General features: G+C 44.7%; 1 non-coding gene across 1 annotated transcript; it reads left to right on the plus strand.

Annotated features, from left to right (window-relative positions):
- The first annotated feature begins 79,840 nt into the window (after positions 1–79,840).
- On the plus strand, positions 79,841–79,912 carry Trnat-agu (transfer RNA threonine (anticodon AGU)). Its single transcript has one exon. It is a non-coding gene; the product is annotated as a tRNA-Thr (tRNA).
- Positions 79,913–144,179: the final 64,267 nt, after the last annotated feature.

The raw sequence follows: 144,179 nt of genomic DNA on the forward strand, positions 1-144,179 counted from the left end.
TCACACCGACCTGTATTTGCATCCAAACAGCTGCCACAACCCTTCGCAGAGGAATGGGGTACTAAAAACACTGGTGCACAGGGCGCGCACCATCTCGGACGCAGAGAGTCTGCCCCATGAGCTGGTACACCTCAAAACTGTATTTCGGAAAAATGGGTACTCGGAATGGCAGATCAGACGCGCTCTCCACCCCACCTCTACAGAACAGCGTGTGGAGACGGAAGAAGTCATGGAGAAAGAGATAGCCACTACCTATGTACCGAATACTGGCGCGCTATCGGGGAAAATAGGACGAATATTGAGGAAACATCGAGTAGGAACAGTCTTTTGCCCACCAAATGAAACACGAGCATTATTAGGAAGTGTCAAAGACGATCTCGGTTTGCGGAAGGCCGGCATATACCAGATTCCCTGTGAGTGTGGGAAGACTTCTATTGGACAGGCAGTGCGCACCATCGAAGATCGTTGCCGAGAACATCAGAGGCACACTCGACTTATGTACCCCAAGAAGTCGGCAGTCGCAGAGCACTGTTTGTCCGAAAATCACGAAACGGACTACCAACATACTAGGGTCTTGGCACAGACATCTAAATACTGGGACAGCGTCGTTAGAGGGGCTATCGAAATTCGTACCAGGGACGGACTCATCAACAGAGATTGCGGCTATAACCTCAGCTAGGCATGGGAACCAGCACTGATTGTAATTAAAAAGAGGCTCAGCAAAGAAAACGAACGAGCGACCAGGGCGGACGAGGCAGTTACACCGACGCCACCACAGACGCCGACGTCAGCCTCTCAGCGACCGCGGGCCGCGGCGAGAACGCCTCGCGGGGAAGGGGATTTAGGACGGCCGCCCGCCCTCAGGAGGTCAGTTCATCAGCGCACCTGACGAAGGCGACATGTCTGATCGCCGAAATATTGTGCCCGTTGGACATTATAGACCGGCAGTACGCCCGTGGACTGTTAGAGTCACTACAGATATTCGGATTTAAGTTATGACCTGTTTAATATGCATGCCATCACTGGCGATGATGTGGCACAGACGAATAGCGAAATTCTGCATGACCCGCTGAAGTGTCGCAACATCGATGCTGTCGATGAGCTGAATGGCTGTTTTCAGCTCAGCAATGGTTTTGGGACTATTGCTGTACACCTTGTCTTTAACATAGCCTCACAAAAAGGAGTCGAACACGATCAGTTTCGGAGAATATGGCGGCCAATCGAGGACCATCCCAGCGGCCTCTGGATACCCCAGAGCCAGAATACGGTCCCCAAAGTGCTCCTCAAGGACATCAGACACTCTTCCGCTACGATGAGGTCGAGCTCCGTCTTGCATGAACACATCTTGTCGAAATCAAGGTCACTTTGGATAAGGCCAACATAGCGCCCGCAAATCAGCAGCCCCTTGTTCACGGAAATTATATGATTGATGCGTAGAAACCAGGTGCTGCACACTTCCACAACCTACCAACAAACTGTCGGATCCATGATATGTAGAATCGGTGATGTACTGCGTTCCAGAGATAGCCCAAGCGGCTATTAGGCAGGTGGTTATAATGCTTCTGCTCTTCAGTGAAAGTAGGGATTGGAATAACCGACTGGTTAAAATGGATACCGGTATTTTAGTTCTGAATAACAGGGTTTCTTCGATTTGTTTGGTCTCGGTTGCAGTGTTGGTTTTTTTATTTTTATTTTTATTTATTTATTTTTTATTTTATTTATTTTATTTTTTAAGAAAACGAATCTAGTAGGGCACGTTGCGGTTCTGAAAGATAGTTATCGTCCTAACAGAATGATACAGATCAACGCTTTATAGAATGAGTATTCATGAGCAGATTTGTCAATAAATGTTCGCCATTGGGTAAATTTATTATTAAAATATGAACTAATGTCATGTAAGTGTTCCTGGTACATATTGTATTTCTAAATTCTGCATTTGAATCATTTAAGAGAAATTTGTTTTGGTTTTGTCAGCAATAAATCAATTGTATTCAAAGATCCCCTAAAAAGTAAAGATATATATTTAAATAAAAAGAAGCTTCTTCATTCGAAAGAGTTAAAGAAAAAGAACACTACAAATCTAACTCATAAGATTATTATTTGTCTGACATTTCTATAAAATAATAAGAAGGGAAGTTGTAGTATGAGCAATAAATTATTTCAATTTTGTTTTAATTTGTATTGAATTGTGTAGGTCCTAAAATTTCCTAACATAACACCTCTCTTATGAGAGCCGTACCTGCAGCAGAAAGTTAAGTCACTCCAATTATTGTTTGTTTCTCTTTGTCGTTCGCGGCGAAAACATGGTTATTAATTTCTAACAGCGAGTTATTTCTCGGCTCATGAATATTCCCGTTCACGATAAACTTCTATCAGCTTCAATGCTGCCTCCATATTCCATTCTATTTTCCAGTATCTTTCAACACAATAAATACTCATCCATGGCGAGTGCAGGGATTGCCTGCGGCTGTGAAAATTAAGTTTTTCCAGGCAGCTGCAAGACGCATTGAGTGTGTTTTGTTGACTGCTTTCGCTCTATAATTACCAAACAACAATTCTGCATTAAACTGTATATTATAGAGCTCCTGATAGTGCTCTGGTTAAATTAAAGAGCGAAATCAGTCAATGAAATGTACTAAGTGCGACTTTTGGCTGCCCTAAAAGATTTAAATACACTCCCGTTCTAGAGAAACAACAAACCGCTACTGAACCAACCAACACTCCCGGCGTCCACCTAGGATGGGGGTCCCAACGTCAACCAACCGCCAACGCTTTGACGTTACCGACGGCAGCCAAGGACACCGCTACGTTGGCTCCGATTTGCCGGCTAAGCAAGTCTCTGTCAACGAAGCGGTTGGCTGCTGTTCATTGGCCTTCCTTGGCCTAGTCAAGTGTGTACGCGCCTTTACACGAGCTATTTTCTTGTATCAATCGACTACTTGCGGCAAGTGAGTCTACTGCAGCATCTCTGACGTTTTGTTCCCGTACCTTATCTCACGAGTGGCCGTTTCCGTTTGCATGTAAACGAGAGAACAGCGTATGTTCTGAGAATTGTCTGCTGTGCTGTTAAGACACGTGAATGCGAAAGTAAGGTCATGAGAGACCATCCTTTTTACGAAAAAAGGTAACAGAATGTAGAAACAAGCAATGATAATAAGGTTCACTTTTGACCAAAACAATATTCACAGTTGATGTTCTTGACAAACGTTGTGTGGAAAGTTGTCCACACTCCTGAAAATTGAAAGAGTAGGTAACGTGTCGTCTGAACATTGAAGGACACTGTATTTAGATTTATCTTCTTGAGAAATGTACAGGGTGATCCCGTGGTGATATTGCAAACTTTCAGTGAGGTAAGGGACCGTTGTCCAGAAGCGAAAGTTATAAGCGAAAACCGATCTGATACCTCGGACAGTAGAGTACATGTACAGGTACTGTAGATGCTAAGATTGTAGGGTAGTCAACTTTCAGAGGTGACAGTATGGACCAAAACAAGAAAAAATATCTAGTAATCGTGGGCTCTAAAATGCATGCCTTATGAAATACAAGCTCATCTTCGCTGCTGTGAGTGACACCTGCTTTACTGAGCAACTGCCCATAGTTCTAATGGTATGAATTTTAGAGCCCACGTTTAGTGATTTTTTTTTTTTTTTTTTTTTTTTTTTTTTTTTTTTTTTTTTTTTTTTTTTTTTGTCCATAAGCCGGCCGCGGTGGTCTAGTGGTTCTAGGCGCGCAGTCCGGAACCACGGGACTGCTACGGTCGCAGGTTCGAATCCTGCCTCGGGCATGGATGTGTGTGATGTCCTTAGGTTAGTTAGGTTTAAGTAGTTCTAAGTTCTAGGGGACTGATGACCACAGAAGTTAAGTCCCATAGTGCTCAGAGCCATTTGAACCATTTTGGTCCATACTAGCATCTCTGAAAGTTGCCTGCCCTACAGTTTTAATAACAACAACATCTGTTGATGTATTCTACTGTCAGTGGTATCAGAACGATTGTCGCTTGTAACTTCCGACCCTGTCGATTTCACACTATGGTCCCTTACCTCAAGTTGATATGCAGGGTTATTCTAAATGATGGACCCATGTTCAAAACTTAGTATTTATTCAAGTACAAATCCAAAATGAAGATGCTTTATACCAATGAAAACAGGAAGTTTCAAAGCTTTTTTTCATAATGTTTGATATACATTTAATAAATTTAATTATTTGTAATTAATTTATTTTTAATAACTATTTAATATTTATAAATGTAGTAAATGTTATAAATGTTCAATGTGGCCATCGTTGGTAGCACGGCAAACATCGACGCGGTAGCCAAACTCGTCTCACACGCGCGAAAGCGTATCTGCTGTTACCGAGTGTACGGCACCAGCGATCCGGTTCCGCAGATCGTTCAGAGCGGTTGGTAGAGGCGGGATGTAAACAGCTTCCTTCACATAACCCCATAAGAAAGTGTGAGACCAGGTTATCTCGGTGGCCAGAAGTGCAGAGCCAGGTCCTCAAGTCCCCTGCGACCGATCCAGTGCTGAGAAAGTGAGTCATTCAAAAAGCCTCGTACATCACGGTGCCAATGGGGCGGAGCTCCATCCTGCTAAAAAATGAAGTTCTGGGAATCTTCGATAACTTGAGAGAACAGCCATTGTTTCAACATGTCCAGGTACGTGATTTCCGTTACAGCTCTTTCCGCAAAGAAAAATGGTCCATAAACCGTTGTATTTGATACGGCACACAACACGTTGATCTTCTGTGAGTCTGTTTCGTGTTGCAATGGTGAATGTAGACTTTTCAAGCTCCATATGCGAACATTGTGTCTGTTGATTTTTCCACTAAGGTGGAACGTCGCTTCACCGCTAAAAAAAACATGCTGTAGAAATGCGTCATCGTCCATCTTTGCTAGCACATAACCACAAAATGCGAGTCACTTCTCTTTGTCACTGGGGTTGAGAGCCTGCAGAAGTTGTAATCGGTAGGGCCGTCTCAGAACTTTCCGTACAGTTGGTTGGGGTATTCCAAGTTCTCGACCGGCTCTGTTGGTAGACTTACTGGGAATGCGGCACAAAACTCCGTCGTACATCTTCCTCTGACACACGCGGTCGGCTTGTGCTTTTTCCTTTGCACACCCAGTCTGTTTAAATTATTTAAACCAACGGCTAATGCTTTTGCGAGTTCGTGGTTGAATCGATTTCGATCCGTTCAGACTGTAGTGATAGCTGACAGACAGGTGACAGCTACAATAAGGATGCTTGACTTGACCGGAGAAATCGAGCTATGTGATTTATAGCAGTAAAAAGAGGTATGTGCATCACTAAGCTATGGCCGGCTGTGCAGGAGAAAACACGACCTGGTACAAGGAATTTCCTGCAAAGCAGACCATTTTGTAGGAAGAGATGAGGAAAATTGTGTGAATGGATGTAAAAAGTGACGTAGGTAAATTCTCCGCCAAACATGATGGCTGAATATATATATACACTAATACTCAAGGGTCGACGTAATCACGTCTTAAGCCACGGTTTTTTTATAAGGACAAAAACTACCGCGCAATCGGCTCAGTTGCTCATGAATTCAAGTTGATGACTAGAATAATATACAACAGAATGGAAAAGAAAAGTGATATTCTGTTGAATGACTATTGGCTTGGCTCTGGGGAAGGTAAAGGCACTAGAGACTCAGTTCTGACGTTTCGTTTGATAATGGAAGTAAGACTTAAGAAAAATCAGAACAGTGTAACAGAATTTGTCGATATAGAAAATCCGTTCCACAGTGTACACTGATAAAATATGTTCGACATCCTCAGTAAAAATAGATATATTCTATAGAGAAAGACGAGCTATGTGTACAAGAGCCAGGAGGGACCAATAAGAATGGAACACAAAGACAGAATTGCTCTGAATAAAAAGATCGCAGGACAAGGATGGAATATTTATCCAGACTTTGCGTCTTAAGTTGATAAAACGGCTGTAAGGGGTGTGCACATTCCTTCCCCCAGTCTAAGAAACAGTTCATCCAGCCAGTGCAGTTGGGACGTGCTTGTTTTTGCCGGATTTCTGGAAAAACTGCATCATATGAAGCAATCAAGTCACTGGAAAACATGGACATTCATCATCAGTTTTTTTGTTCTTTAATGGTTGCCTATATTTTTGTTTGTAACTGCCAATGTATCACAACTGTATATTTGTGGTTGCCCGGAAGCATCAACATTAATTACAATAGTAGGGACCTAGAATTTCAAAAGTATTGCATTGATGAAAGTCACAATCAGTGCGTGATGAAATTCTAGATTTCTTCTTTCATTTCTTCCAAGAGGGCGGTCATCAATATTAGAGCCCCAGCCTTTTACTTTGCATCGCCTGCACGTGTATGTTTGCGTCACAAATACGCGAACCATATGGCAGTTTACTTCAGTCAGCGATGCGAAGCAAATGTCAGCTGCGTGCCAGACAAAACAAACTCGAGGACGCAGTTGACGTTAAAGGGCAAGGCAAGTCACTAGCTCCAATACCCGAATGAATATTTCAAAATTCAACCAGTTACAGCGGGAGATTTATCATAAGCCTGAGTTTTCAACTACAACGAAAAAGTAAGAACAATGACTGGGAAAGGAACAAAAAGGGAGAGATAAGATCTCGGCTGCGCAGCTTGCACTTTGCCGAGTCCATCAGCTGACTCGCTTCAGAATTACTGTCACAATTGTTTTCACCTTCAGACTGCAATTACTTATTCATTAGCTTTCTCCAGGTAGTATTTACTGGAGCTCTGTGAGGGGCTCTTCATTATACACGTTAGCCACACGGCGCTATGTCGTGCTACCTTGCACAACATGAGACCACCTTGTTGGTATGACAAGCAGGGAAGGTCGTCTGCTTCAAAGAGAAAACAAATTCGAAAGCAGTTTTTTTCGGTTAAAAGTACAGTGCTTCCGTAAATTATTCATATGTTTTTAAAGCTTTATATTTCCCAAACTATTACAACGTGCAAATATAACTGACACATGAATAGAAACAAACTCAGCAAGTTTGCGTTTTTCTCTCTATGGGTGTTCTATTAATGCCCCCCTGGTCGCACGACGCACATCCAAGTGGTAGTAAAGTTCATTCCGTATCTTATGTAGCAACATCCAGTCAGTGCTCATCACAATAGCATTAATGCGTTCTCTGAGCTGTTCTAGTGTTCCTGGCAATGAGGGTACGTAAACACGGCCCTTAATGTTCCCCCAAAGGAAAAAGTCACAAGGCTTCAGATCAGGCGTCCTGGGTGATCAAGGAGACAGAGCCACATCATCTTCATCACTATGCCCAATCCAGCGAGCAAAAGTTCGGCGTTTAGGTGGCAACAAACATCGATGCTTCTGTAAAGGATGCTCCGTCTTGTTGGAAAATGGAATTCTCAGAATCAGCAGTCTGTCGTGGACTCAACCACAACTGCAGCATATCAAGTTAAGAGGTATCCATCAAGGTATTCTCACAGAAGAAAAAGAGCCCATGCAGCTTCGTCTGGACAGAAAACATTATCCTTCGGCGAACCTCGTTCAAGCGCCACAATTTCACGAAAGTGTCCATTCTGTGCGCCACATTCTCATATCTTGGCGATTAGCCTTTCTAGTTTGTGAAGGTAATGTAATATATGTTCTATTGGCGTGCTCACACTTTCGTCCATCCGATCACTGTACAGATTTAAATGCCATTGTCATATTTTCAGCCAGTTTCCTCACGCTGTGTATCCGCCGTTGCGTACAGGGTCCGACATAAATATAAGCAGATAAGGCTTTTCTCACACAAGCCACCTCGATTTGTATTTTGAATGGACGACGAGACCGCAGAACTGATCCACGGTAACAAACAGGAATAAGAAAGATTAAGGTCGTTAGACAACCGTAATGAATTCGAATTTGGGAAAAGCTTGGGAAGAAAATCGTCTGTGTCCTTTTCCAAAGGAATCAACGCGGAATTTGTATCAAGCGTTTTAGGAACTGGGCAGAAATTCTAGGTCAGAACGGCTGGACGCCCATTTCAAACTTGCTCAACGCGAAAGTAAGCACAGTGCCTGTACCCCTGCGTCCCCTCGGTCAGTTGATATTGATATCTTAGTTTTGTTGTTTAACTGCAAGTCCTGGCTCATTTTCTCTTTGATTACGCAAGAATACCTCAACTCATTCAATGAGAATAAAAGTGTGTTTCACTTCGCAGAAATGTCATTTTTCATTTTATAACATTAACTGCAGAAGAGTTATTAAGCAAAAGACAGAATATTTATCGCCTCATCTAGGAATAGGTACGCGGAGTAGTGGCACCCAAAGTATGTGGCGTCGTAAAACCTCTCGTATTGCGCCGTAGCTGTAAAGTGAACGGGGGCTGTCACCTTAGCCGGCAACTCACGGGAAGGAAACTTGACTGATATTGTCCAGCTCGCCTAATTTCGTATGGAAAAGCGTGACCTTGCTGCAAGACGGCAAGGAATTTAATTGCCGTTGCCTCTTAATGGCCTCTGTGGTAAACATGTCGTTAACGGCGAGGTCTTTAGACTCTACGTTATTCGCCTTCCTCGACGTGGAAACACTCGAGATCTGACGGCTACATGTTCATACACCACCATCCACGCATTTCCTTTTTTTTTTCTTTGTTGTGTCAGAATTTAGAGTCTCAACCGGAAATAGTATGTGCAAAAGAAATTATTAATATCTACACCTACACTTCGCGAGCCACTTTACGGTGTGTGTGGCGGAGAGTACTTTTGGTACCACTGTATTTTCCGTCTTCCCAGTACCATTCGAGAATGGCACGTCGGAAGGATGACTGTTGCTGGACATCCGTATGCGCTACATTTTCTCTGATTTTACTCGTTGTGTTTGTTTCGTGACACGTATGTGAGACGAAGTACACTACTGGCCATTGAAATTGCTACACTACGAAGATGACGTGCTACAGACGCTAAATTTAACCGACAGGAAGAAGATGCTGTGATATGCAAATGATTAGCTTTTCAGAGCACTCACACAAGGTTGGCGCCGGTGGCGACACCTACAACGTGCTGACATGAGGAAAGTTTCCAACCGATTCCTCATACACAGACAGCAGTTGAGCTGGTGAAACGTTGCTGTGATGCCTCGTGTAAGGAGGAGAAATGCGTACCATCAGGTTTCCGACTTTGATAAAGGCCGGATTGTAGCCTATCGCGATTGCGGTTTATCGTATCACGACATGGCTGCTTGCGTTGGTGGAGACCAATGACTGTTAGTAGAATATGGAATCGGTGGGTTCAGGAGGGTAATACGGAACGCCGTGCTGGATCCCAACGGCCTCGTATCACTAGCAGTCGAGATGACAGGCATATTATCCGCGTGGCTATGGCGGATCGTGCAGCCACGTCTCGATCCCTGAGTCAACAGATGGGGACATTTACAAGACAACAACCATCTGCACGAACAGTTCGACGACGTTTGCAGCAGCATGGACTATCAGCTCGGAGACCATGGCTGCGATTACCCTTGACGCTGCATCACAGACAGGAGCGCCTGCGATGGTGTACTCAACGACGAACCTGGGTGCACGAATGCCAAGTCATTTTTTCGGATGAATCCAGGTTCTGTTTACAGCTTCATGATGGTCGCATCCCTGTTTGGCGACATCGCGGTGGACGCACATTGGAAGCGTGTATTCGTCGTCGTCATACTGGCATATCACCCCGCGTAATGGTATGGGGTGCCATAGGATACACGTCTCGGTCACCTCTTGTTCGCATTGACGGCACTGTAAACAGTGGACGTTACATTTCAGATGTGTTACGACCCGTGGCTCTACCCTTCATTCGATCGCTGCAAAACCCCACATTTCAGCAGGATAATGCACGACCGCATGTTGCAGGTCCTGGATACAGGAAATGTTCGACTGCTGCCCTAGCCAGCACATTCTCCAGATCTCTCACCAATTGAAAACGTCTGGTCAATGGTGGCCGAGCAACTGGCTCGTCACAATACGCCAGTCACCACTCTTAATGAACTGTGGTATCGTGTTGAAGCTGCATGGGCAGCTGTACCTGTACACGCCATCTGTTTGACTCAATGCCCAGGCGTATCAAGGCCGTTATTACGGGCAGACGTGATGAGTGGGTGTTGTGTGCTGTCCTTAGGTTAGTTAGGTTTAAGTAGTTCTAAGTTCTAGGGGACTGATGACCATGGATGTTAAGTCCCATAGTGCTCAGAGCCATTACGGGCAGAGGTGGTTGTTCTGGGTACTGATTTCTCAGGATCTATGCACTCAAATTGCGTAAAAATGTAATCACATGTCAGTTCTAGTATAACATATTTGTCCAATGAATACCCGTTAATCACCTGCATTTCTTCTTGGTGTAGCAATTTTAATGACCAGTAATGTATGTGCAAAAAAAATTATTAATATCTGTTCGCCACCACATCTACATCTACACTTCGCGAGCCACCTTACGCTGTGTGTGGCGGAGAGTTCTTTTGGTACCACTGAATTTTCCGTTTTCCCAGTACCATTCGAGAATGGCTCGTCGGAAGGACGACTGTTGCTGGATATCCGTATGTGCTACATTTTCTCTAATTTTACTCGTTGTGTTTGTTTCGCGAGACATATGTGAGACGAAGTAATACACTGTCGTAAAAAAATCGTAACACGAAGAAGGAGTTATGCGACATGAACGAAAGTTGGTAGGCGTGTTCCTACATCTGAAAGATGGCATCTGTTCGGGTTTGGCCCAGTTGCAAAAGAGTGGCGCTAGTAGCGCCACGATGAGGATGCTGAACAGGTTTGCTTTAAATGCAGGCTGTAACGATCGTGTAAATACACGATGTAACCATCATGTAAATACACGCTGTAACGATCGTGAGCGTTAGTTAGCATTGAGATTGGACGTTACGAGTTGATGTTAGTGAAGAATGCCATCAAGGTGACAACGACGTCATTATCAAAATCTCACTGGGTTGAACGAGTTCGTGTAACAGGGCAACGAGTAACTGGATGTTCTTTCTGCGGTACTGCAGAAAGTTTTGGCAGGAATGACGCCACCGTACACGATTGTTGGCAGTGGTGGTCACGAGGGTGTACAGTCACAAGAAGACCGGGTTCTGGACGGTCAGGTGGCACTACCGAAGGGGAAGACCATCGTATTCGGTGTATGGCTGCGGCGCATCATACTCAACCAGCAGGAGCAATTCGAGCAGCAGTTGGCACGACTGTGACAGAACGAACTGTCACAAATCTGTTACTTCAAGGACAGTTCCGAGCCAGACTCGATATAGCGTGCATTCCATCGACTCCAAACCACCACCATTTTCGACTGCAGTGGTGTCAAGTGAAAGCTCATTGGAGGGGCGGGTTGAAGGTCTGTCGTGTTTCTGATGAAAGCCGCTTCTGCCTCGGTGCCAGTAATGGCCGTGTGTTGGTGATAAGGAGACAAACTAAGTGCCTGCAACCAACCTGTCTACGTCACACTGGACATACACCTGGAGCGGTCTGGGGTGCGATGTCGTACGACAGCAGGCGCTGTCTCGTGGCTATCCCATGCACACTGACCGCAAAGTTGTGCGTCAGTCTGGTGATTCCTCATCTCGTCCTGCTGTTTATGAACACCATTCCATCGAGTCCCAGCAGAATAACTCTCGCCCACATGTCGACCGGCGCATCAGAACTCGACAGTTGGCTCTACAGCTTGTCAGTACGCATTGGAAGTGCGTCTGCAATGATCGGGACTCTCGGATGTTCAAAGAGGATTCTACGAATGATCGCAACGGATCTCAAGATTCAAAGAAAGGCCATATCATCTTTGAGACCGACGTAGAGGCCTTTCTGTCTCGGATCGTTACAGGGGACGAAAGCTGGGTGCACCACTTTGCGCCGGAAACAAGAAGGCAGTCCATGGAGTGGCATCATCCTCATTCACCACAAAAAGGAAATTCAAGACAACCCCCTTTGCCGGAAAAGCCATGGTGACAGTCTTCTGGGACTGTGATGGCGTCATTCTCGTGGATGTGATGTCAAGAGGGACAACCATCAATTCAGAGGCACACGTATACACTCTGAATAAACTCAAGAACCGTTTCCGGCGTGTTCCACCGAACAAGAATCCAGCAGCAATCTTGCTCCAACACGATGATGCACGTCCACGCAAGACTCAGAACCCGGGAACACATCACCAAATTGGGATGGATATCACTGCCTCATCCACCCTACAGTCCAGGCCTGGCACCCTCGGTCTTCCATCTCTTTGGGCCGCTTAAAGACTCTCTACGAGAAACACACTTTGAACATGACAAGAGTGTCAGTCATGCAGTGTAAACATGGCTACGCCTACAGGACAAGAGTTTCTACCAGCAGGAAATCCATAGTCTTCCGCAACGTTGGCGTATGGCCATAGAACCTGATGGAGACAACGTAGAAAAATAGGACATGGACAAGACATATTGATGTATATTGTCACAAGTTCTGGCTCTTAACAATAAATACGTTCTGAGAAAAAAAATGTTGGGCATTACTTATTGAACGACCCTCGCACATTTATTTTGAAGTTCTCTACCTCTTTTACTAATTTGAAACACTTTGTGTGTCCCGAGACAGCGTAATACAACGCGCTCAAATTTCCAGGCGATAGTCTTGCAACATTTGAGAATGGGAACTCTTAGTGACTCACAACAACCTTTACAAACAATTTCAAACCTTTGCGAAACTTTTACTCCCGGGCCCCTTCACAAAATGATGAAAGGAAAATAAGTTTAATGTCTTACTAAATTTTCGCTGTTCATGCAGTAATACTGCCGCACCAGGCATGACGTTCTAATTTATTGTTTCTTTACTACTAACTGTATTCGCAATGCATTTTGATACCTGCAAAATTAACTCATTCTACGATACATACTTTAGATAATGTGAGTTCATAAACAATGAGATGCGTGAGGGAATAGATTTTGTTTAAAACGGAGCGCAAATTATCCAGAATACACAGTATGCTCATCTAGTGTTTGATAATGAGAACGACTTCCATCAAACTTTAAACGCAATTTCAAACCGTTTACACACCTTTCCTCGCTCACATACTGACGTTAAATATTTAATAAATTAATTCATTTGTAGAGTACTCAGAAATTTGTAGCTGATTTATACACTCCTGGAAATTGAAATAAGAACACCGTGAATTCATTGTCCCAGGAAGGGGAAACTTTATTGACACATTCCTGGGGTCAGATACATCACATGATCACACTGACAGAACCACAGGCACATAGACACAGGCAACAGAGCATGCACAATGTCGGCACTAGTACAGTGTATATCCACCTTTCGCAGCAATGCAGGCTGCTATTCTCCCATGGAGACGATCGTAGAGATGCTGGATGTAGTCCTGTGGAACGGCTTGCCATGCAATTTCCACCTGGCGCCTCAGTTGGACCAGCGTTCGTGCTGGACGTGCAGACCGCGTGAGACGACGCTTCATCCAGTCCCAAACATGCTCAATGGGGGACAGATCCGGAGATCTTGTTGGCCAGGGTAGTTGACTTACACCTTCTAGAGCACGTTGGGTGGCACGGGATACATGCGGACGTGCATTGTCCTGTTGGAACAGCAAGTTCCCTTGCCGGTCTAGGAATGGTAGAACGATGGGTTCGATGACGGTTTGGATGTACCGTGCACTATTCAGTGTCCCCTCGACGATCACCAGTCGTGTACGGCCAGTGTAGGAGATCGCTCCCCACACCATGATGCCGGGTGTTGGCCCTGTGTGCCTCGGTCGTATGCAGTCCTGATTGTGGCGCTCACCTGCACGGCACCAAACACGCATACGACCATCATTGGCACCAAGGCAGAAGCGACTCTCATCGCTGAAGACGACACGTCTCCATTCGTCCCTCCATTCACGCCTGTCGCGACACCACTGGAGGCGGGCTGCACGATGTTGGGGCGTGAGGGGAAGACGGCCTAACGGTGTGCGGGACCGTAGCCCAGCTTCATGGAGACGGTTGCGAATGGTCCTCGCCGATACCCCAGGAGCAACAGTGTCCCTAATTTGCTGGGAAGTGGCGGTGCGGTCCCCTACGGCACTGCGTATGATCCTACGGTCTTGGCGTGCATCCGTGCGTCGCTGCGGTCCGGTCCCAGGTCGACGGGCACGTGCACCTTCCGCCGACCACTGGCGACAACATCGATGTACTGTGGAGACCTCACGCCCCACGTGTTGAGCAATTCGGCGGTACGTCCACCCGGCCTCCCGCATGCCCACTATACGCCCTCGCTCAAAGTCCGTCAACTGCACATACGGTTCACGTCCACGCTGTCGCGGCATGCTACCAGTGTTAAAGACTGCGATGGAGCTCCGTATGCCACGGCAAACTGGCTGACACTGACGGCGGCGGTGCACAAATGCTGCGCAGCTAGCGCCATTCGACGGCCAACACCGCGGTTCCTGGTGTGTCCGCTGTGCCGTGCGTGTGATCATTGCTTGTACAGCCCTCTCGCAGTGTCCGGAGCAAGTATGGTGGGTCTGACACACCGGTGTCAATGTGTTCTTTTTTCCATTTCCAGGAGTGTACATGACAGTTCGGTTCTTTAAAGAACAGGGGAGTTTCTGGTTGGTGTAGAACTGTTTGAACACATTACTTCAGATGAATCGTCGGATTTAGGTTTAAACAGGAAAAGTCTCTGTGAAAAGCAGAATACCAACTGAACTGAAGAAGAAGGCTGTCTTGCCGAGACAAAAGAATTTAACCTACAGATTATTTTTTAAATTCTAAATACTCACTTAGGAAAACATAATTTAGAAATCAAGGTAAAGCCGTGAAAAATGATCCCTACCGAAGGCTAGAACTTGATTATATTATCGTTGTTCAACCTCCAATCGCTACTAATTGATGTCCTTGTAAGGTGTCAGGCAAATCCAACACCTTTCGTGAAAACCCTGACATGATAAGCAAATCCAGTAGTATGTCACATAGCTCCGAATAAATCGTGACATTAAATTAACCAAAGTAATACGAGTAACGAGTGAGCAAATGGAATACCACATACTAACACAAGAATGCCTAAATGCATGTCATACCTTCCCACCGTGAGACAGACGCAGTTCCGAGGGGAGAAACGAGAACAGAAGCCGAGAGCAGAACCGTGTTAAGCTGGAAGGTCCTACGATAAGGGACGGACACCCTCGTCGCCAGCTAACCGCTAGGACCACACACCACCCGCAAGTTTTAGCGTGAGACTTTTCCGCGTCTCTGTTACGTTAAGACCACCCCCCAGCCCATGTTTAAAGTTAGAGCCCTCCAGAAGAACAGTATAGATCTTACGATAACACAAAAAGGGCCACACCACCCGCAAGTTTTAGCGTGAGACTTTTTCGCGTCTCTGTTACATCAGGACCACCCCCCAGCCCATGTTAAAAGATAGAGCCCTCCAGAAGAACAGTATAGAGCTTACGATAACGCTAAAAGGACCACACGAGCTGCAAGTTTTAGCGTGAGACTTTTTCGCGTCTCTGTTACGTTGGAAACTTTAAAAACATTTCCCAACCGCGAAAAGTATAACGTTTCTCATTGGATAGACATAATTTTTGTAGGCGGAGCTTAAGGTTAACATTGAGAACCTGATTGGTCAGATGAAAACACAGCCAGATAGTTTTTTTAAACCAACTTCGGTAAATTGTAGTAAGGAGAAGTTAGGGGAGTTGCTTCCGAGACAGCGAGGTGAGCGGAGCTGTGCTGTCCGCCGCCCCCTGACGAACACCGACAAGGTAATGAACGCATGCGATGTCGCATAACAGCGCATAAAGCTTCACTCAGAACTGCAGAGGTCTCATCTGTTACACCCCCTTTTTGCGTAATACAAGTGTCGATCGTCAATTAAAGCTCATGGTGTTCACATTTGCCACTTGAAGTAAAAATCTGAAACGCGATGATTTTTCTGTTATATAGTTATTGAGAAGCCACATCAGTCACTGTAATTTACGACAAGTTAGATAAGTAGTTAAAGATAATTGAGGGTCACTGTAGAACATTTTGATAGTTTTCTTTCTTGTGAAACTTAATTTAAACCTAGATTATAGATGTGATATGGCATAGGTCATCCTTCGATCCATTGTAGAACTTGGAAACCCATTCAGGGAGTATTCGTACACATTTTTGTTGAACGCAGTTGGTTTTTACCATCCTGTATTAAAACATTTCCTTTTATCAATAGTGCAATTTATAAACAATGTTTTGTGAGTAGAATAAAATTTCCAATGGTAAACTTAACTGCCTTTCCGACGTTATTTTACCAGCTAATTAAAATAGGAAAGCCTTGAACCCCATCCACTAAATTTAGTTAGTATTAGGATTCTTTTACAGGGAGTGCAGTGGAGCTGACGCTGAAATCATTAAGTATTTGGTTATATCATCGCTAGTCTCACTGAACTCTTCTGAATTCTACATGTCATGTGTGGTCTGGCGTCTCCTTACCAGCAACAGGTCCCAGGTTCAAACTAGTCAATTCCCTAAAAAACACGCTCAGAGCGTCGTTGCGCGAAAGTGGTAGGGAGACACGATATAGAACAGACACCACGCAGAATGTTAGATCCTTTCTCCAGAAATAAGTATTTCACAACTCAATGTTTTCATGTTAATGTAGAGGCCTTTTTGGAAAATTATCGCAGAAATGCACAGAGAAGAATTTAGCTGAAACTGGACACGGTGGAAAAGAACGTGATGAGGATTTAATGAATTCCTAAATCCTTCGAACGATGTTGTGAACGCGGATGCCTGCTTATCTCACATTTAGGCGCCACGGGAAACACGTAACTATGAACGACACCGTGTCGATGGACGACTTCGTAACTTAAGTGTTCGACAAATTTTCCACATTCTTGTTATTCAATTTCCAGTTCATCCAAGGAATTTTCTCTGGCACTTGCACAACATTCATCTCGAAATAAATTACGTTCCGGTTTCTTGTTGTTTACCTCCTGTAAGTAGAAATACTCGATTTTGAAATCATAGCTAAAAATACCCCCCCGAGAGATAAGTTTTTGTGCCTTATGCCAGAACGATTGTGATAATGGGACTAACACAGTGCAAAAATGGTTAAAGTGCGATGAACTTAAATGAGTGCTGCTAATATATGACCTTCTGTATGACTGTCTCCTTGTTTGTGGACGGCTGACATGTGAAAAAAAAAAATAATATAATGCCAAAGTGTGTAAAGTATTAAACTGTTGTTGTTTTAGTCTTTTGATGAATAAATGAGTAATATGTATAGATAAAAAAGGATCAAGAGATTTTCCGGATTTGGGGACAGTGTTGCAGTAGGAAAGTCAGAAGTCTTCCATTGGAATTTGTATAGCTGCTTGAAGTGTGTCAGAACCGTGCTGCGGACACCTGTTACCAGATGGTTAGCCTCGGCGTCAGGTGTGTGGCCGTGACCTGTTCTGTGTTCGCCCTACGATATAGACTGTACTCGGTTTTGTTCTCCACACGGACGCCTAATTTTGGTCTCCAAGGGAGAGAATAAGAACACAGTTCCTCTTAGGAAAGAATTACTTACTATGATACACAATATCAGAGGGGGCTCGTGGTTTTCGTGATGGAAGAGGCTGAGAATCTGCTACCGGTGTGGTCACATTCACGAGTGCCCGAGTGCATTAACGGTTTTTTTGGCCACCTCAATGATTCTCAAAACCAGTAACCACCTTCTCAGCCCACCCTCGCCATCCAAGATCCATTACAGATTCGAACTCTGACGTACTGGGTGGTTTATTAAAGTGAAGCTACTCACGGACGTCCATTGTGTGGTTTAACAATCGTATGGCAGTGAAACTTGGTGGATATACTAATGTGTTAATGCGGAACCGATTTACGCTAGAAAAAATTAGTTTCTATTTTAGCCTCTAGGTGCACATTTGGCGCAGTACAGCATCTAGTCGACCTTCCCAGTGCATACTGAGCAACCTGTGTAAGCGGCGGTTAATAATAAAATCAACATTATGCCTTTCTCACTTCTTTGACATCGTACCACGTCCCGTTCATAATCCATTACAAATGGAAACCATTTCCGTACGTGTTTCTTGGATTCACAGCGCCAGATTTTCACCTAGTGGCCGAAATTGCTACTTGTTTTTCAGCATAAACCGGTTCTGCATTAACACAATAGAATATCTACCAACATTCACTGTCATACGATGATTAAAGCCTACACTGGCACTCTGTGAGTAGTTACACCTTAATTATAACAACCCGGTGTAAAAGAGGCGTTTCACGCAATTAATTGTTTATGTCGCCATATTACCGAACTACGCATTGTACAATGATATAATTTTCAGGTAAATTCAGTGGTATATGTGGACAGGGCGACTGCGTAACCGTTTCTACTACTACAGATACGTGTTTTCGGCAGTTCTGTCTAAGGCGCACGTTCCGAAATCCTTCAAGTACCAACTCACTTTATCAAGGAAACGCTTTTAGCAAGTAAGGAACTTGTCAACACATGAAAGAAACGACACATATTTGCGCCCTTATTACATCTAATAGTCCGTAAAACTCTCGCCAAGTCACTCGAGTTGCTGTGCACTCTTGCGAGACACTTGGCAAACTTAGTGTGCATTTACAAGAGTTTCTAGAATTTCCAGTTCCAGAAACGAAGAAGTATTTTCAACACTATCGAAGTGTTAATATTAATCGTTCAGTAATGATTTATCAAGACATGATAGAGATTAGTCAGGGATTTGAGAGTCGATGTTCAACCACTCTGTTGATTCCCTTTCGTTGTAAATAGCAGAATGTGAAACAGCCTTCTGGAAGTCCATAGAAGCCGTTTCTTCAACCTCTGCTCCATGGTGATAACCAGCATTACAAGGCTCAGCCGTAAGATTGGATACTAACTGTCTTTTTACTGGCATTAAATCCACGTGAAAACTATTTCAGAGGTATCCAGATTATTTAAATCCCGGAGTACAATGCTGGAACATACATTTTAATATATGTTTCGCGGCGACTGCGCCTCAAAGCTTTTAGCTGCTAGTCGTGCCTGTGCAGGATGTTCCGCACGCGTCTAGTGATTGTAGAGAGGACTTAGCAGGTAAGGTTTTAACTGGAAACATATGGGCGGAAACGTGCATTTTCACGTTACAAGAAAAGCAAACAAAGTTGGCTTTTTCCGTATTGTTCATATTTTTTATATAATTTTCCTCTGTGGTGGGGTATCCATCTTGAGTCCTTACATAGTACGATACCATCACCTGACGGTATTTTATTTATTAACCGCCTTACCGATACCAAGGTTCCGCACTGTTCAGGCACCCTATGGTAAATTTCTGCCAATGAAAAGCAACAGATACCGGAAACAAGAATGTTCACAGTCAACAGTGAGTCGAGTGTCGAGTGTGAAGCGGACGTACTGCACCGTTTTGAAGGCCACCGGAGTCGGGTGTTCGGTTGCACTGGTTATTGGTGAGTCTTACAACAAGTGTTTTTGACCGACTGTGTAAGAAGTTAGAGTGTAGATACAATTTGTCGAACGAGTATGGTGGTTATCATACAATTTTATAAGTCAAATAAGCAAGAGACATCAACATTGGCGTGAGAGGTGAAAACATAAATCTGTTTGTTTCCGTCAAGTCTCCTCTTCAGCTGATAGCAGAATCTAATAGGAATCGTGGAACACTGTGTATATACACGGTATTTGAAAACAAACTCAGTAAATTTTAGGACGATTTACTAGGCAGATCATGTTCACCGGATGAAAATGCCACAGACATTCGGCAAAGAAATATATTTTTAAGTTTAATTTCATTGTCACCTAACATTACGGTCAAACGCACAGAAAATTATCATTTTGAGAGTATTTTCAACTATGATTTCAAAATCCAGTATCTCTGATAAAAGGAACTAAGGAGAGATCAACCGGAAAGCTATTTTAATCAGATACCATCAGGAGGTGAAAGTCGTGTAAATGATTGAAAACTGTGTAATTCGAAAGATATCGCTATTCAAAATCATAATATGTAATCATCATATGTAATCCTTTCAAAAATTCGCCATTACTGCAAGATTTGTGCTCACAAAAACATATTATTTTTCTAGAATAACATGATACTTTATGAAACATTTGAATTAGAACATTTTCAGCTTCGAAAAAATTCTTGGCGGTCTTAAGAAATTTCAATGCACACTGAAACTTCCACCTCAAAAAATACAACACTATTTGTACCAGTTAAAGGACTTTTAGCCAAATGTCAACCACAACAACGACTTAGCGTTGTGCGAATCTATACGCTATACCCTTTCTGTCTTTCATGTTAATATCTAAAATGTAATAGCTTTATACGTACACATTTTATAACATCTGTTCTATGCAATTCTTTAAATAGGCGTCGCATGCGAAGTCACCGCCAGTCAAAAGCAAGCATTCAAAGACAGCAGTTACCAAGTTCCTTGTCAGTTTCTTTATTTAGTTGGTCGTCGCCCACCATTCAGTATATGTAAAGTTATACGTCAAGTAGTATATTAAGTCAGTCAGCATCGATGATGGCTACTTGTATGTGAACTTTCTGACCTGTTACATGAAACATGTGAATACTAACGTACTGCTGATCACCACCGTGAGTGATAATAAACATGTATAAACGTGAAAAAGCTAATCCTATGATGTGTGCAATTCATTTGAAAATTGCTTCAGATTTCTCTTCAGTTTTGAAAATAAGTGATGCGACGAAGGCTAGCGCGGAGCACAAAAGCAGGTCATTGAGATTGCAGTATACAAAAAATATCTATCTAGCGGATAACGTCGGAAGATCGATGAGGCCTTGTGCAGTCGATGTTGACTTCTGTTGGAAGGTTGTAACGCTGAAATGTTGCGAAACGCAGAAAGATCTCTATGGGATAGATGATTGGTGTAAGGACTGATCATTGATTCTAGACGTAAAGAATATAACATTTTGCCCTTAAATAAGCAAAGAGATCTCCTACCGCTCGATTTCGCTATTGGTGGCAAATCACTGGAAACAGTAACACTCGAAAAATACCTCGAAGTAACAATGCGGAGCGACCTAAAGTTTAATGACCACATAAAACGAATTGTAAGGAAAGTAGATGAAAGGCTGAGATTCACTGGAAGAGCCGGCCGGTGTGGCCGTGCGGTTCTAGGCGCTTCAGTCTGGAACCGCGTGACTGCTACGGTCGCAGGTTCGAATCCTGCCTCAGGCATGGATGTGTGTGATGTCACTAGGTTAGTTAGGTTTAAGTAGTTCTAAAGTTATAGGGGACTGATGACCTCAGAAGTTAAGTCCCATAGTGCTCAGAGCCATTTGAACCATTTCACTGGAAGAGTTCTACGCAAATGTAATCATCGATGAAGGAAGTGGCTTACAAAACACTTGTTCGACTGATTCTGGAACAATGTACATCAGTGTGAAACAATCACCATGTAATATTATCAGAGAAGGTAGAGAAGAACCAACGAAGAGCGGCTCGTTTCATTACAAGACCGCTTAGTAAGCGGGAGAGCCTTAAGCCCGTTTTCCACGTGGGACTTTCTGGTCAAAATGATGGTAAGTTCCCATGGGACCAAACTGCTGACGTCATCGGTCCCTAGGCTCACACACTATTTAATCTAACTTAAACTAACTTGCGCTAAGGACAACACACACACCCATGCCCGAGGGAGGACTCGAACCTCCGACGAGGGGAGTCGCTCTATCCGTCGCAAGACGCCGTAGACCGCCCGGCTACCAAATGCAGCTTCTAGTCAAAATCGACTACTCGAAGTGCGTAAGCCCGTCGGGCCTGCTTGTAAGTAAGTAAGTAGGGCAAAAACAAGGGGCTATGTCAGCGTCTGCTAACGTCAGAAGATAACCTTTATCGGCCGAGCGCACTTCTACTATAGAAATAGACTTTGTGCTTTCGTGTCTTCTCAATCTTTATTTTGTTTTATGCTTTTTTTTTCGTGACACACTGAAAAGGTAGTTCGACGTCTTGGTATTTCTCCTACTACTTTTATCCAATAGGAGACAATGGCATATGTGAAAGCAAATAGGTATTTACACGACTGGCCATTAAAATTGCTACACCACGTACATGACGTGCTACAGACGCGAAATTTAACCGATTGGAAGAAGATGCTGTGATATGCAAACGATTAGCTTTTCAGAGCATTCACACAAGGTTGGCGCCGGTGGTGACACCTACAACGTGCTGACATGAGGAAACTTTCCAACCGGTTTCTCATACACAAACAGCAGTTGACCGGCGTTGTCTGGTGAAAAGTTGTTGTGATGCCGCCTGTAAGGAGGAGAAATGCGTCCCATCACGTTTCCGACTTTGATAAAGGTCGGATTGTAGACGATCACGATTGCGGTTTATCGTATCGCGACATTGCCGCTCGCGTTGGTCGAGATCCAATAACTGTTAGCAGAATATGGAATCGGTGGGTTCAGGGGGTAATACGGAACGCCGTGCTGGATCCAAACGGCCTCGTATCACTAGCAGTCGAGATGACAGGCATGAGTCAACAGCCTTTGCAAGGCAACAACCATCTGTACGAACAGTTCGACGACGTTTGCAGCTGCATGGACTATCAGTTCGGAGACCATGGCTGCGGTTACCCTTTACGAACCTACACGAATGGCAAAACGTCATTTTTTCGGATTAATCCAGCTTCTGTTTACAGCATCATGATGGTCGCATCCGTGTTTGGCGACATCGCGGTGAGTGCACATTTGAAGCGTGTATTCGTCATCGCCGTACTGGTGTATCACCCGGCGTGATGGTATGGGGTACCTATGTTTACACGTCTCGGTCACCTCTTGTTCGCATTGACGGCACTTTGAACAGTGGACGATACACTTCACATGTGTTACGACCCGTGGCTCTTCCCTTCATTCGATCCCTGTTAAACCCTACATTTCAGCAGGATAATGCACGACCGCATGTTGCACGTCCTGTGCGAGACTTTCTGGATACAGTGAAAGTTCGACTGCTGCCCTGGCCAGCGCATTCTCCAGATCTCTCACCTATTGAAAACGTCTGGTCAATGGTGGCCGAGTAACTGTCTCGTCACAATACGGCACTCACTACTCTTGATGAACTGTGGTATCGTGTTGAAGCTGCATGGGCAGCTGTACCTGTACACGCCATCCAAGCACTGTTTGACTCAATGCCCAGGCGTATCAAGGCCGTTATTACGGCCAGATGTGGTTGTTCTGGATACTGAATTCTCAGGATCTATGCACCCAAATTACGTGAAAATGTAATTAAATATCAGTTCTAGTATAATATATTTATCCAATGAATACCCGTTTATTATCTGCATTTCTTCTTGGTGTAGCAATTTTAATGGACAGTAGTGTAGGTTTTACAAAGAAAAGACCTATATTAAGGACAAATAAGTATGTAAAAAGGCAAACATGTTTTAATGAAAATTATTTCAACGGTGAAAAAGTCAGAATTATTTTCGAGACAAATAATTTTCGATGTTTTAGGCCAGTGGTCGCCAAACTGTGGCGCGTTGGCCGCATGCGGCCCAAATCAAGTATTCGTGTGGCCCGCGATTCTCAGCCGTATTTTATAACAATATGCACCTGACAACTAACAGCAGAATCCAAAACGTCAATTAACGGTAGGAGCTGTAGTTTTCCTGCATAGTAACAAAAATATACTTACGCAGCCTGTTACGATTTTAAGATGTGCTTAGTTTTAATCGATGTTGATGAATTCGTCCATGAGCAAAGTAAAGTTGGCCGCTTAACTCAGGGGTATAGGGGTCAAGTAGGGTGGCCACTGCTGTGTTACAGCAGGAAACGTTTATTGTTTTGTCTTCCAGTGCCGATAACTCGCGTGTGCGATCGTCTGGTAGCGATCAACTGCTGCGGTATGAATTTTGAGACGGAAGTAACACGGATTTGTGAATGCGTGTTACAGAGGCGGTCATCTTCAAATGTGGTACTTACTTGCGCGAGGAACATTACATTAAAGATCGTATAATACAGTGCAATGAGTAGAAGAAAACTGACATTCAAATCATATGTCATAGTGTCTTATATTGGATAATGCTTTGAAACATAAGTACAATTACTTTTATTAACCAATTAAGGATCCGTTCACATAGACAACACAAGACTTAGGCAAAGCTGTGCTACGATTTTGGGGTCGCTGAGGATGCAACAATTTGAAATGACACGAAGTGGTCTGAATGGTACCGATTTTTAACGATCGCTACTTGGGGGCCAGCTGCCAACTTATCGCGCCCTTACCACAACTAGTCTACTGGACGCTTGCAACTTATCGATTTGTGTAGCTTACCAATTAGTAATAAGATTGGTACATATGCGGCCGGAGGTGTCGTCCCTCAATGTTAATACTGGCTCTCGAGCAAAAAGCTTTGACGATCACTGTTTTAGGCGCTTAGCAAAGAAAACGCCATACAAAAGATAAAGTAAACAATGCGCTGCTTATTGTGTTCTAGGTATTGTTCGAAGTGTTTGGGAGTATATATTTTTCGAGCAAATAAATGTATATACTCTAAAATACACTCTAAGACAAAGAAAAAAAAAAGAGCGATGCACCACGAAGGAATTTTCCGAGTAGGACTGAAATCGGTATGGCGGGCGATAGTCAGATGGTACCTCACCGCTGTGCGGGTCATGTCCAGAGACGTCTTCGGCGTGGAGTCTTAATACACGGAGTACAGTTGGCTTCAGTAATGATTCTGGCTTGGAATTGAGTTCCCATGAACAGCGAAGACGTCCCTGGAGACGTCCCGGACAGTGGTGGGATAGACTATCGTCTACCATACGACCCGAAAACCATGAGTGAGGTACGGGGTTCCATTCCATTTCTTTTCGTAGCAGGACTCCTTTGGTTGTCATCCACAGCAACCTTACTGTACAGCGCTACTTCGACAGTATCCTACGGCCAACTTTGTTACCCTTCAGGCAAATCATCGTGGGCTTACATTTCAGAAAGGTAATGCCCGCCCAGACACGGCGAGAATTTCTACTGTTTATCTTCGTTCTTGGCATATCCTCCCCAGCTGAGAAGGTTTGGAGCATTATGGGCAGGGCCCTCCAACCAGCTCTCGATTTTGACGATCTAACGTGCAAATTGGACAGAATTTACAACACATCTACCGATTTCAGTCCCATTCGGAAAGTACCTCCGTGGTGTGTCTTTTTTCGCTTTAGAGTGTATTTGAACGACCCTTTTCCTATTGCTTCATTGCTCAGGAATGTAAAGAATTTATCACACGTCCTTTGATAAGAACTTCCACTATACATTCTGATTTTGTCTTTAATAAACTCTATCATTCCCTGTTCTTAGATTTTGTTACTATATTTCGATTTTTCCGTAAAAACGATAGTAACTCATAACTTTGCAGATGGCAAAATGCACAGCAGACAGCTCTCACAACACAATCAATTATGCTGCTAATGTGTACACAAAAATAACAACTCGAAACAAACGAGGATCAATGCAGGAGTAAAAAAAAAAAAAAAAAACAAAAACAAAACAAAAAAAAAAAAACGCCAGGGGTGCTGTGGCAGACTCTTTTGTCTTTAGTAATGAACTGTGACAAGAAAGTTTATCGCCTAAAAGGGGGATACAGAGATACTCAACCAACTGCTGTGGCAGTCAAAACAAGAGAGGCGTCCTGTATCGCGGAGCGGTTTAGTGTTGAAATCCGAAGAGCGTACCTTCGGAGACCAGTTGGGCAACATATTGCATCTCCCACAAATGACGGGCGGGCGACGGTTCAAATACGCGTCCGGCCATCCAGATTTAGGTCCTCCGTGCTTTCCCTAAAACCGCTCCAAGCAAATGCCGGGACTGTTCTTTTGAAAGGGCACGGCCGATTTCCTTCTACATCGTTGAAATAATGTGACACCCAAACCTCCAAATATCAGACTCTAAGATCGGTACCAAACGTTGTATGTCTGTAGAGTAGCACCGAGAACACCGATTTAATTCGTGCTATGTGCTGTTGTCCAGTAGAATATGCGTAAATGGTAATTAAAGCAACACCAGAACGACTGAGGACAGGAAAAACGTATCTGTGGATAATTGCTCTTCAACTTTGAAGTGGGTGAAGTGGTAGAGCGTCAGATTGGCGTACTGAAGATCCTGCGTTCAAAAACTACGTATGACAATATTTTTTACCTGTTTACGTTTGAAACTGTTATATAGGAGAACATTTTCCTGACAGGTAAAATGACTTATCGGAGTTTTAGCAATGTTCTTTCAGGAGTCTGCTTTCTCTTCGTTAGCTGAAAGTAGCAAACCTGTAGAGTATATCTGTTCTGTCGGACACCACTCGTGATGAAGCAGCTAGTGCATTTGTAGCTTCACAGAATAAAAGTAAACAATAAGAACAGTAGAATAAAGAAACAATTGTATCACACGTCCGGAGCTATTATTAGTCCCTATAACACTTTCACGAATAATGCAATGAAATAAAAAAGAATATCATTGCGGTTTGACCCTTGGTACGACGATCTAACGCGTCTCCAACTTCTCCACGGTAGCTATAAGTATATTTTGCTCACAGTTAGCTTTTACTACGCGCCGTAGTTCTGGTTTTAGTTTTAATTAAAGTTTACGCGCGTTCTGCTGGACGACAGCACATAGTACGAACTAAATCGGAGATTTGTTGATACTCTGTCGACACACAACGTTTCGTACCGATCTGAGTGTCTGACACCTCGATGTCTGCATGTGAACTTGTGCTCCATCTAAAAATGGCTCTAAGCACTATGGGACTTAACATCTGAGGTCATCAGTCCCCTAGACTTAGAACTACTTAAACCTAACTAACCTAAGGACATCATACACATCCACGTCAGAGGCAGGATTCGATCCTGCGACCGCAGCAAAGCGCGGTTCCAGACTGAAGCTCCTAGAAGCGCTCGGGCAGAGCGGCCGGCTGCGCTCCATCTCTAATGACCTCAATTCGACGGCACATTAAACCCTAACCTTCCTTCCTTCTCCACAGAAATGATTCACGAAATAGCTATGACGAAAAAATCATAAAAATTAGCGTTCGTACGGAAGTTTATTGACAGTCGTTTTCCCACGCACCATTCGCGATTGGGTTAGAAAAAGGGGAAAATAATAGTGATGTGAGAGGTACCCTAAGCCACACACCGTAAGGTAGCTTACAGAGGACAGATGTAGATGTAGATTGCGAGTGCTAGCCTGCAGAAGCGGAGTAACTGGGAAAGAGGCGTGCTGCTGCAGCAGGCGTATTGCACCAGTGTTTCACCAGAGGTGATTAATTCGCGCCCCACCCTCGCAGTGACGCTCGCGTATGCAGTGTAGGACAGCGCGGTCACGAAAGTGGAGCACCCTTGAGCTGAGGTGGAGTTGCTCAAGCGTGGCGCGTGCGGCGGTCCCGTCTGCGCCCTACGGTCGCAATATCCGCCGTGCAGCGGGGAGCGGCCGTGGGGCTAGAGTCGCGAGGCCGCCTGCTCCCAGCGCCTAATTGCCAGCCGCCGCTTCCGCCTTTCATCGCTGCCATACCTGCGCGCCGAAACCTCGCATGGGCCTCACACGTCGGTGAAACCTCTGGGGGCTGCCTCTGAGGACAATATTGAGTTCAGCGACATGCTCTGAGAGAACCGACTCGTGGAGATAACATCTTGGACCTATTGATAACAAACAGGCCCAAACTTTTCCACTCTGTATGTACAGAACAGGGAATCAGTGATCATAAGGCCGTTGCAGCATCCCTGAATATGGAAATTAGTAGGAATATAAAAAAAGGGAGGGAGGTTTATCTGTTTAGCAAGAGTAATAGAAGGCAGATTTCAGACAACCTAACAGATCAAAACGAAAATTTCTGTTCCGACACTGACAATGTTGAGTATTTATGGAAAAAGTTCAAGGCAATCGTATTATGCGTTTTAGACAGGTACGTGCCGAGTAAAACTGTGAGGGACGGGAAAAACCCACCGTGGTACAACAACAAAGTTAGGAAACTACTGCGAAAGCAAAGAGAGCTTCACTCCAAGTTTAAACGCAGCCAAAACCTCTCAGACAAACAGAAGCTAAACGATGTCAAAGTTAGCGTAAGGAGGGCTATGCGTGAAGCGTTCAGTGAATTCGAAAGTAAAATTCTATGTACCGACTTGACAAAGAATCCTAGGAAGTTCTGGTCTTACGTCAAATCAGTAAGTGGCTCGAAACAGCATATCCAGACACTCCGGGATGATGATGGCATTGAAACAGAGGATGACACGCGTGAAGCTGAAATACTAAACACCTTTTTCCAAAGCTGTTTCACAGAGGAAGACCGCACTGCAGTTCCTTCTCTAAATCCTCGCACAAACGAAAAAATGGCTGACATTGAAATAAGTGTCCAAGGAATAGAAAAGCAACTGGAATCACTCAACAGAGGAAAGTCCACTGGACCTGACGGGATACCAATTCGATTCTACACAGAGTACGCGAAGGAACTTGCCCCCCTTCTAACAGCCGTGTACCGCAAGTCTCTAGAGGAACGGAAGGTTCCAAATGATTGGAAAAGAGCACAGGTAGTCCCAGTCTTCAAGAAGGGTCGTCGAGCAGATGCGTAAAACTATAGACCTATATCTCTGACGTCGATCTGTTGTAGAATTTTAGAACATGTTTTTTGCTCGAGTATCATGTCGTTTTTGGAAACCCAGAATCTACTATGTAGGAATCAACATGGATTCCGGAAACAGCGATCGTGTGAGACCCAACTCGCTTTATTTGTTCATGAGACCCAGAAAATATTAGATACAGGCTCCCAGGTAGATGCTATTTTTCTTCACTTCCGGAAGACGTTCGATACAGTTCCGCACTGTCGCCTGATAAACAAAGTAAGAGCCTACGGAATATCCGACCAGCTGTGTGGCTGGATTGAAGAGTTTTTAGCAAACAGAACATAGCATGTTGTTATCAATGGAGAGACGTCTACAGACGTTAAAGTAACCTCTGGCGTGCCACAGGGGAGTGTTATGGGACCATTACTTTCCACAATATATATAAATGACCTAGTAGATAGTGTCGGAAGTCCCATGCGGCTTTTCGCGGATGATGCTGTAGTATACAGAGAAGTTGCAGCATTAGAAAATTGTAGCAAAATGCAGGAAGATCTGCAGCGGATAGGCACTTGGTGCAGGGAGTGGAAACTGACCCTTAACATAGACAAATGTAATGTACTGCGAATACATAGAAAGAAGGATCCTTTATTGTTTGATTATATGATAGCGGAACAAACACTGGTAGCAGTTACTTCTGTAAAATATCTGGGAGTATGCGTGCGGAACGATTTGAAGTGGAATGATCATATAAAATTAATTGTTGGTAAGGCGGGTACCAGGTTGAGATTCATTGGGAGAGTCCTTAGAAAATGTAGTCCATCAACAAAGGAGGTGGCTTACAAAACACTCGTTCGACCTATACTTGAGTATTGCTCATCAGTGTGGGATCCGTACCAGATCGGGTTGACGGAGGAGATAGAGAGGATCCAAAGAAGAGCGGCGCGTTTCGTCACAGGGTTATTTGGTAACCGTGATAGCGTTACGGAGATGTTTAACAAACTCAAGTGGCAGTCTCTGCACGAGAGGCGCTCTGCATCGCGGTGTAGCTTGCTCGCCAGGTTTCGAGAGGGTGCGTTTCTGGATGAGGTATCGAATATATTGCTTCCCCCTACTTATACCTCCCGAAGAGATCACGAATGTAAAATTAGAGAGATTAGAGCGCGCACGGAGGCTTTCAGACAGTCGTTCTTCCCGCGAACCATACGCGACTGGAACAGGAAAGGGAGGTAATGACAGTGGTACGTAAAGTGCCCTCCGCCACACACCGTTGGGTGGCTTGCGGAGTATAAATGTAGATGTAGATGCCTGTCAACCTACGCTGCGCAAAAAAGTACCACTTTTTCGAAACGAAGTAATTATCTCCCACTGCGATATAAGTCCGAAATTTGGCTCTAGCAACTTCCCCTGTAATGGTGCAAAAGCTTGGCGTATTGCGACGTCACCCTCGGGCTCGACGGCCCCTCGTAAAGTGGGTTAACCATGTGACATTGGCCCCACATTTCACCAAAATTCTGTACCTTGTCACCGTGGGCGTGTCAGACGATGGGAAGGTAGTCGCACCCCCTATACCCACACCTCACACCTTCTTTTTACGCCTCTGCGATGGAGGCCAGAACCGTGACGCCCGGCATTGAAATCACACTGTTTTCTTAAGGATGGCAGAGCAAAAGATTTCAAACACATCGCCACTCAGAATCGACACGAAAAGGCCTCAGGAGGTGGCATAAAGGGCATCAATAAAAGCACTCCTTACATTGGCACGTTGATTACCACACATTTTGCAGTAGAAAACGACAGTTTGCACTGCAATGGCCGACAGGAAGACGTTCTTGACAATATTTGATACTGCTGATATCTCCCTGATGCAAACCTTTCTCCAAGAACAGTGTGGTCTATCAACACAATGAACTTGATCACCCTCCTCTATGTGCAGTGCGACCACAGTTTTTACTATGGTGTACAGGGTGGTACAACAGACAGTTCAAAACCATTCGACAAAATTTTAACGAGATCTGATGCAGCAATGGGTGCTTATGTTTTCTCAGTGCTCCTGTTTCACCCCCAAGTGTTGATCACGGATGGTTTGACATTGATACATACATGAATAGAATGGCAAAGCCCCTCCCCTCAGTTTGGCAAAACCGTAGGTGGCACTCAACCCACATTTATTTTAAACTTTAAAAATGTGCCTTTATGGAGAAAACCTGTGAAATAGCCCTAAGCATCTGCAGGGAGGCAAATGGCATCGGAGATGTGTCAAGTGGTTGCCTATCTGCAGGCGCTTATGGCTACTACACAAGTTTTCTTTGTATAGCCACGTTTACAAAATTGTCAATAAATGTCCGTGTTTCACCAATGGTAGCATTTCCGAAGCATGACTCTCAATTGCTTAGTTGTCTTCCTTTAATCCAGTGTAGTGTGGATCCTAAACAGTCGAGCAGTACTCAAGGCAGGGTCGCAAAAAGTGTTTTTTTTTTTTTTTTTTTTTTTTTTTTTTGTAGCACTTGCAACCTACGTCCTCAATTATTTGCTTGGCGTATTCCAATCTCTGTCTTCCTCTACAGTTTTTGCCCTCTACAGCTCCCTCTAGTACCATGGAAGTCATTCCCTCATGTCTTAGCAGATGTCCTATCATCCCGTCCCTTCTCCTTAGCAGTGTTTTCCACATATTCCTTTCCTCTCCGATTCTGTGTAGAGCCTCCTCATTCCTTACCTTATCAGTCCACCTAATTTTCAACATTCGTCTATAGCACCACATCTCAAATGCTTCAATTCTCTTCTGTTCCGGTTTTCCCACAGTCCATGTTTCACTACCTTACAATGCTGTACTCCAGACGTACATCCTCAGAAATTTCTTCCTCAAATTAAGGCCGGTATTTGATATTAGTAGACTTCTCTTGGCCAGAAATGCCTTTTTTGCCATAGCGAGTCTGCTTTTGATGTCCTCCTTGCTCCGTCCGTCATTGGTTATTTTGCTGCCTAGGTAGCAGAATTCCTTAACTTCATTGACTTCGTGACCATCAATCCTGATGTTAAGTTTCTCGCTGTTCTCATTTCTACTACTTCTCATTACCTTCGTCTTTCTCCGATTTACTCTCAAACCATACTGTGTACTCATTAGACTGTTCATTCCGTTCAGCAGATCATTTAATTCTTCTTCACTTTCACTCAGGATAGCAATGTCATCAGCGAATCGTATCATTGATATCCTTTCACCTTGTATTTTAATTCCACTCCTGAACCTTTCTTTTATTTCCATCATTGCTTCCTCGATGTACAGATTGAAGAGTAGGGGCGAAAGGTTACAGCCTTGTCTTACACCCTTCTTAATACGAGCACTTCGTTCTTGATCGTCCACTCTTATTATTCCCTCTTGGTTGTTGTACATATTGTATATGACCCGTCTCTCCCTATAGCTTACCCGTACTTTTTTCAGAATCTCGAACAGCTTGCACCATTTTATATTGTCGAACGCTTTTTCCAGGTCGACAAATCCTATGAAAGTGTCTTGATTTTTCTTTAGCCTTGCTTCCATTATTAGCCGTAACATCAGAATTGCCTCTCTCGTCCCTTTACTTTTCCTAAAGCCAAACTGATAGTCACCTAGCGCATTCTCAATTTTCTTTTCCATTCTTCTGTATATTATTCTTGTAAGCAGCTTCGATGCATGAGCTGCTAAGCTGATTGTGCGATAATTCTCGCACTTGTCAGCTCTTGCCGTCTTCGGAATTGTGTGGATGATGCTTTTCCGAAAGTCAGATGGTATATCGCCAGACTCATATATTCTACACACCAACGTGAATAGTCGTTTTGTTGCCACTTCCACCAATGATTTTAGAAATTCTGATGGAATGTTATCTATCCCTTCTGCTTTATTTGACCGTAAGTCCTCCAAAGCTCTTTTAAATTCCGATTCTAATACTGGATCCCCTATCTCTTCTAAATCGACTTCTGTTTCTTGTTCTATCATATCAGACAAATCTTCAGCCTCATAGAGGCTTTCAATGTATTCTTTCCACCTATCTGCTCTCTCCTCTGCATTTAACAGTGGAATTCCCGTTGCACTCTTAATGTTACCACCGTTGCTCTTTTTAATGTCACCAAAGGTTGTTTTGACTTTCCTGTATGCTGAATCTGTCCTTCCGACAATCATATCTTTTTAGATGTCTTCACATTTTTCCTGCAGCCATTTCGTCTTAGCTTCCCTGCACTTCCTATTTATTTCATTCCTCAGCGACTTGTATTTCTGTATTCCTGATTTTCCCGGAACATGTTTGTACTTCCTCCTTTCATCAATCAACTGAAATATTTCTTCTGTACGAGGCCCAATTTACAGCTGAGCAACGTAAAACGTGAGCTCCGTCCACATGCTCCAGCGGGCCGATTGATACCGACCGAACGCTGTGTCATCCTCTGCCAATGGCATCATTGGATGAAACATGTAAGGGCGTGCTGTTGGCACACCGATCTCCCGTCCGGTGTCAGTATTCGTGATCTGGAGCCGATAACAGTCAAGTAGCTACTCAATTGACGTCAGGAGGTTGAGTGCACCCAGTTACAGTCCCCCCACCAAGGGAAAACCCCTGGCAATTCCAGAAATGAACCCAGGTTCTGAACATGACAGTCAGTAGCCCTGACTTCTCCGCTGCATAGACAGACACAGATGAGATACCGTTTCAGAAAACTCTACCAATGGACCGAAGTCGACCATTTCTCTTCTTTACAAACGACCTTACGTGCTTCGTCCCATTGCATGTCACTTTTCGACGTTATGGTTAAACACAGTGTATCAAGCCTTTGAGGTTAAATTGAAAGAGGTGTAAGTGGGTCCGCTACCGATTGTATTGAGATAGGGAACAAATGCTCGGAAATGCACATTTATTATGTTATGGATGCACACAGTGTGCACCGCATAGCAACAGGTAGCTCCCAAATGGCTGGCTCTGAGCACTATGGGACTTAACATCTATGGTCATCAGTCCCCTAGAACTTAGAACTACTTAAACCTAACTAACCTAAGGACATCACACACATCCATGCCCGAGGCAGGATTCGAACCTGCGACCGTAGCAGTCGCGCGGCTCCGGACTGAGCGCCTAGAACCGCTAGACCACCGCGGCCGGCAGGTAGCTCCCAGTAATTGCTCGAAGCACCGTGGTAGTGTTTCCACCAGCCGCAACAGTCATGTCCGGAGTGAGCACAATCGCTGCACCACCCACTTCGGTGGCTACCAGCAACAGTTTTCCGTCAATGTATGGGTGGGCATTGTCCAAGATCATCTAATAGGACATTATTTGCTGCCTCCCCGTTTGATTGATCCATGTTACCTGGTTTTCCTGCGAGATGTGCTGCCACTGTTCTTGGAGACTGTACCCCATCTTGTCCGCAAAAGGATGTGGTTTCAACGGGAAGGTGCACTAGCCCAGTTCGATGATAATGTGCGCGAGCGCCTGAACAAGTACCCTCATCACTGGATTGGAATGAGAGGTTCTGTCCCACGGTGACCGTGATCGCTGAATCTGACACCTCTGGACTTTTTCCTCTGGTGCTACGTCACGATTTTAGTGTATGAAATCCCGCAGAAACGGATAAAGGCCTACTTGCTAGTTAACACAATAAATACGCATTTCCGATCATTGGTTCCCAATCTCAATATATTCGGTTGTGAACCGGCTACCGTCTGTTTCAGTCTGACCAAAATGATTTGAGATACTCAGTGTTTAATCGACGTGAGTGTGTGAAGTAACACACCAGTAACACTGTATCTGAACATTACATGACACTTTTGCTCCTCATCTGCATTAACTTACATTTCTGCGTTCTTATAATAAATTTACGACTGTATTTTATCCAGACCAAGTCGGTAGCGTGTTTCTTGATTTGAGTTGGTTACAGTTTCTTCACACGATGGATAAAATGGCCACTTCGATCATAAATGACCATGTAAATGACTGAAAACGGAACTGATTGAGAAGTCATTAGAAGCTACAGGCCACACCTCAAGGAACGTTCTCTCTCCCTCCCTCTCTCTCTCTCTCTCTCTCTCACACACACACACACACACACACACACACAGTACACAAATACTACAAACCCCAGTTGCTGCCGACATTTTCAGTGGGTTTCCCTTGGATCTCAGACAAATGACGGGACTGGTAACCGGTTCCAGTTTATTCGTGGTTTGAAACTGCTTCTGTCACACAACCTGTTCAGCTGTTAATTGTACGAAAACGAACTGCGACTCTATCATGGACTTAAGTTCAAGCACGCCGCTTTACTCTTTGGAACAGAGAATGAGAGATAAATCTTTCCATGCTTTACGGTCCTCGGCTCCATGTATCCGTATCGATCCTACATGTTTTCCGTTATCATTCCATCGTTCACTAAGATGTCTTCTCAGTTTTTCCCGTCTTTTGAAATATAGCAAAGAGCATCCTTGAACCGTATAGGATCCAGCTGCCCATCTCCATCTGGTTTTGATTACTTCCACTCCAGTCTGTACTATGGTCGAACTGTTACATTTCCTGCCTGTCACAGTAATACCCAATTTGTGTATCTGTAACCCGGTGGTCATTCTAAGTTTTAGAATCGTTTTTAACTAAGATTTTGTGTGTCGGAGCCATAGAAAAAGATAGCCGTAGACACTGCTTCAAAGTTTCCGTTCTAGGCGCATTGGATTTCGTATACGAAGTCGTTAGTTCTTTGTGGTTTCTGTCAGAGTTGTTCAGTGAAACTTGCTTTCTCTGACAACATAAGGATTGTGTCTAAGCCCTTACTTTATTTTCAAGGTTTCGCCCAGCGTTTTGGTTGGTCTTAAATTTCTAGGGTGCTGTTGTATTTTTCGGCGGCAACAATCGATATGGCCGCACTTGGTTTTCGCAGTGTGCTCGGAATCGAAACAGCGAGCGGCGAAAATGCGCCTATCTGTGCAAACACGTGGCAGAAAATGACAACCTCAACTCAGAGAGTTGGAAATGAGTTTACCCTGTTGACAGTCCAGCGCACCAACCCCAACCATGTGGATGTAACATCGGCACATGTGCATAGGGACGATGGCACTCAGGTGCCAGTCACCCTTACCTGAGAGCCCTACATACCGGCGCTGGCAGACTCTGACGAACAGTGTCCGCAGGCGGCAGCTGGTGCATTAATCTTAGCTCTTAACGGCACCGCCTTAAGCTACCCGCTGTTCGGTAATTCCATTAAGCACTCTGAAGAGCCACTCGCGATGAGATCGCCCGAGACTTGCGCTCGCGGCGCGGAGTCGGACCGCGGGCTCGTGGAAGCGATTAATTACGTGCCAAGTGCTGGCTGCGTAATTACAGCTCGCGTCTGCCTGTCAGTCAATACGTGACGGCGCGTGCTGCCTGCCCAGCTGCCCCAGCTGCCTGCCTCTAGCAGCCGCCCTGGGCCCAGCCAGGTGGTGAGTGCCACCTGTCTCTCCGGCGTCACATTCGACGGCTATTCCAGTGACCCTGTTTGCTATGTGTTGTGTACATAGTTCCGCGTGGTCAGAGCGCACACAACATTCCCACTAGAGCGCGTCCCGCTAAGCACAACAGCGCCCGCGCAGCGCTCGTCCGTCTCCGCACTACGAGATGGCGCTGCCTTAGAGACAGACCAAATTCTGCTTCCGCCGATCCGCGTATTAATATGTAACGCAGCCAATGAGATTGCTGCTAACGTAGAATCTTTTCTCCTCACGGATCACACTCGCGCAGTGATACCTGAACGCGCGAGGTATTAAACGAGTGTACAGACCTCCGATTAGTCAGTCTGCACCAGTCTGTACCAGTCTGCATTAGTCTGTACCAGTCTATATTCAAATTTCAGTCTGTGCCTAATAAGATTACCATAATCCTGTACTTAGCCACGAAGATAAATGTATAGACACTTTTGTCAAGTATCAGAGGTATGTGAGAATAAGATCAACATACCAAGACCAAAGGAACTTCTGATTGTCAGTTGTAAGTAGCATCCAGAATCAAGTTATGTAAGGTTTATGCTTGTTACTATTTTAATAAATGTGTGTGAAAATTAATCAAGTTCTGTTTAAAGTTGGTCACCGTCAATCTGCTACTCTAACCGTGAAAGTGCCATTTCTATCGTCTGACCTAACGGCAGAAGATAAACACGCCACGATAAGACCACGAGACATATTGCTGACACTCGCCTACTTCGTTAGAGCGATAAGTCAAATAATCTGATGGTGTGTGTACCGAAGGTCTTACAGTACGCACACCACACTATGGAGTATGTAACATCAGCAGCTTCGCACACTCACCGGATCATGTTATCACCACCATGAAGCGATATGACACGGTAGACCTCGTGATGATGCGAATTGTTTGATTAGTCGCCTCAAAGCGGGAAGTGTGATACTGAAGTAGTGGTACGTATTTACAGTTACTCAGATGGTGTGTATGTTGGTAAAGTTTTTGTTTTGCATGTTGGTAGTCCAGTTGCTACGGCTTTATTTATCGATTATCTTTTTTATTTGTTAGGCAACGCCTTGCTGCAGTGGATACACCTGTTCCCGTGAGATCACCGATGTTAAGCGCTGTTGGGCGCGGCCGGCACTTGGATGGGTGACCATCCAGCCGCCATGCGCTGTTGCCATTTTTCGGGGTGCTCTCAGCCTCGTGATGCCAATTGAGGAGCTACTCGACCGAATAGAAGCGGCTCCGGTCAAGAATACCATCATAACGACTGGGAGAGCGGTGTGCTGACCCCACGCCCGTCCTATCCGCATTCTCCTCGGAGGATGACACGGCGGTCAGATGGTTCCGGTAGGCCACTCGTGGCCTGAAGTCGGAGTGGTTTTTTTAAAATTTGTAGTTCACTGTTGCTATTTTAGTTTATATACTGTCACTTTGTCACTTGTAGATAGTGAGTGGAGCTGTGGACGCTAGAAAATGGAGTACGAATTGGAGGAATCGGAACATTTCCCACATGTTCTTCTGTTTGGGTTCAGTAGAGGGAGGGGGGGGGGCGGGGGGTGTCAGCAGCAGAGACAGCCAGAAACATTTGCATCATGTATGGGGGTAGTGGCATTGGACAGAGCACAGCGAGAAAATAGTTTGCTCGTTTCAAGGAAGATCGTTTTGACATTAGTGCCTCTTCACGTTCAACACCGTCAGGGTTTCATGAAGAGCGTTTAAATGCATTAGTCCACAATATTCCACGTCAGTGTACTCAAGAATTGGTAGATGTGTTCAACTGTGATCATTCCATCATCGTGCGACGTTTGCATGCAATGGGAAAGGTTCAAAAATAGGGTACGTGGGTATCGCAGGCTCTAAGCCAAAATTACAAAAATCAACGGGTGGCCTTATGTGCATCTCTCCTTCCTCGTCGAATTGGCATTCCTACCTTGTATCGTTACTGGTGACGAAAAATGTGTGTTTACGCTAAGGTAAGGAAAACAAGGAATGGTTGATCCCAAACAAAGGAGCAACTCCCCATACGAAGGCCTACGCGCACCCACAAAAGATTATGCTACGTATCTAATGGAACAGCGACGTTGCTGTGTGCTACGAATTGATTCGCCGAGTTCTGGCCATCACTGGTGACATTTATTGTCAACAACAGAGACGTCTTGGATACGCAGTCCAATAATAACGAGCAGGTAGACTGCGTGAAGTGACGCTATTCCACTATAGTGCCCGCCCGCATTCTGTCAGACCGACAAAAAACATTATACAGGAGTTATGTTGGGAATTCATTCGGCACCCACTTTATTCACCTGATATTGCGCCCTCAGATTTTGATCTCTTCCGCTCGCTATCAAATAACCTTCTGCGAACTAGTTTCCGGGATGAAAATGCGCTCCGAACGTGGGTCGACGAGCTCTTCGCATCAAAACCACGTAATTCCTACAGTCGCCTTATCCAATAGTTATCCTAGCGTTGGCAGCATTTTGTAAATAGCGAAGGAGGAATATATTATTGGTGACTAATGTCTCTGTTATGTGTATGCTGACAACTGGGCCCTCACTACAAGATGTAGGACAATTGAGGCATCTGAGGACATTCTAACGAAAGACCTGAAGATAATGGGTGAATATTTCCGTAAGTGGAGACTTCAACCAAATGATTCCAAAACAGAGGTTAGTTGCTTCCATCTCAAGAACAAACTCGCTGGAAAGGAACTCAACATTCGATTTGTAAACACCGTTCTCAGGCACAGTAAAACTCCGGAGTACTTGGGCATGACACTGGACAGAACACTATCTCTTAAACAGCACCTAACAAAGACCGCCGAAAAATTAAAGACAAGAAACAACATTATTCAAGAGCTCTGTGGTACTACCTGGGGAGCAACGGCCTCCACTCTCCGCATCTCAGCTTTAGCAATTGTATTCTCGGCTGCCGAATACTGTGCTGCGATTTGGCTAAACAGTCCACATGTAAAAAAGGTGGATGTCCAGTTGAATAACACTCTAAGAGTGATTTCTGGAGTAATTAAACCCACTCCAACGCAATGGCTCCCAATATTAAGCCACATCCCGGCGCCAAACCTGCGACGTACTGACGCCCTTGTACGTGAATACAAAAACATCGTGGTAAATCGAAGCCTGCCAATCCACCAAGACATTGAGGCTGCAAACACTAATAGGTTTCGATCCAGGAACCCGCCAACAAGAACAGCAAGGACCTGTGTACAAGAACGTTTCGGTATCACAAACGAACGGTCTGAAAAATGGAACGCATGGCAAAATCATAACGTGCCTTGCATCACGCAAAAGCCACCTGGTTTTGACCTACCACGCAAAACGTGGTCCACTCTAAATAGGATTCGAAATCGTCAAGGCAGATGCGCTTACTCCCAGTATAAATGGGGTAAAATACCATCCTCTCAGTGTGACTGCGGAGAAAATCAGACCATCAGCCACATTGTTGAACAGTGTTCCAGGAGAGGCTATAGTGGGAGCCCCGACGACTTCCTGCTCGCAACTCCAGATTCGATAGATTATATTAATAAACTTGATGTTTGTTTGTAATCCTCAAACTTTGTTATATTAGTGATGTTTGTTTGCAATTATTAACGTTTCTTATATTAGTGATTTGTCTGTTTCTTTCTTATGTGTCTGTATTGCCATACGATAAATAAATAAATAAAATAGTATCCATTGCGTTTATTAAACTTACGTAAAAACGCGACGAACTTTTCAAACTGTCAATGACATGATCGAGAGAGACGACAAAGGAGCAGCAACACGGTTCATGGTCGAGTGTTTGGGGAAATGCTGTACGATGGTCGCTTATTGGGACATAAAGTGAGAGCGAGACCGTTGAATTGAAATTCAGCAGAGAAGACAGAGATGATGTCAGTCTCCGGCCTAGTGCAATATCGATCTTACCAAGAAACTATGCAATGAGAAATTCTCCTGTCGTTCCAGTGGGAACATCGTGCTTACGGTACCAACGAGATGGGAATCCGGAAGAAACCAGTGGAGCAAATTCCTTGAATCCAAACGCGGAAGGTAGGTCAGCGATTTTTCAGGGTGAGGCAAGAGCACACTCGTGGAGGGATAGTATTAGGAGGGAGACGTGCAGTGCAGCCGTCTCCAGGAAGGAAGAGCCGAGCCTGCGTGACATTGAGGTCACTGTTTCTGAAGCAAACCGTGTTGCAGTACGCGGTAAACTCTCTGTCCATTGCAAAACCATGGCGCAATGTTCTTCTGATTTATACCATGCTCATCATATTTCTGTGCGATTTAGCACCAGATCTGGTGCGGTGAAATAGAATCTATGCAATTTTTTCGGGCTTCCTGTGTTTCTAAAAACTCTTTTAAATGACAAGGCAGAGTAGCAAACTGTGTTCTTGCAACCGCTTCTCTCGTTCTCCCCCACTCATTTTACAGTTCTGGAATCGATCCAGCAACTGGTGCCCATCTGATGCCCTTTGATACAGAGCGTTTCTGTTTCACTTAACGTGCGCGGTTACTTTTTAAGAGGACTCGTAGAAGTACTTTAATCTGGCGTCTGTATTTTATGAAATTACTTAAGTTAGCCAAATGACCCACCAGGTTAGCAGAGAGCGCTAATGCGCTGCTTCCTGGACTCGGGTAGGCGCGCCGGCACCGGACCGAATCCGCCCAGCAGATTAACGACGAGGGCTGGTGTACCAGCCAGCCTGGATGTGGTTTTTAGGCGGTTTTCCACATGCCGCTAGGTGAATACTGGGCTGGTCTTCACGTCCCGTCTCAGTTCCACGAGTCGCAGACATTTTAAACACATTCGCACTATTTCATGATTTACACTAGACACAGACAGCTTAGGGTACAGTGATTCCGTGCCTGGGGGTACAGGGTGGCGGTATGTAGGGCATCCGGCCACCCGTTCAAATTAACCATGCCACATGCGATTGTAACCATGCCGACCCTGCGAAAACTGGGGGACTAAGACACTAGCAAGCGAAACTTAAGCTAGCCATGCAGGTGCAGTCCATGCCACGAGTGATGGATTGATGCCATGTGGGGACCGACTGAGTGGTAACACAGTGAAGGAGGACACTGATTTAATTCGCCGTTCGTCTATACAGCTTTGAGATAAACAGTGGGTGGTAATCTTCAACTGGTCAGCAGCTTTTCTTAAAACCACTTTTGGTATCACTGGAGCTATGCTCCTTGGGTAGGTACCCTCTGTGAGAATCACACGTTTTCTTACTGCACCGTTGTTGCCCAAAGCCCCTCACAATTCACAGTCGTGGACTCATCAGCAAAGGAAGAGTAACTTTTTTGGATTAAGTTTTGACATAACAGACGTGCGAGTACTCGTAGTTGACCGCGATTTTCAGAATAAGGTTTCAAGACTCCGCAGATCGCCCATCACCACGCCAAAAACTGACAGACAACGAAAGCTATCCGCACCTGGAGCAAAGAAGCGGCGAGTCTTTCAGTTACTCTCGGGATTCTTCACTCTGGCATTTCTAGAGTCCCGGGACAATGCTTAACCCGTGATCCCATTTGAAGGTCACATGGCACCATAAAATACCGTCTCCTTAGTGCAGCTATGTTGTTGTTACTTTTTGTCACCTTTTTGTCTTCAGGTTGGAGATGACGCACTGGAGGAAGTAAAGTTGTGAGGACAGGTCACAAGTCATGCTTGGGTAGCTGAGGTGGGAGAGCACTGGCCTGCGAAAGGCGAACGTTCCAGGTTCGAATCTTGATCTGATACACAGTTTTAATCTGCCAGTAAGTTTCATCTTTTTGTCTTGTTTGCTGTGATCTGCTAATATACTGGATGTAATGGGTATAAGTGCAGATATTTTTATTGATAACTAAAGGCGGTGTACTGAACAACGTTAAATCAGTATTTCCGACATTTGCAGACTAATAATTATAGCTGTACAAGTCATATTTTTTAGATTGGTTAGTACCTCCAAGTATGTGTGATACGAGCCTTCCGTCAATGCTCATTTTCCCACTGGCAACAGACCAGTCGTTGAAGTGTGGACACATGGACGCAAAACGGTTAGTCTATACAGACAGGCGTAGTTCACTTAGTGGTGCAGTTACAACCATGCAGAAAACACGAGGTCATAAAGTTTGTGACGTGTTCATGGGAAGACTGACGCAGAGGAAAAACAACCAAACACTGATATATATGCGTATTAATGTACCATATATAAAAATAAATGTACTTAGACCTGTTACACTCTAAAATATTGCCATTAGAAGCCCGCATAGTACAGAATCGGTATGTCAACTAGGCAAAATCACTGTGAGCATTGAGGTAATCATCCCACCAACGCACCAGATAGAAGACATTCATTCGGTAAAACACCTTGTTCTGCTGCTTGAAGCAGTCATAAACTATCTGCTGCACATCATCGTCCGACAGAACTCGTCGACTCTTCAAGGCCTGTTTTAAGAGTCCGAGAGCCTAATAATCGCATGGGGAGAGATCAGACGTACAGGACAGATGCTCGAATGTCTCTCACATATCCGTAACGGATGAGGCTGACCTCCCAGATCGACCGGTGTCTTGTATCGAATCACAACCAGTACAAAACTTGGCGCAGCATTCCACAGCAGTAGATTTCGGCAGACACACTGTCAAACATACACTACTAGCCTTTAAATTGCTACACCACGAAGATGACGTGCTACAGACGCGAAATTTAACCGATAGGAAGAAGATGCTGTGATATGCAAATGATTAGCTTTTCAGAGCATTCACAGAAGATTGGCGCCGGTGGCGACACCCACAACGTGCTGACATGACGAAAGTTTCCAACCTATTTCTCATACACAAACAGCAGTTGACCGGCGTTCCCTGGTGAAACGTTGTTGTGGTGCCTCGTCTAAGGAGGAGAAACGCGTACCATCACGTTTCCGACTTTGATAAAGGTCGGATTGTAGCCTTCCCGACTGCGGATTATCGTATCGCAACATTTCTGCTCGCGTTGATCGAGATCCAATGACTGTTAGCAGAATATGGAATAGGTGGGTTCAGGAGGGTAATATGGAACGCCGTGCTGGATCCCAACGGCCTCGTATCACTTGCAGTCGAGATGACAGGCATCTTATCCGAATGGCTGTAACGGATCGTGCAGCCACATCTCGATCCCTGAGTCAACATATGGGAACGTTTCCAAGACAACAACCATCTGCACGAACAGTTCGACGACGTTTGCAGCAGAATTGACTATCAGCTCGGAGACCATGGCTCCGGTTACCCCTGACGCTGCATCACAGACAGGAGCGCCTGCGATGGTGTACTCAACGACAAACCTGGGTGCACGAATGGCAAAACGTCATTTTTTCGGATGGATCCAGGTTCTGTTTACAGCATCATGATGGTCGCTTTCGTGTTTGGCGACATCACGATGAACGCACATTGGAAGCGTGTATTCGTCATCGCCATACTGGCGTATCACCCGGCGTGATGGTATGGGGTGCCATAGGTCACACGTCTCGGTCACCTCTTGTCCGCATTGACGACACTGTAAACAGTGGACGTTACATTTCAGGTGTGTTACGACCCGTGGCTCTACCCTTCATTCGATCCCTGAGAAACCCTACATTTCAGCAGGATAATGCACGACCGCATGTTGCAGGTGCTGTACGGGCCTTTGTGGATACAGAAAATGTTCGACTGTTGCCCTGGCCAGCAAATTCTCCAGATCTCTCACCAACTGAAAACGTCTGGTCAATGGTGGCCGAGCAACTGGCTCGTCACAATACGCGTCACTACTCTTGATGAACTGTGGTATCGTGTTGAAGCTGCATGGGCAGCTGTACCCGTACACGCCATCCAAGTTCTGTTTGTCTCAATGCCCAGGCGTATCAAGGCCGTTATTACGGCCAGAGGTGGTTGTTCTGGGTACTGATTTCTCAGGATCTATGTACCCAAATTTCGTAGAAATGTAATCACATGTCAGTTCTAGTATAATATATGTCCAAAGAATCTGCATTTCTTCTTGGTGTAGCAATTTTAATGGCCAGTAGTTTACATTCTTCACTCTCCGATGGATATGTACTGGTGTTTCTCCTTCGGTAGCCAAGAAAAGAAGAACAGCATGTTGGTCCTGTTTGGACACATGTGGTAGCAACGTTGCCATAGTTCAAGTTTCTGCATTTACTGCACGCGAATGCCACATTAATCCCTTGCCTACTATGTCGGTTCTTATATAACCGCATCGGAGTTGTGCTACGTTGCATGTAAGCTGCAGTAACCCACTGAAACGGAAACATTTTGATTGCCCCTTATACATGGAACACCAGTAAGCACTTACGACACATGAGTAGTCACTCCCAGTAGGCATCGCCCTAATTTCAACACCGCCTCTAGCCTCGATAATGGTCTCAATTCGCCGAAGAAGAGAGTCTTCTTCGGGTATGCCATATCCAACGAAAGAAGCTCTTCATTCATAATCAGATCCCGTAACGTTACCGAACTACTGTGGTGTTTTCTGTTAGGATCCGGTGATTTAGTGGCCTAATTTAGGTGCGATAGAGTTGTGAAGTTTTCATCAAATCACCAACGTATGCTTGTGAACCTAAGAACAGCTGTTTTCTTCTTCAAGACATGGTTTCCCGCACCATACTCACATGAATATGAAGAAGAAGCAGTGCATGGTCACTGGGAATGTTGAAATAAGCATGCTGATACCTGTACGTGGTAACCCGAATGAGTAGGTCCAAGTAATGATAATAAAAACTACGTAAAAACATCACTGAACCACCTCCACACATTGCAGGTTCAAAGCCTCCCTGGGCCACTGCCGCAGTCGACGACTTGCGTACTTTGGAAAGAAACCAAGTCATGATTTGACAGCCACACTTTAGCTCTACAGTCTGCTACTGTCCAGCTACTGTGTAGTTTGGTGCACTGAAGAAGTGCAGCTTTATGTACTTCTGTGAGCGATGGATTTCTGCATTCCAAATGTACCCCGCAACCAGTTCCTGCACAGTATTCGGTCGGCAAGTAACTAAGGTGGATCTGCATTCAACGACAGTAGAACTACCTGTCGCGTTTGAAACCGATTGTCAACGCAAGGCATGACAGTCATCTACGGTACCTGTGGCTTGGGATCTTTTTACAACCACTGCTCTTACGCCGTGTTTCGTTGGTGCGAGTCGTACACCGTTCAGCAAACAACACCGAAAAAAATGATATTAACACACAGACAACCTCACTTCAAAGTATGAAAAAGTAAAATAAAGTCACTTAAAAAAAATAGTGGTCATTTTTATCTGAAAATTACCAACTCGTGTACCTCTATTCTCTCCCGTTACACCAACTCTCGTTTACGAGACTACATCTTCTTCAGCAGTGTTCTGGCATTTCCCCGTCACTTTAAGACATGGTCCGATGTCAATGTAACATCGTATAATCATACACATGTTGAGCGATCACTGCGAAGGATACGGAGATCCCCTATGCTCCTATGTGACAGCATTATCAGCATCTGACAGAGTTTGAATGAAGACTCATTGTGGGTTTGACATACTCGTTTTCAAGGTTTTTGCCATCACGTCTGACCGCCACAAGGGAGGATCACCGTATTGTGCAGTACTTTATCGCCTATTGGCTTCCGTCTCGGTATCTTCGGCCTGCGTTCGAGTAATGAATTTTCTGACGTTTCGCCAGCACGAGTGGCTGGCATTGTCAGAGATACGCTCGCCATTGCTGGTGGCGGAGAGTTCATCGGTCGAAGACCAGAGACGAAAGCCGGCAGCCAATAAATCAAAAAGTGGTCGCGAAGACTCCAATAAATTTGTAAACTGTAGCAAAATAACAAAATAAAGGAAATCACGTGATCTTGTCTTCAAAGCATTAGTATTCTCTTGCCGTTTGCAGATCTGGCACCTGGGTTAGAAATGATGTCTGCAAAGTGTTCTATTGCCAAAAACTGGTCTGACACTACAGTCAGCACGAGTGAGGCTTTTAGGTGGTTTCCTTACCCAACTAAGAAAATGCAGGGCTGTGTCCGCTACTGAGCCTGGGAATCAGAACACAAAAACAGACGAAACACGATAATACGCAGAACAAAAGTGGCATGATTCATTAACACATGACGTATCGACCTCTACATAAACCTGAAGTAAAATGAAAATCGGTCCTTAAAAGTGGAAGAAATTAAAATCTCTCTTTCGTGCCTAAGAATATAATTCATAATGGCATGCCAAACGAGTAACATTCCTTCCGTAAATGAGCTGTGACACATTTTCAGGAGTGAAACTGCAATCGAGTTCATCGAGATTTGTCAAGAGAGCACAATAACTTTAGAAGGTTTATGGGAACTCACCGACTTCTTCTCTTCTTCTTTTACAGTTTAAAGAACATTTAAACTATCTGATAGATAGCGTCGGAAGCTACACGAAACTGTTCGCAGGTGATGTGTTTGTCTATAAGAAGGTAGCAACGCCTGAACACTAACGATATATGCAGGGAAAAACCTGCAGACGATCGAGGGTGCTACAGGGACTGTCAGTTGACACTGACGTAAATAAGTCTAACCTAGTGCGCATAAACAAGCAAAGAAATCCACTTCTGTACTATTACATTAATGGCGACAGATCGCTGGAAACAGTGACTGCCGCAAAGTATCTAGGAGTAACTATCCAAAATTACCTAAAGTGGAAAGACCACACAAAATAAATTGTAGCAAAAACAGACCCCAGGTTGAGATTTGTTGGAACAATTTTAAGGAAATGTAATTAATCCACGAAAGAGTTGACTTACAAAACACTTGCACTTGTTCGACCAATTCTTGAATACTGCCTACTAATCTGGAACCATCAACAGATTGAATTAATGGAAGAGATGGAGAAAATCTAACAAATTTTGGTGCATTTCGTCACGACATTACTTAGTCGGCGCGAGAGCGTTACAGAGGTGCTCAACAAGCTCCACTGGAATACGCTGGAAGACAGAGGTGCGTCACAGAGAGGTTTGCTGTTGAAATTTCCAGAGAATACGTTCGCAGAAGAGTCGGGACACATTTTACTTTCTCTCGCGTACGTTTAGCTAAATGATCACAACGAGAGCATCAGAGAAATTAGGGAGTATACGAAGGTTTACCGACAATCATACTTCCTACGAGCCATTCGCGAATGGAACGAGGAAAGAGGGGAGGGGGGGGGGGTGGTCAGCGAGTAGCACAGTAAGCACCCTTTGCCAGACACCGTCAAGGGGGTTGCAGAGTTCTGATGTAGATGTAGAATAACTATGCCATATCTGGTACGGGTCTGTCCATGCCAGAGAGGTCTACGTAGCACCAAACATGAAGTGCAAGCTTACTAATCTATGTCTGCGGCGTACACTACTCGCAAGTATTGCTACCCCAGAGTTCCGCAGCGAGATTTCTGTCAGTGTGGAAACAATAAACCTGTCCACCAAGCATAACCATCCGTCACATTATTACGTACCAACCGCCCAGAGACTAAGGTCCAGGAAAACCTTCATGAAAACCAGCAACATTTCACGAATGATTCCATCCAAAGAAAGAATGGGAATGTGGAAAATAAGACAGTTAACGATCCTCATTGAACTGAGCCACCTGAAAATCTCTCTCCTGGCCTCCAAGGCGGGCGAACTTTATGGTGTACCGTCATTGGGGTCCCTCTCGAGTTGGAAGATACCGTCTCCAAAAATTGTATCCCCACTCTTCACTATCAACTGCGTCTTCGTAAAAGCGCAGTCCACAAACAGTTTGCTTGGCTGCTTGCCTGTGCCGCATCTTACACAGAAGCAGCTTTAATTTAGAGGCCTGTCACTTTAGAGCATCCATGATGGAATCGTTTCTGCACTTATCCTCAAGCATATTCAAATTATGTCACTTGCTTTAAATATTCTTATTTCATCTTTGTATTGATGCTTTTTACACGAATAAACAATCGCAGAAATGGACGTCCGTATATAACAAGATTACGAAAAGAATGCGTTCTATTTCAGCTTTCAACAGGGACGTATAAAAGCAACATTTATCGTAGCCGCAAGCTGAGAGAATCCCACGTCGTCTCACGGCCAACTCTAAAGCATCACCTGTGCCGCAGGGTCTGTGGTTTCCCTAAATCACATTAAGCTAATGGCTCATTCAACAAGGCCACAGCTGTCTACATCACTGATCATGAATGGGGCAAGCACGCAGTCTCCAGTGGCTCGAGGTAACGTTGAATTCTGACTTGCAGGCTTCCTTTCTTTCAACTGAGGATCTGCGATTGAACATACAGGTCTACTGATGTGATTTAGTATTAGCGTAGGTGACGCAGGAATCTTGAATTCGATTCAGTGTGGCCTGGACCTTTTCTGATCTTGAATGGAGTCCACTTATCCGAAGGAAGAAAGAGTAGCGTGTAAGAACATTTAGAGACGAAGCACGAACACCTATTATGGAATGGTGGAGAAGGAAATCGGCCTTAAGCGATTTAGGGACATCACGTGAAACCAAAACCTGAATGGTTGGACGGGTATTTCAACGGTCTTCCTCCCGAAAGTCCAGTGTCCTAACGACTGAGCTTCCTCGCTAGGTTTATTTACGCGAGAGGCCTCCATCTATATCTGCCTGTATAACCTGCAAACTGCTTTACAGTGCATGGCGTACCAGAGTTATCGACTTTCTTTCCTATTCTATTCTTTTTCTGAGCGAGGAAGGAGTAATTGAAGGCCTCGGTAAACACCCCAAGTTTCTTCTCTAAATTTAACCAACAGGATTTCGCGAGAAATACGATTTCTTTCTTTCAAGAATACTCATTTAGCCCTAGGTTACTAAACACTCGTAAAATTTACAATTGCAGGCGGTATAAAACAGGACACTTTGTGCGTGCTTTGGTATGTAACATGACACTGGAGATATAATAATAGCAATTAACTAATTATAACCTATAACTTATAACTTCCTTTGAATAAAATGTGGAGTAATAAACTTTACGGTAGTTTAGAAGCAATGCAACATTTTCCTACCTTTAGAGTCCTTGGGTTAAGTTCTTTGAGCATTTCCGTTACACTTTATTGTATGTGCTAGCAGCGCGTATCTAGTCTGTTCTGCGTTCACTGGCGTCCCTGCAAGATAAGGACTAAAAACGCTGTATCTATACTCTAAAAGTGATCTCTCCAGCATCTTGTATGCGATTTCTTACAGATGCACTGAATTTTCCTGGAACAGGTCTAAGTCATCCGCACGCCTTTCCTAAAAATGATTTTACGTGGTCGTCCTACCTGAAGTAGCTTCTTAGTATTGCCCTGAACATTTAAACATGAGACGTGCTTGAGTTGTTTAACACTAACGTGGTAATCGGATACTATATGGTTCCATCTCACTGTAATAGGTATTATCTTACATACATCCACATTTAAAATGGCTCTGAGCACTATGGGACTTAACTTCCGAGGTCATCAGTCCCCTAGAATTTAGAACTACTTAAGCCTAGCTAACCTAAGGACATCACACAAATCCAAGCCCGAGGCAGGATTCGAACCTGCGACCGTAGCGGTCATCCACATTTAATGTGAGCTCTTATTCATTACACCAAATGGAAATTCTGTCCAAGGCTTTCTGCATTTTCATAACTTAGGCCAGTGATGATACTTTAGTATAGGCAACAGCATCGTCAGCGGATAATCTCTTAGTGTGCTGGTTCTATCTGATAAACCTTTGCTTGGGTGGGATCACGATGCCTTTGGGCACACGAGATACTACTTTTGTTACCAGATGGTGACTTGAGAAAGAGAGCAGCGACATTGCAAAGTAAACAATACAAGTGGAATTACATTGACACACTCAGACGCATACAGTTATTTTTCCGTATACGGAAGGAATTATCGATCTGCAACGTTGAGTGCCTTGAAATGGAAAGTTTGCCAGCGAAAGTCAAAGGTCCCAGATTCAGTTTCGGTTCAGTGAATAGTTCCATATCTGCGTATATTCCGCGATGAATATGAAACAACAATTATCCCAATGCATTTCGCAAGTACTTAAATAATCTAAGATAATTTTGGTTACCCCGTATCACTCTACTTCTAAAAATGGTTCAAATGGCTCTAACCACTATGGGACTTAACATCGAGGTCATCAGTTCCCCAGTCTTAGAACTACTTAAACTAATCTAAGGACATCACACACATCAATGCCCGAGGCAGGATTCGAACCTGCGACTGTAGCAGCGGCGCGGATCTGGACTGAAGCACCTAGAACCGCTCGGTCACAGTGACCGGCGCTACTTCTAGGAAATGTTAACTTTCTCTAATATAGTGAATTACTTAAAGACATGCTCTTGTGAGATGGTCTCCTTTGGCTGGTGTGGATACTTCAGCAGGAACTTGTTTTGGCTTTCGAGTGAAGCAGGTAATGTCAGCCTGGTAAAGTACTATTGTTCCTTCTGCAGTTACGTTGAATGGGGACTCACATTTTCTATTATGTCCTCTTCGGTTGTCTGCACGAATTAGGGCCAACATTCGTCTCTTCTTCAGTTGCTGGACCCGAAGTAGGAGGACTTAAAAGGGCACTACTGTTACTTCAAGTGCATCCGAAGACAAGCATCTTCCCAGCAACAACCACTCAGGCGCCATGTTGGCTGTAGTTTTATTCTGATGGCTGTGAGGTCAGTAAAGCAATTAAGAAGACGATGATCAGCTCTGATCTGAGACCTCATTTTGGACCGTAGTTGTGGCTCTTTAAGCAGACAATGCATCTTCAGAAGAAAGTCTCGACTCAACGCCACGAAACAACAAGATTTGCTGTCCGGGCACCAAACCGAATATAACAGAGCCACTAAATCGTAACTCACAATCTCCCTCTCTCAAACATGCCATATCTTCTTCCATTGGTTTGATGCCGAATAACATTCTGTTTGACAGAAATGTCTGAAGATATTTTTGTGTGAGCGATGAAATTTGGGCGTTAAGTTAGCAACAAGGCCAGAATAGAATAAATCAGAATCGAATCGACCAATACGTGCCAGACAACAACACACTTTCCAAGCAAACGTATCCGGGCACACCTGCGTATTGCTGAACTGACCACTAAAGGTCACGAGATGCGACCCGCCGGTATAAAAGGAGGCGGAGTGTATTATATTTTCAGTACAGTAGCAATAACAGTAGAATGGGTAAATGAGGAGAGCTCACTGACATCGAAAGTGGATTACTCGTTGGTTGTGACCTGAGTAACAGATCCATCAGGGAGGTTTCAAGCTGTCTAAAGCTACCCAAGTCGACTGTTGGTGATTTGATTGTGAAGTGGAACGCAAAGGAACAGCCACAGCTAAACCCAGGCAGACTTCATGTATTGACTGACAGGAACTGTCGAGAATTGTAGAGAGTGCTTGAAAGAAATCGGACGAAATCAGTTGAAGTTTTCACTCTTTAGTTACGTAGTTCTACTAGCAGTCCGAATAGCACAATGACAGTACCTAGGAGTTAAAAAGAACAGGGCACAATCTTCGAGAAGTTTCTCTTAAGCCGGAGATTTCTGTAAGGCGATGTCACCGGACAGTGGTTGAGTGGAAACGAGTGATTTGGATTAATGAGTCACACTGTATCTTGTGGCAATCCGATGGAAGGGCCTGGATTAGGAGAACGCCTGAAGGACGTTACCTGACATCATGAGTAGCGCCAACAATGAAGTACAGAGGCGGTGGTATTAAGGTATGGGGGTGTTTTTCGTGAGTTTCAAGAACCAGCGTTAAACGATGACTCTAGAAATATGCTACTATCCCCTACGTATCACTCACATTGGTATCGTGAGGATAAGATTAGGATGATTACTGCACGCTTAAATGCATTCAAACAATCATTCTTCCATCGTTCCATACATGAATGGAACGGGAAGAAACCCTAATAACTGGTACAATGGCACGTAACCTCTGCCATGCACTTCACGGTAAATGTAGTGTTCCTAGCACTCCGCAACGCATTTAGTACCGGTTAACGGTTAATTAGGAAATCTGCTCTTGAGCATCACAGGTACTAACTGAGGCAAGTTAGTTTAAATGCATCAACTTCAGTGCACTCGTCGCTGATTGGCTGCCGTTTATGGCCATAGCTTCTGAATGGTCCATTTCCGACCTGTAGTTATGTGAAAAATTTTGCTAGATTCTACGTCTGCTATTCTGCTCTGACCCCGCTATCAGATTGTCTTATCTCCATCCTGGATATGAGTTCGCTTGTGTCTTCTGGACTATTACACGTGTCGCGACACAATCGGTCGTTGGCGCTAGTGAAACCCACACCGTCGGGCAACAGGCGCGCGAGCTCCGAAGCGATCACGGAACCGAGTAAGCGGGCAACAACTACTTTCGCTGGTATTTGTGCGGTACGGCAGTAGCCGGACAGAATGGCTCGTAAATCGGCGGCTATCCGCTCAGCGGCGACATTTCGTGCTGGCCGTGCGACGTGATGCCGGGAGCTTCCAGCCAACAGCTAAGGGGCTGGGAGGAAGGGGGAGAGGAGGGGAAGGGAGGGAGGGAGGGAAGGAGGGAGGCCTTGGCGGGCGTGTGGGTGGCGATGTGGGGCACGGCGCGCTTACGTAACTGCAGGTCGGTTCGGCGCTACGCACCTCAACTCTGACGTCATTAATGTACTGCGGGACGTGGTCATACAATCACTGCTCTACTCCAAGAGCCGGGCACTGCAGTTTCAATATATTTGAACAAGGAAGTGAACAGATTTACAACATCGAACGAAAAAGGGCGGACCCATCGGCGAGTCCAAGCTCATAAGAGTATTAGGAGAAAGACAGAGATGGCAGTAGGCCGCGTCGTTATAATAGGACCCATCTCGGAATGTGCCTAAGCGATTTTGGGGAACGATGGGAAACCTAACTCTGGATCTTGAACTGTCCAGGAAACAAAAGGGGTGTCAACCCTAGAATACTACTGATAGTCGATTCGACGAATACATTACCCTTCAATAACCCCTACCTATTGTTGTGAACGGGAGGGTCGCGCCGTCCTTGCAGCGGTGTCTTTGGGTCTGTTTGGCTCTGTGATTCCTCTGGCGGAAGTCACCTACTCTGCAATTCAATCAGGTAAACCATATTTCGTTCCGAGGTTGCTGCGTCGAATAGGCGGAGATATAGGTGTGCACGTAAATGTTGACTCGTTGAAACGACTAACGTGTAATGGCTCAAATGGCTCTGAGCACTATGGGACTTAATATTTAAGGTCATCAGTCCCCTAGAACTTAGAACTACTTAAACCTAACTAACCTAAGGACATCACACACATCCACGCCCGAGGCAGGATTCCAACCTGCGACCGTAGCGGTCGCGCGGTTCCAGACTGAAGCGCCTACAACCGCTCGGCCACACTGGCCGGCTAACGTGTAATATTCATGAACAAAATGGACTGCTCGATTCGATGAACTTTTAGTAATGAGCGACCAATTTGATACAGGTATCTGATTGGATCTTTCTTGAAAGTTTTGGTTTCAAGTGGGCTGTGGTATCTATTCCATAACAATCATTTTCTTTTTATGTTCTGACGAATTACCCAAAATGGAGAGTTAATGATACAATGGAATCAGATCTTGACATATCAGCATCTGATGATTCTGACCAAAACAATGGCGTCGAAGAAGAAGACATCGGTTCCGATGAAACTGTCGACTCTGCATAAGATTGGGATGAGGAAACGCTCAACGCAGCGGTGACCGAAATTGAGAAGGAAGCGTCTGTTGGGAAAAACAGCAAGAAACAAAACAGTCAACTATTCGCTTCAAAAATACTGGACAGAAAAATGTGCAGAACGAAAGTAATGAGAGTGGTTTAAGGACGAAGAGATCATCAACAGCTTCCTAGTCGTCAGCCACAACGCCGTCCTCGGGAGACAACTTCCAACACATCTTGGTGCCACCTAAAGGCGAGCTAATGTGCAAGACAGGAATGTCTTGGAAAACGAAAAGTCTGCGTTGTTCCACTGGTACAACACCAGTAATGAACATAGTCCACATTTATCGATGATCGACTGCTTCCACTGGATATACGTGTTACATCCAAAGATGTTTTGAGTTATTTTTCTCAAATAACATTCTTCTTCTGTTGTTTGTGTAACTGTTGTTGCTATTCAATACTTCTGGCACGTGAGCACTCAAATTATCGTCTAAGAGCTTATGCAGTCTTCTTTTGGGTACTTATTCCATATTGTTCCCGGAGGGTGAAAAATATGTATCAACGCCCTTTTGTTTGTGAACCTATCAGTGTTTTTGTGATTTACTGCATTGGAAAACAGTGTAAACCTCGAAATGTATTCTTCTTTACTTTCCTGCTATAAAGGGTTTATAGTTCTACAATTGCGTCGATTTTAATCGTTTTCCTGGCCAAACCAATGTGTGGTGGTCGAATCGATGGAGGTATAGGTATGAAAGGTTCGAAGTTGGTATAGTATTTTAGGGCTAAAATGCGTTTACACAGGCAATAGAAATTGCATGGTGTCGGCAATACAACCCGGAAATGATACCCAGCAACGCTTTCTCGTGGTTCGAGACAACTCCTTATCAAATTTCATCGAAATCGGTTCAGTGGGTTACTAATGATAAATTTAAACGTCTTGCATGATGCGGCAGTTTTTCACGCATCTCCGTGTCATATATCCTGAATTTCGTGTCGCAGATAGATACAATTTTTGTAGGTACATTCATTAATACATAGGAACAATGTCTGGAAAATGTGTCGCGGATACAGATAGTAGTAAAGAAGTAATAAATTAAAACGTTATGCCTGATGCGAAAATGAACAGCGAAAATGTAATACGCAATAAACATTCTTTTCCTTTCCTGATTACTTGGGGAGTGTCGGCGAGAAAAAGTTTCGTAAACGTTTCAAATTATGTGTAAATTTTGTTAAAAGTCACCAGGCGATCTCGTTCTCAGATACTGGATGAATAAAATCTGGGTATTCGCGCGTCTGGGCTACACTTCGTTTTCATCCCCTGCTCCACCCCTTTGATAGTAAGTGGCCCTTAACCGCACAGCGATTCTTTGAAGACAGTAAGTGATACGTGTACCGAATTAAGTTGAAATCGGTTCAGTGGTTTCGGAAGAGCTGTGGAACACACATAGATACATACATACATTGTTGTAATAAGTATGAATATCTTTTTTTCCATGATCCGATTTTGATTAAATATGGCTCATACGGCGCCCATAGCTACGCTGAGGTTTGCTGTGAAAAACGCATAACAACCCGTCCAGTAGTTTTGGAGATAGCTTGTTCAGACAGACAGACGGGCAGACAAGAAAGTTTTAATAAAACTTTAAAACACAATGCCTTTTTTTTAAAGTGATTCAATTCAGCTGAACGAAAGCCTGCAGGTGACCCAGACTATGCTGAAGTTACTTGTGAAAACTTTTTGAAAATTCGTCCAGTAGTTTTGGGGATTAGCGTGTTCTAAAACAAACAGACATGACGGTTATATATATATATATATATATATATGTATATATATATATATATATATATATATATATATTAACAGTGTATATTTTATTTTGTTTCTCCAGTACAGTAAGAGAACTATGAATCTTATAACTGTGGTACATCTGGGAGCAGTGTTACAGGATGCAAAAAGAGAGCGCACAAAGGCAGTAATAAAAAAAAAGTGATGTCGTCACGTAGCTGCCCATGATTGTGGCAACACGCAGATGGACTAATATGACGGTAGCAGCGAGACCGTTCTTTTTCAGATTTCTGCCTTCGTATACCCTCTAAAAGACTGGAGGGGACTAGGAAATGCCGTTAAGGTCCTAGACCTGATGAAGGGAAACTCCTGTTCTACACCTCCACGCGGTAGAGAGTGAGCAACATCACTTCATGCGATGGCAGACATAGACGGGGACTGAGGGACGTCTGGGATAAGTTGTCACCCTAGCGCTTGCTGGGCAGAGCACCCTCTTGCCCTGGGAATGAGAATTCATTTCCAAAGGCGGAAGAAATACTTGATGGTCAACGGCATAGGATGTGGAAGGAAAGGGGAAACCACGACATTAAAGAACTACGGATATCCCAAGCACCAGCAGTAAACCAACCTCAGGTTTGAACACTAAAAGAAGAAGAAGCCTTTGAAAACGTTAATTGCTGTGTCCCATAACCGTGAGCATAGATGTACATAACAAATTTATTGGCCCACTTCTACATTATTGTAGGCAACAAACAAATCGAGTGCCTCTGCGCTCGCGAACTAACGTTCCATTTAAAGCGCAATAATGTTGCCTCACCGTTCAGATTATGTGACTTGGCACTGTAGAGCAGTCGGTGAGAGAAAGAGGAAGCAAGGATTTGAGTGAAGCGTTTATGGACAAGGACGGAGAAAAGAGTGACCCGGCCACCCGAAAGATTCTCCACTCTTGGTGGACAACACGTCTTACGCGATTCACTAAGTTTCTTCAAATACTTGTTCAATAATGTAGCGCCTCTTGATGTTTGCGACGAACCTTTCGCAAAGTCATCAAACTGAAAGGTAAGCGGTCAGAATCGCCTGTTGCGGTATAATGTTTGGCTTTCGATTGCTTGCTTGTTTCAAGAAAAGCTGTTCCCTCAAGCACACAGACGTTTGCAATAGTGTTCCCAAGCGCCTTGTAATAGAAACTAGCATACAATTCCACTCTCGAAATTCGTATCTGACCCTGCATCTCTGTCCTGTGAAGTAGGGCCAAAAGGAATACTAATGTTAAAAAACTCCCGTACCGACGTAGATGATGCTAAGATAAATAATTAAGATGCAAGGGGCTGCAAATTTCGGAAAATACCACAAATGCACATGGCAAATGTTGAACATGCGACATCTCACCCTAAGTATAGAGGGGTGACTGAGTGATGCAATACTTGCACTGGAGCAAACGGTGAAGTTTCTAACGCATTTTGTAAATGTGATCTATTGTAAATGTAGAAGTTACAAAACTGTTGTCCACCCTGTAACCAAGCAATAGCTGTTTTTATTTTGTGGTTCTTTCGTTTCCTTCCCTCATTTTTTGTTTAGAGACATTATGTAGTAAAGAAAACGAGACGTATGTCATTTGCTGATTGTGTCCGTCCCTGGTAGCTGAGTTGTCAGCGCGACGGAATGTCACGCGTAACGGCCTGGGTTCGATTCCCGGCTGGGTCGAAGATTTTCTCCGCTCAGGGACTGGGTGTTGTGTTGTCCTCATCATCATCCTTTCATCCCCATCGACACCCAAATCGCGAAGTGGAGTCAACTCGAAAGACTTGCAGCAGGCGAACGGTCTCCCCGACTGGAGGCCCTAGCCACACGGCATTTCGATTTCCATTTACTGATAATGACGCAGTTCGGAAGCTTACACTCATTTACGTATGATGCAGTACGGTAGGTTTTTGTTGTACTGTACTTTGGAATAAACCAGCGCAGACAGCAAGCCTGGTATATAAATTAATATCTCAATGTAAAGACATAACTGTCTAACGCAATGGAAAAATACTGTCTGCCAGACGCATGACTCGAACCCGGGGCCCCATGCTCTAAAGTCGCGCACGTGTCCCAGCGCCACACCGATGGAAATACTTAACTTGGGTTGGAAAGATTGGGTGTGACAGGTCGATAGGCTCAAGCGCTGCACGTGCGGCGAGGTACGTCATCTGTGACGTCATATCTGCAACATTTGTCATCCACTGTTGGAGTATTTCCCAACATTTGCTGCCCCATGTGTTTTATGTTAAGTTACTTGTCTCAACGTCATCTACGTCGCTTCGGAAGTTAATAGGAATCAATACTCTTTTGTAGGGCAGTGGTAACGCAATGGATTCATGTTTAGGAGCAGCATTGCTTACACCATAATACAGCCATTATGTTTTAGGTTTTCTATAGTACCACGAACCACTTCAAGTAACTAGCAGGATGGTTCCTACAACAGACCAAGGCCGATTTCTTTTCTTATTCTGTTCCTCTGAAAACCTCGATTCTAACAGGACATTGACCTCCAACCTTCCCACTGCCGCATAACTTGTTCGGTTAGGAACGCAAGGAGAAAGGACACGACAGGGAATGTCGTAGCCACGCTGCAGATCTCGACACTATGATGAAACTTTCACTTTGCAGAGGAGTGTGCACTGGAATGAAACTTCCGAGTCGCTGTCCATAAACCGTGAAGCTCATGGCTCGAGCCTCTAGTGGACTCTTCAACACTTGCTTCATATCAACCGAAGAGTAGAGATTAACGCAAAAGCTCGTTTTCAAGTATCAAGTAGAGCCTGATTACCCTACCAGCGAATACCGTAAAACGCTTCACTTTAATGAGTGAGAGAAAAATTCGGCAATTTTAATGCAAAGTGTTAACCTGTGAGCGTTGTTTTCCTTATGCAGGATATATCAAATTTCCTTCTATGGCTTCTAGGGGCTGTAGAGAGAACTTAGTACATAAAGTTTTAATAAGGAACCCCTATCCGCATGAGAACCGTTTGGATGTAAAATAAGTTTGAAGATCGGATCACTTTCAAATCAGTCGATTCACGGTACGCACAAAGCTGAGACAATAAGCTCTGACCTGCGGGAACTGCCCCTCCTACAGATCCTGTTGTTGGTTATACAGGGTGTATCTGAGTCGCATGTTCTCATACACACGGTGGAGATTGTCTCTCAGAAAGGCGTCAAGTGAAGTATGCTAGCGGCAAGACACAAAGCCTTCTCTGCGCGACAGTGATGGAAATACTATCGACAACAAAGCAGTGTTACTGAATAAAGTCTTCCGAAATTCCTTCACCAAAGAAGAAGTAGTAAATATTCCAGAATTCGAATCAAGAATAGCTGCAAACACGAGTAACGTAGGAATGGATATCCTTGGAGTAGTGAAGCAACTTAAATCACTTAACAAAAGCAAGTCTTCCGGTTCACACTTTATACCAGTCAGGTTCCTTTCAAAGTCTGCTGATAAACGATACACAAGCCCTGGTGCGCGTTTGTGGAGCCGCAGTCAACCCTTCTACTTGAGAACGTGCCAGTTTCTCGCAGCCATTGTTGCAGTAGGACGAAAGTAGACCATCTGATGGACTGTGGTGACCCGGGAAAAGTTCTCGATACAAGCGTTGTGCAGCTCTACTATTACGCACCAAGACGTGCAGCGGAAGATTTGAAAGTGATCCGATATTTAAATTTACTTTACATCCAAACTGTTTACTTCCGAACATGCCTTCCTTATCAGAACTATGTCTACTAAGTCCCTTCTACAAATCCTATACGCATGTAAAGGAATTGTGTTTTATTTACTCTGCTATGGCGCCGAAACCAAGCCGTGAGCGCCCTGAACATCGACGTCTACGTCTGCACGTCTACTCTGAAGTGCTTGGTAGAGGATTCATCGAACCACTTCCAGACTGTTTCTCGATTGTTCTGATCTCGAATACCATGTGGGGGAAACGAACACTTAAATCTTCCGATGCTAGTTCTGGTTTCTCTCACTCTATTATGATGGCCATTTGTTCCTAAGTAGACGGCAGTCAGCAAAATATTTTTGCACTCGGAGGAGAAAGGTGGTGATTGAAATTTCGTGAAAAGATCCCGATACAATGAAAACAGCCGTTATTTTAATGGTTACCATCCGAACACGTGTATCGTGACTGTGACACTCTCTCCTGTATTTCGCGATAATACAAAGCGAGCTGCTCTTCTTTGAACGTTTTCGATGTTCTCCGTCAATCCCATCTAATATGGATCCCATACCACGCAGCAATATTGCAGAAGAAGAGGAATAAGCGTAATATACGCGGTCTCTGTGGCAGATATTTTGCATCTTCCAAGTATTCCGCCAGTAAAACACAGTATTTGGTTCACCTTACCCGTAATTGTAATCCCTAGATATTTAGATGTATCGAAAACCATGAAATTAGTGTGATTTATCGAGTAATCTAAATTTAAAGCTATTTTTTAGTACTCATGTGGAGGATCTCACGCTTGTCATTGATGACGATCATTTGTCACTTTTTCTACCGTGCAGAGCACTTGTCAGAATCGTTTTGTAATTCGTGTTGACCTTCTGACGACTTTAGTAACGGCAGACGACCGCATCGTCTGCTTAAAATCTAAGAGGGCTGCTCAGATTACCTCGCCAAAGTTTGTAGAGATTAGGAACAGGCGGGTGCCTATAGCACTTCCTTGGGCGACGCCAGATAACACTTTTGTTTCACTCGAGTAGTTCCCTTCAATTACTACAAATAAACTAAAAGCCAATGTAACTATCACCATCACCATCATCAGCTTTCCAAAGCAGTCATCCGGTGTAGATTTTTCCGGTTTCAGGAAATGGCGGAAAAAGTAAATCTGAATACCCAGATGAAGATTTCAATCTTACTCAAGTGCGGGAACAACTGTTCCGTAGCGCTCCACTTCGCCAACAAGACAGGTGCAACATTATGCAGTACAAACACTCGTCACTTCGGACGTACCCTCAGCAGTACAGTGACAAGAAATCGCTTACATCTTACGAGTAGAGGAGTGGTGTCAAAGCTGAAAGGTGAGAATAGAATCCATCAGCATTATCAATGGATCTACCAGTTCCTTGTGCCATATATCTCTTTAGTTACCGTTTCTTCTACGTAACTGATAGAAATATTTCAAATGATATCAGCCTTATTACCATTTGGACATTATTTTTGCATTGCCGACTGATACAGAGACGATTGTCAATCACTACGTTGTAAAAAATTCCTGCGTTGGAACTCAATTGCCTGGTAAGACTTGTTCTTAGGTCTATGCCGAATAAAAATTCGACCCGTTGTCGTTTTTGTGTTACTTCTAATTCCTAGAAATGAGCGGTGCAACGGAGATCACATCTCACCTCTGAAAACCCATGAAATAAGTGTAAGCCAATCGCAAAAAGTTTCTGTAATCTGCGACGTTGATTTACATTCTTGCATCAGACGTTTATCTATTCATAGAGGAAAAAAACAAAATTAATAGGAATTATCATTTAATTCATAGGAAATCTACAGCGTCACAGTGTGTTTGGAGTATCGCTTGGGACCTTCAGATTTCGCTGCTACTACTTTTAGCTTACGTGATAGCTGCCGTCCATTTAGCGGAATTATGACGCTACCTGATAGAGAACGTTTCACAAAAGAAGACACTTTGGGCCACCTGGATCACCTGCATAGTAACATTGCTTTTTCTCATTTTGTTCCTTGCAGTTGCGACAAAAATTAACCAAGTGTTGCTTGTTGTTCCGTATACTCATATTCGTAATTTTTTTTTCTATTTATGAAGTCTAGATTTTTCGCATGAGTTGGAAAATTTTCCTTTGTACTGGCTTCGCAATTGGAACACAATGGTTCGTTTGTATTAGATTAGGGATACGTGTTCTCAGTGCGCTGTTCTGACATCGATAAATAAAGGAAGGAAACAAGAAAAAGAATAAAAGTGAAGCGTGAGAAGGCGAACAAGGAAACAATACTGTCCGTGAAAAACCGCGTGATTCAAATAGCTTTAATGACAGAAAAAAGTAATTGCAGGATACCGCAAGTGACATTACCGAATTTGCTGTTCACTGAACATGCAAGCACGGCAAACTTCTTATTGAAATTTTTTACTGTTTGGCTTACTATACCAAAGAGTTTTTAAAACTGATTTGTGTTGCTTACAGTCGTTAAGGATCATATTTTGAGTTCCGTGGAAGCTGTTCGTATGTACTGTGGTAAGCAATACGCGGATAAATCTAGCTTATGCAAATGACGCGACGTGATTCACAAGCAAACTACCTTCACTTTACTTACAGGTGCTGCTGATGGAGGTTTTGCAGCTTTATTCTCGGGCGAACGTGGGAGGAGAACTCCGTGATGGTTAAATATGTTCGTGGTTCTAACTAACAATACACATTATCGCGTGAAATAGTAATTAGAGAGATCGGTAAAGATTTCATCTGGACGGTGTACTTTTGAACCGATGTCTCCACTGGAGACAATTATTACAATTACTTAGTGGTGCAAACATTTATTTGTGACATCACGTTTAAGACTATTGATGCGACTTAATGTACGGTGCAGGAAAAAATTGCTCGAACGCGGAGTTTGTGGGCGTCTGTGGGACGAGATGGACGTTGTGCTTCGACAGGCTTGAAGAAAACAAACTCGGCGTGAGAGCGTAATGTGCACCCTGCCTCGTAACAACTCATTCATTTGCGCGAAACGACTTCGTGGGAGATGCTAACGAGACAGCCTAAGTGAGTGTGCGTGAGAACTTTTACTCGAGTCGGTCTGTTAACATTTGCTAATGCGTGACGCCTCGAGAAACGGAATATTGCGGTTTAACATCCCGCAGACAACGAGTTTATTAGGGACAATGTTATTCAGTACACTGTGGGAAACTGCGGCCGTTTGTACGGTCCGACTGTAAATTGAAACCCCCTCCTCCTCAATACGTGTCCAGTGTCCTTAAGCACTGACCACGACCGCCGCTGACTTCACGAGAAACCGCCGACTTCGATTCGCCACATTTTTTTTCAATAGCAACTGTACTTCTGAAACACTGAGGTGACAAAACTCATGGGATACTTCCTAATACCGTGTTGGCCCTCCTTTCGCCCGACGTGACATGGACTAAACAAGTCATTGGATGTCCCCTGCAGAAATACTGACCCCTACTGCCTCTACAGCCGTCCATAAATGCGAAAGTGTTGCCTGAGCAGGATTTTGTGTGGACGAACAGACCTCTCGATTACGTCGCATAGATTTTTGATGGGATTCATGTCGGGCGATAATAGTGGCCAAATCTTTTGCTCGAATTGTTCAGAATGCTCTTCAAACCAATCGCCAACAATTGTGGCTTGGTGACATGACACTGTTGTTTACCAACATGCTGCCCATGAATGGCTGCAAATAATCTTTAATAAGCGGAGCATGCTGTTGTTGTGGTCTTCAGTCCTGAGACTGGTTTGATGCAGCTCTCCATGCTACTCTATCCTGTGCAAGATTCTTCATCTCCCAGTACCTACTGCAACCTACGGCCTTCTGAATCTGTTTAGTGTATTCATTTCTTGGTCTCCCTCTACAATTTTTACCCTCCACGCTGCCCTCCAATACTAAATTGGCAATCCCTTGTTGCCTCAGAACATGTCCTACCAACCGATCCCTTCTTCTAGTCAAGTTGTGCCACAAATTTCTCTTCTCCCTAATTCTTTTCAATACCTCCTCATTAGTTATGTGATCTACCCATCTAATCTTCAGCATTCTTCTGTAGCACCACATTTCGAAAGATTCTGTTCTCTTCTTGTCCAAACTATTTATCGTGCATGTTTCACTTCCATACATGGCTACACTCCATACAAAATATTTTCAGAAACGACTTCCTGACGCTTAAATCTACACTCGCTGTTAACAAATTTCTCTTCTTCAGAAACACTTTCCTTGCCATTGCAGGTCTACGTTTTATATCCTCTCTACTTCGACCATGATTAGTTATTTTGCTCCCCAAATAGCAAAACTCCTTTACTACTTTAAGTGTCTCATTTCCCAATCTAATTCCCTCAGCATCACCCGAGTTAACTCGACTACTTTCCATTATCCTCGTTTTGCTTTTGTTGATGTTCATCTTATATCCTCCTTTCAAGACATTGTCCATTCCATTCAACTTCCCTTCCAGGTCCTTTGCTGTCTCTGACAGAATTACAATGTCATCGGCGAACCTCAAAGTTGTTATTTCTTCTCCATGGATTTTAATTCCTACTCCAAATTTTTCTTTTGTTTCCTTTACTGCTTGCTCAATGTACAGATTGAATAACATCGGGGATAGGCTACAACCCTATCTCACTCCCTTCCCAACCACTGCTTCCCTTTCATGTCCCTCGACTCTTATAACTGCCATCTGGTTGCTGTACAAATTGTAAATAGCCTTTCGCTCCCTGTGTTTTACCCCTGCCACCTTCAGAATTTGAAAGAGAGTATTCCAGCCAACATTGTCAAAAGCTTTCTCTAAGTCTATAAATGCTAGCAAGCGGAGCATAACCGTTTCTAATCAATGATCCGTTCAGTTGGACCAGAGGACCCAGTCCATTCCTTGTAAACACAGTTCACACTATTACGAAGCAACTTGCACAGTGCCTTCTTGACAACTTGGGTCCATGGCTTTGTGGGGTCCGCGTCAAACTTGAACCATGTCATCGGCTCTTACCAACTGAAATCGGGACTCAAGTAACCAGGCACGGTTTTCCAGTCGTCTAGCGTCCAACGATACGGCCATGAGCCCAGGAGAGGCGATGCAAGCGATGTCGTGCTGTTAGCAAAGGCACTCGCGTCAGTCGGCTGCTGCCATAGCCCATTAACACCAGATCTCTCCACGCTGTATTAACGGATACGTTCGTCGTGCGTCCCACATTGATTTCTGCGTTGATTCCACGCAGTATTGCTTGTCTGTTAGCACTGACACAAATGTCGCTGCTCTTATTCTTTAAGTGAAGGCCTTCGGCCACTGCGTTGTCCCCGGTGAGAGGTAACCCTGAAATTTCGTAATCTCGCCACACTCTTGACACTGTGGACCTCGGAATGTTGACTTACTTAGTGATTTCCGAAATGAAATGTCCCATGCGACTAGCTCCAACTACCATTCCGCGTTCACAGTTTGTTAATTCCCATCTTGAGGATAAGATCACGTCGGAAAACTTTTCCCATAAATCACCTGACCAGAAAGGTCAGCACCGCCAATGCACTGCCCTTCTATACGTTGTCTGCTGGCCGTTTGTGGCCGAGCGGTTCTAGGCGCTTCAGTCCGGAACCGTGCTGCTGCTACGGTCGCAGGTTCGAATGCTGCCTCGGGCATGGATGTGTGTGGTGTCCTTAGGTTAGTTAGGTTTAAGTAGTTCTAAGTCTAGCGGACTGATGACCTCAAATGTTAAGTCCCATAGTGCTCAGAGCCATTTGTACCTTGTGTACGCTGTACGTACTACCGTCATCTGTACATATGCATTTTCCCAACCCATGAATTCCGTCACCTCAGTGTATATGTCAGTATAGAGGGTGATTTTTTTCCACCGTGTACAAACTATAGGGATTGATCGATGAGAGGACACGGAACAAAAAAGGTCTAATGAACAGAAATGCAAGGTTTCTATGTTAGAGACCATTTATTCAATCATACTTTGTTGCAGAGACTGCCGTCTAATAAGTGTTGTACCATGCAACCACAGTTACACAATGTATGGTTTCTTCCTAGAGGGTGGTACTGTTCCTCATACGTCATAACCTGGCGCCCTCTCCTGCCATAGTGACTGGTACTATTGTGTCCGATTCACTTCTGTTCCCGTCTAACGTTGTAGTGGATGTGATACAACGTTGCACACAATTCTTCCGCATTCGAATCGAGAGCTTGCCGACATGGTGTTTACTTACGGAAAGGCAAATGGCAACGGGCGGCGGGTAGAAAGGTTGTATCAGGACACCTATCCCCGCAGTCAACAACAGCATTCAATGTTGGCAGCAATGTTTCGCCTTCTGCCTGAGACAGGGACGTTTGAGAAAGCAGGAAATCATGAAGGGTGTACCTGAAATTTTCGGACACCAGACTGGTAGGAAAATGTGATTAACACTGTGGAAGGTGACCGCCGTTTCAGTACACCAGGCAGTTGGCCTGCCAGTACAGGGCAAGCCAGACAGTCGTGTGAAATATTATGCATGACATCTGTTACTACTCTTATCACTTACAGCTTGTGCAGAGCTGACTAGCGACAGACTTTCCACATCGGGAGCAGTTTTATCACTGGTTTCTTCACCAGGCAACCACGATTCCAGGATTTGTGTCATCGATCCTATTCACAGTCGAGGCCACCTTTACGTGGAGTGGTATCTTCAACTTTCATAACAGTCATCTGTGGGATGGTATTCAGAATCGCCGCGAGGGATTAGCCGAGCGGTCTGAGGCGCTGCAGTCATGGACTGTGCGGCTGGTCCCGGCGGAGGTTCGAGTCCTCCCTCGGGCATGGGTGTGTGTGTTTGTCCTTAGAATAATTTAGCTTAAGTAGTGTGTAAGCTTAGGGACTGATGACCTTAGCAGTTAAGTCCCATAAGATTTCACACACATTTGAACATTTTGAACAGTATTCAGAATCCCCCATGGTACGGTGACAGCGAATGATCAACATCGGTGCAGCCAGAATGTGTGGGGCGGGATAATTGGCGACCGTAGTTTGGGACCAGTCTTTCTTCCACGTCGTCTAACAGGCCGGGACTATCGGCGTTTCTTGCGGGTGACTTTGCCTCTCCTGCTGGAAGAAGTCCCATTGTAAGAGTGAAGGCCAAGAACGAAGTGTTCGGATTAGAAAGGATGTAAAGCAGGGATGCAGTAGTGTGTGCTACATGATGGTGCTCCAGTCCACTTCGCCATAAACGTCCGGACGCATCTCAATCGTATTCATTGGTCGATGGAGTCCAGTTTCATGGCTTGCTCGTTCGCCGGATCTCAGCACATGCGATTTCTGGTTATGGTATATCTCAAAAGTATCGTGTATGTAGAGCCCATTCCAGATGTGGAGACACTGGAGCAGCGTATTCATGTTGCCTTTGATACTTTTCGGATATAGCCTGGGCGATGTCAACGTGTGAGACAGAACATGTTACGGCGCGTACACTCATGCGTTGATGAGGCACATGGAAAACATTTTCAGTACATTTTGTAACTGTGCCTACATGGTACTGCGCTTATTAGGCCGAAAGTCTCAGGAAAATAGGAACAAGCTCTAGGGAAAGACTCATAAATAAGAATCCAGAGGGAACAATAAAAGGCCAAAAAACCTGTCTTCGTGCTAGACACACTGGACCTACATTTCGAGTTACGGTCTGGAGTGGGATTTCTTCTGACAGCAGGAGCACTCTTGTGGTTATACCACGCAACCTGACTGCAAATTTTGTACATGAATCTGGTGATTCGACCTGTTCTGCTGCCATTCGCGAACGTCATTCCACGTGGTATTTTCCGGCAGGATATTGCTCACCCATACACGCTCTACAGAGAAATGCCAGCCCGGCCATCACTCTTGTTTGTCGTGCCGTATGGCGGCCGATAGTCAGTATGGTATCCAACCGTTGTCCAGAGCGTCACCAGACTCGTGTTCAGGCTGGAATCTCATTGACTGGAGCATGGTTGTCTTCAGTGATGAGTCCCGCTTCGAATCGAGCCCCGATGAACGGCGAGAACGTAGCTAGAGATGCCCCAGACAGTGGCGGATTGCTTGATTGCCACCCGGCATACTGGCATTATCCACGGTACCCTACAGCACGGCGGCACGTCTACAATATTATACGTCCTGTTTTGTTGCCCTTCGTGGCAAGCCATCCTGGGCTTACATTTCAGCAAGATAATGTGTTTCTACTGCTTTTGTTCGTGCAAGCCTAACCGTAGCCTGCACAGCAAGGTCGCCGTCTCTCTCCCCCGTCGAGAAAGTTTGGAGCATTATTGAAAGGGTCCTCCAACCAGATCTGGATTTGGCGATCTAACGCACCAATTGAAGAGTATTGGTACGATATCCCTCAAGAGGACACCCAACAACTCTATCAATCAACGCCAAGCCGAATAACTGCTTACAAAATGGCCAGAGGTGGGCCAACGTGTTATTGACATGCTCAGTTATGAAGCTCTTTCCCATGAATGATCCAGTTTTTATGAAATTATAATTATTTGTTTCTCTGCACGTGCTACATCACAGCTACCGTTTTCCCTTCCATTCGGATGATTCCTTCATGGTAGGTAGTTTTTTTTTTGTCTTGGCGTGCATTTTCCTCCTACTGCACTGTATAAAAAATTAAGTAAAATTTCCTTAGTGCTGTTCTTCTTTGTTCTGGAACTTCAGTGGCCAGCTGTGTATATTTTAGATCAATATACCTCGACCAAAAAGAGGCAAAATGCTCATACTAGTGCGCATCACTTTTTCAACCTTGAACTCCGCCCTTCTGGTGAGACAAGTTTCATAAAAAAACGATCAAATCGGTAGCAGCGGACGAATGGTTTACGACAGACCCGACCTCGTTCTACGTCACAATGCAAACGCAGCTGAGATTCTGCGTAGCTTCACGGGAACGCTTTGAGCAGTGGAAGGAAGAATGCAGACGAATCTGCTCTCAGGTGGCACTAACTGTGAAGGCGACCGTCAGTAAATGGACGATTTTTTATAAAAGCACAAAGTTGCTGCAGCAGTTGGGTCCCTTTTGCGTGGGAATGTCTCTTACATTTTAACTTTCAAAGATGGCTTGTTGCCTTTTTAAAAGTGCGCATTCGACATCTTCTGGCAGGGGTTAAGAGCACGCTGTAAGCTGCTCGTCCACACCTCATTAAATCCATGATACTTGTCAGAGCATAAGGATACAATCTCTGTTCGAAAAACGGCCGCGCATACGTATGTCACGATGAATAGTTCGTTAAACAGTCTCGTTTCTCGTGGCCTCTTACAAGAGAAGTTTAAGGACTGGGCGCCAACTTTGTTCACACTTATAGGATCTGAATCCAATGATCGGCTCAAATGGCTCTGAGCACTATGGGACTTAACATCTATGGTCATCAGTCCCCTAGAACTTAGAACTACTTAAACCTAACTAACCTAAGGACACCGCACAACACCCAGTCATCACGAATCCAATGATCGAAATAAATGTAAATCACATACAGACATACGAAAAAAACCTTATTGGTAAATTAAGTTATTATACACTAATGGCCATTAAAATTGCTACACCACGAAGAAATTTAACTGACAGGAAGAAGATGCTGTGATATGCAAATGATTAGCTTTTCAGAGCATTCACTCAAGGTTGGCGCCGGTGGCGACACATACAACGTGCTGACATGAGGAAAGTTTCCAACCGATTTCTCACACACAAACAGTAGTTGACCGGCGATGCCTTGTGAAACGTCGTTGTGATGCTTCGTGTAAGGAGGAGAAATGCGTACCATTACGTTTCCGACTTTGATAAAGGTCAGATTGTAGCCTATCGCGATTGCGGTTTATCGTATAGCGACATTGCTGCTCGTGTTGGTCGAGATCCAATGACTGTTAGCAGCATATGGAATCGGTGGGTTCAGGAGGGTAATACGGAACGCCGTGCTGAATCCCAACGGGCTCGTATCACTTGCAGTCGAGATGACAGGCATTTTATCCGCATGGCTGTAAGGGATCGTGCAGCCACGTCTCGATCCCTGAGTCAACAGATGAGGACGTTTGCAAGACAACAACTATCTGCACGAAAAGGTAGACGACGTTTGCAGCAGCATGGACTATCAGCTCGGAGACCATGGCTGCGGTTACCCTTGACGCTGCATCACAGACAGGAGCACCTGCGATGGTGTACTCAACGACGAAGCTGGGTGCACGAATGGCAAAACGTCATTTTTTCGGATGAATCCAGGTTCTGTTTACAGCATCATGATGGTCGCATCCGTGTTTGGCGACGTCGCGGTGAACGCACATTTGAAGCGTGTATTCGTCGTTGCCATACTGGCGTATCACCCGGCGTGATCGTATGGGGTGCCATTGGTTGCACGTCTCGGTCACCTCTTGTTCGCATTGACGTCACTTTGAACAGTGGACGTTACATTTCAGATGAGCTACGACCCGTGGCTCTACCCTTCATTCGATCCCTGCGAAACCCTACATTTCAGCAGGATAATGCACGACCGCATGTTGCAGGTCCTGTGCGGGCTTTTCTGGATACAGAAAATGTTCGACTGCTGCCCTGGCCAGCACATTCTGCAGATCTCTCACCAACTGAAAACGTCTGGTCAATGGTGGCCGAGCAATTGGCTTGTCACAATACGCCAGTCACTACTCTTGATGTACTATGGTATCGTGTTGAAGCTGCATGGGCATCTGTACCTGTACACGCCATCCAAGCTCTGTTTGACTCAATGACCAGGCATATCAAGGCCGTTACTACGGCCGGAAGTGGTTGTTCTGGGTACTGATTTCTCAGGATCTACCCACCCAAATTGCGTGAAAATTTAATGACATGTTAGTTCTAGTATAATATATTTGTCCAATGAATACCCGTTTATGATCTGTATTTCTCCTTGGTGTAGCAATTTTAATGGCCAGTAGTGTACAAGTCAATAGGTCAGTTCAATCTCTAAAAATAAAAAAAAATAAAAAATATTGACCTCTATTTGATGCTACGTGTTTTTTTACCAAATTGTAGTTTATTCTGAATACCCACATTATGATTCTAATAGTTATTTGTAATAAAAGGATTTTATTTTTGTTGAAGACTGTTGATTCACTGTTTGCTGATTAAACTTTCCATTTGACACTATTGAAAGGTGTCCGTTTCAGGCACTTTTCGTGAAATTGTCTTTAAAATTATTATCCTAATCAAGAGAGTTCAGCGTCCGCAGCTCGTGGTCTCGCGGTAGCGTACTCGCCTCCCGAGCGCGGGGTCCCTGGTTCGGTTCCCGGCGGCGTCAGGGATTTTCACCTGCCCCGAGATGACTGGACGTTGTTGTGTCGTCTTCATTATGATCATTCATCCTCATTACGGTCGGAGGACGGCAACGGCAAACCACCTCCATTAGGACCTTGCCTAGTACGATAGTGCGGGTGTCCCGCATCGTTCCTCTACGCTCTGTCGAGAAGCCTGGGACTTCATTTCCAATGTAGTTCAGCAGGTTGCTTTTCCAATACATATAGACCAGGTAGCAATGCCTGGGAGAACAACTGCCTAGGGAACCAACTTTATTATTGATTTTATTTCATATCATCATCTTATGATACACATTACCCATAACATAATCGCCGGCCTAAGTGGCCGTGCGGTTCTAAGCGCTGCAGTCTGGAACCGCGAGACCGCTACGGTCGCAGGTTCGAATCCTGCCTCGGGCATGGGTGTGTGTGATGTCCTTAGGTTAGTTAGGTTTAACTAGTTCTACTTTCTAGGGGACTAATGACCTCAGAAGTTGAGTCCCATAGTGCTCAGAGCCATAACATAATCACAGTTACCGACTGTGATGAGTGAAAGTGTGGCTGGTTGGACGTGGATATGCAATGGTAGAATTATTCCTAACCGAATCACGTTTGTCTCAATAACATATGAATGTGTGGTTGATGAAAGTACGTGTGCGATCGTACAATCAGTAGAGCTTTCTTATTTCTGATTGTAGAAGCGTGGGAAAGTCCGTTAAATTTTAACTTTCAAAGCTTGCATTTTGCGTGACCGGACCAGTGACAACATTTAGTCTCGCTCATTTTATAAGTTCGTCTTGCCGTTGGTCAGTCGCACCAGCACGCAAATCGAGTAACTTTCCACGGAACTCTTATTCGAATCACGTCCGGTTAAGTAGTGGGAGGCTCGAGTAACGGGCACAGGCATTTTTTTCACATCCACCCGATTTAGTGAAGCGTTTGAGCCGCGAGGTAGTTTTTTACGATGTTGGGCGTCCCCCGCTACCACTCAGACAGGGACATTGCACCAGACCACAGAGTCTGGGAAGTTTTAAGTAGTTTTGTGATCTCTTAGTCGCGGTCTGATGGTGTGGTGAGTAACATGTGCTGATTTTTAGCATAAAAAAAAATGGTTCAAATGGCTCTGAGCACTATGGGACGTAACATCTATGGTCATCAGTCCCCTAGAACGTAGAACTACTTAAACCTAACTAACCTAAGGACATCACACAACACCCACTTAGCATAAAACATCTTGAATAGGATACCGGTTAGCCGTTTCGTTTTATAATTTAGGTACCCTGTGCAGTAATTAACCATGTGGTGCACTTGTCCGCTGCAGTAGACATTTGGTAATGCTGCTTCTTTGGTGTTTTTAATCAGCCCTGTGTCTGCAAATGCACGCAGTCCACTCCATTGGATACCCCATACTGACGGTCCGAAGCTCGTGGTCTAGTGGTTAGCTTTGCTACCTCTGGATCACGGGGTCCCGGGTTCGATTCCGGGCAGGGGTCGGGGATTTTCTCCACCAGCGACTGGGTGCTTGTGTAGTTCTCATCATTTCATCGTTCGGGAAGTGTCGAGATTGGAACTGGAAAGATTGGGAGCTTATACGGGTGCTGATGACCTCGATGGTAAGCGCCCCACAAACCAACATCACCATCGATATTGGCGCTATGTCCTGCGTACATTTGCAGACTCAGAATTGATTAAAAATGACAAAAAAGCGACATTAAAAACTATCCACCGCAGTGTACAACTGCACTACTGGGATAAATTCAGTTATCAAAAGGTATTAAGTGACTAAATTTTACAAGTGTAAATTTTACCGGTTTTTGAACTTAGTTTCTGGAAGGTCATTTTGTTTTCATTATTCACCCACGACAGGATTTCTCCATTGTGCTCTACAGGTCTACTTGAGCAGACTGAACGGCCTCAAGTTAGGTTTCACGACAGCCACTCGCAGTTCATAGAGATTACTAGGATTTTCTTTGATTGGTGAACTTATCTTCTAGTGAGTTCGTTTCACAGGTGTAGCGAGTGTTTGAACGTTAACGCATTCACAAGAGCATCCGTGTCCCATTGTTCTGATGACACGATCCTTTGCTGACACGATAATGTCCAGATAATTGTTAAGGAATAAACCCGCGTGAGGAACCATAATAATAAGATTATTTTTGTTAAATGACTGCTAAAACTCGAGGACGGAATACCTCATGTTAATAAATGTCATTTTTATAGAGTGTATCTTGCTAGTCTTTTCGCCTCTAGCACTCCTTCCCATCTCCTGTGATTAGCTAGAATATCTGTCCTGTTTGAGAGGAGGTCTTTCTAAATTATTTATGAAATTCACTCCCTGTACGGTCATCCTGAAATAACTTAGCCAGATTCCATTGTGAGTTAAGTTAAATCAATGGGCCAAAACTCATTATGTTCTCTTACAGACTTCAGACTACATTGCACTCAACGAAGCTTACTCAGTAGAGAGGAACTGTCTGCTCTTGAAGTAGTAGCTTCATAAAGTCTCTTAGATATGGCTAAAGGTAATTTTAATACTACTTAAGTTCAGAATTAAACAGAATCAGACGATTAGTAGCATCAATGCGCAAGGTTAAATCTATTTGAAATAACAATGAGCATCTTTTAATACAGAATTCGTAAGTAACACTAAAAAGCTGCCACGTCAAGGTAAGCAGCGGTGTAGTTAGAAAGCAGATTTCGAAACTGAAATTGCACCATGTAAAATGTAAATCTCCAATGTCAGCGAGTTTATTAAAGATGCTGACATATTTCGACGAAGGAATCGATCGTGGTTTCGCATACGAAATGATCAGGCATTCGAATGAAGTGAAAGTAAGCATCGTAGTTCAAAGAAAGAAAACTGCTCATTGTAATGCAGTATTTCAGCATGACATCAGAAAGTCCACGTAAGTAATGCAAGACGAGAGCAGAATAACGAAACGAACCAGATGGTACAGCCCAATGACGTGGAACGAATATTGCCATGAATACGGATTTGGCGAGTGAGTTACGGTTAACTTTTATCCCTACCCGGTGCCAAAATTTGCGTTTAGATACGTACTGGACAATAATGACACAGGTGGCCACTGAAGTTAACGACCAGGGAGTCTGGATCGCGTGTCGAAGACTGTGGACTGCGTCACGTGAGGACGCAGTCGCAGCTCGCGCAAACCAGGCGGACGAGTAACTACTGACCTTTTTACAAGGAGACGGAACTACCTGGCCACTAACGTCCGCCTTCCTATGTGACAGGATTCGCCGCTTTTGTCCACAGGTGACTGTTCTCGGCTTCACTACGAAAGGTGGTCTGAGGTTATTATGCCTAGGTCTCTTCAGCTCTGCAGAATTGCTGTAAGCTACATCCATTTGAGCTGTCTTAGTCCCCCTCTATAACTTTTAAACCTCTCACATTCCTCCATTATCAAATTAACCATTGTTTTATGTGTGAGTTTGCGTCTTATCAACCGAACATTTCTTTTAGTCAAGTTGGCCCAAAATGATGTTCTCCCACAAGCTCGATTTAGCATTTCTTCATTGATTATTCGACCTAACCGAAGTATCTCCAGCATCCTTCTGCAGCACCACATTTCGAAAGTTTCTGTGCTTTTATTGTGTGTGCTGTTTATCTTCCATGGTTTACATCCACATCAGTCTTTCAGAAAAGACTTTCTAACGCTTAAATTTATCGGTATGCATGTGACAGCGTGCACCACGTAATATGTTTCAAAACGCCGCGCATAAAATCGGGATTTTTCCGGGATACATACATTGGGTTCTATTGGTTATGGAAAAGTAGGGTCAAGTATTTCCCTCGGATGGCCCTCGGGCTACGGATCATTTTTGTATATCCCACAGAAGGATCATCTTACTGTAACTATCCTACAGCACAGGGACGAAGTATGAATGTTACACTCTTCCTCGAAGGCAAATAAGGCAAATCGGATGGTTCTTTTTGCATATGTGTGGTCTATGTCGCACCTTAAGGGGCTTATGGAGACGCCATTCCCGAGAAAACCCGAAAAAACTAGAGCCACGAATTAGAAAACGGCTATGTATAGCAAATGACTGAAATTTGTATGATATATTCCCAAGATACTGATTTCTAACAAACTTGAAAATGTTCTTGATATCTTTATCAGTTCCCGAGATAAGCTAGTTCGAACTTACCTTACTTGTACACGTAAAATACGCACTTAATACCCGGTGTGAGGTGAAAACGCAGTGTATGAAGTGGCGTAGCACGGAGAAATATGCTGTAAAGTGTCTCCGTTACCATAAGAGGGGTTCTGGGAACCCCATGTTCTTGTACTGAAGCACATGCAAAGTTCTTGTGCATGTAAAATCCGTTCTGAGGAGTAAAATTCGTTTTGCGTTATTTCAGTTACACATAAGCAAACTATCAAAATTTTACTGACCCATAGTGCTCATTTCCTGAGAGTGACATACACTGCTGTAGCAGTGATAAAAGGGAACCAGCGAAAAATGCTTCTATCGGAGTACAGAAAAGGCTAATATGCTACTGTTTTAAAAGACTTACTAACAAGCGCGTACCAGCTGCCTCATTCTGCCTTCTTCAGTATCTTTAAAAAATTTCGCAAATATATTCGCATGCAAACATATCGCGCATTTTATGCTGAGAGAAATGGAGATAGGGCGGTGGGAAAGAGACGGAAAAGTAACAAATACTGGAAGATAGTAGAAGGTGGTTGTGGTATAGAAAGAGGGAACGGGATGATGGCAGTGTGAAGGGAAGAGAGGGACACAGTGGTAGTGGAACATAGTAGGCAGAGAGAGAACAGTGGTGGAGAGTAGTCAAGGGGGCAGTGCCAGTGGGAGAGGAATAAAGAGGAGGAGAAAGTGGAAGTGGGTGAGAGCCAGTGATAGTGAGAGTCAGTCTATGACGAAGACAAGGAGGAAGAGAGAGACAGTGACAGCGAAAGAGACAGCAACAGAAGGAAGGAATGAATGCGATAGCAGCAGTAAGAGAGAGCAAGGAGACAGTGACAATGAGAGGAGACAGTATTAGTGGGACAGAACGAAGGAGACAGTGTCTGTGACTCAGGAGACAGCGGCAGTTAGAGAGACACAAAGAGTTAATTACAATGAGAGTGGTGAATGGGAAAGTAGAATTGGATGTGTATGATCGACTTACGGCGATGGACCAGTGGGTATGAACAAGTTGCAGTTATGGGAGCTTGTGGGAGCGAGATGTGAGTTGCAAGTTAAAAAGACCGCGAATATGTTCCCATGTAAAAATTTTTAAATGTTCTGAGGAAGATAGATTAGGCAGCTGGTACCCCACTTTTCAGTTAGAATCATGTAAATAAACCGGAACGTACTCCCATATTTTGTGCTGCGATAGGTGCATTTTTCCGCAGTTCCCTTCTTTTTCCTGCTACGGCAGGGCATGTAACTCACACGAAAAGAAATGTACTGCTGAGTAAAATTTACGTGGTTCAGTTATGTGAAGTTGGAATAACGCAAACCTAATTTTACACTTCAGTCCAAATTTTTGCATGTGCTTGGTACTAACACAGGGATTCTCAGATGACAACAGAGAGACTTTACGGCATATTTCTCCATGCTTACGTCACTTTACAAATTTCACACCGAATTTTACGTGCGTATTTTACGTGCACAAATAGGATAACTTTGAACCTCCGTACCTCGAAGCGGATAATAATGTACGAAAATTTTCAAGATTGTTCCAGATGGGGATCTTACAGGGTGTTTCAAAAATGACTGGTATATTTGAAACGGCAATAAAAACTAAACCAGCAGCGATAGAAATACACCGTTTGTTGCAATATGCTTGGGACAACAGTACATTTTCAGGCGGACAAACTTTCGAAATTACAGTAGTTACAATTTTCAACAACAGATGGCGCTGCAAGTGATGTGAAAGATATAGAAGACAACGCAGTCTGTGGGTGCGCCATTCTGTACGTCGTCTTTCTGCTGTAAGCGTGTGCTGTTCACAACGTGCAAGTGTGCTGTAGACAACATGGTTTATTCCTTAGAACAGAGGATTTTTCTGGTGTTGGAATTCCACCGCCTAGAACACAGTGTTGTTGCAACAAGACGAAGTTTTCAACGGAGGTTTAATGTAACCAAAGGACCGAAAAGCGATACAATAAAGGATCTGTTTGAAAAATTTCAACGGACTGGGAACGTGACGGATGAACATGCTGGAAACGTAGGGCGACCGCGTACGGTAACCACAGAGCGCAACGGGCAGCTAGTGCAGCAGGTGATCCAACAGCGGCCTCGGGTTTCCGTTCGCCGTGTTGCAGCTGCGGTCCAAATGACGCCAACGTCCACGTATCGTCTCATGCGCCAGAGTTTACACCTCTATCCATACAAAATTCAAACGCGGCAACCCCTCAGCGCCGCTACCATTGATGCACGAGAGACATTCGCTAACGATATAGTGCACAGGATTGATGACGGCGATATGCATGTGGGCAGCATTTGGTTTACTGACGAAGCTTATTTTTACCTGGACGGCTTCGTCAATAAACAGAACTGGCGCATATGGGGAACCGAAAAGCCCCATGTTGCAGTCCCATCGTCCCTGCATCCTCAAAAAGTACTGGTCTAGGCCGCCATTTCTTCCAAAGGAATCATTGGCCCATTTTTCAGATCCGAAACGATTACTGCATCACGCTATCTGGACATTCTTCGTGAATTTGTGGCGGTACAAACTGCCTTAGACGACACTGCGAACACCTCGTGGTTTATGCAAGATGGTGCCCGGCCACATCGCACGGCCGACGTCTTTAATTTCCTGAATGAATATTTCGATGATCGTGTGATTGCTTTGGGCTATCCGAAACATACAGGAGGCGGCGTGGATTGGCCTCCCTATTCGCCAGACATGAACCCCTGTGACTTCTTTTTGTGGGGACACTTGAAAGACCAGGTGTACCGCCAGAATCCAGAAACAATTGAACAGCTGAAGCAGTACATCGCATCTGCATGGGAAGCCATTCCGCCAGACACGTTGTCAAAGGTTTCGGGTAATTTCATTCAGAGACTACGCCATATTATTGCTACGCATGGTGGATATGTGGAAAATATCGTACTATAGAGTTTCCCAGACCGCAGCGCCATCTGTTGTTGAAAATTGTAACTACTGTAATTTCGAAAGTTTGTCTGCCTGAAAATGTACTGTTGTCCCAAGCATATTGCAACAAACGGTGTATTTCTATCACTGCTCGTTTAGTTTTTATTGCCGTTTCAAATATACCGGTCATTTTTGAAACACCCTGTAGAAATACACTGCTTGTCAGAGCAATTTGTGGAGGTCATAGGTAAACGACCTTGTTATACAATCAGTTGGCAAGATGTAGGCCTGAGGCCTAAGCTTCATTCGCTTTAGACATTTTAACGAGCGTACGGAGGAACTAGGCCTGCTTTCGTAGTTGGGAGGTCAGCGTGTCTAACAGTCATGCGGAGGAGTCGGGTACAGTTCTCTGTACTGCCAGGAATGTTTCCTTGGTGGGAGGACTGGAATGGAGTGCTGTCAGCTGAGAAGCCACTTGAGTGAGAAGTAGCGGCTACATGGTGTGGGAAGCTGACAGCCGCCTGGAGAGCGGTATTCTGACTTCATGCCGCTCATACCTCATCGAAATGACATCATAGGCATACGGTGGCCAGTCAATGTCGCGGAGGTGCTTGTTGTGTTAGATACTCAAAGCTATGCTGTGCTAAACATCATCTAACCATAATTCACACAGTGCAGATGGAAATGTGTACACGTGATTCTCCAAATGTTTTCAGTAATGGTGTGGAGTCTCGTTATGCCGAAAGCTTGTCACCAGTCGTAGAGGCAAAGTGATGTCTTCTACGAGGGGGCAAAATAGAAATAGCCAGAAAACTGTTTTCGTCATTTCTTGACAAAGTAATCCAACGAGCAAAGTGAACGTCAGTACACTATTCTGAACAAGTCCGAACAACAGAAAACACAGCTCTAATGACGTAGTCAGCAGAAAAGTCCGACAAAAACATACAACGCTGGACGGCACTGCTAACTGAAATTAAAAGATCGTCTTGGCAGATCAAATTAAAAGGTTGTCTTGTCAAATCTGTGTGCATAAGGACCTGCATTTTTATCCTTACAAATCTTGTGTTGTGAGGGAGTTAAGGCTTCCCCAGTGTGCCCTGCACGTGTTGTTGTCTCTGAATGAGCGGGTGTTGAGATATTTGGAATCTCAGTTTCTTTATCTTCAGATTAGGCCTGGAAAAGCCCGTTTGGGCATGTCAACTCATGCAACACGCTGTTATGCAGCAGAAAAGCAGTATCAGTACGTTGAACAGCCGTTGCACTATGATAAGATTGGAGTTTGGTGCGCAATCTCGAGGTTAGTTTTATTTAGCCATCCTGTAATAGTCTTGGTAAAGTACAGTACATTTACTCTGCTAAGCTTGTCCAACCACCGAGGTAACGGAACTAAGAACATGTCACGTGTTAACCATTATTAAACATCGTTTGAGAAAAGAAACAAAATTTATATCTTCAGAACTATGTGGCTTCTGCTTTTGTGGAAGATTGCTGGGGTGTTACAGATTTCGCTAGGAATGAAAGTAATTTTATTACTGTAAAGTGTGACTGGAATCATATGACAATTTACTTAAATCAATATCAGGAATATAAGAGTCCCAACTTCTGGAGATAAAGTGGAAACAGTTTTTTGATATACAAGTGTTCTCATGGAACAACGAGATGTATACCAGTACTTCGAGGACTATGAGTAATGCAACGATGGACGTCATCAGTAACGTTGTACTATGTCTCCACGTTGCATCGAAGTCGCCGTGCATGCGACAAATGAGGAGCTGAAAGCTGTCACGTTCACGCTATGGATGGCGAACATCTGTCAAGTACATTTGTAAACTTGCGATAAAGTCGTTGGTTCCCGTCACAGCAGTAGTGGAACTACACTGCAGAAGCCGTGAATACGTAATTACCCTCCCCACGTACGTTCCTAGCCAGTAGTGTAGATACCATGTGTGGTATGTTGTGTTAATAATGACAAAGAGTCAAGTAGTTCATTGTATCGATGCAATCAAGCAACCCCAACTGCCAGTCCACTGTGTAAATACGTTCCAGTAGCGTTGCGCTGCTAACATGCGAAAACGTACTTCAGAGACCAAGCAGCGCTATTATCAGTGCTATACAGATAACACGTTATGCAAAAGAAACCCTAAATGTCCGCCTTCAGCCACCGCGTTATTGTCTGAAACCGCGGGACCGCTACGGTCGCAGGTTCGAATCCTGCCTCGGGCATGGATGTGTGTGATGTCCTTAAGTTAGTTAGGTTTAAGTAGTTCTCAGTTCTAGGGGACTGATGACCTCAGATGTTAAGTCCCATAATGCTCAGAGCCATTTGAACCCAACAGCGAGGTCAACAGTCTCAGTTCTGTTCGTGTGTAATGGGGAATTTGGATCGAGGAGTGAGGCGTGCCAGGGTAATGCGTGCAGTTGTGTGAACCACTGTGCCAAGGTGGCTTAGTGGCTAAAGCACCTGCCTAGTGAGCAGGAGACCCGGGTTCGATTCCCAGCCTTGGTACAAATTTTCACTCGCCGCTTGAGTCTATATACACAAAATTAAACTTCGTCTTTGGACAAATATGGTGTGTTGGTCACTTACTATGGTAAGTGTTCGAGAGTCCATGTGTCAGTTTCAACATTACTTCTTTTCCTAAACTCTCTACTACACCAAGTGACTGTCCGTTTCCATGCCTATTCACTCTGCTACATACAAACGGCAGCTGTTACTGGTTATCGGATGTAGGACTCATGAACCAACAGTCATGATTTACGAGGGCGTTCAGTAAGTAACACAATACATTTTTTTCTTGGCCGATTTCCGTTCAAAATATGCGGAATTTGTTGTGGGACATCGTGGAATACTCCTGCTTCAGCCCCTATAGTTCCGGTCCGTGAGGGCGCTATATGTAACCTTCAAAATGGCGCCTGTAACGGAGGTGCGTTCCAAGCAGAAATCTGACACTAAGCATCGCAGATATTGCAGAATGTTTACGGACACCTGGTAGTGCACAAAAGCACGGTGAGTCGGTGTGCGAGGCGTCTGCCATCATCACAACCAAGTAGCCCATGTCTGTTCGACCTCCAGCTTGTCGGCCGGCCGCAAACAGCGGTGAGTCCTGTATGCTGGAACGTGCGGACACTCTCATTCGAGGTGATCGACGGATCACGTCGTTTTGTTTGGCCAACGGTTTATCAATAAGGGTCGTCTAACTGATGCATATAGTTATAGGATAATGTCAATCTGTTGAAGAATTATGCCCTGTGCTAAGCATTTTGACGTTTCTGGAGAATCAAAATCTTCCATATAAAAGTATAATGGATTCCGCAAACAGAGATTTTGCAAAAGACAGTGTGCTGTGTTTGGCCATGATATCCAGAGTGCTGCAGACATAGGCGCCCAAGTCCATACCGTCTTCCTCGACTTCCGGGAGGCTTTCGGTGCACTTTCACACTATCTCTTAATGAACAAAATACGAGCTTACTGAGAATGTGACCAGATTTATGATTCGACAGGGATGTCCTTGCAGATGAAAGTCAATACGTCGTTCTCAATCGGACCAAAAGCAGCAAATGTGAAGGTAATTTCACGAATACCCCAAGGGAGAATTATAGGACCATTTATCTTTACAAAGTATGTAAATGCTCTGGTGAGTAACGTCGGAAGCTGTGTGAGAGTCTTTGTGGATGACCATGTTTTCTATAAGAAGGTGGCAACTCAAAAAAACTGTAGCGAAATGTATAAAGACCTGCAAAGAATCGAGTATTGGTGCATGGACCGGCACTTGACCTGAACATAAGTAGTTGTAACATATTGGGCGCATATATCCGAAGAGCTCCATTACCGTTCTACACTCCTGGAAATGGAAAAAAGAACACATTGACACCGGTGTGTCAGACCCACCATACTTGCTCCGGACACTGCGAGAGGGCTGTACAAGCAATGATCACACGCACGGCACAGCGGACACACCAGGAACCGCGGTGTTGGCCGTCGAATCGATGTTGTCGCCAGTGGTCGGCGGAAGGTGCACGTGCCCGTCGACCTGGGACCGGACCGCAGCGACGCACGGATGCACGCCAAGACCGTAGGATCCTACGCAGTGCCGTAGGGGACCGCACCGCCACTTCCCAGCAAATTAGGGACACTGTTGCTCCTGGGGTATCGGCGAGGACCATTCGCAACCGTCTCCACGAAGCAGGGCTACGGTCCCGCACACCGTTAGGCCGTCTTCCGCTCACGCCCCAACATCGTGCAGCCCGCCTCCAGTGGTGTCGCGACAGGCGTGAATGGAGGGACGAATGGAGACGTGTCGTCTTCAGCGATGAGAGTCGCTTCTGCCTTGGTGCCAATGATGGTCGTATGCGTGTTTGGCGCCGTGCAGGTGAGCGCCACAATCAGGACTGCATACGACTGAGGCACACAGGGCCAACATCCGGCATCATGGTGTGGGGAGCGATCTCCTACACTGGCCGTACACCACTGGTGATCGTCGAGGGGACACTGAATAGTGCACGGTACACCGTCATCGAACCCATCGTTCTACCATTCCTAGACCGGCAAGGGAACTTGCTGTTCCAACAGGACAATGCACGTCCGCATGTATCCCGTGCCACCCAACGTGCTCTAGAAGGTGTACGTCAACTACCCTGGCCAGCAAGATCTCCGGATCTGTCCCCCATTGAGCATGTTTGGGACTGGATGAAGTGTCGTCTCACGCGGTTTGCACGTCCAGCACAAACGCTGGTCCAACTGAGGCGCCAGGTGGAAATGGCATGGCAAGCCGTTCCACAGGACTACATCCAGCATCTCTACGATCGTCTCCATGGGAGAATAGCAGCCTGCATTGCTGCGAAAGGTGGATATACACTGTACTAGTGCCGACATTGTGCATGCTCTGTTGCCTGTGTCTATGTGCCTGTGGTTCTGTCAGTGTGATCATGTGATGTATCTGACCCCAGGAATGTGTCAATAAAGTTTCCCCTTCCTGGGACAATGAATTCACGGTGTTCTTATTTCAATTTCCAGGAGTGTATTTCAGAAGTTACGGTTCTCTTCAGCATAGTTTGTTACTAAAGCTTTTCGTTCATTTTTGCGACCAACGAGCTTCGTTTAGACGAAGCAGCTCCATGATACCTTGATTATGTGATTATTTCATGTATGAGTTAATTAGTTCTATCATCCTGACTTCTTATTTATGAGGTACAGGAAAGTAGTGACACCTTCACAAATATTAAACTGCGCCAAAAATAATGCATATCTTTTCGATTCCTTCCAGCACTCAGCACACGTCATTTAATTTTGTAAACACGCCGTTAAGTCACACCATACACCAACACCCGCTCTAGCTGATGCTACAGTGTGGAGAAAATAACACTTGCCTGGAAAAATATTTCATACAGCTTAAGATAGGCAACCCAATTTCCATCGTCCGCCCGGGGTAAGCATGATGTAATTTGGGTCAGCTATCGTAAGGTGCAAAAAATATACTAGTGTCTAAAATTTAAGTATGAAACTACACTCATATTTACAAAAAAAGGACACCCTGAACGACTAGAGATAGGACGTTCATATTCACGGGACATGTACATTAGTATGTTCTGCAGAAATGATTAGCATTTCGGTAACGTCGGATTAGCACGTATGCTGTTGCCTAGTAGACACAGGGTCCGCCATGGGGCCTGATAACTTGTTCCACTCGTGATTGCATCAACGGGTAAAAGGCGCGAACGGCATCCTGTGGTATAGCCATCTATGCTGCAATCACCTGGTTCCAAAGTTCGTCTGTGGTTGTTGGCATTGGGCTATAGCGCTGCACCAGTCGTTTCACTATATCCTACATATTTTCCATTGGCGATAAGACTGGTGATCTGCCGAGCCAGGACAAAAGGCTGACATCCTGTGACATGAAGAACATATTTGTTCGTGCAACAACATGTGGTCGTGCCTTGTTTTGCTGAAAAATGGCATGTCGGGTGTTGTGCAGATAGGGTATGGCTATGGGTCACAGGACATCATTCATGTATGTCGCACTGGTCACAGAGCCATGGACACGCGCACCAGATGTGATTTGTGGTTGTACCTAATAGAATACCACATCATAGCTCCTTGCGATGGCGCTGTATGTCTTATGTGAATGCAGTCACTGTGATGCTGCCCCCTCTGTCCGCGGCGAACCAAAATGTGACCATCATTTTCAAAGAAACATAACCTGGATTCGTCCGAAACACTATCTGATGCCATTTCTGTCCCCAGTGATGCTGTTCCATACACCATTGCCGTCTAGCACGTTTCTGCACATTGGTGAAAGGTAGGCGGAGAAGTGGATGTCACGCACGTACCTATGCCGTAAAAAACGGAGACGGACTGTCACCCCTGATAATGTACGATGTGTTACACTGTTTCGCCGTTGCGCCAGAGACGAGGAGGACGCAGATCTATCCCACAGTGCTATTTGGAGGAGATGTACAAACGTGTGTGAATTCCTATGGGACCAAACTGCTGAATTCATCTGTCCCTAGACTTACAGACTACTTAAACTAACTTACGCTAAAGACAAGACACACACCCATGCTCGAGGGAGGACTCGAACCTCCGGCGGGAGTGACCGCCCGATTCGTGACATGGCGCCTCTAACTGCGCAGCCACTCAGCGCGGCTTTGGATGAGATCTACAGTAGATCTTCTCGGGAGGAGGGGGGTGGGGTTCGGGTGTTGCAACCAGACCCGTCTCGTCGTGTACTACGGCCTTACCCGCACCATTCGACACACACCCGTTGCACTGCCGAAACACTTCGCTCCACACGGGTAGTAATTTTCCGAATGGACGCATCACAGTCTCTCATGGCAATAATAGCCCTCTTTCAAACTCACTGATCTGACGGTACGGTTCTCCCACACATCTGGGAAGCAACCTGCGCCTCTGTTCAAGTCACACTAATCCTTTCCCTTCAATTTATAGCGACAACGAGAGACGCAGGCACGTTTTACCGATGGGTGGTGTTGTACCGCGATATCAATGTTGACCTTGAACCCGCGGGCTGACATGATCCAAATGATAATCAGTTCCGCAGAACATAGTAATGTAAATGTCCTGTGAGTATTATCGTGCTATGACTAGTCGTTCAAGATGTTCTGTTTTCTCTGAATATGAGTGTTCAAATGGTTCAAATGGCTCTGAGCACTATGGGACTTAACTTCTAAGGTCATCAGTCCCCTAGAACTTAGAACTACTTAAACCTAACTAACCTAAGGACATCACACACATCCATGCCCGAGGCAGGATTCGAACCTGCGACCGTAGCAGTCGCGCGGTTCCAGACTGTAGCGCTTAGAACCGCTCGGCCACCACGGCCGGCAATATGAGTGTAACTTCCGCAAGATGTTTCACTGCCAAGTAACGTATTCGACATTTTCCTGGGTGCATTACGTGTTGCTGCCTCTTGCCATAATAGGTTACGTCCAGCACTGTCGAATATCATCGTTTTCTTGCTCCAGGTATTATAGCGTGGAGACTCACGAAGTTGCGTATGCGTACTGGTCTCCAAATCTTTGAACACGGTACACTCACAGGTCAAAGTTATTGTGACACTGTATTCCTCCCCCATCTGCATCTCTTGAGGATGCATTCGCCCATGAATCCACTTTTGTTGATGACAATGTGCGACCGCACCAACCTGCGAACGTGATGGAGGTCATTGGAAGTAGAGAATATTCGGCTGTTGGATTGGCCTGCTCCTTTCCACGACTTAAATGCCACCGAGCGCGTGTCGGATGCGTTGGGAAGAAGTATTTCAGAACGTCCCCATGCACCAACAACCATGCAACAGCTGTCAGCTGCGCTGGGGAGGAATTGAACGCCCTATCACAAGAACTCCTTACCCACCTTGTGGCCAGAATGGGAGCATTTTTCAGAGCAGACAGAGCCGTCCATGTGCCCCACACATCCTGTTGAGAACCGTGTCCCGCCTTTTGTAATGTCCAGGAACCATCATAAATCGCGCTGACTTCAGTGTAGTTACTATCATTGAATAAAAGGGTAATTTCTGTTGGCCTCATTACGTACTTCTTTCAGTTACCTTCTGTATTATACTGCAGCAGTTCTATGTATGGTCCAAGTTCCATTGAGTTATGTTACCTGGCAGTGACATGTCATGGAAAAGTTACTTTGGTTCTTAAGTTTTGTACAGCAGTCTTTCTTCCGTGCCAATTTTATATTTCCAGCCCTGTGTATTGCAAGCAGACTGTTTTTCCCCCACCAGTCTCCACCCGAACAAGGTGATGCAGTTGTTGACGAACTGGACCCACATTCCAAAAAACAAAAGTTAAAATTCCCGTCCAGTCATTGGTTTTCAGTTACTTCTTCGCATTACTGCAGATGATTTCGAGGAGAGAAATCGAATGAGACGGTGCACTCGTCTCATTTTCGTAAGGTCCTGGGTTCAAGTTCCTGTTTCACCATGTGGACTTGGATCTCAACCTGTATCATGAATTGTTGTTATTGTGGTCTTCAGTCCAGAGTCTGGTTTGATGCAGCTCTCCATGCTACTCTATCCTGTGCAAGTTTCTTCATCTCCCAGTACCTACTGCAACCTACATCCTTCCGAACCTGTTTAGTGTATTCATCTCTTGGTCTCCCTCTACGATTTTTACCGTCCACGCTGCCCTCCAATACTAAATTGGTGATCCCTTGATGCCTCAGAATGTGCCCTACCAACCGATCCCATCTTCTAGTCAAGTTGTGCCACAAATTTCTTCCTCTCCTATTCTATTCAGTACCTCCTCATTAGTTACGTGATCTACCCATCCAATCTTCAGCATTCTTCTGTAGCACAACACTTCGAAAGCTTCTATTCTCTTCTTGTGTAAACTACTTATCGTCCATATTTCACTTCCATACATGGCTACACTCCATACAAATACTTTCAGAAACGACTTCCTGACACTTAAATCTATACTCGATGTTAACGAATTTTTCTTCTTCAGAAACGCTTTCCTTGCCATTGCCAATCTACATTTTATATCCTCTCTACTTCGACCATCATCAGTTATTTTGATCCCCAAATAGCAAACGTCATCTACTACTTTAAGTGTCTCATTTCCTAATCTAATTCCCTCAGCATCACCCGATTTAATTCGACGACATTCCATTATCCTCGTTTTGGTTTTGTTGTTGTTCATCTTATATCCTCCTTTCAAGATACTGTCCATTCCGTTCAGCTGCTCTTCCAGGTCCTTTGCTGTCTCTGACAGAATTACAATGTCATCGGCGAACCTCAAAGTTTTTATTTCTTCTCCATGAATTTTAATTCCTACTCTGAATCTTTCTTTTGTTTCCTTTACTGCTTGCTCAATATTCAGATTGAATAACATTGGGGATAGGCTACAACCCTGTCTCACTCCCTTCCCAACCACTGCTTCCCTTTCATGCCCCTCGACCATTATAACTGCCACCTGGTTTCTGTACAAATTGTGAATAGCCCTTCGCTTCCTGTATTTTACCCCTGCCACCTTCAGAACTTGAAAGAGAGTATTCCAGTCAACATTGTCAAAGGCTTTCTCTAAGTCTACAAATGCTAGAAACGTAGGTTTGGCGTTCCTTAATCTATTTTCTAAGATAAGTCATAGGGTCAGTATTGCCTCACGTGTTCCAACATTTCCACGGAATTAACTTCAGGTAAATGCCAGGATGTTTCCCTCAGAAAGACCGCAGCCATTATGTGACTCCACCCTACTGAGTTTATACTCGTCTTTAGAAATCTCGATAGGACATTAAACAGTAACCTTGCTTATAGTATGGTAATGCCAATCCGAGTGAAATAAGGTAGCTTTCTGCTTCGAAAGATCCCATTTTAGAACTGAAAATGTCTGTTGTAAAGCAGCGCCAGTTTTATTTTGCCAGCCCTTTGTCTTTCATGCTGACTGTGTTACCCCCCATAAATCTACACCCGAGCAAGGAGATACAGTTGTTGACGAATTGGATCCACATTCCAAAAAACAAAAGTTAAAATTTCCATCCAGTCATTGATTTTCGTTACTTCTTCGCATTAATGCAGATGATTTTGAGAAAAGAAATAGAATAAGACGGTGCACTCGCCTCTTTTTCGTAAGGTCCTTGGTTCAAGTCCCTGTCTCACCATGTGGACTTGGATCTCATCCTGTATCATGAATTAACTTCAGGTAAATGCCAGGATGGTTCCATCAGAAAGGCCGCAGCCATTATGTGACTCCAGCCTACTGAGTTTACACTCGTCTTTAGAAATCTCGATAGGACATTAAACAATAACCTTGCTTACAGGATGGTAACGACAATCCGAGTGAAATATGGTAGCTTTTTGTTTCGGAAGATCCCATTTTAGAACTGAAAATATGACTTTTGTAAAGCTTCAAAGAATGTGCGTTCTCCACATTCCCCTTAGTGTTATGTGAATTTGAATTCACGAATGGCAATCTTATTCGTACTTAAATACTGACGACGTAGGTGGTGCAAGCTATTTCTATTCAGTGGTGTAGTTTTTGTGAAGCTTTTCTGATTGTATTTGACTGGAAATGTACATTCACTTCAATAAAAAAAAGTGCATAGAAAGCTTTATTTCATCATCCTTATTTCTGTTTCACACTTATTGCAAAACATTCCTTCCATCGGAAGCAGATTCTTTGCGTTAGGACTACAGACATTTTCATATCGCTTTCTTCTTGATGACCCGAATTAAAAATAAAACTCAAATATTCAATTTTACCTCTGTTTGGACTTAAGACAGACAGATTCTTACAATCGCACAGTTTCTTCCTATTTGACAACGTTTCAGTCTACTAAGGGACGGTATTTGAGAATAACTGAATATTTATAGATATTCTTAAATAAATACGTTCTATCTTGTAAGGTCGTTTCCATAGACACGACCCATTTCACGACTTCAGGCTCTGATGAACGTCCTGATGCCGTGAAAAACTTTCCTAAGTCAAAATCAGACGTATCATAGGAAATAATTACGGACAATACTGAGATACTGATTTAGATACTGAACACTGTCACTGAATGATTACTTTCACAGATTTGTTACTTTCATTGTTTTACAGAACATACTTGTGAGGAAACACCGGTTCCCAGAAACTGCTATACGACTGAAAATCTTTGTACTAACTCGGAGCCTGAGAGGCAATGCTAATGGAAGCTGTTAGTGGAGTCAATTAGCTGTAGTTGGCGAGTTTCACCTGGGACAGTTAATATATCGAGTGTGGACAGTACAGACTAGTGTTCCTGCGGAATGATTCTGCACGTATTAGCAGCTAGAGTAGCCCACACGAGGTAGTAATATTATACGAATAGATCAGATAGGAACAGATCGACCAGACATTGAAGGCACTGTTTAAAAAGACACAGTGATTTGAACGCGTGATCCCGTCTTAGCGATCATCAATAAAAGCACAATATTACCAAAAAAGATATGACGCTTTCACAGATCACCAGCACTTTAATTAGTCACTGTCATCCTGCCTATAAAAGGAAATCTGTGTGTTCAGCTATATTTGAACACTCATAGAAGAGTTACCGTTGCAAAAATAGAATGGACATAAGTAATGGATATGGGTTGTAACTACAAAGGCACATAGTATTGGGCGATTCAGCAACAGATTCCGCACCACCCGTTGGTTTATCATCTCAGCTCTCACGAGAAAAGAAATCATTAAAATTAACAGACTAAGAGCAGGTCACATGAACGCTAATAAAACGAAACAATAGTTAAAATTTAGACCCTCTACAAGCTGTGATTTCTGTCTCGCTGACGTCGACATTATACATATATTAACAAAATAAGATACAGTCATCCAAGAACATAACACACTAGAATATTTTGAAAATTACTGATTATTTTTCTCTCAGAGCAGCTCTTAGGTCCATGGATTGGTTCGTTGTCAAATATATTTGCCACTTCCCCCACCTTTATAAAAGGGAGCCTCAGAATTTGAGGCGCTTCTCTTTTATTTCATTGCATATGTTTATGGGTGTAGTTGGATTTTATATTAAAGGTTTGTTGTTCTTAACGTAATTCTGCAATCAGATCAGTGTACTTAACAGGTCAATTTCTCACACATTGGGGTTTATATTTTGTAATGAAATCAGCCAGAAGTCCTGTTTTTATAATTTTGTGACATTATTGTATCCGGTGAAATGGACTTTGCCTAAAACCAATAAACTAAAATTAAAAAAAGAAGAGTGGCCATTCAAATTTATACTGACATTCGGTCTTTGGAAATATATGTTCAAATCTGGTGATAAAAGGAAACGATTATAAATTTTTAAAGTGTAGAGGAAACAGAATTCTTGTATCCCTGGTTTAAGAAAGAGTTAAAGAAAACACATACTAAACTTAATATCAGTTTATGTGCTAATAAGGAGACAGTCCACGGCGAAAGATTTCCTAATAATCTCAGAAAATACTGATCTTACGTAAAACTTGCTGAACGGATGGGAAGCTGAATAAAAGAGATTAGAGCGCATAGAGAGACTCGTATCTCCCTCGCTGCGTTTACATGTGGAACCACGAAGGCAGCTACTAACAGGAACACGAAGTGCTGCTCCACGATTTACTCAACAGTGTCATGGGGACTGCATCAGAAGATGTAGAACAAGAATGACAGTTTACTGCCCTGCCTCAATTTATAAGTTTACATTTGAAACACCAAAGAGCATTATGACATCTATCGTGTCTTCACGATTCTATGGACCTGTACGTTATCGGAAATCAAGTAAAAGCGTTAAAAGGGCATGACGTATCTGCACGAAGGAAAGGCGTTAATTAAGCGACTATACGTAGTGAACTTTGGTAGTTATTCGAATCATCTGTTTACGAGCCAGACTAGAAATGAATTTATTGGATTATTGAGTGACAGAGAAGTTTATACTGCATTTCACTTACTGTGAGGAAAAGGAAAACCTTGAAGAGTGTAAATCATATTATCACATACAATGGTAACGTTATTACAGTAACATGACCACACGAGGCAGTCACCATTTACGATGTTATATTTTGCAGTGTACCACTGTAACATGTATTATGGAATTATATATCTAGTAAATACTGAAATGTGTAAGTAAAGACTGCAATGTGACTGTGCTGTCCACCTACGCTAATAATAATTGTGACTAGAAGAAGAGACGCATTGTTACAAGTTTCTCTAACAGGAACTTCGATAATTGTTTAATTACTCCACTACTTCCGAAGGAGGCGGGGCAATGGTTGAGACGCTAAGACGCTCTCGAAGACCAATGTTAGATTCCTACCGCAGCCCCCCTCATTTACATTCCCCATGGTTTCCCTAAATGGCTTAAGCCAGTGCTGGAAGAGTTCCTTTAATACGGACAGCGATTTCCTTACTCATTCCAACCTAATCCAAGGCTGATCGTCTCTAATGACACCATCGTCGACGGGATGTTGAAGCCTAAAGTCTCTTCATTTGCTTCACTATTTTGGAGAAATGGAACTCAAAGACATTTTTGACGTTTATTTTATTACGCATTTAACTGGAGGGAGGTATTTGTTTGAGTGTATTTTGTATAAGCGTGAGAAAATTACATCTTGAGTAAGTCAAATGTGTACGAGGCGTAAAGGTGTTTTTGTCTGGACTTGGTGTTCACTCCTGTGTTGAATGAGGCAATGGCGTATCTCAGAAAGTTAGAGTCCTATTTTGAGGTTACAGCTCGTTACGTTTTGTATAATTACAGATACTCAGTTTACTAAAAACACTCTGTACTTAAATTATTCTGATAAACAATTTTTCCTCTGATCCGCACGGAAATTTCAAGAAGTCCTCCTTGGTAGGTGGCTCCCATGAAAACACAATTCATTCTAAGAGGTATACCCGAACTCCACCAACAAAAATTCGATACACATGTCCCGTGATCTCCAGCTGGTAGTAACAGAGGACGAATGTAATTGTGATTTATTCGCTTAGTTTAGTTTCTGAGAAAATACCTTCGCAGAGGTGAGAAAGTCTGTAGTATGCTACTACACAAAACAATACAAAACAACTATGTAGAGATGCAAAAGTGTCGTGTTATGGTTGCCACCGCTGTGAGAACAGCTCACCATAGCGCCGTTGTACCCTTTTTCTGTTGCCTTCAGTGAATTCATGAATGAGACGCACATCGACTAATCCTTCTTCCATACTACTGTGTATAACGCTGCCGAAAGAAAAACAAACCCACTGCTGAATGCAAGCTTGAGGGCGAAGTGTACAGCCGGCATTACTGTTGTCAACACAAGCACCATGACTAAATGGAACATGTTTGTTTCCAAAAAGGGCACACAGCACGTAGCGCCTACATGTGCACTGTTGTGTAGATACTTGGCCTCCTGTGGCAGTTATCGAAAACAGACGGTAACTTTAGAGTCAACAAGTACAGTGGTGATTAACGAAAACGCATGGCACTGGGAATAATTCAAGACAGTTATGTGATGATTTAGGAAAACGCATGGCGCTGGGAATAATTTCAAGACAGTTATGCATACACTATCACGTGTTTCAGTATTTACTCGTGAAAGACCACGATAAGCCAATAGAAGCGCCCTCACTGCCAGGTATAATAATTTCGTGATCGATTAATATTTTCAGTGCAATACAGATACAAAAATAAAAGGAGAAAGGTTATCAAACGAAATGAAATTGTTTTGTTACGAGCAACTGGAGACCACAAGCGCCTTTTACCAGAATCTCTGAACAACCTAAATTTTATCGGGGTGGACGTCCTGAGAAAATAGTATTCTTCTGTGATCTAAAACGTCTGTGTTGCAACCTTGAAAATGTGAGTTATTCTAATAGGTTGTCACCCTTTACAACGGTGATCCTCTGAGATTCATAGAGGATGTGTAACGCGCGATTGCAACCACGCATAATCTGACATAATACAGATAAGATCTATTAGCAACAGAAGCCCGTAACACTTTACCAAGAACGCTATTAATACAGCTTTCGACACTACTTTGAGGGGTCTTCAATAACCCTGTATTTGAGCAATTTGCTTAATAGTGCATTGCTTCGTGGATAGCAAATGATCCACGAAGATGGATTAATTAATTGTTGTTTAGCAAGGCGATCTATCAAGTTACAAAACAAAATGACAAGTACCACGAGGAAACAGCAACTACAGTCTCACATTAACCTGTATAGAATGGAGAACAACAGGATCATTAAGAAAACTGTAATCTTAGCCTTATCGCAGCAAAACCACAAGTCGATAACAAAAGTTAATGAAGATATAAAAGAAATTGGTATCCATGAGAAAAATGGTTCAATGTGAACGAAATTTAGATATTTAATTCACAAACACAAATTTGCTGAGAAGCCTGCCAAAGGAAATTCAGGACGGACAGAAGACCGCAGAAAGGAAAATAGTGAATGGATGCAGAGACACTGGATGAAAAGAAGCGAGAATGTACTAAATAAGTTCAGTTAGTGGAGAACAACGAATAAAAAGGATGTCAAGGGGGGGAAAAAACATAAAGCAGCTCTTACCGGTATCTGGACGAGCGTTCCGTTGTTGACGACTGGGTAGGAGTACAGGGGCACAACAGGCACTGATCCGTTTTTGATGAAGATGGGCCCCTGTATGGGGGTCACGGCTGGGAGCGCCGTGCGCCTGTAGTTGGACGGCAGCTCCGGCGGTACATCGTCGTCCTCGTAGCTGTAATCGTCAAAGTCGTCGTCGTAATCGAGCACCGCGTGCAGAGTGGTCTTGGCCGTCTGCTGACTGGCCAAGTCCGACGGCTGCTCGATCCGAGTGTACCCTGACGGTCTGGGAGGCAGGTCGCTGCCACCACTCCTGCTGCCGTCACCGTAGAAACGCTGTTGCTGTTGCTGCTGTTGTTGCGCTGCCGCCGCCGGCACGGGCGGCGGAGGACGCGGGATTCCTTGTCGCGGCCCGGGCTGTGAGCGTCGCGACGGTGCCGGAGGCGGCGGGGGAGACGCGAACGGCGGCCCCTGGGGGCCGTAGAGGAGCGTGTTGACAGCCGACGCCGTATTGAGGCCACCGATGGCAGAGGCAGACGCGGCGGCGGCGAAGAACGGCGACGGCGTGGCCGGCGCGTGAGCGAAAGGAGCGCTAAAGTTGAGCAGCGCCATTGGTTAATCCGACCTGTACAAGGCGAGAGCTGACACGAGTGCGAAAGCACGGCTGAGAAACCGGTCTTGCTGAACAAACTGCTGCTCGACAACTGGCTACTGCGTACGTGCAAAAGTGTTCGGAGACTTCAACGCACGGTAGAGCGACGAACTGTCCACGGCCTAGCTGGTAACTTCGACGAGCGAGTAAGCAAGTAGTCGCGTGTGAGTGCTGTATCTGAGCCGGAAGAAAAAGAAGAGCCACTATTGCTACTGGTAAGCAGAGGCGACGGTTCTAGGAGCGTGCGGAGGAACACGGTAAGGTGAGGAGGCCGCGGCGTTCGCGCCTTAGAAGTGCGTGTCAGAAGCCAAGGCGAGACCCCATATCGCGGACGAGCTGAAGGAGCTGAGCGGCGATCGCTGGCGCGGCCGGGCTGGTACTGATCTGTGCGCGCAGACTCGCCGTCGGGTAGGGGCAGGCGCTGGCCACCAACAGCTGACGCCCCTCCACGCGCCGCGCGCCGCCACGGCGCACGCCCACGCCGTTCTCTCGCGCTTGTCTTGTCAACTCGGCCTCCAGGAAACAGCGGCAGCCGCGCCGTGGCGTTACCGCTGTTCTTCCGACGAGACTGCTTAGCGGTGCGCGAGGCGGCAATTACGTCGCCATGGGACGGAGTCGCGCCTCTGCAGCGCTTCGAACGATAGTTAATTCTGCGGACGGTGCTCTGTTCTGTAAGTTGTTGTTGTTGTTGTGGTCTTCAGTCCTGAGACTGGTTTGATGCAGCTCTCCATGCTACTCTATCCTGTGCAAGATTCTTCATCTCCCAGTAACTACTGCAACCTACATCCTTCTGAATCTGTTTAGTGTATTCAACTCTTGGTCTCCCTCTACGATTTTTACCCTCCACGCTGCCCTCCAATACTAAATTGTGATCCCTTGATGCCTCAGAACATGTCCTACCAACCGAGCCCTTCTTCTAGTCAAGTTGTGCCACAAACTCCTCTTCTCCCCAATCCTATTCACTACCTCCTCATTAGTTATGTGATCTACCCATCTAATCTTCAGCATTCTTCTGTAGCACCACATTTCAAAAGCTTCTATTCTCTTCTTGTCCAAACTATTTATCGTCCATGTTTCACTTCCATACATGGCTACACTCCATACAAATACTTTCAGAAACGACTTCCTGACACTTAAATCTATACTCGATGTTAACATATTTCTCTTCTTCAGAAACGCTTTCCTTGCCATTGCAAGTCTACATTTTATATCCTCTCTACTTCGACCATCATCAGTTATTTTGCTCCCCAAATAGCAAAACTCCTTTACTACTTTAAGTGTCTCATTTCCTAATCTAATTCCCTCAGCATCACCCGACTTAATTCGACTACATTCCATTATCCTAGTTTTGCTTTTGTTGATGTTTATCTTATACCCTCCTTTCAAAACACTATCCATTCCGTTCAACTGCTCTTCCAAGTCCTTTGCTGTCTCTGACAGAATTAATTTAAAAAATAAAAAACGTCCTCCTGAGTAGTCCCCGCCCGGAGATCCGAATGGGGGACTATTTTACCTCCGGAATATTTTACCCAAGAGGACGCCATCATCATTCTGTAAGTCAGAATAAGAGTAAAAACACGATAAAACACACGAAGAGACGCAATCCGTCGTATACACATCACATATCAACAGTAATCCTGTATTAAGTAGTATACAGACACGATGTACCTAGTATAACCTAGTGTGGCCGGTTACTGTACCGGGCGCCACGGTAAACCTGCAACACAGTAACTTAGAGCTAAGTAACTGACACGTCAACATCCCTTAGTAAGTAACCTTGGCAGGCGCTCCACAGTGATATCGGGCTCGGGGTCATGTTCCGAGAGCTCTTCCCTATGCCGGCCGAAGTGGCCGAGCGGCTCTAGGCGCTACAGTCTAAAATCGCGAGATCGCTACGGTCGCAGGTTCGAATCCTGCCTCGGGCATGGATGTCTGTGATGTCCTTAGGTTAGTTAGGTTTATGTAGTTCTAAGTTCTAGGGGACTGATGACCTCAGCAGTTAAGTCCCATAGTGCTCAGAGCCATTAGAACCATTTTTGAACCTCTTCCCTAGGCAGTGCAGGTGAAGGGACCTGCAGCATTCAATCTATACTGTCCTTTTCTATCGCTCTTCTTAAATCAATATTTTTCCTTTATAATTTCCCACTCCCAATATGGAAACTGGAAATTTATGGTAAGTTCCTGCGGGATCAAACTGCTGAGGTCATCGGTCCCTAGGCTTACATACTACTTAAGTTAACTTAAACTAACTTACGCTATGGACAATACACACACCCATGCCCGAGGGAGGACTCGAACCTACGACGGGGGCAGCCGTGCGAACCGTGGCAGGGCGCCCAAGACCGTGCGACCGACCCACGCGGCTACTCCCAATACGATGTATAGTAGTTTTATAACTATAATACAGCTGCTGTTTACATAAAGAAAGAGTTAAAAAATTTTCACGCGGACGTACCTCCACGTGGTACTACATGGGCAACCGAACCAGCGGCCTCAGTTTCGCAGCGTGAAAGCTGCGCTTTTGGGGCCGTTGGTACCACCTATGTCGAATGAGCGGAGCGCTGCAGCCGCACAAAACTTGTTAGATGGTGAACCTCGCAGTCCAAATGCAGGATGTCTAAAATATTTACACCGATGACTCTAAGGTAGGTCGTCGTATGGGACGCAGCTTGATTGTCGTCTACGAAATTTTCAGATATAGCCTTTTAGGCCAGAGCTCGAATTTTACTGCGGAGCTGTTAGCCTTTTAACAAGCCACCTAGTACATCCAGTCACACGGAATCTCTCATTCTGTTGTATGCTGTAATTCCCTCAGTGCTCACCAGAGCCTCTGCGTCCTAACGTATCAACAAACCATCTTCCAGATCTAAACAGGAGGGGAAGGCAGCCACCCTTTCCAGTCTCCATAGTGAAATGAATATTCTGATGGATTGAACTTATATGTTCTAGAATCCTATCTAAATTCTCACTTCGATGAGGCCAAACAACAAAATTAACTTCTATACATCCCTACAGCGAACCAGTTTCACAACAGTGGACAGCTTTTAATGGTCAACTCCTTGGCGTTCTCAGCTAGTCGTGAGGCTGCAAATGCGTGCGGGTCACGGCACCAGTAACGAGTGCCCACTGCAGTGGACTGTGTACATTTGCAGCCTCAGGACTGGCTGAAAGCGCCAAGGACGTGAGCATTAATAGCTGTCCACTGTAACGGACGCCAAGTGCCGCAGGGATATCTAAAAAAGTATCCAGGTTTCACTGCCTTCGACTCCTCCACACTTTCTCTAAATCTCCCATAAACGGATTAAGTGACGGAGGGATCCCAACTTCATCTATCTATTCACAGAACAGGCCCTTGAAAAAAATGAAGTAGAAGTCAAGGCATGTATAAGGAGCGATAAAAAGGATCCGGTTCGAAGGCCGTACAGTCCAGCATCGCCGTGAGCATTAAGGCAAACATTCCACCGACGCACCAGGCCGAAGACACCCTTTTGGTAACACACGGTGTCCTGTTGAGTTCCCATAAGTTTTGCGTTACGGCTTTCGCGATATGGCGACGTGCGTTACCACGAAGCAGCAGCATCCCTTGTGGTGGGCTTGTTTTCTACAGACATGCTGCCCCATACACATTCTTCATTACCGGTCGGAGTGGCCGAGTGGTTCTAGGCGCTTCAGTCTGGAACCGCGCGACCGCTACTGTCGCAGGCTCGAATCCTGCCTCGGGCATGGATGTGTGTGCTGTCCTTAGGTTAGTTAGGTTTAAGTAGTTCTATGTTCTAGGGGACTGATGACCTCAGATGTTAAGTCCCATGGTGCTCAGAGCCATTTGAACCATTTGAACATTCTTCATTCTTCGATGAATGTCTATTGGTCCTTATCCTCGGGTGGCCAAAAAAGAATAGCAGCACATTGGTCCTGGTTGAACGCATTCGCTGATAATGTCACCGGATTTCACGATTTCCGCATTTACCACCCGCACGTCGGAAAGACGCAAATGTCACACTAATCCCTTGCGTACATATCGGTGCTTATATACCCGCATCGGAGTCGCTCTATAATGGATATAGGCTGCAGCAACGACCTCAAACGGAAACTTTTTGATTACCCCTTTAGAAGTTAGTTGATTCAACATGAAACCTACCGAGCGAGGTGGCGCAGTGGTTAGACACTGGAGTCGCATTCGGGAGGACGACGGTTCAATCCCGCGTCCGGCCATACTGATTTAGGTTTTCCGTGATTTCCCTAAATCGCTCCAGGCAAATGCCGGAATGGTTCCTCTGAAAGGGCACGGCCGACTTCCTTCCCCATACTCCTCTAATTCGATGAGACCGATGACCACGCTGTCTGGTCTCTTTCCCCAACCAACCAACCAACATGAAACCTAACCCAAACCAAACGCATCGAATCAGAAATATGAACGCGGGTAAAGAGAGATCGCATCCAAACTTACTGTAATATCGGTCAATCAAACACAATCTCATTGTACACTAAAGAGCCAAATAAACTGGTAAATCTGCCTAATATCGTGTAAGATTCCCGCGAGCACGCAGAAGTGCCACAACAACACGTGCCATGAACTCGACTAATGTCTGAAGTAGTGCTGGAGATAATTGGCACCATGAACCCTACAGGGCTGTCCATAAATCCGTAAGAGTACGAGGGGGTGGAGATCTCTTCTGAACAGCACGTTGCAAGGCATCCCAGATATGCTCAATAATGTTCATGTCTGGGGAGTTTAATGGCCAGCGGAGGTGTTTAAACTCAGAAGAATATTCCTGGAGCCACTCTGTAGCATTTATGGACGTGTGGGAAGTCGCACTGTCCTGCTGGAATTTCCCAAGTCCGTCGAAATGCACAATGGACATGAATGGATGAGGCAATCACACAGGATGCTTATGTACGTGTCACGTGTCAGAGTCGTATCTCGACGTACCAAGGGTCCTATATCACTCCAACTACACACGCCCTACACCATTACAGAGCCTCTATTAGCTTGAACAGTCCTCAAATGGTTCAAATGGCTCTGAGCACTATGGGACTTAACATCTATGGTCATCAGTCCCCTAGAACTTAGAACTACTTAAAGCTAACTAACCTAAGGACAGCACACAACACCCAGCCATCACGAGGCAGAGAAAATCCCTGACCCCGCCGGGAATCGAACCCGGGAACCCGGGCGTGGGAAGCGAGAACGCTACCGCACGACCACGAGATGCGGGCTTGAACAGTCCTCTGCTGACATGAAAGGTCCATGGATTCATGAGGTTGCCTCCACACCCGTACACGTCTATCCTCTCGATACAACTTGAAATGAGACTCGTCCGACCAGGCAACATGTTTCCAGTCATGAACAGTCCAATGTCTGTGTTGACGGGCCCAGGCGAGGCCTAAGGCTTTGCGTCATGCAGTCATCAAGGGTACACGAGTGGGCCTTCGCCACCGAAAGCCCATATCGATGATGTTTCGTTGAATGGTTCGCACGCTGACACTTGTTGACGGCACAACACTGAAATCTGCAGAAATTTGCGGAAGGTTTGCACTTCTGTCAAGTGGAAAGTTTCTCTTCAGTCGCCGGCCGAAGTGGCCGTGCGGTTAAAGGCACTGCAGTCTGGAACCGCAAGACCGCTACGGTCGCAGGTTCGAATCCTGCCTCGGGCATGGATGTTTGTGATGTCCTTCGGTTAATTAGGTTTAACTAGTTCTAAGTTCTAGGGGACTAATGACCTCAGCAGTTGAGTCCCATAGTGCTCAGAGCCATTTGAACCATTTCTCTTCAGTCGCCGTTGGTCCCGTTCTTGCAGGATCTTTTTCCGGCCGCAGCGATGTCGGAGATTTGATGATTCACCGGATTGCTGATATTCACAGTACACTCGTGCAATGGTCGTATGGGAAAATCCCGACTTCATCGTTATCTCGGAGATGCTGTGTCCCATCGCTCATGCGCCAATTATAACTCCACGTTCAAACTCACTTAAATCTTGATAGCTTGCCAGTAATAACCGATTTAACAGCTGCGCCAGACGTATTTGCCTTATAAGGCCTTGCCTATTGAAACGCTGTATTCTGCCAGTTTACATATCTCTGTATTTGAATACGCATACCTATACCAGTCTCTTTGGCACTTCAGTGTATTTGGGCCTTGAAAATAAGGGCGTGTTCACCTGTCGACATATCGGCGATTGTCGTAGGGGTCTCCTATCTACGTTCCCGTAAGTTCTTCGGGTACTTTGAATCTGGTGTTACAGTAACATAATATGTGCCAATTGAGCAGCGATTAAGATGTTTCGAAGACGATAGACTGAAACGTCTCTGATATTCGTGAATAGAAACAGTCTTAAATGATCCCTAGAAGGCTTTTCTTCTGACACTATTGACATTTAAAAATTTGCGTCGTTCTGATTATTTTGCAACTGCCGCTGTTTGTGTTGTTGGATATGCAGTCCGCAGCGCTGAGTCATATACGTTGCGCAACATTCCGCGCCAACGTAACTGCACTGGCAACGATTCCACACAGATGCATAAATAACTGTACAGCCGGAACCGTGCCCACTGCTCCATCGACTCCATTCGTCGCATCCGTCCTTCTCGTCAGGAGTCAAACGAGTTGCCCAGGGACTACGCTCCAGCTTTCGTTGATGCTGTCGCGTTTCAAAGTCCTTCGCTTCATTATGCCTTGTTTGTATTCAGAGTCCGTCGCATTCTGTCATTGACCCATATCGTGCCTTTGTCTCGGCTGCTTCTCGGTAAAGCTGCACCACAACTCTCGGCGGTATATCGCCTCAACTGCACTTTCGGCAAGTGGATGACGGATTTCCGTGTTGCTGCAGCCGTCACGCCCTTCTGTTGCCTGCAATTGCAGTCGTTTCCAAAAAAAACCTTTCGGAAATCAATGGAGCATGTTATAGCGGCGACAGGGTCCATTTACTGATGGAAATCTAGTTCTGTGAACTGATCGGCCACACATGAGTGCGAGGAGAGGAAATGTTTGTTCCGGTAACTTTCAGCATGAGTTCCCACTGGATAGATCGGTTAGGACGTTAGGTAATAGCTGTCGTTCTTTTTCGCCGCTGCTTTGAGAGGCCCTCTTTTAACGGTACAGGACAGCCAACAAGGTGGTTTTATTTACTTTATTGTGAAGAAGTAACGGAGGACTTATAACGTTGCCGGTAGCTGTTCAATCTCTTTAACGGGTTCCATATCTAATGTGCCCTATTAAACGTATCGTCACAGTAGGTGTCATACCTAAAGTTCCAGGTATCCATCAAGGTTACAGACGTCTATATATTGCTTAAGCCATTGTACGTCAATTGCACTAATTTACTTGTTCCCGACGAGTCGATAGGTGGAACAGTAGTACAATACAGCACGTATCTTTCGGCGTGCTATTCTGACACAGCCCCATTGTACTGTTCTTGCCACATACCGACCGGCGTCTTTTGTATCGTGCAGCGAGGAGTGACCACGCGGTTTGAGGCGCCATGCACGGATTGCGCGGCGCCTCCCTCCCGCCTCCCTCGGGCATAGGTGTGTGTGTTGTTCTTAGCATAAGTTAGTTTAAGTAGTGTGTAAGTCTAGGGACCGATGACCTCAGCAATTTGGTACCTTATGAATTCACACACATTTGAACATAGTTTGTATCGTCCCACAACTGTTACTGTTTCAAATGAGGTACGTGAAAGACTACCACACATTCGTAGTCTCCTTAATGACACACAGTTTGTTGTGTGTACTGGTATGCCATTCCGTCTCCCAAAGCCGAAAAACCTTTGGCATAAGACAGACGCAGTTTAGGTTCAGAGAAGCCAATCTCCATAAGCAATTTCCGCTTAGCCTGTTTGGCCAGCCTGTCAACAAGTCTGTAGCCTGGGATTCCTACGTGTCCTGGGGTCCACGCAAACACCACTGAATGACTGGACCATCCCAGGGCATTGATTGACTCCTGGATGGTGACTTCCAAAGGATGATGAGGGTAGCACTGGTCAATAGCTTGCAGGCTGCTCAAGGAGTCAGTACACAGAAGAAACACCACACTTTTATATGAAATATGTGAATGTCTTTGGCTGATAAGTAGGTACGCTACTGCCGGAATGTATGACACTTTCTGTAGACAACAATTTTGTTCTGCATCGCATCCTATGCTGACTGTAGTTCGGTATTAAGCATAAGTCACAAAACAGCAAGAATCATCATCATTGCACTGCTAAACGACGTATGAGATTCGACGCCTGACTTTATTACAGCCCGACCCGTCGAAAGTTGAAAATTTCGGTTACACTGCATCCGATTCCTAGCTAAGTCACCTCCCCCCCCCCCCCCCCCCCCCCCCCCCCGCCGCCACTCTACTGCGTTCGCTGGCCGTGGAGAGAACAGCTCAGATGAGTCTAAGGTCAGTAACATTACGATTTTGAAGTGCTCTTCTTACATACTCATAAACATACGTTGGTGTCTGACCTACAAAGCGATCCCGACATACTAACAAAAATTTTATTTGTTACTGATTTCACTGTCATCTTTTTGTTAATACTGAGACTTTCGAAGAGTCTTCAAGGCTCAACGATACTTCAAGGTAGGGCTAGAGCCTCCCGTCGGTTAGACCGTTCGCCTGGTGCAAGTCTTTCGAGTTGACGCCACTGCGGCGACTTGCGTGTCGATGGGGATGAAATGATGATGATCAGGACTACGCAACACCCAGTTCCTGAGCGGAGAAAATCTCCGACCCAGCCAGGAGTCGATCCCGGCCCGTTAGGTATGATATTCCGTCGCGCTGACCACTCAGCTAACAGGGGCGGAGAAGATAAACTGTAACAGGACATTTCTGATTAAACCGTCATCTTTAATTAGTTTTTTTAGAAAACTTTGTAAATAGGAGTATTTGGAGCTATGTAATATATAAATCTTATAAACTTAGTCATATGAATGAGCTCACCTGTCAAAAGTCTAAATAACCATCTTTTGGGGCGTAGGTCGCTGCGAGACGTGCAGGAAGAGAGCCAGTGATTTTCTGAAGACACCGTCAGGGATCTGGAGTCACGCCGACTGCAGTGCTGTGGCCAGCTGCCCTAAGCTTCTCGGTGAGAATCCGTGGCGCGTACATCCTGAACGAGGTGGTCCCGAAGATTCTCGACTCGGTTTAAATCTGGGAAGTTTGTCGGCCAGGAGAGTAGGGCAAACTCATCGTGATGCTCTTCGAACCTAGCACGTACACTGCGAGCCATGTGGCACGTTACTGGTACATGCCATTGTATTGAGGAGGAGCAAACTGCATGCAGGATGGACACGGTCGTCAAGGATAGAGGCATACTAGTGTTGATATATTGCGCCTCCAGAATGAAGAGATCACCAAGGGAATGCCATGAAAACATTCCCAGACTTCCTCGTTCGCCCTGGGACGTTCCCACAATTGTTTGCATTGTATTTGCTTTCTGGCATTTAACGCTGTAAACGCCAACGGTCGCCTGTCCGATGGAGCATAAAACGTGATTCATTTGAAAAAGCCCCCTGTCACCACCCAATGGACGTCCGGTTGCTGTGTTGGCGTGCAGATTCCAGCCTTTGTCACCCATGCGCAATAGTCAGCATGGGTGCATCAACCAGTCCCATACCCATCAACTTTCGCTGAATGGTCGTTGAGGCCACACTGTTGGTGGCTCCTTGGTTCATCTGGGCTGACAATTGCTCAAGAGATGCACGTCTATTCACCCATACACAGCTCCGCAGTCGTCGTTCACTGCTGTCATCTATGGCCTGCGGTACAACACAGTTACCTCAGTCCAGGTTTTGGATAACGTCATTTTGTCATGCACAGTATTTTTTAACCCCGACGGCAAGCAAACAGTTTACAAACCCAGCCGTTTTGGAAACGCTTGGAGCGAAAGTCAATGATCATGACCTTTCGGACGTCAGATAAATCGCTTCGTGTCCTTGCGGTTCTAGGCGCTTGAGTCTGGAACAGCGTGACCGCTACGGTCGCAGGTTCGAATCCTGCCTCGGACATGGATGTGTTTGATGTCCTTAGGTTAGTTAGGTTTAAGTAGTTCTAGGGGACTGATCACCTCAGAAGTTAAGTCCCATAGTGCTCAGAGCCACTTGAACCATTTGAACCAAATCGCTTCGCTTCTGCATTTTGACGAGTGCACTGTTTTCCGCGTCCCCCTGGCTCGCTTCATATACTGCTAGTACTCCCACCTGTCGGCTATGACTGGTTATTGCACATTGACTTCGAACATAGGCGGTGGTCACATTAATGTTTCTATCATTTTTTAATATATTCGTATGAAGCAGTTAGTTAAGAATCGTGCATCAGCTGATAAAGTATTGCATGTATACGCTAAGCGACAGGCTTTAGTATCAAGATGAATCTATCTGTCTTGGCCAATGGTAGTTCACCTGTATGAGTGGAGACGTATTATTCTTAATGACTTTGTTTTGATTCCTTGGCACCAAGAAACGACACGGATCTGGAAATTCTTGGAGATGACTTGAAGATGCGCAGCAGCTTGAAGATTCTAGTTATCATATCTTCAGAGGAACGTTGATTTGATGTCCATTGGGAAAGACTACAGCACAAGACAGCTATAAAAAATTGAAAAGTTGTTTGATTTGATTTTAAGGTTTAAATGGTTCTGGGTTCTTACATGAGGAAACTATGTTCTGCCTCCTCTACCAAGAAGCAGACTTTACGGTTTGTTGCAGATTAAATTATGCGTTTGTTCCACCTGTATTATGGATGAACTGCCTGCATTCCTTTTTCTCATGAGCGGTAACCGAAAACTCGTTTTGGCAGTCTTTCATTAGATAACCTCTACCTCAGTAGCATACGAATTTTTAAAATTGTAGGGAACGATAGGTATCAGAATAGACGCAACAGATAATTGAGGAAGCTCTGGGTCTGATGTTAGTGGTAAGGTGCTTGTCTGGAAACCGTAAGGTCGTGGGATCGAATCCTAGTCGGACCACGAGGTATTTCAGTCTGCCTTTGGGGAAGAGAGAAGCTGCCGAATGAATATGAAGAGCTCAGATGAAAATCCAGTACTAAGCAAAGAAGGGAAAGCTGAAAGGAGTATATAGAGGTTCTGTATGTGTGAAATGTACAATAATACAGAAATCGAAGAGGATGTGGACGAAGATGAGATGGCAGATATTATACTGCGAGAAGAATTTGACAGAGCACTGAAAGACGTAAATCGAAACAATGTCCTGGGAGTAGACAATATTCCGTTGGAACAACTGCTAGCGTTTGGAGAGTCAGCCATAACAAAACTCTTCCATCTCGTGAGTGAGATGTATGAGACAGGCCAAATATTCGCCACGTCAAGAACAACATAATAATTCCAATTCCAAAGGGATCAGGTAGTGACAGGTGTGATGATTCTCGGACTATCAGTTTAATAAGTCATGGCTGCAGAATACTAACACCAATTCTTTACATAAGAATGGAAGAACTATTAGAAGCCGACCTCGGGGAAGACCAATTTGGATTCTGGCGAAATGTAGGAACACGCGAGGCAATACTGACTCTTCGACGTCTCTTAGAAGATAGATTAAGGAAAGGCAAATCTACGTTTATAGCATTTGACAGTGTTGACTGGAATACTCTCTTCGAAATTCTGATAGTAGCAGGGGTAAAATGCAGGGAGAGGAAAGCTATTTACAACTTGTACAGAAACTAGACGGGAGTTATAAACGTCGAAGGGCATGAAAGGAATGCAGTGGTTGAGAAGGGAGTGAGACAGAGTTGTAACCTATCCCACATGTTATTCAATCTGTACAGTGAGGAAGCAGTAAAAGAAACAAAAGAAAATTTGAAGTAGAAATTAAAGACCAGGGAGAAACACAAAAACTTGCCGATGACATTGTAATTCTGTCAGAGACAGCAAAGGACTGGAAGAGTAGTTGAAAGGAGTGGAAAATGTCTTGAAAGGAGAATAAAGATGAACAGCAACAAAGGCAAAACGAGAGTAATGGAATGTAGTCAAATGAAATCGGATGATGCTGAGAGAATCAGATTAGGAAACGAGACACTTATATTTGTCAACGTTTAAGTGCCAGGAAGTCTTTTCTGAAAGTATTTGTTTGGAGTGTAGCCATATATGCGATAAACAGTTTGGGCAAGAAAAGAATAGAAATTTTTGAAATGTGGCGCTACAGAAGAATACTGGAGATTAGATGGGTATATCACGTAAGTAACGAGGAGGTACTGAACAGAATTGGGGAGCAAAGAAATGTGTGGCACAAATTGACTAGAAGAAGGGATCGCTTAGTAGGACACATTCTGAGACATGAAGGGATCACCAATTTAGTGCTGGAGGTAAGTGTGGAGGGTAAAAATGGTAGAGGGAGACCAAGAGAGTAAGTAGATTCAGAAGAATGTAGGTTACTCAGAGATGAAGAGGCTTGCACAGGATAGAATAGCATGGGGAGCTGCATCAAAACAGTCTTCGAACTAAATACCACAACATTCTGCCAATTCTGAGGTAACTTTTTGATTGCTCGACCGTAGAAATCCCGTGTTTTGAGGCGATGAAATGGGGACCCATGTTACGAGCGCATTTTCATCAGGAAAGGAAGTTCCTGAAGGCTGTCTGGCAGAGTGGAAAAGATGAAAATCAGAGGGCGCTAGATCAGGTGAATAAGGTGGGTGTGGAATGACTTCCCAACACAACTTCTGTATAGCGCTTATTGTCAGTCTAGCAGAATGCGGGAGAGCGCTATCGTGGAGTAGCATGACTTCACGCAGACTTCCTGGTCGTTTTTCCTGGACTGGGTCTGCAAGACGTCTTGCCTGTTGACGATAAATGTCAACAGTGATGGTTATTCCTTAGGGAAACAATTCGTAGAACATAACACCTTCGCTCTTCCACCATATGCATAACATTATTTTTTGTGGATGCGCGCAGGTCTTTTTATGGGGAGTCGCTGCTCTGTTTGGGCTCAATCATTCCTTCTTATTGACTTATATTAAAATAAAGAGACTGGTTTCGTCACCGTTGACGACAGGGGATAGGAATGGTCGGTGTTATTTACAAGCCAACTGATGACGAGCAAGCAGAGATGCACTTATGGCCACCCCCTGATTTTTGTGAGAGCATGCAGTGCCCCTATGCTCGATTTTTGAACTTTCCCTATGGCATGGAAATGTCTCACTATGGTGGAATGATTGCAATTCATCACATTTCCCAGTCCTCGAGTACACTGATAAGGGTCATTGTGGATTAATGCGTTTAAACGAACTTCGTCATACCCCGAAGGTCCTCCTGAACGTGGAGAATCGCTAATGCCAAATCGATCCTCCTTAAAACGAGAAAACTGTTTTCTTGTCATACTCTGTCCAATGGCATTATCGCCATACACGGCGAAAATGTTTCTTGCTGCCTCAGCTTCTGTCAACCCTCTACTGAACTCAAACAGAAGAACGTGTCGGAAATGTTCCGATTTCTCCACTAGGCACTCCATTTTCTAGCGTTCAAAGCTCCACTCACTATCACCAAATGAGAAAATGACCAAACGTAAACTCAAGTAGCGACAGTGAACTACAAATAAAAAATGACAATCACTAAATAAACCTATAGGAATCGGAACACCAACATGCAAAACAAAAACGCTACGAACTTACGCAGCAATGTAATATACAAGGTGCTCAAGAAAAGTGTCGAATAGAGGTGGCAGTACTCATCCAGACAAGTAAAATATGTCAAAAGACATGTGTCCTGAAACGCATACTTTCCGAGATAAACACGCATGTATAGGAAGGGATGTGCGACTCTTGGTTGCAGATATTAGCACAGTGGCTGCATTGGCGCTCCGTCAAATGTGTCGGCAGGGTATGTGATGTCTTACTCACAGTACTGTACCTACCATTAATTGGTTCAAATGGTTCAAATGGCTCTGAGCACTATGAGACTTAACATCTGAGGTCATCAATCCCCTAGACTTAGAACTACTTAAAACTTAACTAACCTAAGGACATCAAACACATCCATATCCGAGGCAGGATTCGAACCTGCGACCGTAGCAGCAGTGCGTTTCAGGCGTGAAGCGCCAAGAACCGCTCTGCCACAGCGGCCGGCATTAATTGGTTTTCAGACAGTTGTGTGGTTCGTGTCATGTTGTAGACTATGTTAGTATTCGTTGTGTTTGTTTGCCTTGTTGTACAGTGCTGTCAACCCTGGGTACGTATCATGGTGTTTTATCTCCTTCCAAACGCGGATTCACTGTTGTGTCTACTGTTATTGCGCTGCTTGTACGCAAAAATGGTGTGATTCATTTACATTTGTTCTCTTCCACCACTTGTTAGTAGCAATGGAAGGCTACTACTCGACAAGTGAAACAGCGGATATGATATTCTGCTATGGTTTAGTCCATGGACGTAACCTGGGAGCTCATGCCCTCTTAGGCTGAGAAATATCCACAGTGTAGAGTCCTCTGACAAGCTGTTCGGCAGACTTTTCTAGCATCTGAGGGACACAGGTATCCTTGCACCTTGGAAGACTCACAGTGGAAGGCCCCGCTCAGTCCGCACGGCTGACACGGAGCAGTGTGTGCTTACATTCGGTGGAAGAAACCCCTAGAACCAGTGCGCCACGATTAGCAGCAGCAGCAGCCGTAGCAGAAGAGGTAACTCACTCTCTTATCTGAGAGGTACTTCATGAACAACTGCTGTACTCGTATCATCTACAGCGCTTTCAGGCAATAAGGCCACAGGATCATCATGGAAGACGGTGGTACTGTCAATGGCTTGTAAGGAAGTGTGTTGCAGATCCCTTCTTCACATCCAAGATTTTATCTTCCGATGAGGTACGGTTCACAAGCAATGCTTTTGTGAATTTCCATAACCAGCACGTATAGGCAGATGTAAATCCCCAAGCAATTCAGGAATGAGGGCATCAACACCGATTCTCAGTCAACATATGGGTAGGCGTAGTTGTCTATAGATTAATAGGACCAAATGTGCTACCGTAAAGGTTAGTTGGGAGGCATGATCTGGACTTCCTGATTAATGTGTTGGCCACTTTGCTGGAGGCTGTGGTTCAAAAATGGTTCAAATGGCTCTGAGCACTATGGGACTTAACATCTGAGGTCATCAGTCCCCTAGACTTAGAACTACTTAAACCTAACTAACCTAAGGACATCACACACACCCATGCCCGAGGCAGGATTCGAACCTGCGACCGTAGCGGTCGCGCGGTTCCAGACTGTAGCGCCTAGGACCGCTCGGCCACTCCGGCCGGCTGGAGGCTGTGCCACTGCAGCAAAAATACAAATTTGTTTCACGGATGATGTGGCGTACAAGCACACTTTCGTCACAACGTGTGCGAACATTTGACGCAGGCATTTTCAGGGCCATTGGATTGGTCAGGGGCAGGGGAGAAGAGGGGGTGGGGACACCGTGGCCTACTCGTTACCCAGACCTCAATTTCCTAGACTTTTGGTTATGGGGTCAAAGAGGTTCAAATGGCTCTGAGCGCTGTGGGACTTAACATCTGAGGTCATCAGTCCCCTAGAACTTAGAACTACTTAAACCTAGAATGAAATTTTCACTCAGAGCGGAGTTTGCGCTGATATGAAACTTCCTGGCAGTTTAAAACTATTTGCCTGACCGAGACTCGAACTCGGGACCTTCGCCTTTCGCGGGCAAGTGCTCTACCAACTTAAACCCAACTAACCTAAGGACATCACACATATCCATGCCCGAGGCAGGATTCCAACCTGCGACCGTAGCGGTCGCGCGGTTCCAGACTGAAGCGCCTAGAACAGCTTGGCCACACCGGCCGGCTATGGAGTCACTTGAAGGAATTGGTCTACGCTGCGCCAATCAACGATGTGCTGATACTACGGGGTGGCGCCTTCGTGCCAGCAGGTACAGCAACAACGGCGTATACTTCAAAGGGTGCGTCATTCATTATGCCAGAAGGCAGAGGGGTGCATCATCATGAATGGACGCCACGCTTAACACGTTGTAAATAGGTTTTTATCGCAGGAAGTATGTATTCCCTTGTTTACTGGACTTACCTCAGAAAGTATGCATTTCCAGTCCACTATTTATTGGTTCAAATGGCTCTGAGCACTATGGGACTTAACAGCTGTGGTCATCAGTCCCCTAGAACTTAGAACTACTTAAACCTAACTAACCTAAGGACATCACACACATCCATGCCCGAGGCAGGATTCGAACCTGCGACCGTAGCAGTCGCGCGGTTCCGGACTGCGCGCCTAGAACCGCGAGACCACCGCGGCCGGCACTATTTATTGGACTTATTTTTTTGTTTCTATGAGTACTACCACCTCTCATTTTTTTTAACACCGTGTATGTCAGACATTGCAATAAATTCCTCAAGATGACATTCTGAGGACATTTGCTTCCATGACACAGCGAATACATGAGTGTATTCGTTCCTGTGGGGCGTCGCACGGCATACTGATGTCAATGATGGAGATCACTTCTTCATGGAATGGAAGTTTAATCATTTAATACCGGTTACGTGCTGGACATCGCCTCAAAGTTGGTAAATGTCGAACTGGTGCTTCATGATGTAACACTGTCCATTTGCAGCCAGTGTACAGAGAATGAAATTCCGTTAGCTACATCTAGACCAGTGACATAAATGTGAAGCGCGATACGCAACACGATTTATTCGAAATCGACATAAACTTGTCGCGTACACACGTCTTATTGGTCTACAGCGCACCGACGCTAAAACGTTATCGGTCATCTGGGGTAGCCTTATAAGCTTCAGTTGGTGACAGTGCGGGGATTTCGCCAGCGTGCAGCGAGCGCGCGTGTGTCGGCCTGCACGCTGCCAGAGTGTGTCAACACACGGCGGAGGATTTAAGCGGCGCGTGACATAAAGTGTGTAGGGCGGGCTAGCGCCGGCAGCCGCCGTGGCGAAAGAAGTGAGGCGGGCGGAGAAGGGTGGCCGTGGCCGGCCGCACGACTGCTGCCGGCTGGCCGCATTCCCCAGCTGGGCGCCGCTCCAGCTCCAGCTCCAGGCCGTGACCCGCACACACACACACACACACACACACACACACACACACCAGGCACCAGCCTGGAGAACGTCGCCGCACTCCCGTCCAACGTGAACGTGCCGCTCTGCCCTCTGTCACAGGCAGGTACGAGGCGTGCTTTTTAAGTAAGTACCGTTTCGAAATTAAGAAAAAGACGTGCTAAGATATCTCAATAATTTTATTTTACATTTACAGACGCGCGAAATTTGGCACGGACTTCATTGCGAGATGCCTTTAAGGCGGGCCGCAACATGAGACGCAGGCCCGTGAGGTGACGCAGGGGGGCTCACGCCAAATTCCTCACGGCAGGAGACCGCTACGGTAGCAGGTTCGAATCCTGCCTCGGGCATGGATGTGTGTGATGTCCTTAGGTTAGTAGGGTTTAAGTAGTTCTAAGTTCTAGGGGACTGATGACCACAGCTGTTAAGTCCCATAGTGCTCAGAGCCATTTGAACCATCAATCCTCACGGCAGTGTCAGTCACGGTGACAATCATCGCAAGTTGGATCGCAGTTTCAATACGCAGTTTGCTGAGGAACTTTGGCTCTGGCAGAGATGGCGACTACTTCTGCTACGTTAATAGATATAAGTTCAGAATCGGATTACGGTTCTGAGTTTGAGTTCGAAAGGGTGTGTTACATCGCTTAGATGAAACTGGCTACAGGTTCTCACGCCGAAGAAGGCACGAGGAGGACCATATGGCGTGAGTCAGAAGGGGCAGAGTAGCTGGTGAGAAAAGCCCTTGCTGTCGCGAGGGCTACTGTATATATAGTGAGAAGTGGACAAATTTCATTATTATCAATTAACAGAAACCGTATTTTCCTAGCAGAAACAGAATCCTATTAGTCATAAGGAATATCCAATAACAAATCAATTTAAACAGTGCCCATAGAACTTCGTGTCATCACTTGGACGATAGTTTCGATTCTATATTGATATCAAAGGCGTGGTTAAATCCATCTATTCCGTTTTCACTGGTAGATATGGAGGGCTACCCGCTAGTAAGGAGTGATATTGTAAGGAACCTAGGCATCCTTTTTGATAAACATTAACCAGGACAGAGCACATCACGAAAATTTGCTACAGAGTTTTAACAATGTCAATGTAGAATGTTAACGAATTACAATGCAACTTACCATTTCGTATGTCCGTTTCCTTGGCCACTTCCTCCCACTTCTCAGCTTTCGGCTTCGTTTTCAAGTAATCTTCATGGCTTGTATCATACAGAACTTTGCGCTTCAATTAGCTTTTCTTCCATTTCGAACTACCAACAGCCAGAACCATCGTGAGCCTCGCAGTGAACTGCGTACGGGAAACTGCGGTCCGCAGGGTCACCAAGCGCAGGAACTGTGTCACGTCAAAAAATGGTTCAAATGGCTCTGAGCACTATGGGACTTAACTACTGTGGTCATCAGTCCCCTAGAACTTAGAACTACTTAAACCTAACGAACCTAAGGACATCACACACATCCATGCTCGAGGCAGGATTCGAACCTGCGACCGTAGCAGTCGCGCGGTTCCGGACTGCGCGCCTAGAATCGCTAGAACACCGCGGCCGGCGTGTCACGTCACGCTGCGCTCTAACATCCGCACGACCATTCAGGTGTGTGGTTCGCAAAAACTCACCGTGAGTCACCCTGTGTCACCTCACGGACCTGCGTCTCAACTTGCGGCCAGGCTAATAGGTTCCATTCTGCTCGTATGTAAAGTACACAAGCGGCAAGACGCAGTCAATACCTTCGCTGCGCAGTGCCGATGGTACTGTTACCGACGACTGTGCCGCTAAAGCGGAGTTATTGAACGCAGTTTTCCGAAATTCCTTCACCAGGGAAGACGAATGGAATATTCCAGAATTTGAAACACGAACAGCTGCTAGCATGAGTTTCTTAGAAGTAGATACCTTAGGGGTTGCGAAGCAACTCAAAACACTTGATACGGGCAAGTCTTCAGGTCCAGATTGTATACCGATTAGGTTCCTTTCAGATTACGCTGATACAATAGCTCCCTACTTAGCAATCATATACAACCGCTCGCTCACCGATAGATCTCTATCTACAGATTGGAAAATTGCGCAGGTCGCACCAGTGTTTAAGGAGGGTAGTAGGAGTAATAGTTCAAATGGCTCTGAGCACTATGTGACTCAACATCTTAGGTCATAAGTCCCCTAGAACTTAGAACTACTTAAACCTAACTAACCTAAGGACATCACACACACCCATGCTCGAGGCAGGATTCGAACCTGCGACCGTAGCAGTCCCGCGGTTCCGGACTGCAGCGCCAGAACCGCACGGCCACCGCGGCCGGCAGTAGGAGTAATCCATCGAACTACAGACCTATATCAATGACGTCGGTTTGCAGCAGGGTTTTGGAGCATATATTGTATTCAAACGTTATGAATCACCTCGAAGGGAACGATCTATTGAAACGTTGTCAGCATGGTTTCAGAAAACATTGTTCTTGTGCAACGCAGCTAGCTCTTTATTCGCACGAAGTAATGGCCGCTATCGACAGGGGATCTCAAGTTGACTCCGTATTTCTAGATTTCCGGAAAGCTTTTGACAACGTTCCTCACAAGCGACTTATAATCAAGCTGCGGGCCTATCGGGTATCGTCTCAGTTGTGCGACTGGATTCGTGATTTCCTGTCAGGAAGGTCGCACTTCGTAGTAATAGACGGCAAATCATCGAGTAAAATTGAAGTGATATCACGTGTTCCCCAGGGAAGCGTCCTGGGACCTCTGCTGTTCCTGATTTATATAAATGACGTGGGTGACAATCTGAGCAGTTCTCTTAGGTTGTTCGCAGATGATGCTGTAATTTACCGAAGACCAGTATCAGTTGCAAAGCGATTTAGAAAAGATTGCTGTATGGTGTGGCAGGTGGCAGTTGACGCTAAATAACGAAAAGTGTGAGGGGATCCACATGAGTTCCAAAAGAAATCCGTTGGAATTCGATTACTCGATAAATAGTACAATTCTCAAGGCTGTCAATTCAACTAAGTACCTGGGTGTTAAAATTACGAACAACATCAGTTGGAAAGACCACATAGATAATATTGTTGGGAAGGCGGGCCAAAGGTTGCGTTTCATTGGCAGGACACTTAGAAGATACAACAAGTCCACTAAAGAGACAACTTACACTACACTCGTTCGTCCTCTGTTAGAATATTGATGCGCGGTGTGGGATCCTTACCAGGTGGGATTGACGGGGGACATCGAAAGAGTGCAAAAAAGGGCAGCTCGTTTTGTATTGTCACGTAATAGGGGAGAGAGTGTGGCAGATATGATACGCAAGTTAGGATGGAAGACATTAAAGCAAAGACGTTTTTCATCGCGGCGAGATCTATTTACGAATTTTCAGTCACCAACTTTCTCTTCCGAATGCGAAAATATTTTGTTGAGCCCAACCTACATAGGTAGGAATGATCATCAAAATAAAATAAGAGAAATGAGAGCTCGAACAGAAAGGTTTAGGTGATCGTTTTTCCCGCGCGCTCTTCGGGAGTGGAATGGTAGAGAGATAGTATGATTGCGGTTCGATGAACCCTCTGCCAAGCACTTAAATGTGAATAGCAGAGTAATCATGTAGATGTAGATGTAGATGTACATGAAAGCCTGTACCTTAATCTACTTTTCTACATTATTTCCGTCAATATTGTGGCACTTGTCATAACGTTGTACCAGTTTTTGAATACCCTCCTCATAGAAGTCTGCCACCTGACTTGTTAACCACTGCATCACCACTGTTTTGACTTCGTCATCGTCTTGAAGACGCTGACCACCCAGGTGTTTCTTCAAGTGTAGGAACAGATGGTAGTCACTGAGCTCAAGATGGGGGCTGTAAGGAGGATGATCTAGAGTTTCCCATCGAAAAGATGTGATGAGATGTTTGGTCTGATTCGCCACATGCGGACGGGTATTGTCTTGCAGCAAAACGATCCCGTTGCTCAACTTCCATGGACTGTTGCTTTGGTTCTGGTGTGACGTAGGCCACCCATGTTTCATCACCCGTAACAATTTGGCTTAAGAAATCATCACCGTCGTTGCGGTACCGCTCAAGGAAAGTCAATGCACTGTCTAAACATTTGGTTTTGTGCACATCCGTCAACATTTTCGGTACCCAACGTGCGCACGGTTTTTGGTAATTCAAGTGCTTGGTCACAATACCATGCAAAACACTACGAGAAACTTTAGGAAAGTCATCCCACACGGAGGAAATCGTACAGCGTCTGTTTTCTCTCACCTTATTGTCCACTTCCTGCACCAAACTTTCATTAACGACCGAAGGACGCCTACTCCGTTGTTCATGATGCATATTTCTGGGGCCATCTTTAAATGCTCTCACCCACTTTCTTACTATTCCATCACTCATAATGTTTTCTCCGTAAACTGCACAGATCTCACGATGACTATCGATTGCTTTGAGGCCTTTAGCACTAAGAAATGTTATAACAGCCCGTACTTCACAGTCGGCGGGACTCACGATTATCGGAGGCATCTTAAAAAACACAACGTAAACAAGGAAGAATCAGACTGTACTGGCGTCAGTGCGTAGATCAAGATACAGGCTTTCATGTAAAAATAAAATTATTGAGATATCATAGCACGTCTTTTTTTAAATTTCAAAACGGTACTTATTTAAAAAGCACGCCTCGTACTAAACCAGTGGTTCCCAACTCTTCTTAGACTATTACCGGTGAGTGCAACGAGATATTAATTAGTACCCCCGCTTATTCCCACTCCACATTATCACCAACTTTAGCACTCATCTAAACTGTAGAATGAAAGACTTTTTCTTGGACCACTTTTTATTTTTTTAATGATGAAATATGAATGATATTTAGTTTGTGTATGTGTTTTAGATTGAATGACGAAGGAATTCGTGGTGCATCGGAAGTGCTACCCACAACTCCTTCTCAGATAAGAAAGCTGAAAGCTTTCCAACGTGGGGGTAGACACTTGTTACAAAACATACTTCCCCTGCACTACTCCTCTCCATTGTGACATTTGCTTGACCTGCACTCTGCAACCCCATTTAAAACCGAAGAAGTTAAAATGTGCGCACTATACTTACTGATCATTAATTTGTTGATTGCTGCACTCCTCACTTCTGAAGTGCTAGAAATTGGAAGACTTCAGGCAGTTAATGCTTTGTGTCTGACCACAGCCACTAATAGAAACAATAATAATACTGTGTACAGCACTATTGTAACCCTTATGCAGTCATGTCATGGTATCAATTAATTCATTTGTCTGTTTCGAATCGAGTAATGAAGCAATTTCTGGACTGCTGCAGATAAAAAAAAAAAATGGTTCAAATGGCTCTCAGCACTATGGGACTTAACGTCTGAGGTCATCAGTCCCCTAAAACTTAGAACTACTTAAACCTAATTAACCTAAGGAAATCACATACATCCATGCCCGAGGCAGGATTCGAACCTGCGACCGTAGCGGTCTCGCGGTTCCGTACTGTAGAGCCTAGAACCGCTCGGCCACCCCGGCCGGCTGCTGCAGATACTATCTACAGCTTGGAGAGTACATTTTCTTGAGACATTTAGCATTTGTTACGTATGTGTCTCACTTTTATCACTAGTGATGCACGAGACAAAGCACAACATACTTTTGTAGTGGATGGACTGTGTGGGGAACCTGTAACCTAAATCGTATTAATGCTACTAATTGAGAAAAAGTAAATATTGATTAATTATATAATAAATATTAGAGTCTTACAGATTTATGATAATGGTGATGATATTTCGAAAATAACTTAGTTTCGTGAATGAATCAGGATCGAGTCGGTTAGTTTTTACCCCTCGGAAAATTTTATTTGAGCCCTCAGGGTGTAACTACGCCCAGACTGGAAATGTTGTTGTTATGGCCTTCAGTCCTGACTCTGGTTTGATGCAGCTCTCCATGCTACTCTATCCTGTGCAAGCTTCTTCATCTCCCACTACCTACTGCAGCCTACATCCTTCTGAATCTGCTTAGTGTACTCATCTCTTGGTCTCCCTCTACGATTTTTACCCTCCACGCTGCCCTCCAGTACTAAATTAGTGATCCCTTGATGGCTCAGAACATGTCCTACCAACCGATCCCTTCTTCTAGTCAAGTTGTGCCACAAACTCCTCTTCTCCCCAATTCTATTCAATACCTCCTCATTAGTTATGTGATCTACCTATCTAATCTTCAGCATTCTTCTGTAGCACCACATTTCGAAAGCTTCTATTCTCTTCTTGTCTAAACTATTTATCGTCCATGTTTCACTTCCATACATGGCTACACTCCATACAAATACTTTCAGAATCGACTTCCTAACACTCAAATCAATACTCGATGTTAACAAATTTCTCTTCTTCAGAAACGCTTTCCTTGCCATTGCCAGTTTACATTTTATATCCCCTCTACTTTGACCATCATCAGTTATTTTGCTCCCCAAATAGCAAAACTCCTTTACTACTTTAAGTGTCTCATTTCCTAATCTAATTCCCTCAGCATCACTCGACTTAATTCGACTACATATCATTATCCTTGTTTTGCTTTTGTTGATGTTCATCTTATAGCCTCCCTTCAAGACACTGTCCATTCCGTTCAACTGCTCTACTAAGTCCTTTGCTGTCTCTGACAGAATTACAATGTCATCGGCGAACCTCAAAGTTTTTATTTCTTCTCCATGGATTTTAATACCTACTCCGAACTTTTCTTTATACAGATTGAGTAACATTGGAGATAGGCTACAACCCCGTCTCACACCCTTCCCCACCACTGCTTCCCTTTCATGTCCCTCGACTCTTATAACTGCCATCTGGTTTCTGTACAAATTGTAAATAGCCTTTCGCTCCCTGTATTTTACCCCTGCCACATTCAGAATTTGAAAGAGAGTATTCCAATCAACATTGTCAAAAGCTTTCTCTAAGTCTACAAATGCTAGAAACGTAGGTTTGCCTTTCCTTAATCTTTCTTCTAAAATAAATCATAAGGTCAGTATTGCCTCACGTGTTCCAATATTTCTACGGAATCCAAACTGATCTTCCCCGAGGTCGGCTTCTACCAGTTTTTCCATTCGTCTGTACAGAATTCGTGTTAGCATTTTGCAGCCGTGACTTATTAAATTGATAGTTCGGAAATTTTCACATCTGTCAACACCTGCTTTCTTTGGTATTGGAATTATTATATTCTTCTTGAAGTCTGAGGGAATTTCGCCTGTCTCATACATCTTGCTCACCAGATGGTAGAGTTTTGTCAGGACTGGCTCTCCCAAGGCTGTCAGTAGTTATAATGGAATGTTGTCTACTCCCGGGCCTTGTTTCGAGTTAGGTCTTTCAGTGCTCTGTCAAACTCTTCACGCAGTATCTTATCTCCCATTTCATCTTCATCTACATCCTCTTCCATTTCCATGATATTTTCCTCATGAACATCGCCCCTGTATAGACCCTCTATATACTCCTTCCACCTTTCTGCGTTCCCTTCTTTGCTTAGAACTGGGTTTGCATCTGAACTCTTGATATTCATGCAAGTGGTTCTCTTTTCTCCAAAGGTCTGTTTAATTTTCCTGTAGGCAGTATCTATCTAACCCCTCGTGAGATAAGCCTCTACATCCTTACATTTATCCTCTAGCCATCCCTGCTTAGCCATTTTGCACTTCCCGTCGATCTCATTTTTGAGACGTTTGTATTCTTTTTTGCCTGCTTCACTTACTGCATTTTTGTATTTTCTCCTTTCATCAATTAAATTCAATATTTCTTCTGTTACCCAAGGATTTCTACTAGCCCTCGTCTTTTTACCTACTTGATCCTCTTCTGCCTTCACTATTTCATTCCTCAAAGCTACCCATTCTTCTTCTATTGTATTTCTTTCCCGCATTCCAGTCAATTGTTCCCTTATGCTCTCCCTGAAACTCTGTACAACCTCTGGTTCTTTCAGTTTATCCAGGTCCCATCTCCTAAAATTCCCACCTTTTTGCAGTTTCTTCAGTTTTAATCTACAGTTCGTAGCCAATAGATTGTGGTCAGAGTCCACATCTGCCCCTGGAAATGTCTTACAATTTAAAACCTGGTTCCTAAATCTCTGTTTTACCATTATATAATTTATCTGAAACCTTTTAGATTGGGAACCACTGCACTAAACCCTCTCGTTGCCAAGTTTTTCAACACCTTTATTTTACCAAGCGTGATATTCGAATACCCCAATACAGTTTTCTGATTTAGTGTAATATTTCTTTTTAGATTCTGTTATTTTCAATGAGTGGGCTTACTTAGTACTGAAAAACAGTTTTTCAAGTTGTTAATACGCTTTAAATTAAAGATATACACGTTATAGTGGATGTCCATAAATTATCTTTACAACTCAAGACTTTAATAACATTAGAACTGTACTAGATATTAACAAATGGTTTGCAACAAATGATAAGAAAACCCATAAAGTTTTCTTAACCTCCCAAGTGACACAAGTTTGACGCAAAATTGAACTTGTAAACCTGATAAAACGTGGACGCCACAGAAGAAAGTTCACAAGGAAGCACTTGATTGTGAGTTCGCACAAGGCTAATGAAGCTTACGGATTTGGACGCCGCACAAGTCGTCTACCATGCAACCACAATATTGGCTGCTAGTGGCAACAAGGTGGGGGACTGGAGGTGTCCAATGGTGACCACAGCATGAGGGTACGGAGCGTAGTTTAACTGCTTAGTCGACGAGTAACTCTCACCAGTGTTACAGTACTGGTGGTGTTGATATCAAGCAGAGGAATGGCAACGATCAACATAGGAATAATTGATTTGTACCTACAACAACAGTTGCCGAAGCTGACGTTTCGTCAAAAAGGAACCCAAGGAATTTTGCGGAGTGAGAAAGAAGCAGCAGATGAAGTATCAGCGTTTCTGGCGAGATGAGTCAGTGGATGCGTGGTGTCGTATAAGCTCGACTGTGCGGACAATGTACACGAGTACAATGACGATAATACGTGCTTAACAAGTGAAACTGGCACTGAAATAGGTGTCGAGCCATGTCGTCCATCATCCATGTCGGACAGGCAGCAACCCGTCTCCAGTGAAACATACGAGGGTGAGCCAAATGAAAACCTTAAATATTTTTTAAAATATTATTTATTGTGCAGAAGTGGTACAAAGCTGTATCACTTTTCAACATAATCTCCCCCACGCTCAATGCAAGTCCTCCAGCGCTTACAAAGTGCATAAATTCTTTTAGAAAAAAATTATTTGGTAGTCCGCGCAACCACTCATGCACCGCGTGGCGTACCTCTTCATCAGAACGGAACTTCTTTCCTCCCATTGCGTCTCTGAGTGGTCCACACATATGGAAATCACTTGGGGCAAGTTCTGGTGAGTATGGTGAATGAGGAATACACTCAAAATGCGGGTCTGTGATGGTTGATACTGTTGTACGGGCAGTGTGGGGCCTTGCATTGTCATGTTGCAAAAGAACATCTGCTGACAGCAAACCACATCGCTTTGCTTTGATTGCAGGCCGCAGATGATGTTTTAGGAGATCTGTGTATGATGCACTGGTGACAGTGGTCCCTCTCGGCATGTAATGCTCCAAAATGACGCCTTTTTCGTCCCAAAAGAGAGTCAGCACAGCCTTCCCTGCTGATGGTTCTGTTCGAAACTTCTTTGGTTTTGGTGATGAGGAATGGCGCCATTCCTTGCTCGCTCTCTTCGTTTACGGTTAGTGGAAGTGAACCCAGGTTTCATCCCCAGTAACGATTCTTGCAAGGAAGCCATAACCTACTCGTTCAAAGAGCCGAAGAAGTTCTTCACAAGCATCATCACGTCGTTCTCTCATTTCAGGAGTCAGCTGCCGTGGCACCCATCTTGCAGACACTTTGTGAAATTGGAGCGCATCATGCACAATGTGGTGTGCTGACCCATGACTAGTCTGTAAACATGCTCCAATGTCATTCCGTGTCACTCGGCGGTTTTCCTTCACTATGACATCAACTGCTGCAATATTCTGTGGAGTCAAAACTCGTTGTGCCTGACCTGGACGAGGAGCATCTTCCTCTGAAGTCACAAAATTTGCGAACTTCCTACTCCATTCGTAGACTTGCTGCTGTGACAAACATGCATCACCGTACTGAACCTTCATTCGTTGATGAATTTCAATAGGTTTCACACCTTCACTACGCGAAAACCGAATAACGGAACGCTGTTATTCCCTGGTGCAAGTCACAAGTGGGGCGGCCATCTTTATACTGATACTTCGACGGTACATGTGCGTCTGCACTATGCTGCCACCTACAGGCCATTCTGCAAGCTGTTTGTAGCACGCTTAGTCTTCAGTCCTGAGACTGGTTTGATGCAGCTCTCCATGCTCCTCTATCCTGTGCAAGCTTCTTCATCTCCAAGTACCTACTGCAACCTACATCCTTCTGAATCTGTTTAGTGCATTCATCCCGCAGTCTCCTCTCCGATTTTTACCCTCCACGCTGCCCTACAGTACTAAATTGGTGATCCCTTGATCCCTCAAGGCATATATACAGGGTGAGAGACCTAACGTTACCGCTGGATATATTTCGTAAACCACATCAAATACTGATGAATCGATTCCACACACCGAACGTGAGGAGATAGACTAGTGTAATTGGTTGATACAAACCATAAAAAAAATGCACGGAAGTATGTTTTTTAACACAAACCTACGTTTTTTTAAATGGAACCCCGTTAGTTTTGTTAGCACATCTGAACATATAAACAAATACGTAATCAGTGCCGTTTGTTGCATTGTAAAATGTTAATTACATCCGGAGATATTGTAACCTAAAGTTGACGCTTGAGTACCACTCCTCCGCTGTTCGATCGTGTGTATCGGAGAGCACCGAATTAAGTAGGGATCCAAAGGGAACGGTGATGGAGCTTAGGTACAGAAGAGACTGGAACAGCACATTACGACCACATGCTAACACCTTTTTATTGGTCTTTTTCAGTGACGCACATGTACATTACCATGAGGGGTGAGGTACACGTACACACGTGGTTTCCGTTTTCAATTACGGAATGGAATAGAGTGTGTCCCGACATGTCAGGCCAATAGATGTTCAATGTGGTGGCCATCATTTGCTGCACACAATTGCAATCTCTGGCGTAATGAATGTCGTACACGCCGCAGTACATCTGGTGTAATGTCACCGCAGGCTACCACAATACGTTGTTTCATATCCTCTGGGGTTGTAGGCACATCACGGTACACATTCTCCTTTAACGTACCCACAGAAAGAAGTCCAGAGGTGTAAGATCAGGAGAACGGGCTGGCCAATTTATGCGTCCTCCACGTCCTATGAAACGCCCGTCGAACGTGTACCTCACCCCTCATGGTAATGTAGATGTGCGTCAGTGAAAAAGACCAATAAAAAGGTGTTAGCATGTGGACGTAATGTGCTGTTCCAGTCTCTTCTGTACCTAAGGTCCATCACCGTTCCCTTTGGATCCCTACGTATTTCGGTGCTCCCCGATACACACGATCGAATAGCGGAGGAGTGGTACTCAAGCGTCAACTTTAGGTTACAATATCTCCGGATGTAATTAACATTTTACAATGCAACAAACGGCACTGATTACGTATTTGTTTATATGTTCAGATGTACTAACAAAACTAACGGGGTTCCATTTAAAAAAACGTAGGTTTGTGTTAAAAAACATACTTCCGTGCATTTTTGTATGGTTTGTATTAACCAATAACACTAGCCCCTCTCCTCACGTTCGGTCTGTGGAATCGGTTCGTCAGAATTTGATGTGGTTTACGAAATATATCCAGCGGTAACGTTAGGTGACTCACCCCGTATATTGCATAAGAAAAACAACGGGTATTCAAGGGGGAAAAGACACGTTTGTTACAAGAACTGGTGTTTGCGCGTTTCAGGATGCTCGATACAATTTACGGGATGTGCATGATAGTTACCTACTACGTCATCCACACTAGATTTTGCGCGACATTGATTTCATTGATTTCAAGAGAAGCATTGCTACAGTACTGGAAGACGTAGGATAACGAATGTTCAAAGCGTCAACTTGACAATTCACAGCATAGTGCGGAATCGCTCCAAAAATTTGTAGATGAGATGAACAAACTCAACCCATCGTTCAGTAGGGAATTTGTTTTCAACTCCAACCAGTCGGGATTTGAAGAGGAGTTGCATATGAAAGAAATCCTGAAAATTAGAGGTACCAACAGATTTGTATCAAGATCAACTGACATCAATACCTTAACGAATTCGTATACAATTACGCCGACTGTTAATCTGGACTGTAAATTGGCTGGAAAGTTATTTATTGTGCTGCGAGAGACTGGAGGTGCTCTGCCCCTACGACTCTTCATCGTGCGCGTGGACTTGCAAGAGCAGTAGGGAATATCTACATCACAACAAGCAAGAGCGGGCCAACAGGCGTAAGAGAACTGCAACTAGGGCATTACCACTGTTTTTCGTCAGTAGCTGGTCAAAATAACTTCCATTTTCAAGATTCCTGGTCTGCGCACAAGAATCGTATTCCTTTACAGCTAACTATCCCTCCCTAAAAGTGTGCGACATTTCAACTCAGCCGGCCGGAGTGGCCGTGCGGTTCTAGGCGCTACAGTCTGGAACTGAGCGACCGCTACGGTCGCAGGTTCGAATCCTGCCTCGGCCATGGATGTGTGTGATGTCCTTAGGATAGTTAGGTTTAAGTAGTTCTAAGTTCTAGGTGACTGATGATCTCAGAAGTTAAGTCGCATAGCGCTCAGAGCCATTTGAACCATTTCAGTTCATACTACCGGGAACCACTGGACAAATTCAGCCTCTGGATGTTTTTTCTCCCGTGCTTATAAAACATATTATCGCACTACCTGCAGCTACGCCTTAAAGGATAGCCGGTTTCACGATAATCTCCACGGCAGATTGTTTCGCTTCGGTTGAATGCAATCACATTCCATCAGTCCTCAACGTCCCATTAAATAAATATGATTTGATATGTATTACTTAAGAGTGGATACCTAGCTGAATGTCCTGCACGGCTTGTATCTCCCAAGGATTTTGTCTTCGATCTTAATAGTGAGAACCTTTGTGATCATAGTCCGCTCCGATAGCTGAGTGGTCAGCCAAGGGCCCGGGTTCCATTTCCGGCTGGGTCGGAGATTTTCTCCGCTCAGGGATTGAGTGTTGTGATGTCCTCATTATCATTTCATCATCACCAGTGGAAGGCAACGGGAAACCACCACTGGAATCACTTCCCTCGACGCTCATGCGGTGGACCTCTCTGACGAGGCTTTCCCCATGACAAGACCTGCCGTAAGGCAGAACACAAAAGTTTTGTGATCACAGTAGCGCTGCATTAAAAAAAAAAAAAAAAAAAAAATGGTTCAAATGGCTCTGAGCACTATGGGACTTAACATCTATGGACATCAGTCCCCTAGAACTTAGCTACTTAAACCTAACTAACCTAAGGACATCACACAACACCCAGTCATCACGAGGCAGAGAAAATCCCTGACCCCGCCGGGAATCGAACCCGGGAACCCGCTGCATTTTTCAAATGGTTCAAATGGCTCTCAGCACTATGGGACTTAACTGCTGAGGTCACCAGCCTCCTAGAACTTAGAACTACTTAAACCTAACTAACCTAAGGACATCACACACATGCATGCCCGAAGCAGGATTCGAACTTGCGACTGTAGCGGTTGCGCGGTTCCAGACTGTACCGCCTAGAACCGCTCGACCACCCCGGCCGGCGCTGCATTTTTCATTCGCTGTTCACGGTGCAGGTTAATGGTTTGTTTTGAACATTTCTTGAATGTCGACGACTTTCAGTTTGTGAAGTTAATGCATACATTCCACGGAAGGTTGATCTCTGCACCTCCGGGAACAGTCGTTTTCTGTCGCCCACCTGATGCACGTGGTGAGTCATTAGCAGCTAATAATTTTCCAGTCATAATCTTTAACAGAACACTTTCAAATGAGCCCTTCTAAAGGTCGAACTTAAGACCACGCACTCAAGGGGTTCCTTGTCAGTGTGTGGCCCGGTTCATGCAGACGAGACTTGCGAACGCGGTGTGGAAGGCAACCACCCTCCCGTCAACTATTCAAGCTTGGCATGCGTCAGTTATTGAAACAGATACTGTTCTCGATAAAAAGGGGGCTGGTCGCACATCTGTTTCAGATGGCAGCGTAGGCAAAGTACGGCAGACGTTTTTAAGGAGTCCGCCAAAATCGTTGCGTTTGACAGCCAGAGAGTTGGACATGAGGCAATCAACAGGGCACAATGTCTTCCATACGAGGTTACGGCTATATCGCTGAAAGGTACAGCTCCTTCAGGCATAAGAACCTATGAGAAAGCCTCAGCGTGATCATTTTGAAGTGGATTACTGGAAAAACTGCAGCAGACAGTAACTTCATGGAAAAAGTTTTTTACTCAATGAGGCAACGTTTCAACTATCCGTCAAACTCAATCGTCATAACGTTCATATACGTGGTTCACAGCATCTTCCTGTTACACGTGAATCAGAAAGGTCGATGTCTGGTGTAGACTGATGCACAGGTGCATCACTGGTCCGTTCTTTTTCATCGAGCCTGCCGTCAACGGTAATGTTTATCGGGACATGTTACAAGAGTTTACTGCGTCACAGCTGGAACACCTGCAACCTGATGTCATGTTCCAGCACGACGGGGCACCACCCAACTGGTACCTAAATCAGTTTCTAGATGACAAGTTTGCAGACAGATGGACTGGACGAGATGGTCCAATTCGATGACCGCTACTTCCCCCTGACCTCCCACTATTAGGCTTCTTCCTGTGGGGTTTTGTAAAGAATCAGGTGTACTGAACCGAGACAGAGACCTACAGGACTTGAAAGCACGCATTAGAAACGCATTTGAAAATATCACCGTAGAGATCTTGAATCGTACGTGGAGAGAAATGGAATTCGGACTACACATTATCCGTTCCACTAAGGACGCAAACATTGATGTGTATAAATGAGTAAACAAAACTAGCCGGCCGGTGTGGCCGAGCGATTCTAGGCGCTACAGCCAGGAACCGCGCGACCGCTACGGTCGCAGGTTCGAATCCTGCCTCGGACATGGGTGTGCGTGATGTCCTTAGGTTAGTTAGGTTTTAGTAGTTCTAAGTTCTAGGGGACTGATGACCTCAGAAGTTAAGTCCCATAGTGCTCAGAGCCATTTGAACCATAAACAAAACTTTATGAGTTATGTTATCACATGTTGAAACCCGTTTGTTAATGCCTAATATAGTTTTAAAGGTATTAAATTCTTAAACTTTACAAATAATTTATGGACACCTTGTACAATAATTTTATACCATTAATGCGTCAGTACTGGAAAAATATTCATGAACTGTTCAGTCAGGTACATTTTTGCACACCATGCACTTCACACTAACACTTTTTTCTATGAGTGTATTACAAACGGATTTCTTATACGTTACACAAGGGAATCTTGTTATCTGATCTTCGTTCCTCTTGCAGCCTTGAAATCGCAATGGTGTTGGTAACTTGGAACACTGGGGATGTATCACTACTGTCGGAATTTCGATATCACATGCTTTCAGTGCATCTTGTACATCCTTATGAATGTCGATAATATTTATAGTTATCTCTTCCATGGTGCCATGCAACCTCAATGATGAACAGTTTCCGTCGGCTAAGATTATTTTCCCGCCACTCAGAAAATTCTTGTGTGTACGGAATATAATTATGCATACAGTGTTGCAATACCTACCATCTCCATGAAAATTCTTATAGGGTACCACCTAGTTCTTCTAGCACAGCAGTACTACCTTGTCATTTTTTCTCCATTGTCTACGGCACCTTAAGTTTTGTTGTAAAGGAATATGATTTCAGGATTGTATTCGATTTCTTATGCATTCATTGCCTCTCATGATGCTGAGTGCACCGTAAGATTACCGAATTGCCTGTTTTTGGAACACGGCAAACTACAGTCAAGCGATTTGTGAAACCAAATGTTGATGAATGAATATTTTTCTTTCAATCGGGCAAAAATTCCTTCGGTATTTCTTTCTTATTGGAATTATACAGTGGAAAAATTAATTAACGAAGATGGATGTGAGAAATATTTCGTAAGACTTTCATTTTCGGCAGATAAGAAAATAAGGCATTTCATGCCAAGTGTAGTAGTCTCACTACTCCACCAATATATCCAGTCAATGACTATAAAAATAGAACAAAAACGCGTGATTCACGAGTGTGAATACAATTTCAGTCATTTTAGGCAAAGTTGTGAGACCACAGTTGTGTAGACCTTCACATAAGGTTATAATACTGAAACAATCACCGTGGGGTAATCATAATAACACGCTTGGTAATGCGAGGGTCGAAAACATGGGACAAAACATAAGCACCCCAAGGCGAAGTCACGCTAATGCCATCTGACTTCGGCTCTAGCCAAATTTCTTCAGCTATGCCGTAACTGTGGCCATAAACACGTGAAACCACTAACTATTGATTAGATCCAGAAGATCTACCAAACTGCATGGATGTTGATTACGACCTTTCAATCGCTGTTCCAAATAGTCCCAGGCATTTTCTATGGGGATAAAATAGGGTGATTTAGCGAGCCAGTCAAGGTCCTAAAGATTGCTTGATTTTTCATCAATGCTGAAACGTACGCACGTAGGTCTGTGAACACAGATGGTATAGGCATGCGTATTCAAATACAGAAATATGTAAACAGGCAGAATGCGGATCTGCGGTCGGCAACGCCATAAATGAAACTTCCTGGCAGATTAAAACTGTGTGCCCGACCGAGACTCGAACTCGGGACCTTTGCCTTTCGCGGGCAAGTGCTCTACCATCTGAGCTACTGAAGCACGACTCACGCCCGCTGCTCACAGCTTTACTTCTGCCAGTACCTCGTCTCCTACCTTCCAAACTTTACAGAAGCTCTCATGCGAACCTTGCAGAACTAGCACTCCTGAAAGAAAGGATATTGCGGAGACATGGCTTAGCCACAGCCTGGGGGATGTTTCCAGAATGAGATTTTCACTCTGCTAGTTCTGCAAGGTTCGCAGGAGAGCTTCTGTAAAGTTTGGAAGGTAGGAGACGAGGTACTGGCAGAAGTAAAGCTGTGAGTACCGGGCGTGAGTCGTGCTTCGGTAGCTCAGATGGTAGAGCACTTGCCCGCGAAAGGCAAAGGTCCCGAGTTCGAGTCTCGGTCGGGCACACAGTTTTAATCTGCCAGGAAGTTTCATATCAGCGCACACTTCACTGCAGAGTGAAAATCTCATTCTGAACGCCATAAATGGTTCATGCCTCGCCGACCTGCGCCAAAAAAACGCTATTTTCTCTAAATGATTGGTCGTCCGGAGCTCCAGCTTCTGTCACCTTCATTTCTGGCCAAGCTCTGGAAGTACCATAAATTTGGACGAAATCGGTGAGGTAGAGTAGGCGTGGTCCCCTGATGAGACGGACTTGCATTCACCGAAAGCAGCAATTCATGCCCGCTGTGCAAACGATTGTCGGCTGCGACTGGTACTCAGTTCCTTGCAGACGCATTGGACTGTCCGTGTTGACAGACCAACCAGTCGGACAACTTAATTTACGGTGTGCTTATGGGTACTTCTGAACACGATAGCTTCTCCTTGCCATTCTGTCGCGTCTCTATGCCCACCCGTGTTATTGCTCATGTTCTACATAAACTATTCACACATGCACCCCCCTCCCCTTTCACTGATGTGACCTACATCATAGGTGGACGGTCACAGACTACCTGATGTCATCTCGACAGCATCGACATCGTTCCGAATCGACCAGTATGCTCTTTTATGTGGGCGACCAATATTTTGGTTCAAATGGCTCTGAGCACTATGGGACTTAACTGCTGTGGTCATCAGTCCCCTAGAACTTAGAACTACTTAAACCTAACTAACCTAAGGACATCACACACATCCATGCTCGAGGCAGGATTCGAACCTGCAACCGTAGCGGTCACGTGGTTCCAGACTGTAGCGCCTAGAACCGCTCGGCCACTCCGGCCGGCGTATATCAGAAGTGTAAGCGAAGCTGGTAGTAGCAGAATTTCCTTGTGTTACTCAGATTTAAATAAATCTCATCTACTGACAAGCTAGAGCCATTAAATACAGCGTTTCTGCTAACTAAAGTTGGTAGCGACCGGTTAGGAGTTAATACTGATCAGTAGAATTGAATATCTAGTGATGTAACTTGTCACGTCAGCCATCTTACCGATGATCGTCTCTGAGTGTGTGCACAGTGGTGGGTTGGCGACATGAAGGGCAACCGGCCAGCCCTTAAACTAACCATGCCAAATCTGAAATTAATCCCCTCCGATGCCGGAGAAATGCGGGATAAAGGCGAAAGAAAAATAAGAATAAGACTGAAATATACTCACTGAAATTATGAAGTTATCTGGGATAAAATGCAGGGAGCATAATGTTATCTGCAATTTGTACAGAAGCCAGATTGAACTTACGAAAGTCGAAGGACTTGAAAGGGAAGCAATGGTCCGAGTGAGACAGGCTTGTGGCCTATGCCCAATTTTATTAAATTCCTACACTGAGCAAGCATTAAAGGAAACCTAAGAGGAATTTAGAAATGAATTCAAGTTCAGAGAGAAGGTTTGCCGAAGACAGTCTGTCTGAGACAGCAAATAACTTGGAAGATAGTTGAACGAAATGGATAGTGTCCTGAAAAGAGGTTATAGTATTAACACCAGTAACAGTAAAGCAAGGGTAATGGAAAGTAGTTGAATGACATCAGGTGAAGTTGAAGGAATTTGAAATGCGATACTAAAAGCGATAGATGAGTTTTGCTATTCGGGCAGCAGAATAACTGATGATAGCCGAAGTATAGAAGTAGTACAATGTAGACTGGTGATAGCAAAAAAGCATTTAATGAAAAGCGGAATCTGTTAACAGCTTTAAGTTTGAGGATATTTTTTCTGAAAATATATGTCTGAAGTGTAGCCTTGTACGGAACTGCAACTTGCACGGTAAAAAGTGTAGCCAAAAAGAGAATAGAAGCATTAAAAATTTGGTGCTACAAAAGAATACTAAAGATTATATGGGTAAATAGGGTAACTTGTGAAGAGAAAGAGAATCTAACTGGGGAGAAGTGAAACTTGGGCACAACTTGACTGCAGGAACGGACCGACTGGTAGCACACATCTTGCGGCATCGTCAGAGTGAAGGAAGATTGAGAGGTAAACTTTGTAGAGGAACACCAAAGCTCGACTTCAGTAAACCAGTTCTTGATGATGTTGGTTACAGTAGTTGTTGTGAAATGAAAAGGCTTGCACCGATTTGACTGACGTGGGAGAGCCGCATCAAATCAGTTTTCCGACTAAAGACAACTACAAAAACAACAATGTTCGCTGAACTTTCGAAAAGAAAATAGCGCTAATTAACAATGAACTTATAAAACCAGTTTATGAGTTCTGGTATTTAGGACGATAAAAGATAGCGACTGGATGGATGGAAGAAAAATAGAAGATTGAAAATGACGTAGAGTGTTTTGGCAAACGAAAAAGGGTGTTCTAGACTAAGTTGTCGACTGCGAAATCCTTCACGCAGCTGTCCCCATAGCAGAAAGACAAACGCACGTAGCCCTGAGCCTTGCTTAAGACGTTGTTTTACGTATGTGGAAGAATCATAACACTGGGGGCATCATGTTGATAATGCAAGCGAATGTTACCGTGGGAAATAAGAGCGCATATTTCGAGAAACTCCCGAATTTCTCGATGCATTTGTCGTAAAGACCGCCTAATGAGGCTCAAGAATGTAAACACATTTCTGACGTCACGATTCTGCGTCACTCTGAGAGTCTGTCTCTGACACTTGTATGATGGGGCAACAGGAGTCATAAACAAAGGTGTGGCCTTCTATTCACATATATGTGCACATCTAGCAAGCCTGCAACGGTAAACGATACGCGAGGGAAGTTTAGTCATTTTATTTGCGTTGGGTGATTCGTTTGGCGCGACAAAGAAAAAGCTGTACTGGAGGTAGTGTCGTGACTAATGTTGGTAAGGAAGAAAATGCTATATGCCGGACGAAGTGGCCGTGCGGTTAAAGGCGCTGCAGTCTGGAACCGCAAGACCGCTACGGTCGCAGGTTCGAATCCTGCCTCGGGCATGGATGTTTGTGATGTCCTTAGGTTAGTTAGGTTTAACTAGTTCTAAGTTCTAGGGGACTAATGACCTCAGCAGTTGAGTCCCATAGTGCTCAGAGCCATTTGAACCATTTTTGAACCAAAATGCTATGTGCTTTGGAGTATCTCAGGGACCTCTCAGATAACAATAAAGTGCGTCTACATCTACATCTACATGGATTCTCTGCAAATCAAATTTAAGTGCCTGGCAGAGGGTTCATCGAACCACCTTCACAATTCTCTATTATTCCAATCTCGTATAGCGCGCGGAAAGAATGAACACCTATATCTTTCCGTACGAGCTCTAATTTCCCTTATTTTATCTTGGTGATAGTTCCTCCTTATGTAAGTCGGTCTCAACAAAATATTTTCGCATTCGGAGGAGGAACTTGGTGATTGTAAATTCGTGAGAAGATACCGTCGCAAACAAAATCGCCTTTCTTTTAATGATGTCCATCCCAAATCCTGTATCATTTCTGTGACACTCTCTCCCATATTTCGCGATAATACAAAATGTGCTGCCTTTCTTTGAAATTTTTCGATGTACTCCGTCGGTCCTATCTACTAAAGATCGCACACCGCGCAGCAGTATTCTAAAAGAACGGGCAAGGGTAGTGTAGGCATTCTCCTTAGTAGGTCTGTTACATTTTCTAAGTGTCCTGCCAATAAAATGCAGTCTTTTGTTAATCTTCCCCACAACATTTTCTATGTGTTCCTACCAATTTAAGTTCTTCGTAATTGCAATACCTAGGTCTTTAGTTGAATTTTGGCTTTTAGATTAGACTGATTTATCGTATAATCGAAGTTTAACGAGTTCCTTTTAGCATTCATGTGGATGACATCACACTTTTCGTTATTCAGGGTCAACTGCCACTTTTCACACCATTGAGATATCTTTTCTAAATCGTTTTTCACTTTGTTTTGGTCTTCTGATGACTTTATTGGTCGATAAACGACAGCGTCATCTGCTAACAACCGAAGACGGCTGCTCAGATTGTTTCCCAAATATTGTATTTGTTTCTGACGTGTTATTTTCACTCACCGAAATACAACGGATACCATTCACCGTTTGAGCAACCATGAAATATTTCAAGGCAGTCGTGGTTCAACTAGTAGTTCTTCTTCTTTATGGATCACTAACGCAGGAATGACTGATAACGACAGTAAGTAACTCTTTTTACAGGTGTGAAAAATATTTTTGTGTGTCGTTGAGCATAAAAGAATTTAGTCGTGTCGCCGTAAATGTTACGGTTCGCATTCGTTCGGTCCGTTTTAGAGCTCGACATCTTTCACGGAAATTCAGCGAACTGTGACAGGAACAAAGAGAGCCCCGATTCAGAGTATTTCGGGAGGGATTATTAGTTCCAGCGTTTGCCTTGCAAGCAAGGAACACCTTTCGACAATATTGTTGGATTAAATGTACTCACTATTGCGAGTATAGAAACGTTCAGCTGTAGACTGGAATGACGACAATGGGAATTTCTCCCGGACCGCGATTCGAACACGGATTTCCCGCAGTAGTCGACGCTGTGTCTGTCTGAAAAGCCCACGTAAAAAGACAAACCATCTCTCAATTCCAGCCAAATTAGATATTGCAACGCCTGTGTTATTCTAAATTACGATGCATTCATGCATTTCCAAAGGAACTTTGCATCGTAATTTAGAATAACACAGGCACTGCAATATCGAATTTGGCTGGAATTGAGAGATGGTATGTCTTTTTACGTGGGCTCTTCAGACAGTAAGCTATACATTACTATATAACTTTTCTTGAAAGCTGCACTGCACTACAGAGTGACAAAGACACGTGACACTATTTTTCAACATAGTCACCAACCCTACAAAGAGCGGTCAGAGCCTTCTACCAATCGTTCAGTTCTTCGACGATAGAAATCCTCTCCCTGGTCACGCAGCCACTCGAGAACTGCCGTGCGCGCTTCTTCATTGTCGGAAAATTTGCGTTTATGGCGAATTAGTTTTTCTATTGCTTTTTCGATTGCCTTGATATTGTCGACCGTGGTCGACGTCGATGGCTTTTCTTCCCGTATAGCATCACCTAGCTCTGTGCCGCCTTGGTCAAACCGTTGGCTCCGTTTCTCTACGGCTGGACGCGACAATGTGCGAGGGATCTTCGGAAGGTAAGTTCTGATCGGTCAGGAAATGGAAACCACTGTGAAAATCCGATGAAGCTTTTCAGAGATGTGTTGGGCAGTGTTCATAGTATACCGTCGATCGCATCACGTCGCTCTTTTCAGTTCTGAGCGCTTGGTGAGCATGTAAAGATGGCTAGAAGACAAGTGCCTCGCGCCAAGTACGAGGGCCTGGTGAGAAATTTTTCCCGATATCATGCAGCCCACATAACATAACTATCATACGTTTCCTTCTTCTTGACAATTCTCGGCCGCTCCCTGCAGGCGCAATGAAGATGCTCCTCCAGCGTTTTCGATGGGAAGTGTTTGATCGTCCACAATACTGGCTCCCGCTGAGCTTCATCTCTGCTCACATGACCTGCTGGCTCTGAAGACAACGTTTTAGCACAGATAAGGAGCTGTAACTTAGCGTAGAGAATTGGCGGAATGCACAGGCGGCTGCCTTCTACACTGAAGCGCCAATGAAACTGGTATAGGCATGCGTATTCAAATACAGAGACATCTTTTAAGTGAGCTTGAACGTAGTGTCACAGTCGGCGTACGAGAGATGGGAAACACCATCTCCGAGGTAGCAATGAAGTGGCTATTTTCCCGTACGGACATTTCATGAGTGTGCCGTGAATATCAGGATTCCGGTATAACATCAAATCTACGACATCGCTGCGACCGGAAAAAGATTCTGCAAGAACGGGACCAACGACGATTGAAGACAATCGTTCAACGTGAGAGAAGTGCAACCCTTCTCCAAACTGCTGCAGATTAGAATTCTGGGCCACCAACAAGAGCCAGCATGCGAATCATTCAACGAAACATCATCTATATGGGCTTTTGGAGCTGAAGGCCCACTCGTGTACCCTTGATGACTGCACAACACAAAGTTTTACGCCGCACCTGGTCCCGTCTACACCGACATTGGACTGTTAATGACTGGAAGCATGTTGCCTGTTCGGACGAGTCTCCTGTCAAATTGTATCGAGTGGATGGACGTGTACGGGTATGGAGACAACCTTAAGAATCCATGGATCCGGCATGTCAGCAGGGGACTGTTCAAGCTGGTGGAGGCTATGTAATGGTGTGGGGTGTGTGCAGTCGGTGTGATATGGGACTTCTGATACGTATAGATACGACTCTGATAGATGATACATACGTAAGCGTCCTGTCTGATCACCTGCATCCATTCATGCCCATTGTGTATTCTGACGGACTTGGGCAATACCAGCAGGACAATGCGACACCCCACACCTCCAAAATTGCTACAGAGTGGGCCCCTGAACACTTTTCTGAGTTTAAACACTTCCGTTGGCCACTAAAGTCCCCAGACATGAACATTATTGAGCATATCTGGGATGCATTGCAACGTGCTGTTCAGAAGAGATCTCCACCCTCTCGTTCCCTTACAGATTTACAGACAGTCCTGCAGGATTCTTGGTGTCAATTATCTCCAGCACTTCTTCAGACATTAGTCAAGTCCATGCCACGTCGTGTTGCGGCACTTCTGTGTGCTCGCGGGGGCCATGCATGATATTAGGCAGGTGTACCAGTTTCTTTGGCTCTTCAGTGTATGACGAGGTTATTGGAAAGTTGGTACACTGCTACGACGAACGTCTACGTTGCAAAATGTTCAGATGTGTGTGAAATCTTATGGGACTTAACTGCTAAGGTCATCAGTCCCTAAGCTTACACACTACTTAACTTAAATTATCCTAAGGGCAAACACACACCCGAGGGGGGACTCGAACGTCCGCCGGGACCAGCCGCACAGTCCATGACTGCAGCGCCCCAGACCGCTCGGCTAATCCCGCGCGGCGTCTACGTTGCAGTCAAGTCTTCGGAGGAAGGACTTGAGAATTCACGACATCCAAAATCAGATGGCCCCCAGTATGCCAATATCTATAGTTTTTGAGAGGTGCATTGGGGCGTGAAGAGGGCATATTGCATTGCCGAAACCGGTAGCGAAAATGAAACAAAATTTCTTCTCAGTTTGCACGGCTGTTTAGCGAATTTCTTTGTTAAATATCCGCCGACCCACGTTCACAAGGGATCAACAGAGACAAAAAATAATACTTCCTGTTGATTGAAAAAAAAAGACTTACCGAAATGTCATCAAGCCATTTTTACTCTTTTGTTTCTTCTTTTTCTGGTATTCTTGTGAAAATACTCATTACTCGTCATATGTAATAAATTTTGATAACAACTATTTCCCGGTTTTGTAGAATCGACAAGTAAATGCATCACTTCTAAGACTATTCCCGGCGAATGAAGTAATATTTTCATATTGTTCCAATCGAGCCAAACTAAATTTGTTTTTTGAATCAGCAAGGAGAACACGTTGAAGACAGACTATAGCAATAATTTTTCAATAATACAAATTTCATTCGCTGCATTTTACAGATGTGACGTTCTTTTCAACACTTCCTGTTTTGAAATTATATTGGTTATCCATAATTTAATTTCACTGTTGTTAAAGAATTCTCGTATTTTTTTTATAATTTATAGAAACCAGCGAAGCTGCTGTTACAGGGAGTGGACCGACAAAATGCTTCATCGTGTTTACAGTTGTCTCTCTCTGTCTTTTTACTTGTTAACGCTCAGGGTTAGTTGCTTAAGATCACGGCCCATTAGAGCACGAAACTTTTCAGATTAGGAAAAGGGGTGTCAAAAGAACTTCCACATCTGACATGTGGCCTACAGCCAGCTGTAACTTCCTGAAACAAGAGATGTGAACATTCACAAAAATGTTTTCCTGGTGTACCTACGTTTCGTTACTCGTATGTTTCAATGTGTGGAGTTGACGAATTTACTCAAATACACACCAATCGTAGTTTATGGGCAACTGTGTAAGAGGTTGTGAACCCCACGTTGCTGGCACTGACGAAGTGTACACAGTCGCACAGCATAAACCGTAATGTAAGTGGAAAGAATGGCGATGTCTCAAGGAAGAACGCTGTTTACAACGATGCAAGTTGTGCAATCTTACAGCTCCTTCTTTCTGGCCTATGCAAACGCACAGGGACGTTCAAGAGCTCCTTTCACATTTCTCAATTTCATTAATTGCGTTTTATTGACGTAAGGACATGGGGGAAACAATTTTGTGTTTGTAGTTCAATATGTGACGCACTTTACGAAATATTTGCCCTCACTTTTGGCTTACCATTTGTGTAGTGCCTTGAGAAGAGCCTCCATTTATCCGTAGAGATGTCGCAGCAGACGTGATAAGAATGCATGCCACAATTCAGAACTACTTCCTGTACGGCAAACAACCAGTGAATCAGCGACCTGGATCTAGAGAGAGCCTTATAAGTACCACCACTGAAATCACGACCACACCAGAAGCAGCGAAGGCGCAAAACTGGAACGCGCGTTTGTACGACCCCCAGGCATGTATACAACCCTAAGGCATAACAGACAACTCGATATTTATGGGGGGAGCATCGCCGTTCTAGACGAAGTCCTAGTGGAGGAGATTTACCATTGCCTTCTTCCGACTTGTTTTGAACTATCAAGTGTGTATCTGTGTCGTGTAGAAGACTGCGATGAGTGGTTGTGCAGTGTAGTGTTGGGGTTGTCTTGTTATGGATGAAGGGAAGAAAGAGGGTGAAAGCCGGTGCTGACTCATATCCAACTCCTCTAGACCAGAACCGAGGAGGCAGCAGAGGTTAATGTTCTCAGCTGAGGGACGGATCACCATCAGCAATGTCACACGCCCTCACTTCATAAGGTGCTGCGGAGATGTTTGGAATTTAATCCAGGACAAAGGCCTAAAGACTGGTGGCCAGGAACTTCACGCCACTACCTCTCCTCCCTTTTCCAGCCAAATAATGGCAGTGAAAATTTTCCACCATCAGGGCCCGGATAAGAGTCGAGCGTCACCGCAAATGTGTCTGATAGAGACCTCGGCTATGGAGGCGGGTTAGCGTAAAAACGGGACACGCAAATACACGCAACTAGGCCCTATACTGAGCTGATATTGTCCAACTTCCTCTGTCTTATAAACTTGTTTTAGTGTGTCGGCTGTATGCTTTATATCGCTACATACCTTATTTGCCAAAGATATAGGTGTGCATATTGTCCTTTTGTGTGTTACAGACGCTAAATAACTAAAGAAATAAATTTACGGGACGGTAACCCCTTATTTTCTTTATTTTTGGACAGACCACTTACCAGTTACCAACACCAGTAACTCCACACAGATGACGCAACACAGTAAGAAAGAGTACTGCTACTGGATGGGAGAGTCCGAAGGGTAGGCGCAGAAAGAGCGTTTCCCTCGCGGTGCTAGGAAGCTACGTCTCTAGTGTATCTGGCTGTAATTCGCATGTCAAGTGTGGCCTCATCTTCGTGCTCTATGCACATAGGCTACTCCTCCGAAATACCAAGGGGGCTGCCGGGCTTAAAGTCTCCGTCCGAAGGACGGATCACCATACGTAGTGTCACATGTGCCTCAGGCCATCAGTCACTGCGGAGATGTTTGTGGTTTAATCCCAGACACTGAGGCACAGGTGGTTATAAGGAACTTAAGGCAAACAGCTCTCTCCCCACTCGTTGGCAAGGTAAAGGTGGTGAAAATTTCTACCACCACTGATGACCGAAAGGCTACCTCCAATTCGAATGCTAACAAGCAAGCGAATAGTACACTACTGGTCATTAAAATTGCTACACGAAGAAGAAATACGGATGATAAACAAGTATTCCTTGGACAAATATGTTATACTAGAACTGACATGTGATTACATTTTCACGCGATTTGGGTGCATAGATCCTGAGAAATCAGTGACCAGAACAACCAACTCTGGCCGTAATAACGGCCTTGATACGCCTGGAAATTGAGTCAGAGCTTGGATGTCATGTACAGGTATAGCTGGCCATGCAGCTTCAACACGATACCACAGTTCATCAAGAGTAGTGACTGGCGTATTGTGACGAGCCAATTGCTCGGCCACCATTGACCAGACGTTTGCAGTTGGTGAGAGATCTGGAGAATATGCTGGCCAGGGCAGCAGTCGAACATTTTCTGTATGCAGAAAGGCCTGTACAGGACCTGCAACATGCGGTCGTGCATTATCCTGCTGAAATGTAGGGTTTCGCAGGGATCGAATGAAGGGTAGAGCCACGGGTCGTAACACATCTGAAATGTAACGTCCACTGTTCAAAGTGCCGTCAGTGCAAACAAGAGGTGACTGAGACGCATAACCAATGGCACCCCATAGCATCACGCCGGGTGATAGGCCAGTATATCGATGACGAATACACGCATCCAATGTGCGTTCACCGCGATATCGCCAAACACGGATGCGACCATCATGATGCTGTAAACAGAACATGGGTTCATCCGAAGAAATGGATTTTTGCCACTCGTGCACCCAGGTTCGTCGTTGAGCACACCATCGCAGGTGCTCCTGTCTGTGATGCAGCGTCAAGGGTAACCGCAGCCATGGTCTCCTAGCTGATAGTCCATGCTACTGCAAACGTCGTCGAACTGTTCGTGCAGATGGTTGTAGTCTTGCAAACGTCCCCATCTGTTGACTCAGGGATCGAGACGTGGCTGCACTATCCGTTACAGCCATGCGGATAAGATGCCTGTCATCTCGACTGCTAGTGATACGAGGCTGTTGAGATCCAGTATGGGTTTCCGTATTACCCTCCTGAATCCACGGATTCCATATTCTGCTAACAGTCATTGGATCTCGACCAACGCGAACAGCAATGTCGCGATACGATAAACCGCAGTCGCGATAGGCTACAATCCGACTTTTATCAAAGTCGGAAACGTGATGGTACGCATTTCCCCTCTTCACACGTGGCATCACAACAACGTTTCAGCAGGCAGCGCCGGTCAACTGCTGTTTGTGTATGAGAAATCGGCTGGAAACTTTCCCCATGTCAGCACGTTGTAGGTGTCACCACCGGCTCCGCCAACCTTGTGTGAATGCTCTGAAAAGCTAATCATTTGCATATCACAGCATCTTCTTCCTGTTGGTTAAATTTCGCGTCTGTAGCACGTCATCTTCCTGGTGTAGCAATTTTAATGGGCAGTAGTGTAGTTACCCCCGCTACGGAGACGGTGATACAGCATACAGGAAGGAGTTGTGCGACATAAACGAAAGTTGCTACGCGTGTTTGTACGCACAAAAGATGATATCTACCGTTTTTTACGGACTATATGAAGCTGCGGACTATAAGATGCACCTCATTTCTTAAGGATTTTTTAAATATAAAATTTTTATCATTTTTATTATTAGACTGCAAAATCAGACTAAAATAAAATTTATAGCGCTAACTGACCTCTAAAATCCCTGAAAACTGTCATCTGAACTTTCTTCTTCTTCATCGACATAATTGTCCTTTTCATATATGAGATGATCTTCACTGCCATCGAGAGCGTTACTTATGCCGCTCTTCTTGAAAGATTTCACACTAAAGTCTTCTCTCAATCTAGACCACGACAGCCTTATCCACGACACACTTCTTTGATTATAGGTCGTTTTAAAGCTCCCTTCGGCGTGAATTAATGTTCGGTTTCATCCATCATTCATTTGTCCCATTCCTTTCTCATATACACTTTATATGATTTATTTATCGAGACTTCAAGAGGTTCAAAGGACTACTAAACTGATCTAACATAAGAAGATAACTCTTCTTCAATACAGCACCTTTCCTTCTCTTCCACACTCTGTTAATCCGTAATTTGATACCAGCCTCGTCCATCCAACCCTTGTCATGTACTTGAATAACAGCAGCTGGAGGTATTTCAGAAGGTCCTGGCATTGTTTCGCGCTTGAAAATGGTCATTGGATTAAGTTTAGTACCGTCAGGACAACATGAAAGGACAGCAGTGTAGTACATCTTTTCACGTCCTCTTGTTTCTGTAGTTGCAGTTTTAGCATCTTTCATGGCAACAGTTTTGTTACTCAGCGCATCAAATGTCAGAGAAGTTGCGTCCATATTCGCTACTTGGCTTAGTTCCACAGTGGTTTTCTTTCGATGTTGAACAATAAAACGATGGAAAGATAATATTTTCTCTTCATACTGTTGCGGTATTTTCTGAGACATTTTGATTTTGGTTAACACGCTAAGTGTATGACGCTTCATAAGACTGTAGCAGCATCCAACTCCAACCTTAAAGCCTGTTAAGCTCCCTGTAGCGTTAGCTTACGATCGTGTATTTGAATTATTTTTGTATTAATTCCAATGCCATTTTGACGGTAAAATTTCAATACTTCATCTTCTAGTTTTGGCCATTTTGTATTCAGTCCTCTGTTTGCACATCTACTCTTCCTCATTTTTTGCAGCTCTTGCTTACTAGCCCGCCAATAGTGAATGGTTTTATTCTGTTGATGGAGGGCCCAAGCCGCTCAACTGATCAGTTTCCACGTTCTTCTGCATATGCTATTTCTTTCAGTTTATAGCCCGCGTCATATGAATACTTTTTTTCCGTTACGAATCTAGCTACTAAGGAAAATAACGCAAATCAGTTTTAGTTCAAGTTCACTGCCACCGTAGACTGCAATGATGCATCATAGGCTAGACAGTGTTCTGGGCTTGGGATGGCAGAGCGGGAAGACAGTTTTAGCAAGGTAGTGATTCCCCGCAACTCATGCTCGTCGCATCGGTGCCCTGCAGCTGCCAGTCGAATCCAGTGTTGCCAAACAGACGCGGTTTCCCCGCGGCATGTCCATTTTTAAGATTGGCGGGAATTTAAGATCAAACATTTGAATTTTTGTATTAATTTCGAGTATAAGACACACCTGAATTCTGAAAGCAATTTGTCGAAGAAAAAAGTGCGTCTTATAGTCCATAAAATGTGGTATTCCAATTTCACCAGTCGCGTATGAGTGGCGCTAGTATCATCACTATGAGAATGCAAATCAGGTTTACTTTAAATGATTGCTGTAACAGTCGTGAGCGTTAGTTACCTTCGAGATTGGTCGTGGTGAGTTGGTGTGATACAAGAATGCCTTCAGGGAACCAAAGAAGCCCATTATAAACCCTTCACTAAGTTTTGATGGTGCTACGAGAAGCGGATTATTCCTTCTGCGATACTGCAGAAAGACTTGTCAGGAATGTAGCCACTGTACATGATTGCTGGCAGCGGTAGTCACTAGAATGTACGGGTGCGAGAAGACAGCTCAGGAGGGCTATGTAGCACCGCAGAGAGGGAAGAATACTGCGTTCGGCGCATGACTCTGGCGCATTGTACTGCACCTGCAGCAGCAATTTGAGCAGCAGTTGGTACCACAGTAACACAACGAACTGTTGCAAATCGGTTTCTTGAAGGACAACACAGAGCCAGACGCACTATAGCGCGCATTCCACTGACGCCAAACCACACTCATTTGCAACTTCAGTGGTGTCAAGCGAGCGCTCGTTGAAGGCCAGGATGGAGCTCTGTTGTGTTTCCTAGTGATGGCCATGTGTTGGTTAGAAGGAGGCCAGTTGAGAGCCTGTAACTAGCCTGTGTGCGTCCTAAAAACACTGGATCTACACTTGGAGTTATGGTGTATGGCCCGCGATGCGATTTAGTATAATAGCAGGAGAACTCTCGTGGTCATCCCGCGCACCCTGACTGCAAAACTGTACGTCAGTCTAGTGATTCGCCTTGTTGTGCTGCCATTCATGAAAAGCATTCCAGGGGATGTTTTCCAACAGGATAACGCTCGCCCACCTACCGCTGTTGTAACGCAACATGTTGTATTCAGTATCAACAGCCGGCCGCGTTGGCCGAGCGGTTCTAGGCGCTTCAGTCTGGAACAACGCGACCGCTACGGTCGCAGGTTTGAATCCTGCCTCGGGTATGGATGTGTGTGATGTCCTTAGGTTTAAGTAGTTCTAAGTTCTAGGGGACTGATGACCTCAGATGTTAAGTCCCATAGTGCTCAGAGCCATTTGAATCGTTCTTTTCAGTATCAACATGTCACCTTGGCCTTCTCTATCACCGTATCTGTCTTCAGTCGAGCACATACGGGACATCATCAGGTCACAACAGCAGTGACCGTCCCCGTATTGTCCGACAAAGTGCAACAGGCGCAGAACTCCATCCCACAAACTGACATCCGGCACCTGTACACAGCAATGCATGCTTGCATTCAACATTCTGATGGATACATCGGTTATTAATGTAACAGCACTTCACATTTGCAGTGGCTTATGTCGTGCTTAGATTAACCTGTGAACTTGCAATGCTAGTCACTTAAATACGCTAGCTAAAAAAATGTATTCCTAAGATTTCATTACTCCACGTCAATTATTTTTTAGTCTTGTGATTCTTTCCGTTGGTATACATTAATTTAAATTATTACGTCTTTCTGACATGTTATTCTGCACCTTCGCCTTCAAAGTAGTCCTTTTAGAAGTGAATACATCGATATCAAGTTTGTGTCACTTTTAAAACGGCTACCTGGAAGTCTTTCTTTGTTATGGTGGTTAGCTACCCTGTGTGATCCCTCTTTAATCGTTTCCATTGGATTAATTCTTCTGCCGTTTCTGTGTAGCGAAGAGGGCGCAGTGACATGGAACTGAGCCTGGTAAGTGCAAAGGGAAAATGCATCATCTTCTTTTTAATGAAAAATTGATATACACTCATCCTCATAAATTAAGGATAATGCTGATACATTGTGAAACAACGCTCTGGTGGGTGGTGTGCGGGTTTAAATCACCTCGGGGTATGACCATGCGGTGCATTTGACCTGCGGTCGTCGCACGGTAGCGCTGGCAGCAGTCCACATACGCAGAGGTGTGTTGGTGCATGTCAGAGTACGGTGCAGCGAGTAAGTGCGCAGACGTTTTCAGGCGTGCTAATGGTGACTGTGTGTTGAAAATGGTTCAAAGAACACATATTGATGAAGTTATGACGGGTAGAATACTAGGACGACTGGAGGCTGATCGAACACAGCAGGTTGTACCACGGGCCCTCCGTGTGCGACAAAGTGTGATCTCAAGATTATGGCAACGATTCCAGCAGACAGGAAACGTGTCCAGGTGCTACATTACGGGACGTCCATAGTGTACAACACCACAAGAAGGACGATATCTCACCGTCAGTGCCCGCAGACGTTCACGGAGTATTGCAGGTAGCCGTGCTCGGGACCTTACCGCAGCCACTGGCACAGTTGTCTCCAGGCACACAGTCTACAGACGACTGAACAGACATGGTTAATTCGCCCGGAGACCTGCAAGGTGCATTCCACTGACCCCTGGTCGCAGAAGAGCCCGTAAAGCCTGATGTCACGAACACTGTACATGGTCATTGGAACAGTGGTCCCAGGTTATGTTCACGGTCTAGTCCAGGTATAGTCTGAACCGTGATTCTCGCCGGGTTTTCATCTGGCGTGAACCAGGAACCAGATAGCAACCCCTTAATGTCCTTTAAAGGGACCTGTATGGAGGTCGTGGTTTGATGGTGTGGGGTGGGATTATGATTGGTTCACTACACCCCTGCATGTCTTTGAAAGAGGAACTGTAACAGGTCAGGTGTATCGGGACGCCATTTTGCACCAGTATGTCAGCCTTTTCGGGGGTGCAGTGGGTCTCACCTTCCTCCTGAATGATGATAACGCACGGCCCCACAGAGCTATGGAGTGGCCTGCCTGTTGTACAGACCTAAACCCCATCGAGCACGTCTGGGATGCTCTCGGTCGACGTATCGCTGCACGGCTTCAAACCCCTACGACACTTCAGGAGCTCCGACACGCACTGGTGCAAGAATGGGAGGCTATACCCCAACAGTTGCTCGACCACCTGATCCAGAGTATGCCAACCTGTTGTGCGGCCCATGTACGTGTGCATGGTGATCATATCCCATATTGTTGTCGGGGTACATGCTCAGGCACATGTTTTTCGGCACATATGTTTTGTGGCACATGTGTTTCGGGACGGTTTTCTCAACTTATCACCAATACCGTGGGCTTACAGATCTATGTCGTGTGTGTTCCCTATGTGCCTATGCTATTAGCGCCAGTTTTGTGTAGTGCCACGTTGTGTGGCATCACATTCTGCAATTATCCTTAATTTATGAGCGTGAGTGTATATATAGGGTGAGTCAGGAGGAAAGGTACAGGGTTTGAGGGGTGATAGTATAAGTGATTCTGAACAAGAAACTTCATATGGGAATATGCGCTATTGCGAATGGTTTCCTAGATAGAATGCATGCAAAAATACTTTGTTACTTATTTTCAGTGTTATTCAAACATCGTTATTGTTCACAACGTACGACGGTAGTGTAGAGGAAGCTGTGACGAACAGCTTGATATAGGAAACTTGTGTTCCATCAGATCAGGAAACTACTTCAAATTGGGCTACAGAGAGTGCCTAAGCTATAGCGCATGCGCGTCGCACCAGGTTTTCATCATCCTCGCGCAA

The sequence above is a fragment of the Schistocerca serialis genome, chromosome 2 (assembly GCF_023864345.2).
Source record: "Schistocerca serialis cubense isolate TAMUIC-IGC-003099 chromosome 2, iqSchSeri2.2, whole genome shotgun sequence".
In the NCBI taxonomy this organism is placed as follows: Eukaryota; Metazoa; Arthropoda; class Insecta; order Orthoptera; family Acrididae; genus Schistocerca; species Schistocerca serialis.